This window comes from Podarcis raffonei, chromosome 8, assembly GCF_027172205.1.
Source record: "Podarcis raffonei isolate rPodRaf1 chromosome 8, rPodRaf1.pri, whole genome shotgun sequence".
NCBI classification, from domain to species: Eukaryota; Metazoa; Chordata; class Lepidosauria; order Squamata; family Lacertidae; genus Podarcis; species Podarcis raffonei.
In genome coordinates, this window is record NC_070609.1 from 4,974,842 (window position 1) to 5,094,492 (window position 119,651).

At 51.6% G+C, this 119,651-nt stretch overlaps 4 protein-coding genes across 4 annotated transcripts; 2 read left to right on the forward strand and 2 right to left on the reverse strand.

The window, feature by feature from the left end:
* Positions 1-41,732: 41,732 nt before the first annotated feature.
* Positions 41,733-53,901, forward strand: WDR87 (WD repeat domain 87). Its single transcript, XM_053397706.1, has 6 exons — positions 41,733-42,184; positions 43,375-43,542; positions 45,286-47,189; positions 49,293-50,115; positions 52,297-52,508; positions 53,338-53,901. Exons 1-6 carry the CDS (start codon positions 42,110-42,112, stop codon positions 53,792-53,794), a joined length of 3,639 nt encoding a protein of 1,212 aa, XP_053253681.1. The 5' UTR covers positions 41,733-42,109; the 3' UTR covers positions 53,795-53,901.
* Positions 53,902-69,009: 15,108 nt separating this feature from the next.
* Positions 69,010-86,755, forward strand: MAP3K10 (mitogen-activated protein kinase kinase kinase 10). Its single transcript, XM_053397695.1, has 11 exons — positions 69,010-69,498; positions 70,096-71,041; positions 72,621-72,801; positions 73,346-73,494; positions 75,809-75,984; positions 78,781-79,021; positions 79,748-79,870; positions 82,685-82,823; positions 84,160-84,272; positions 84,477-85,022; positions 86,018-86,755. The coding sequence occupies exons 2-11, from the start codon at positions 70,285-70,287 to the stop codon at positions 86,377-86,379; spliced, it is 2,787 nt and encodes a 928-aa protein (XP_053253670.1). The 5' UTR covers positions 69,010-69,498; positions 70,096-70,284; the 3' UTR covers positions 86,380-86,755.
* A 6,670-nt stretch (positions 86,756-93,425) lies between these two features.
* On the reverse strand, positions 93,426-100,795 carry TTC9B (tetratricopeptide repeat domain 9B). Its single transcript, XM_053399146.1, has 3 exons — positions 100,336-100,795; positions 96,569-96,751; positions 93,426-93,737 (listed from the first exon to the last, which is right to left on the reverse strand). The coding sequence occupies exons 1-3, from the start codon at positions 100,793-100,795 to the stop codon at positions 93,655-93,657; spliced, it is 726 nt and encodes a 241-aa protein (XP_053255121.1). The 3' UTR covers positions 93,426-93,654.
* A 1,507-nt stretch (positions 100,796-102,302) lies between these two features.
* CCNP (cyclin P) lies at positions 102,303-110,186 on the reverse strand. Its single transcript, XM_053399147.1, has 7 exons — positions 110,156-110,186; positions 109,809-109,915; positions 108,129-108,227; positions 107,531-107,686; positions 105,813-105,971; positions 104,123-104,301; positions 102,303-102,483 (listed from the first exon to the last, which is right to left on the reverse strand). The coding sequence occupies exons 1-7, from the start codon at positions 110,184-110,186 to the stop codon at positions 102,303-102,305; spliced, it is 912 nt and encodes a 303-aa protein (XP_053255122.1).
* Between the last annotated feature and the right edge of the window lie 9,465 nt (positions 110,187-119,651).

Consider the following 119,651-nt stretch of genomic DNA (forward strand, 5'->3'; position numbering starts at 1 on the left):
TCTGAAGCTGCACAGGGGAGCAACCATGGAGCCATTTTGACTCCCAGCCTGACCAGGTGTTTTTTCTGCAATGTCAAATGGAAGAGCCTCCCCATTGTCTTTTCCTTCACAAATCCTGTCTGAAGGGTATGTCTGTGTATGAATAGGGTGAGCCTGTGACCTGGCTCAGGAACTAAGTATTTATCATTACAAAAGACTGGCCAGGCTCCCCAGGCAATCCAATCAAGTAAGCATTAACAGGTAACCTGCCAGACAGGAGGTAAACAACCCACTCAGATTTCTGCTGTAGACCACCCTTTCTGTGATGTAGGTATGATGTATCTGGGGTGGTGGTTCTTGAGCTACACCCCCTCTGTGAAGTAGGTATGTTGTTTCTGGGGGTGGTCTTTGACTCCAAGGTGGGCAATTTAAAATATAAGGGCGGACACACCTTGGTTCTGGGTCCTCCTCCTTTCCTGCATGTGAGGAAGCACCCTGTTGCAACAGTTCAATAAAGATCAGGCTTACAAGCTGCTTTGCTTCTCAATATTCTCTGGTTGGCCTCTGTTTTTTTCCTCCGACCGATGGAGAACCTACAAAGGACTCTATATGGACTCTTGGGTACCCCATAAGGGAATAAGGGCAGATTTTCGTTTATTACAGTGCCTTGCAGGGTGAAGGAATCACACCAAGGGAGACACTCGGACCCTCAAAAGCGGCACAGAAATGGGATGGAATATAATTTGAGGATCCTGAGGAGGCAGCTGTTCCCTTGACTGTGCCTGGAAAGCAGGCAGGGCCCAGGGTGTATATGTGTGTCTGCCTCAGCACATTCCACCTTCGGCTGCCAAGACAAAGTCCCTGGCACATGCGACGCTGTGTCCCCGCACCTAGGTGGCTCAGGTGCCTCTTTGCCCTTGAAGTCCCTGGACGCAGCCCCTTCCTGCTGCCAGCAAGGGGCAAGCACCCCCTGCCAACGGCAGCATCGTTGCATGCCAACTTTTTAGGTCCATTAGTGTTTCTACGTGTTTGGTTTCACTTGCTTTCGTTTCTGTTCCGAGGCAAAATGACTCACTCAAACGGGTATTGACAGGCTGGAAGGTGGGCAGAGGAGGGAAGGCCAGGATGATGGAGGACCTGGAAGCCGAGCCTGATGAGGAACAGACGGAGAGAGGAAACGATGGCCACCTTCAAATATCTCAAGGGCTGTCCCCTGGAAGATGGAGAAAGCTTGCTTTCTGCTGCTCCAAAGGGGAGGACCCGATCCAAGGGATTCACATGGCAAGAAAAGATGTTCTGACTCAACATTAGGAAGAACTGGGAGCCACGCAAGGTAGCACCTTCCTTCCAGTGTTAGAAACTAAGATATGAAAGCTAGGAGCTAAACACAACCCCAAACCTAGGTTATAGGCGCTGCCGCAAGGGAGTGTCTAGGCACGCTTTTTTAAATAGCAAGAATACAAAGCTGAAAATGAATGAACTGCAGCTAAAAATCTTACGTTCGTTTTTCACATGGTCTAGTTCTCATCTGAGGACTGCAAAAAACAAAGCCATATTTCCTTTCTCTCACACACACCCCTAATATTCTTATGAGTGTCCCTTCTCCAGTCTTCAGAGAGTGGCTGGAAGTCAGGAGGCAGAAAAAGGCCACTTTTACAGTGGTACCTCTGGATGTGAACGGGATCCGTTCCGGAGCCCCGTTCGCATCCTGAGTAGAACGTAACACATGACTGCGCGTGCATGGGTTGTGTTTCGCCGCTTCCGCGCATGATGTCATTTTGAGCGTCTGCGCATGCGCGAGCAGCGAAACCCGGAAGTAACGTGTTCCGTTAATTCCGGGTCGCCGCGGAGCATAACCTGAAAACGCTCAACCTGAAGCACATTTAACCCGAGGTATGACTGCAATCTGAAATCTTAGGCTCAGTATTGCACGCAGAGCTCAGAAACTGCTCGCGCGAACGAAATCCCGTCGCAAAATGCGCCTAGAACAATGGGAGTTTCGAACGGCTGCGTCCTTCACCAGTGCTTCCCAGCTCCTCCCAGGAGTTCTGCCAGTATTTTTGTCTGCCTGAGATTTTCTGCATTCAAAGGCTTATCCCCTTTGGCTGGACTTTCGCCCCCTCCTTCCATGGCCCCCACCCTGGGCCCGCAAGCCAGGCCCCAGCCTCCTCGGAGATGCTGTCCTCTGCTCCCAGACCACCTCATACCAGTAGCTGCCTGGCTGTCAGCTGGAAGCGGCAGCAAAGGGAGGCAATTTAACAAATCTATGACTGGAGGGGAAGAGGCGGCGAGGGGAGCAGTTAATGAAGAGCGGTGGGAAACTGAAGGCAAGGCGGCCTGCCAGAAACATCCCCGCCGCAAACTGGAGCAGGCATCAAAGATTTATGGGGGCATTAATTTTTTATTACTAGGGAACGAGCGGCTCTTCGTGTACATGCGGCACACAAACCGGGAGTGGGGGGTGTTCCAGGATTTGAAAAGGCAAAGAATTACGCTGCTGCATCAAAGGGGGGGGGGGAGAGATTTGCTGGAGATATAAAAATCCCGCAGCCACCTCACAGGCAAAGATTAATGTCTGCAAAAGGCAGCAAGGGAGGAAGGATGGGAGGAAGGAAGGAGAGGAGGAAGAAGAAGAAACAGGGAGGGGGAGGAAGAAGAAGAAGAAGGAAGAGGGCCGGGTTCCCAAAGACAATTCCATCACTGGCTGCAAGCTTCCATTCATTGCATTGCCCCCTTACGATACGATACGATAATCTTTATTGTCATTGTCCCATACAGAACAACGAAATTGGAAACATAAAATCTACATAAGTCATTCAAAACCAACAAGCCTGCTATCCCAGCTATCCCAACCTAGTTAGCCCCCTAAAAACTCTGATACCCCATTTAAAAAATACAATATACTCCCATACAGACTCCTTACACTGTGTTTAAAACCAAAATCACATTTTGACAGAAACTGTTTCTCAGGCGGCCAGTCCTAGTCTTTATAACCCTGGACCTTCTTCCAGAAGACAGAAGCTGAAAGAGATCATTTCCGGGGTGCGCACTATCCTGCGCTATCTCTGCAGCTTTCTTATGGCACCTGGAAGCATAGATTTGATCCAGGGTTGGAAGAGTGCACCCAATTATTCTCTCCGCAGTCTTCACAACCCTGGACCGCATTGTTTCCCCCCCCCCCCCGACCGTGCAGCTCCCAAACCACACACACACAGACCCTAAGTTAATACACTCTCAACAGTACAGTGGTAAAATGCCATCAACAGGTCCTTTGAGAGATTGTTTTTCCGGAGGATTCTCAGAAAATATAACCTCTGCTGTGCTCTCTTCATCAGGTCTTTGCTGTTTTCTCCCCATGTTAAGCTCCTTGCAGGAGAGGGCACCTTCTCAAAAAGCGATCTGCTTCTTTTCCGCTGGCCCAGCATGCAGGACGGGAGGGAGATGATCCTGCAAACAGGCTGCAGGGCATTTTACCTCGGCTCTTGTGAACTCCACACTCCCTCCCTACAGGGCATGGCTGAATTTTCCAGCGCTGGGGAGTCTTGCCATCTATGGACAACCTTGTAAGCCTCTCAGCCGGCCTCCATCTCTGAGTCCCAGGTGGGGCTTTCAAGCGCAGCGCAGCCACTGTTGCGTTGAGAGCCTCCCAGCACCCCAGGCCATCCTGGCATGGCAGTTTGAGGATAATAAATAATAATATTTTTTTATTTATATCCCGCCCTCCCCAGCCGAAGCCGGGCTCGGAGCAGCTAACAACAATAAAAGTAACAGCATTCTAAAATCAATTCAGAATCAAATTAATGGCAACCATTGGGCTAGAGTTCTATGAGGGTTACCAGAGGAGGGGGTCAGACTGTGCCTTGGCCAAAGGCCTGGTAGAACAGCTCTGTTTTGCAGGATACCAAGGAACCAACCAAGTGCCCTCCAGCTGTTGCTGGACTACAACTCCCATCAGCTGCAGTCAGCACAGGGCCAGGGATTATGTGAGCTGGAGTCCTGCAGCAACTGGAAGATAGCAGTGTTCGAAATTGGCCCCATTTTGCACCTGGTTATCGGCCACTCGCAACCAAGTGAAGCTGCTTGGGCGCCAGGGTAGAGCCTGACATCTCCAAAATGCGGGGATCCTTGAATTGGGACTGTTTTCACACACACAGACCCCTTCCTGTAGAATGCTATCAGTTATATTTCATCTGCACAATCGGAAGGATTTGCTTCTTCTGCGGAGCCTAAGCAAGAGAAGTCACCATTAAGAAAAAGAGGTCGGGGTAGGCAAAATATGTATGTGGACTGTCCCCGGATCAAGTGATTTTCCTCTTTCAGTTCTTAAAGCTCTTAACTTAGCTCAAGGTTATAATCTGAACTAGCCAGATGTTTAATGGAGAATCAATCACAGTCAGCCCATCAGGCAACTAGACATTTCATTTTGGCAACTGCAACCTTGGTTTAAGCAGCCGTTTGGCACCTAGCTTATATATCTGAGTTTCTAACACTGCTCCCCTCCCTGGCAAATCTTCAATAATGGCCAAACAAGCAAGTGTTTGGCAGACAAGTGATACAGCGGATGGAGAGGAGAAGTGGAGCTTCTCTGCCCTCAAAAGCTGGCCTTGAAGACTCCATCTCACAGATTCCTACTAAGCCCCAAGTAAACGATAAACTTTAAAGCTGAGTAGCGAGGTGGCAATTCAGCCCAAACCCAATGCAATTATCAGTTCTGTTCAGTGGAACTGTTGCCCTGCTCTGAGACACTGCCAAAGACAAAGGACTTCCAAGCTCAGAAGAAGCTCTTGTGGGCACACAAACGTCCTTTGCAAAGAAGGCTATTTATTAAACCTGAGTTCTTTATCCAATTGCTCACTCACTCAAGGAATTATCGGTCGAGTTATTCCCTCCCTTGAGCACGCACCACAGAGAATCAAGTCTGGCTCTGATTCAGGGGGATTAGAGCAAAAAAAAAAGGATCGTGGAGAGCTCCGGAAGGGCCTCTCCAAATTGGGAGAGCAAGCAGCAAAAAGGCAAATGCAATTCAATGTAAACAAGGGCGAAAAGATCTGAATTTCGCATAAACGCTCACAGGATCTGAGCTGGCCTGACTGACGAGGAATGAGGCCTTGGGGTGGGAGTGGAGAGATTGAGGAAGACATCAACCCCACGTGCAGAAGCCATGAAAAAGGCCAATTCCATGATGGGGATCATTAGGAAACAGAACAAAGGTGAAGCTGTCCATTATACATCGCTATGGCACAAACACCACTGCATAGAGTTCTGGCTGCCTCATCTGAAAAAGGGCATTGCAGAGCTCGGAAGAAGCTCAGAAAAGAGGCTACCAGAATGACCAAGGAACTGGAGCAACTTCGCTCTGAGAAGAGGGCATGATGTTTGGAACTTTCTTGTTGAGAAAAAAGGTGAAAAAGAGGGGACATGACAAGAACCTGGAAGTCTGGGAAAGTGGAAAGAGAAAAAAAGATGATAAGAAGAGGGTGTTAATATGTTTATCTGCTTCTTCACCTGAAGTTGCAGGGATTTCAAGCAGTAGAAAAAAAGAGAGCCCAGAAACCCATTGATCAAAGCGAGCCAGGATGGCGAAGAACAGCTTTCAGCAAATGTGCACTTGGGGGAAAGGCAGTGGGGTCCCCGACAAAGCCTCAGTCCTGCAGAAAACTTCCTCTTGCCACAGCAGGCCAGCCCCTGCCCACAGTAAGCTCAGGCCCTTCTTCCAGACAGACAGGAGAGCCATTGAGAAGCAGAAGCGTCCCATGGGGGCAGATTCCTCCAACTGTCACAACCCTCAGGGGGTGCCTTCCGACAAGGCAGGCATTGTATGAAGATAAGGGCTCATTGTGCCCACCCTGGCATCCCTGGGCAAAGGCTTCCTGCAGGCTCATTTTCATATCCGGCATAAAAATAAACTGCGCTCTTCGAGAAACAGAAAAGTTTCCTATTAAAATATTTCAGGAGAGTGGCATGAAAGATTTAAAGGGAGAGCTTCCAGGCCAAGAAGTTTAAAATTAGGCCCCAGTAACCTTGGACGCTGCATCGTGCGCTCCCAATTCCACAGAGAGCAGCTTGCCGGCCACTGGATCACCGTTGCAGGATGCTAGATCTGTGGCATGGTGAAGGCACTGCCACGGCCACAGTCTCGAGAGACATCCTTGTTTTGGGCTGGCAGGTTCAACCTCAGTCATCTAGACCCCCCAGAGTGGCTGGGACAAACTAGTCAGGTGGGCAGCATATTATTATTATTATTATTATTATTATTATTATTATTATTACTACTACTACTACTACTACTACTACAGTGGACGCTCGGGTTGCGAACGTGATCCATGCGGGATGCACGTTCGCAACCCGCGGCAGCATGTCTGCGCACGCGTGGGTTGCGATTCGGCGCCTCTATGCATGCGTAAAGCACAATTTAGCACTTCTGCGCATGCGCGACCTCCAAAACCCAGAAGTAACCCGTTCCTGTACTTCCTGAAAAAATGCAACCTGAAGCGTCTGTAACCCGAGGTATGGCTGTACTACTACTACTACTACTACTACTACTACTACTACTACTACTATTATTAGCACAAATGCGCAGAACCAGGCCTCTGGAGCTCCTGCAGATTCAAGGGACACAGATTCAAAGCAACACAGAAGGGGCACATGGTGAGATGGCAAAAAAAGGATTTCCACTTGTCAGGGATGCTTCAGCTGCAATTCCTGTACTGCAGGAGGTTGGGCTAGATGACCCTATGGGATCCCTTCCAACTCCAAAGTTCAAGGAAAGATCCTCAAAAAAAGCGGTTTCGCTCACTGGAAGTACAATCCAACAACCTCTATCTGTAGAATGCAAAATATTTAACAAGTTAAATGTGCATTTTCTGCAAAGAAGCGCTAAAAGGATGGTGAGCAGCAGGAATCCAGCGACAAGCCGTGTGGAGGCTGCAGGGACCCAATTCTGCTTTGTTGGGGTGGGGGGACCCAACGCAGCACAACCTGCACAGATCACCCAGACATTTGTAACCATCTTTTGTCCTCAATGCAAAGCCCCGAACAGCTGGACTGAGCCCAGAAAATGTCCTGGCAACCCAACAGGGAGTTCCACGTGCCAAGTTAGAGCTTGAGGGGGAACCTCTGAAAGTGCACCCCCCCCCCGATCTGAATGCAATCCCAGCAGAGCAGCCCTGCAGAAGAGAAAAGCTTCTCTCACCCCCCCCCACTCAGCTTCAAGCATCTGCATGCAGCCCCCACCACACGGCCGGCTGGGCTGCGTGAGAGAATGAGCAAGGCGGGCACACAGGCCCTCTCCTCCTGCCGCGGGAGTCCAAAGTCTCTGCAAAACAAACAGTCACACACCAAGCCTGAGAAGCGCAACCCACACACCTTCTGCCCTCCCAGCTAAGGACACCTTCAGATCACAAGCATAATCCTTGGGGGGGACCCACTAGTTCCCCCCACACAACCACCAAACTGGCTATTCAGACACAGGCCTGAAAAGGCACCTGCTGCCTGGGGGTTGCCCACTGCGGGAGCCAAGCCGCAGGCAACTGTCACCTGGCGCCATTTCCCTGTGTTACCTGAGTCAGGTGAGTCTGGGCAGGTGCTGGGCCTCTCTGCCTGGCTGCTGCAATGAGCTGGATGAGGGCCAAGGCACCGGAACTGAGCCCCAACCAAGTGGCGGCTTTAGAGGCAGGCAGGCAGGCAGGGCTCCGGTTCGGGAATTCAGAGACCAACCTCCTCTAGGTGGGACTGCGCTGCCCCCTCCTCAAGGAGCAGAAACATCGCCTGGGAGCGCTCCTCAGCTCAAGAGCCTCTGGCCAGCTATGGCCACTCCTGGGCAGAGATAGCCTGGCCATGGTAGTCAACTCCTAGGGGCAGAGGGAGCTTCCCTCATCCAATAAAAGATGTGAGGGGGCTGCCCCCCCGGTTAATGGGTAAAAAAAAAGGTAAAGGGACCCCTGACCATTAGGTCCAGTCGTGGCCGACTCTGGGGTTGCGGCGCTCATCTCGCTTTCTTGGTACAGCTTCTGGGTCATGTGCCCAGCATGACTAAGCCGAGGGAGCCGGCATACAGCTTCCGGGTCATGTGCCCAGCATGACTAAGCTGCTTCTGGCAAACCAGAGCAGCGCATGGAAACGTCGTTTACCTTCCCACCGGAGCGGTACCTATTTATCTACTTGCACTTTGACGTGCTTCCGAACTGCTAGGTTGGCAGGAGCAGGGACTGAGCAACGGAAGCTCACCCCGTTGCGGGGATTCGAACCACCAACCTTCTGATCAGCAAGTCCTAGGCTCTGTGGTTTAACCCACAGCGCCACCCGGTTAATTGGTATTGCCATTCATATGGTGCGCATGCATCGTGTCATGTGACCAGTTAGGTGAGGCATGGCCCACCTGAGTGTACCCCCCAAAATTTATTTAAGTTGGCACCCCATGTTCTGGTAACCTCCCAACCAGATAACAACAACAACAACAACAACAACAACAACAACAACAACAACAACAACAACAACTTTATATCCTGCCCTCCCCTGCCGAAGCCAGGCTCAGAGAGGCTAACAACAATAAAAGTAACACAGCATTCTAAAATCAATTCATTTTAAAATCAAATTAAATTAATGGCAACCATTGGGCTAGAGTTCTATGAGGATTACAGAAGGAGGGGGGTCAGACTGTGCCTTGGCCAAAGGCCTGGTGGAACAGCTCTGTCTTGCAGGCCCTGCGGAAAGATGTCAAGTCCCGCAAGGCCCTAGTCCCTTGTGACAGAGCGTTCCACCAGATCGGGGCCACGGCTGAAAAAGCCCTGGCTCTGGTTGAGGCCAGCCTAAACTCCCTGTGGCCCGGGACTCCAAGATATTTTTGTTTGAAGACCATAAGATCCTCCATGGAGCATACCAGGAGAGGCAGTCCTGTAGGTACGAGGGTCCTAGGGCGTATAGGGCTTTAAAGGTTAAAACCAGCACCTTGAACCTGATCCTGTACTCCACCGGGAGCCAGTGCAGCTGGTATAGCACTGGGTGAATGTGATCCTGCGGTGAGGACCCCGTAAGGAGTCTCGCCGCGGCATTCTGCACCCGCTGGAGTTTCTGGGTCAAACTCAAGGGCAGTCCCACGTAGAATGAGTTACAATAATCTAGTCTGGAGGTGACCGTCATGTGGATCACACTGCAATGTGCCCTTGGTGGGGCCCTGATTGGTGCAGAAAGGGTATGACAAAGGAGAGAGGCATGTGTAGGGTTGGAAGGGACCCCATGGGTCATCTAGTCCAACCCCCAGAAAGGCAGGAATCGCAGCTACGTGTCATTGTCGCTCATCGAGTCTTTCACACTTAGGCAACACGCCAAGCCTCATGAAGTCACCGTTCGTTGCTGTTAATGCTACAAAGGCAAAATAAGAGAGACAGCTTCCTATGGGATCCACGCAATCCCAAAGTAACAGTGCTAGCCACCCTGCCAGGCTGCAGTTCCACATCCCATTTGCCCCTCCCCTGCAATGCGCAGCACAGGAACCCCACCAGTCACAGTAAGTCAGCCGGCCTGTAAATCCCTGGAAGTGCCACATCTGCGCAGATGAGCTGCAGGGGAGCAAGCAGCCATCGGATAAAACAAGAGGTCGCAGCAACTGCAGCGGGAGCCTTGCAGCCTGCTCTGAGAAGCTGCCTCAAAACCTGAGCCAAACCCCTGGATCAACCCCCACCCCACAGCAGGGCTACTCAGGAGCCAGCTGCAGGAAGGAGAGACTGGGCCTTCCAAAGGAAAAGTCCTTGCAGCTTTCCTTTGTTGCGTTACACGGTTTTAAGCTTATTTTAACACAACCTGCTCAGCAAGGTAGAAAAGCAGTAGACAAAAATAGCTTAAATAAATAATCACAGCACCGTGCGGGTCTCTGATGAAGGGAGTCCTCAGGCTGCTAATCCTGATGTTTCAGCTCCTGATAGGAAGAGGGTGATTCATTCCAGCCGCAATCTTTTCCCCACTGCCCTGGCAAAAACCATGAATGGGCCCTTTGGGCCACCTGCCAAGGCCAGGCCAAGGGCATTCCTATGTTTACAGTCACCACCTTCTCCTTGCAGAAGCCGAGAGCAGGGGTGGGCTTTGGCCCAAGCAGCAGCTCCCAAGGAAAGCACAGATCCTGACTCACCTCCCTGAAGGAGGAGGACTTCCTTGCATACAGCGCCTCTTGTTCGGGGAAAGAGGGCAAAAGATTGCGAGACCAAGCCCAGACCTCTTGAGCGCAAAGGTCGGCAACTACATCGCTGCATCCCGGAAAGGAGCCGGCTGGGTTTTGGCCCCGGCAGGAAGGGGTCGGCCTCCGCAAGTGGCTCGCAGGGAAACAGCAAGCAAGCGGGTCTCTCACAGCTGGCTAAACGCCAAGATGTCTGGGTGATCCAAGTTTTATGAATGGCCAACAGCCAACAACTTAATTCTATCACAGCCTGTGCTATCTGCCTTTCAGTCCCTCCTTCCGCCTGCCTCTCCTAACACCCACAGCTATAAAAACTCAGGATAAGATAAGACCCCTTGCAGCTGGCCGCCCGACAAAGTGGGATATCATGGCAAAGGCGTTAGTTATGTCTTTAAGGTGCCCAACGAAATTGGTTGCTTTGGAGACACGCCGTGAGTTGCCATCTACTGAACAACTCTTCCCCCCTTCCGACCTGGAAGACACCTTTACAAGCTGGCAAACTTGCTTCCGCTCAATCACTGTTTTGGTTTTCTGAATGCAGGCAGCTGGAGGCGGGTGGGGACATAATGAAGACCTTCATTTATTTCAGCCAAGACAAGGAAATCCCAAGGTGCCGAGACGCAGCAGCAACTGGGCTCCTTCATGCGGCCGCTTGGTTTGCTGCCAAAAGGTTCCACAAGGCAACTTGAGCTTCTGCTGATACTGGATGTATTTTTTTGGGAAACACAGTAATATAATAATAATAATTTTTACACACCACCAACCCAGCACTGACACCCCTTTAAATCAGAACAGGAAGTAGACATTTCTGAAAGTTTGACATCCATTTACTGAACACGGAGGTGAAGGAACTCCCAGGGAAAAACATTCTTGGATAACGTACTTAGGAAAGACACCTGTCTGGAACTAGGGTGCTGTTTTTGCAACGCTACCACTTTTTCCTCATAGCCTTCCTTGAGTTTTCCTTTCTTCTCTTTATTGCTGTTGTCATTGCTTGTTGCGTATTAGAAACGCAAATAAAAGCAATTACAAAAAAAAGGAAAGCAAATGCTCCTCCTCTGTTGCACAGACCGAAGCGCTGCTAAAAAGAAATTGCTGCTTGACTCTGGAAGGACGCAGAACCACTGATGTGCAGGGGAAGGAGCCGGCTGGATCAGGCCAGGGGCCCACCTAATCCAGCATCCGGTTATCACAGTGGCCAACCAGATAGAAACATAGAATTGGAAGGGACCCCAAGGGCCATCTAGCCCAACCCCTTGCAATGCAGGAATCACCAACTAAAGCCGAGGGCCATTTTCACAGATGGCCGTGGGAAACCTGCAAACAGAACCAGAGTGCCAAGAACGCTCTCCTCTCCCGATGGGGCAATCTGGCAGTTGCTCTAAAGGAACCAGACGTTCAGAGCCTTGGGGACTTTGGACCAAATCCTCTTGCACGCTGCCTCTGCTGAGGAAGGATCTGGCCTGCCCGCCCCAATGCAAACAAGCCAGATGCAAAAGGGCAGCTTCTCTGCGTCTTGAAGCGTACGAGGCAGCAGCGTTCCCTTTGCAGAGAAGGCGGCCTGGCAGACAAGCCCCCAAATGTTGCGCCCTTACCAAAAGATACCCCAGAGGAGCAAGAGAACCCCAGAGGGCAGAGAAGGTCACTTGTGAAATGGTCCCCAGCAAGCGTCCTAAGGGCGATGGCAGGATTCAAGCCAGGAACTGACAGCAAGCTTTGCCCTCTCCTGAGCAGTCCACAAGGAATTGGTTGGTAGGCCTCTCAGAGGAAGCCAGGTAGTCTCAGTACCCAGGGCAGGCCCATTGGACACAAAGGAATGACCCCCAGCACACGACCCGCTTCTTAGAGGAGGCTGAGGGGCCCACCAGCAGCCAGCCAGGAAGATGTCCTTGCTAGTGCACTTTCCTACAAAAAAACCAAACCATCACTGTTGCTCTCTGTGCCGTCACTCACGGCCACTTCAAACGCAACCAGTTTCCCACATAGAAGCATGGGGGGGTTGCATCCATCTGAGTTCTTTCCATTAAAATTAATGGACCTAAACTAGCCACATCCATTCATTTCCATGGGTCTAGTCCGAGAACGTTATTAGTGCTGGACGCAAGCCACCGTCTCTGGAGGGCTTGGAAAAAGAACAATTGCTTTGAAGGACTGGACGTGTGTGTAATTGGAGAGTCCTCAGGACAACCTTTTTACAAGCAGAAAATTATTTTCATTTCTGCCAATTGAGAGGCCATTCTGACATGGTCCAGTGCGTGGGACTCTGTCCTGCCTCCCTTTGTATTTCCTCCAGAAACACGGGTCGCTTCACGAGATCTCTCTCGGACAGTATTTTCCGCAACGGAAGAGCCTTTCTGATGGAGCTGCAGGTCATCTGGTCCTCAGCATTATAATAATAATAATTTATTATTTATACCCAGCCCCTCTGGGCTGCTTCCAACAAAATATTAAAATTCTTTCAGCACCGGGGGGAAAACATTTTCTGTCACTACAAGGAAGCTCAAAACTATTTTGCCACCTGGCTCCCTCAGCCCATCTATCTCCCAATGCCTCAGACACACTTCCACCCACATTCAAAAAAAACAAAAAACAGATATAGTTCTTATTGAGAAAAACAAAAAAACCACAAGCATAGCAGTTCGCCAGTTACAAGCTGCATGTCTAGTGACACAGCAGCATACAAAACAATCTTTATTTCACCCTCTCAAAAGGCAAAGTGACGCAAGCTCTGCCGTCAAGTGCAACACCTGTCAGGTATATCAGCTGGGCCCCAGATAGCACCTTAAACTTAGGCTGCGGTCGCCACAACAGAATGTTGATTTGCCAGGGGGTTGGACTAGATGACTTCCAACACTACAATTCTGTGATTCTGTGATCTCAGCTACATTGCTTGACTGTAGCTTGCTCTTACAACAAGGGAGTCCCAGAGTGCAAGAAGGAGAATACACACAGTTGAAATAGAAATGGTATTAACTATGGACTACTGGATTCAATGGGGCTTAATCCCAGGAAAGTAGAAGTGAGTTTAGCTGAACTGAGTGGGGCTTACTCATGCAGAGAATTAGTTGACTCTTTGAGTGGGGAAGGAGATGCAACTTGACTAGTAAATTACACGAATTACTCTTAAACTTGTAGAAAACAGATTATATTGTTAATCGTATGCAAGTTTAATTAGTACTTTTACTAAATCTTCTCTTGTAAATTTTAAATTTGCCCCTAAAACTGCATAGAACATTATTATATTCTCCAGAAATCTTTAATGGTTTAGTTGAAGCATGCTATCGAGCTAATTTTCATATAATGACATGCATCAAAAAATTTTGTTGCTGTTCAGCATGTTCCCAGATTGTTTGCATTCACTATGACTCATCACTGTATTTTGGATTGTCCTGGACCTGAATACCACCATTTGGTATTCAAGCCCCAAACCAAAGTCCTGATTGGATGCATTTTGGCTTGCCTGCTGAAGAAAGTGATTATTTCATCAGTACGTGGTGATTTAGACAGCTAACTTAGTAGCAGCTGCCAGGACATTACCACATTCACCTCTACGTAGCTCCGTCTTATTTCAGATATCAGTATATTGTGATGTTTAGCTGGTGATATATCACGAAATTGAAAACCAGGTATCACCCAGCACTAGCCATAAGGCCAAGAAGCTGACAAAATGAGGCCTCCTTAGTGGTGGCAAAAGTCAAGTAATCCTCATTGGCATGGAATGATTCTGCCATTTGATTTCTTGTTTTGCTGGGCAAAAGTGAAGCAGGTGCAAATGCCCAGATGACGACATGGAGCCAGAGAACAGCCCCCAGCCAACAGAGTCACCCGGGAGAGGCAGCAGGAGGGCCTCCCAGGCTGTAGATTTACAGTCTGTTCCCATGCAACACCTGATGGGACGCAAGACAGAGAAGGGGGGTTTCACCTGCCGGCCTCACAAAGAAGCTGGCTTCCCTCACCTCTCCCTCTCCAACCTCTGCTTAAAAACCTCCAAGGAAGAAGAGTCCACCAAAGGCGTCCCTTCCACTGTTGAACAGCTCTCACTGTCAGAAGATAATTCCTGATGTTTAGTCAGAATTTCCGAGAATTTCCGTTCTGGTAACTTGAAGCCATTGTTTTGGTCCTCGCCTCCCGAGGAGGAGTAAACAAGCTTACTTCATCTTCTGTGGGACAGTCCTTGAGATATTTGAAGGTGGCTCATATCTCCTCTCAGTCTCCTCTTCTCCAGACAAAACATACCCAACTCCTTCAACCAAACCTCATAAGGCTTCGTCTCCAGACCCTTGATCATCTTGGTTGCCCTTCTCTGCACACATTCCAGCTTGTCAACATCCTTCTTAAACTGTGGAGCCCAGAACTGGATACAGTATTCCAGGCGTGGTCTGACCAAGGCAGAAGAGAGTTGGACTATGACTTCCCTTGATCTGAACACTAGACTTCTTTTGATGTTTCTTAGAATAGAAATAGTGGTCCCCTCCCCCCCGCTGCATCACATGGTTGACTCATGTTATGTTTGTGGTCTCCTAAGAACCCTCAATCCTTTTCACACGTACAGTACTACTGGCAAACCAGGTGTCCCCCATCTTATATCGGTGCAGCAATTATTCCTTACATTTGTCCCTATTGAAATTCATTTTGTTAGTTTGGGCCCTTTGTTCAAGTTGTTTTAAGGACGTTGAACAACAACGGGCCCAGGACAGACCCCTGCGGCACCCCACTTGCCACTTTTTAATGACGAGGAACCATTAATGAGTATGGTACTCTTTGGGTTCAATCAGTCCTCCAGCTACAAATCCACCTAACAGTTACCTTGTCTGGCCAACATTTTACTAGCTTCTTTGCAAGAATATCATAGGGGATTTACTGAAATCAAGATACACTACGTTCACAGCATACCCCTGATCCACCAAGCTTGCAACTCTACTGGGAAAAGAAATTAGGTTCACCTGGCATGGCTTGTTTTTGAGAAAACTATGCTGGATCTTAATCACAGCATCATTTTCTAAATGCTCAAACCGATCTTTCTAGGACCTTTCCTGGTATCAGTGTTGAGCTGACTGCTTGGTTGTTATCTGGGACCTCCCCCCCCCCCTTTTCACCATTTGCCCACCTCCAATCTGTAGGGACCTCACTTGATTTCCAAGAATTCTCGAAGATTGATAGACAGAGGCTCTGAGATTAGATCTGCAAGCTCCTTTAGCATCCTTGGGTGCAGCTCATCAAACTCTGGAGATCTGAATTCATTTATAATAGCTAAGTGTTTCCTTACTACCTCTTTTCCTATCTTGGGCTGCAGCTCCCTCCTTACATCACTGATTCTGTTATCACCAGGTTGGGCATCACGTTCCTTTTGGGTGAAGACAGAGACAAAGTAGGTGCTGAGCAGTTCCGCTTTCTCTCTGTCACCCGGTAGCATTTCTTTGTCTTCTCCGTGCAGAGGAACTGCTACTTGCTTGTTCTCCCTCTTGCTTCAAACATAGCTGAACAAATCTTTGGTTATTATTTTTAACCTCTCTTGCAAGCCTGAGCTCATTCTGAGCTTTGACCTGCTTCTTGTTCTCCCGGCAACAATTGCCTACTTCTTTACACTCTTTATTTGTGATTTCCCTTTTCTTCCCTTTCTTTTAGATGCCCTTCTTAAATCTCAGCTCACCTGTAAGCTCCTTATGCAGCCATACTGGTTTCTTTAGATCCTCTTTTCTTTGTGGTTGAAATTGTCTGTTTGTGTCTTGAATATTTCACCTTCAAGAAACTCCCATCCAACTTGGACCCCCTTCTCTCTAAGTATTTCTGACCATGGGATCTCACCCAGTAGTTCCTTAAGCTTTTTGAAATTGGCTTTCTTGAAGTCCGCAGTGTGTGTCCAACTACACGCAGCTTTCCCTTGCCTCTGTATCATGAAACCAAAGAGGACATGATCACTTCCTCCCAAGGTTTCTAGTTCCAACCTGTTTCAATAATTTGGGGACAGCAGCTCTAGCACTAGGTGAGTTTTGGGGGCCCGGGAAGCTGGAAGCTTAACTCAGAAGCCCAATCCTGCACCGGGCTAATTTTCAGGGATTGAAAGAGACCCACTTTGCTAAAGGTCACATGGGAAAGCTCCCAGGAGAGATTTACCTTCTTCACAGGAATGGAGGTCCTGGGAGAAGGAACTGGCAGAAGTTCTCTCTCTCTGCTATTAAACAACCTTGTTCCTGCAGCCTGCCATTTAATTAAGATCTACTTATCTTCAGCACGAGAGAGATTGCTTGCTACATTCCTGGAACTCACCATCGCATGCTGCCTGCTAATGTGGACGTTGGCGGACGCCTTCCCACTGGCAGAATACCAATCAAAGACAAGCAAGCTGAACCTCAGTCCCTCCTGCATCCAACAACAATTGATTGTCGGATGCAGGAAGGCCTTGGAATGGAGGGGAATTGCCAAGGCCCTTGGAATGAAACCCAACTGCTGAAGCCAAAATCCAGTCTGTAGAACGGGAAACCTTTTGCCACTCACTGCCACCAAGCAAATCTGGATACTGTCAGGCAAACTGGAAAGGAGAACCTGCGCCAAAGGCCTCACAGCCTAGAAAGGTCAGGAAGGAGGAAATGGGACTGGGTATAAACTCCAGTAGTGATGTATGGAAGTGAAAGCTGGACCATAAAGAAGGCTGATCGCAGAAGAATTGATACTTTTGAATTATGGTGCTGGAGGAGACTCTTGAGAGTCCCATGGACTGCAAGAAGATCAAACCTCTCCATTCTGAAGGAAATCAGCCCTGAGTGCTCACTGGAAGGACAGACCCTGAAGCTGAGGCTCCAATACTTTGGCCACCTCATGAGAAGAGAAGACTCCCTGGAAAAGACCCTGATGTTGGGAAAGATGGAGGGCACAAGGAGAAGGGGGCGACAGAGGACGAGATGATGGGACAGTGTTCTTGAAGCTACCAGCATGAGTTTGACCAAACTGCGGGAGGCAGTGAAAGACAGAAGTGCCTGGTGTGTTCTGGTCCAGGGGGTCACAAAGAGTCGGTCACGACTAGAAGACTAAACAACAACAACAACAAAATAAACTCCGGTTTCCAGGCCCCAAACCAGGGCATCGCCCACCAAGGAAGACTCCCCAAGATACACTGAGCTCTGTGGCTTTAAGAGCTGCCCTTGGAGACCTTAGAATCATAGAATCATAGAGTTGGAAGAGACCACAAGGGCCATCGAGTCCAACCCCCTGCCAATCAGGAAACCTTGGAGGCCAACATTTCCTTGTGCAACAGAAACACAGGAATCAAAGTAAAACTAATGGTCCATTTGCCTCAGTACTGTCTACACTGACTGGCAGTAGTGGCTTGCCAGGGTTTCGGGCGCAGAAGTCTCTCCCAGCCCCACCTGGAGATGCCATTAGGGATGGAGCCCAGGGCATTCTGAGCACAAGGCAAGTAGCCCCACCACTGAGCTACGGTGGTCCTTCCCCAACAGAGAGGCACAGCACCAACAGTTATGATCGACGGGAGTCAATCAAAGGGCTGTGATTCGAAGCTCAAGCGCCTGCTTTTGGGAAAGCTAGCACCGAACCCCCATGAGCTGACAGGGAAAAGAGAAAGCTTTGCTAAGGGGGGGTTGACGCCAGATCTTTTGTGGGTGGCTTACAGATTGATGGGCTACAGCTGAGTGACAGAGCTCTCAAACGCAGAGGAAAGTGGGGGGTGGAACACTTTGTAAGGCATCAATCGCAGGGGGCAGGGATGAAACAAATCTGAAGGGGGTGGAGAGAGAATTCAACAGGACATGAGTTTTAAAGTCTCTCTTCTCCTGCTCAAAACCCCCAGATCCCCACACAGAAAAACTAACCACGCATCCTGTGAGCTCAACTGCAGCATGCCTCCAGAGAAGATTTCCGCCGCGAACAGAAGGTGGAATTTGCAAGAACCAAGAGTCCAAGTTGAAAACAGCTTGTGAAGCTCTTGGAAACAGAGGTAGCCGTGCCAGAGCGCCGGCACCCTGAAGCTCACGTCTCCGCTGGAAGCCCCCTGCAATTTTATTTATACCCTGCCCTCCCTAGCTGAGAGCGGGCTCAGGGCGACTAACACCAGTATAAAAGATTTGAAATACAACTTAAAAACAAGATTAAAATACAACATTAAAATGCAGCCTCATTTCAGTAGGAACTCAAATCAAAAACGTTTTTAAGGGGGATGAAAACGTAAAGTCTTCACCAAGGCCAACTGTCCAGACTGGTCCTACGTGGGCCAGAAAAGCCAGGGAAGTCCCCAAATAGGAGTTCCATCACAGAAGGAGAAAGGGAAAAGGAAAGAGGGGAAGGGGGTCAATTTGATTCCAAGCCAAAGGCCAGGCGGAACAACTCTGTCTTACAGGCCCTGCAGAAAGAAATCAGATCCTGCAGGGCCCTGGTCTCATGAGACAGAGCGTTCCACCAGGCCAGAGCCAGTGTTGAAAAGGCCCTGGCTCTGGTTGAGGCTAATCTGACTTCCTTAGGGCCCGGGAACCTCTAGGGTGTTGCTATTTATGGACCTTAAGGTCCTTCGTGGGTCATACCAGGAGAGGCAGTCCCGTAGGTACGAAGGTCCTAGGTCGTGAAGACTTGCAGATTTATGGGGTGGTCAATTACTTAGAATGTAGCGGTGGCACGGAGGCAAGAAGGACTTGACTGGCGAGCCCTGCTCACGTCTGCTCAAGAAGCAGACTGCAAAACTGACGGCAGACTCTATCTCCACCATTCTACCTTAAACAGGTTAAAGTGGGGCGGGGGGGGGGGACAAAACACAGAGGCAAGAGGGTGTTATTTTTTTCAGTACATCCAGACTTTCATCCAGGTAAGGATGCTGTCTTGAAAGCTACCCTCAGAGGTGCCTTTTGACAGGTGAGTTCAGCAGCAGGGAGTCAATACGTTCAGCCTGCAGCGGCTCCCACCCAATCTGGGAACTGCTGAGATGTAACCTCTGCACTGGTTCCCCTTCTTCCCTACAGAAGTAAACACTGGTACTTACTGTAAGTTCCTTCTCTGTCGGGAGAAAGGCAGATTTCCAGCTTTTGGAATTAGCCGGGTGCCAGTCGCATTTTGAGTGTGTCAACTGGCCTTTTGCGACAGGATGGAGATGTCCAGACACCAGCTACCCTTGGCACCTGGCTTAGCACCTCCACCTGCCTGGTCTGCCAAGGCACAGGCATTTCTTTGCTGCCATGCGAATCAGGTCTTTGCAGGGTAGCGCGCTAGCAAAAGACAGATCTTTTGCTGCCATGCTACCCTCCAGACACCGATTCACCCACAGCAATTGTTGTTGTTGTTGGTGGTGTAGGGCTGTCTGGTCTGGTAGCGGGGCAGCAACCAAGAAAATTTGGCGCCTAGCCATTTTGTTTTGGCACGCACAACCTAGGTCCCAGCAGCCACATGGCTCCTAGCGTTCCATTCCCATTTTCTAACCCTGGGAGTCTCACCCACCCAGACAGGCCTTGCATAGCAGACCCTCAGTACAGGGAGTGTGAAGCCCACAAGAGACCCTCAAGGCAAGGCGTGTACAGGGATTCTCACTGAATCGCCCCCGTATTTCTCTACACATCAATATCCTTTCTTCTCTTTCTGGCCTCTCTTTGCTGCCTTTTCTTCTATACCTCTTTTAACTCTAAGTTCAAGCCTCTCCCGTGCTTTACTTGCACATGAAGCGAACTGGGAGGCGGCTGTCCAGCCCACTCTCGCATTTCATCTTCCTGGCAGTAGAGTGAAGTGGGTGGAGGCAACCCACATGCCCAGGCTGTTCCTGAAGGCGGTGTCTGCACAAGAGAATGGCCCAATGGATGGTTGCCCCAAGGGTTGTGTGTGTCTGTCTCACTCAGTGGGGCAAGGGCAGCCCAAGCAATCTATGCACGACAAAGGTTTGGTTTGATTAAGGCTCCTGTCGCAAGCGCAGTCCCCTGCCTTGCTCCCGAACCCTGAGAGCCCCAGAACTCTGAGGGTCCAATCCCATGTCACTAGGTCCCCATTCTACAACCCCTCCTCTGGATAATGAAGGCACCTCGCCAGGGGCAGCAGCCCATATGGGTGGGTCTCAAACCCCGCAACTTCTAGGAGAGTTTATTGCAGTTGCTGGAGGGGGGGTGGAGTCACAGCAGGAGCACACGACAACCATGCAAACATATGGCAAAAAGATTAAGAAATGCATCCCCCAATGCAAGCTTCCTGGGTCTGAGAAAGTTGAAGGTACCTGGACCACTGTATGCACTGAGACAGTAATGTTTTTGGGAATTGCAAGTGGGCTTCCCAGGAAAGGCATCTGTGAGAACAGAATGCTGCACTAGATGGGCCCCTTGGGCCTGATCTGGCAAAGGCTCTTCTTATGTTCTTAATAGGACGGAAGCTAGAGATCTTCTCCCAATGAATCCCCAGAGAAAAAGGAAATTATGGAGGTGGTGTCTCTCACACCGGAGAAGGGGAAGTGTGACCACCCCACACAAAAGAAATATTTTGAGGAGAATTCACTGATTTCCAACCCTGTCTCCCGTGAACCATTTTGGCTATAAAATTGGGAGTTTGATCCCAGGCAGCCAAGGGGCAGCCGTGTGCAGATCAGAGGCAGGGTTCAGGCAACGCATTAAGACTTCCAAGCTACATGAATAAGACAAAAACTAAGGTTTTAGAGAAAAACTTAACACCAATGGAAAAAGAAAGGTTTCAGAATGAGACAGGTTTGACTGTGGTTAAGAAAGTTAAAGATTTGGGGATTAATATGACAGCAAAAAAATTGAATTTATTCAAAGATAACTATGAGAAATGTTGGCTAGAAGTTAAAAAAGATCTAGAGATACGGTCTAAATTGAAGCTTTCCTTGTTGGGTCGAATTGCAGTTATAAAGATGAATGTATTGCCAAAAATGTTATTTTTGTTTCAAACTTTGCAGACTGTGGACAAGATGGACTGTTTCAAGAAGTGGCAGAGAGACATTTCTAGATTTGTCTGGCAGGGCAAAAAGCCCAGAATAAAATTTAAAATATTAACTGATGCAAAGGAAAGAGGTGGATTTGCCCTGCCAGACCTAAAACTTTACTATGAATCAGCAGCATTTTGCTGGCTGAAAGACTGGCTGCTTCTTGAGAACACTGACATTTTGGATTTAGAAGGTTTTAATAATGTTTTTGGGTAGCATGCATATCTCTGGTACGACAAGGTTAAAGCGCATAAAGCATTTAAAAACCATATTGTCAGGAAAGCGTTGTTTAATGTCTGGACAAGATACAAAGATTTATTGGAAAATAAGACCCCAAGGTGGTTGTCACCTATGGAAGCAAAGGCTTTGAAAAGACTCAATATGGAGGCCAAATGGCCAAAATATTGGGAGATATTAGAACAAGAAGGAGACAAATTGAAATTGCAGAGTTTTGAGAAACTAAAAGATAAAGTGCGAGACTGGCTTCATTACTATCAAATAAGAGAGGTCTATAATTTGGACAAAAAAATGGGCTTCCAGGTGGAAAAATGAAAATTGGAAACAGAATTGTTAGAACCGAAAACTAAGATACTATCAAGAATGTACAACTTGCTGTTAAAATGGAATACACAGGATGAAACAGTTAAATCAGCTATGATTAAATGGGCACAAGACATTGGTCATAACATTATGTTTGCTGACTGGAAAAAGTTGTGGACTGGAAAAAGTATGAAATTTACGGCATGTAATGCCCTAAGAGAGAATATTATGAAAATGATTTACAGGTGGTACATGACCCCAGTCAAGCTTGCAAAAATGTATCATTTGCCTGATAATAAATGTTGGAAATGTAAAGAAACTGAGGGTACATTCTATCACCTTTGGTGGACGTGCCCAAAGATTAAGGTTTTCTGGGAAATGATCTATAATGAGCTGAAAAAGGTATTTAAATATACCTTCCTTAAGAAACCAGAGGCCTTTCTCCTGGGCATGGTCGGCCAATTGGTGTCAAAGAAAGACAGAACATTTTTTATGTATGCAACAACAGCAGCAAGAATACTCATCGCAAAGCATTGGAAGACACAAGATTTGCCCACTTTGGAAGAATGGCAGATGCAAGTAATAGACTATATGGAGATGGCAGAAATGACTGGCAGAATCCGAGACCTGGGGGAAGAGTCGGTGGAAGAGGATTGGAAGAAGTTTAAGGACTATTTGCAGAAACATTGCAAAATCTATGAATGTTAAAAGGATGTTGGACATAAAAATAATATGGCATTAGTGACAAAGTTAGAAAGAGTATGCAAAAATGAATTTAAAAAAAAGGGTAAAGTTATATTATGTCAAATTTAAACAATATGGTATAAGTGACTAAGTTATAAGGAAAAAGATCGGAGATATAATAGGTTGAATTATATAATTATCAATGAGATTTGAAAGAGGGTAAGGATTTGCTGAACTTGATTGGGCAAAGGGGAACACAAAAAAAGGAGGCGTGAGGAAGTCAAGAAAGAGAGTTAAATAAGTATGAAGTTAAAAATTGGATTTTTTCCTTTTTATGTTTCTTTATTATTATTATTTTGATGACTTTTTTGTGTATTTTCTGTTTTCTGTATTTTCTCTGCATTTTTGGCTATGTTGGTTTTTTCTTTTTTCTTTTTGCTGTATGTATTTGTCTTTCCGTAAAACTTTAATAAATATTTTATTAAAAAAAAAAAAGACTTCCGAGCTACAGGCAATCCCTCACAGCCCGTAACTGCCGCCCTGCACCTTCCGCCCATTTCACTTTCAGGTGCCTGCAGCAGGAATGTTTGGGAGGCAAACACTGCAGAGGAGTGGCTGTTTGCTTAAGGACAGCTACCCCTGCCTGAAGAGTCATTTGTGTACCTTTAGAACAAACAGAAACTCTCCCATTTGGACGCTCTGGCTTTGTTCCTCTTAAAGGCAGGCTGATGCTGACCCAAGCCTGGGAGCACACCTCACTCTCAACAAGTGCTAACTTTAGGCCTTGGGGACAGGAAGGCACCTGAATTCTCCCCACGCTTCTGAGGCGAGCTGGACAACCGTTTCCGACACTTGGGCACACCTGTGCGTTTGTCCCGCTGGACTTACACCTATTTCACACGCGGGAAACCGTACTTTAAGTCTATGAAACTGGACACTGCAGGCGACACAGCAAACGTTTCAGCAGCCAGTTTTGCACTGGTCCCCATTCATGCCAGCCCTCTGGCATTTTCCCCACTGCACCTGAAAGTTCAAATTATAGGGGTGATATGCAACTGACCTTGCCAGGTGAAAGGGGTGCAGATAAGGAGGGTTTTTTGGTTGCTTTCAGCCCAGTGATTCTGGAAGCTCCCCGAACAAAGGCAGCAGCAGAGGAAGCCGGCACTTGGCCTGCCCCTGCTAAGGTCCAGGTCAGGGGAACAGACATGGTCCCAGGCCTCACTGTAAGAGCAGGGTGCTGGCTAGATGGGCCCTCTTTGGCCTGACCCAAGGACCCTCTCTGGGTCTTCTTAAGGACTTTGGACACCTGCTTGCTCCAGCTGCATGCAACACACACCTGCAAGACTCGCATGCCAAACACAGAGTTGTTCACATGCCCATCACCACAGCATGTACAGGCCACCACCACAGACCGAGCACACAGCCAACCCCCAGTCTCCTCTCCCACATAAACACAGAAGCTGCCATCCCAGGATTTCAAAGACTAAACCTATCCCCCCACATGCTCTCTTCTGGTGCTATTGCGAGCACCATTTGCAGGCCCTTATCAGACCCCTGTTTATTTGCCTCCCTTCCCTGGTAAACAATCCCAATCTTCCCAGACACTCTCAGGATTTTCTGCAGCCCCTTCTAAGAGCCACTTTCCTCCCCGCATCCAGACAAACAATAGGGGGGTTATTAAGTCGGTGTCTGACAGTACCCTGCCCCTAATGCTGCAAATCCCCCTGCTCTCGGCTGCTGCCTCCGCCTCCTGGTGCAGCTGTTCCTTGCAGAGAGTATAATGGACCCAATACCTTCAGGCAAAGCGAGCAAGTTTAACCCCCCCCCCCTTAAATGTCATCTTTGTCTGTTTGGATTCCATTTTTCTGATTCAGCTTCTCTGGCGACACATTGACCCTTTGATTGGAGATCCACCCCACAGAGAAAACCCAGAGCTGTTTGTAAAGGGGGGGTGGCAGTGGGAATCACCTAGGCAGTCCAAACAGCCTCAGCCCCAAAGTTCACACGGCTAATGCCATCTGGAAATCAGTGTCATGTTTTGGCAGGTCAGCTCGAGCGAGATTAGGAAGAGGGCCCACTGCATTCCTCACTAAATCTCTCTCACAGCACATCAAACTCTGTCCCCTTTGTAGTCACCAGTCTACCGACATTATGATAAAGCCCGGCCAAAGTCACCATGGAGGGAGACTTCATGCCAAGTTCGGGGCTGGAGCAGAACAACTGCTGTTCCTCTGGCAGCCAGAGAGCCACCCAACTTCCTGGAAGGAAAGTGTGCACCTTGGCCAGGCGGATGCTAGACAGGAGACCTGGCAGGCTTCACCCATGCCTCCAGTGCAACGCAAACCAAACTGCACCCCTTTGCCAGGAGGGGAGAGAAAAAAATGTCAGCATGAGAAGAGAGAATTACACAACTTAGCCCTCCTCTTTAAAGATGGGTGCTGGGAGAGCAAAGGCAAGCATCTCCCCCTATGCCAACTCGTGCCCCACGGTACAGATTGGAGAGATGGCAAACAAAACCCAAACTGGAAATTGAGGCTCCCACCCCCCCTCCACCAATCATGTTTTCTCAGGCAGCACCAGACCCGGCCTGAATAGGCGATTGTCTGCAAAATTAGGTCAGGAAAGCCCTGCAGAGGCTCCCACTGGGGAGCTGCTGCACCAGATCCCACATTTCGCAGTTGCTGGGGGCGGAGGAGAGCTCGCGGAGCCAAGCACTCAGCCCACGAGTACAAAGCTGCCCGGAGTTGGGTGGGAGAAGCGGGGCAGATGCAAAGTCAGCAAGGCAGATGGACAAACAGCTTGCGGGGCTGAGCAATTGATGGGAAGGGCGCAGGCATGGGGGGGGGGAATCGGGGGGACGACGACTCCGAAGCTCTTCTGGGGGTGGCTTCGCTTTCGCTCCGGGACACGAGGAAAGCCATTCCCTTGAAAGAAATAGGGGGCCGTGCAGCCGCTCAGGGAAGCCCTGCTTCAGTTGCGATTCTTGCATTGCAGGGGGCTGGACTAGATGGCCCTTGGGGGTCCCTTCCCAACCCGAAGCCCCCGAAGCGGGTCCGGGCGTGTTTCCTGCCCGCCGCAGGAGCCGCCCGGCGCTCCGCCCCCTTCCGCCAGGGACCGCCCCTTCCGTTCCCCCGGAGCCACGCGCGCGCCCTCCTCGCTCCCCCCGCCAAAGCCCCGGTGGAAACGGGGAACGAGGAGTAAGCCCTCTCGCGCGGGGGCCGCCGGGAAGCGTAGTCCCGCCCGCGCCGCCGTCCCTGAGGGGCAGAAGCGAGCGGACTACGGCTCCCAGGAGGCCCCGCGCGGCCCCCACTGTGTTCGTGCGGCGAGGCGGGAGCGGGGACCGGAGCGGCGGGAATGGGGGGCGGCGAAGAGGAAGAAGAGGCGGCTCTGAGGGAGAGATGGCGCCGAGGCTGAGGGGAGACGAGTCCGGGAGGCGGCTGGGCAGTCGAGGGAGAGAGCGGAGGGCAGTCGCGGCGGGTTCCTTCGCCTTTCCCCGCGTGTCCCCCCCCCCCCGTCCCCAGGGGGCGAATGGCGGCGCCCAACGGTCGCTCTGGGACGAGGCGCGCGCGGAGGGAGGAGGGTCGAGCGGAGGCGCGGACTCACCTGGCTGACGGGGGGGGAGCGACGCCGAAGGAGCGAGGAGAGGATTCAGCTGCTCTGGCCGGGCTCGGCCGCGCTCACTCGCTCGCCCAGGAGAGGGCGGGGCCACGGGAGGAAGCTCCGCCCCCTCGCCTCGCCTCTTCGCGCCGCTCGAGGGGGCGGGGGGCGGAGCCAGAGCGAAAGCTCCGCCTTTTCCTCTCCTCTAGTGGGTGGCGAAGGAGGAAGCGGAAGAGGGGGTGGAGCCGTAAAATTGAAGCCCCGCCCTCCCGTCGCCAGGGCTCGGGCCGGGTTTGCTCGCTTAGGGAGAGGGCGTCGCCGCCGCTTGAAGCTCCGCCCCTCGGCTTGAGGGGCTCGCTTCTTAAAGGCGCAGGACTCCTCTGAAGGCGAGCCTCGTGGGGCGGCCGAGCACCCCGAGCGAATGGGGCGGCAGTGGCGGCCCTGGCCCGCCTTCTCCTCCGTGCTGCGGGGGATCCGAGGGAGAGGCTGACCCTGACCATGTGCAGAGTTCCTTCTGCGGCCGAAGCCGCTTCTAGAGACCAGGAAGAAAGTGGGTCTTAAACACGGGGAAACGGGCGGAGTGAATGTTCACGTGTGAATCCAGTGCATTGACCCACTTAAGGCCATGACTGGAGGGTTTCCTTTTTTAAAAAAAATCTAAACCTAACTCTACCCCCAAAAAATCCTACCCCCAAAAGGGGGCCCCAGCGCCCCCTTTTCTGCCATACTCTGCCTGCGGCTGTTTCTCCGGAGTCCAGCCTTTCCCTTGACTTGTGAGGACACGCTCCCATACTCCTGGCACTCATAAGGCGCCAAACTAGCATTCCCAGCCCAGCTGGAAAAGGAAGGAGCTTTGCACCCAGGGCAGAAATCCAGGCACTTGCAACAGCTGTTGCCTCTCTGGTCCAGGTGGGGGCAGCTGTGGCCACACCTGAGCACAGCCAGGTGATCCTCAGTCTTGCTTCAACCCTAAAGGGGCTTCAGAACCACCACCAAAGGAACACAACTGAATAGCAAAGAGAACCTGCACAAACGACGCTGACACAAAAACCACACATACATGAAGCAACGTAGAAATATCACCTCCCGACCCCACCCGCCATGGCCCCCTCCACCTCTTCCCCCCTTTTTCTTCCTAATGTAACCCTAAGCCTGTGGGGTCCCCAGATGTTGAACTACAACTCCCATCAGCCCTAGCTGGCAAGGCCAGAGCTCAGGGATGATGAGAGTTGTAGTCCAACAACATCTGGGGACCCACAGGTTGAAAACCGCTGCTCCAGACCAACCACAATTCGACACACACCCCGCAGGCATCGGTACTGGAGGCCTGCGCTTTGGCAAGAGGTGGCCGAGGGCCCAGTTAGGGCTCCCTGGAGAATGAGGTCATGGGGTCACGACTGGACAAACACCGCTTCCCTCGGCCTGAAGTGATATGGGCGCCGTACCCCATAGTCTCCTTTGACTGGACTCAAATGTCCAGGGGTCCTTTATCTTTACCTTTACCTGCTGCTGTCACCACACAATTCAAATGTCGGTGCAGCCACATGCATTTGCATAAGGCAGCAGTTCCCAAAGTGTGCAGTAGAATGACCCAGGTGGGCACTGAGAGGCAAGTGGGGCACACGCTGCAGGTGCAAATAACTTTCCAGACTTTGAAAAGCTGGTCTCAATGGATCAAATCCACCAATTTTGTTGAATAGATTAAACTAAATAGTTTTAACTGGATTCTCAATAAACATGCAATTGATTTGTTACTGTGTGGATAGTGGGTGATACAAACTGCTATTCCAAATAATCCTTTTTATAGGGTAAAGGAACTTAGGGAACCAGGTAAGGTAAAGGGACCCCTGACCATTAGGTCCAGTCGTGGCCGACTCTGGGGTTGTGGTGTTCATCTCACTTTATTGGCCGAGGGAGCCGGCGTACAGCTTCCGGGTCATGTGGCCAGCATGACTAAGCCGCTTCTGGCGAACCAGAGAAGTGCACGGAAATGCCGTTTATCTTCCCGCCAGAGTGGTACCTATTTATCTACTTGCACTTTGTACTTTTGAACTGCTAGGTTGGCAGGAGCAGGGACCGAGCAATGGGAGCTCACCCCATCGCGGGGATTCGAACCGCGACCTTCTGATCGGCAAGCCCTAGGCTCTGTGGTTTAACCCACAGCGCCACCCATGTCCTTTTTGGGAACCAAGCAGGCCCAAATTTTTTTGGAAATGGCTGGCACAAGGTGTCCTCATGGGGCATGTGAACGGTGTGTGTGTTTCTGATTGGCTGTGCATTTGTCAGGCAGCTAGGCATACCTCTTTTAAAGAGTTGTTTTCACTGATATTTATATTGTTTAATTCTCTGTAAACCAACTATAAACGTCATGAAATAAATTACACACCCTGTGTCCTGCATCACCTGTGGCTTCCGCTCTAAGCTCCCTAACAGCATCCTCTCCCAATGTAAAGGAATTTCCTACCTCAACAGGGAAGTTAAAATCTCTCCACTGCCTGCGCCACCATGCCTGTTGGACTGATCCTGGCTTGCAACCCTGGGAGGGGGGTGCAAATCCAGTTCTGCAGGTTCCGCGATGGGCTGGCTTCCTCTTATCGGGAGCCGATTCCACAGGCTGCATGGCCTGTTACAATATGTGTGTCTGAACCCATGTCTAGCGCACACTCCCAAGAGCTTTAAGACGTTTTCCTAGAGTTGTAATGTGTGTTTGTTAGGAATAATATGTGTTTATCCTTAACCAGCGCACATATATTCAGTCACCTTCATTTCATGTAATAAAACAACCTGCTTTTATTCCTCTTGTGCAATAACTTCCTGGGGCATCAGGTTACAGTAAACACATATTCATAACAAACACATGTTACAACTCTAGCAAAAGGTCCTAAACTTCTGTTTAGCCCGGAAAAGAGGAGACTGAGAGGTGAAATGAGAGCCATCTTCCAGTATCTGAAGGGCCGCCCCATAGAAGATGGAGCAAGCTTGAGACCCGAACAAGCAGATTCAAATTGCAAGGAAGAAGGACCAGGTGCGCAGCCTGGGAGTCATTTTGGACTCACAGCTGTCCATGGAGGCGCAGGTCAATTCTGTGTCCAGGGCGGCTACCAGCTCCACCTGGTGCACAGCTCCACCTGGTACACAGGATGAGACCCTACCTGCCCGTGGACTGTCTCGCCAGAGTGGTGCATGCTCTAGTTATCTCCCACTTGGACTACTGCAATGCGCTCTACGTGGGGCTACCTTTGAAGGTGACCCGGAAACTGCAACTAATCCAGAATGCGGCAGCTAGGCTGGTGACTGGGAGTGGCCGCCGAGACCACATAACACCAGTCCTGAGAGATCTGCATTGGCTCCCAGGACGTTTCCGAGCACAATTCAAAGTGTTGGTGCTGACCTTTAAAGCCCTAAACGGCCTCGGTCCTGTATACCTGAAGGAGCGTCTCCACCCCCATCGTTCAGCCCGGACACTGAGGTCCAGCGCCGAGGGCCTTCTGGTGGTTCCCTCGCTGTGAGAAGCCAAGTTACAGGGAACCAGGCAGAGGGCCTTCTCGGTAGTGGCGCCCGCCCTGTGGAACGCCCTCCCTTCAGATGTGAAGGAAATAAGCAGCTATCCTATCTTTAAAAGACATCTGAAGGCAGCCCTGTTTAGGGAAGTTTTTAATATTTAACGCTGTATTGTTTTTAAAACTCGATTGGGAGCCGCCCAGAGGGAAACTCAGCCAGATGGGTGGGGTATAAATAATAAATTATTATTATTTTTATAAACATTAGGGGGGGGGACTGACATTAAGAGCCATACAACAGTGGAACGGAGCCCCTTGGAAGGTGTTGAACTCCTTCATTTGAGTCTTGTAAGTCTTGTAACAGGTGGAGGAAAGAAAACAGTGGCTGAGCAGGGATGGCTTGGAATGGAGAAGAAAGGGAGAAACTGATGTCTCTTGCCTGGCAAATTTTACCCAATACAAAGCTGTACGAAGACCGAAAGCCAGCAAACTTTTACTTCCAAGCATTGCTGGTGAAATAGCTGATATCGCCTTACCTCATTTGTTTCTTATGGGCTTGTCTGCCTGCAGGGCGCTGGAATGCAGTACTGTTTACAAGCGAGGGAAGTCCCAGCAGGTTTGTTGTTTCACCCTGTCTCATGACTTGTCTGCCCAAACAGGCCAGCCTATGGGGTCTTGTGGATCTGCTGCGTTCATTCTCTGCCCGCCCCTGGTGAAGCAGCCAGGTTTTCTGCCCTGCCTTCAAGGCACTCGGGTTTCTACCTGCTACAAGGAAATTGTGGAAGCCATCTGGCAAAACGTGACCAATCCCTTTCCTCACTTTAGCTGCAGGGGAAGAAAAAGCAGACTTTCCACCCTGATTAAAGGAATCTTTTTTTGGATCCTCTTGCTTGCCAGACTCCGCCAAAAATCACCCAGAAGCCTCCATGACACTAGAGTTCATTGAGCAGCCCTAGACTGTACTGAAGTACATGGCGTGAATTTGTTAATTTAACCTTCAGTTGGTGCCACTATTTATTTCTTATAATTGGCTAATAATAATCATCCATGACCACCTTGGCTCTTAGTAGAGTAAAAGAAAATATAGATTGCTTTTGAAACCAAGTCTTATGAGGAATGGTTGATGGACCTGGGTGTGTTTAGTCTGGAAAAGAGGAGACTGAGAGGAGATATGAAAGCCATCTTCAGATATCTCAAAGGCTGTCCCGTGGAAGATGGAGCACGCTTGTTTTCTCCTGTTCTGGAGGGCAGGACCAAACCAATGGCTTCAAGTTATAAGAAAGTAAATTCCAAGTGCACATCAGGAAGAACTTTCTGAGTTCTGAGTAAGAGCAGTTCAACAGTGGAACAGTCTCCCTTGGGAGGTTATGAACTCTCTGTGGGATGTTTTGAACCAGATGTTGGATGGCCATCTGTCAAGGATGCTTTATCTGAGATTCCTGCATTGCAAGGGGTTGAACTATAATAATAATAATAATAATAATAATAATAATAATAATAATAATAATAATAAATTATTTATACCCCACCCATTTGGCTGAGTTTCCCCAGCCACTCTGGGCAGCTTCCAATCGAGTGTTAAAAACAATACAGCATTAAGCTAGATGACACTTGGGGTCCCTTTCAATTCTATGACTATGGAACGTCTGCTGAAAACTCTCTACTCACCCCAGGAGAGTAGCTCTATATGAGCCTGGTAACAAGGAAAGAACAATCCTGCATGCCCTGGGAATCAAACCATGAAGACATTCATTGCAGGTGTGGAACAGGACCCAAGGGATGGCTTGCAGAACCCGGGAGCGAAATCCCCATCTCTTCCTATGCCTGCCCTGTGGTCAAGAAAGCCTGAAGCCTTCTAACAAGTCCGCCAGCACTTTCACACGGACACAGGGCACCTGCTCAGAAACCATGCTCTGCTCTTGAATGCCTGCTTAGCAGCTGAAGCTGGTGCTGGGGCCACCAAGTCCTCACGCCAGCTTGGCTAACAAGCCCAATTTATACCCCGCCCATCTGGCTGGGTTTCCCCAGCCACTCTGGGCGGCTTCCAACAAAACACTAAAATACAATAACCTATTAAACATTAAAAGCTTCCCTAAACAGGGCTGCCTTCAGATGTCTTCTAAATGTTTGGTAGCTATTTTTCTCTTTGACATCTGGTGGGAGGGCGTTCCACAGGGCGGGTGCCACTACCAAGAAGGCCCTCTGCCTGGTTCCCTGTAACCTCACTTCTCACAGTGAGGGGACCGCCGAAAGGCCCTCGGTGCTGGACCTCAGTGACTGGGCAGAAAGACGGGGGTGGAGACGCTCCTTCAAGTATACTGGGCCGAGGCCATTTAGGGCTTTAAAGGTCAGCACCAACACTTTGAATTGTGCTCGGAAATGTACTGGGAGCCAGTGTAGGTCTTTCAAGACCGGCATTATATGGTCTTGCTGACCGCTCCCAGTCACCAGTCTACCTGCCGCATTCTGGATTAGTTGTAGTTTCCGGGTCACCTTCAAAGGTAGCCCAACATAGAGCGCATTGCAGTAGTCCAAGCGAGAGATAACTAGAGCATGCACCACTCTGGTGAGACAGTCTGCTGGCAGATAGGGTCTCAGCCTGCGTACCAGGTGGAGCTGGCAGACAGCTGCCCTGGACACAGAATTGACCTGCACCTCCATGGACAGCTGTGAGTCCAGAATGACTCCCAGGCTGCGCACCTGGTCCTTCAGGGGCACAGTTACCCCATTCAGGACCAGCCAATCCTCCACACCAGCCCGCCTCCAGTCCCCCCAAAACAGTACTTTTGTCTTGCAGGATTCAACCTCAATCTGTTAGCCGCCATCCATCCTCCAACCGCCTCCAGACACTCACACAGGACCTTCACCGCCTTCACTGGTTCTGATTTGAAAGAGAGGTAGAGCTGGGTATCATCCGCATACTGATGAATACGCAGGGATTGGAAAGCAGGGGTGAGGTAGGGATCCTGTTAATCTGAAGTGAGCTAGTGAACCTCCCAGCGGGCTACAGGCTGGTGGCAGGAGGGGAAGGATCCATTTCCTCAGCTGTGTCAACACCATCTCTCTATAGTGGGATTCTGGGAAAATACCTATAACTAACTGAAAAAGATGTTTAGATTTTCATTTGGGGAAAAAACCAGAATCCTTTCTCCTAGGTATCATGTCAGAGGAAATAAAAAGAACGGTCAGACAAATATTTATGTATGCAACTACGGCGGCAAGGTTATTGATTGCCAAAAATTGGAAAAGCAGCAGCGTCCCAACTAAAACAGACTGGTTATCTAAAATGATGGCATACTTCCATATTACCAAACTAACAGGGAGGATAAGAGGAGATATGGTACAAAAAAATGAATAAGGAGTGGGCTATCTTTAAGGAATACATCAAAATTTATGTGGAAAAAGTAGAATTTCTGACAGATATTGAGTGAATCCAGAAAATGATTAGAGTGAAAGGAGAGTAAAAAGACAGAAGAAGAGATTAAAGAAATAATGAAATGCGTTTAAGCTAGTTGGAAAAATAAAGTAGCGTAACAAGAATGGCTGGAAGTCAAGTCACTTGGTTGGTGTTCGTGTGGGGTAGGTGTGTAGGTATGTTGATATGTACAGTATAGGTAGGTATTATATAGAGTAATGTAGGTATGTTTTATGTTATGAAAATAAGGTAGTGTGTTGTGTACGTGTATTGTGTAAATGTGTTTTATGTGTTAATAAAATTAAAAAAGCAACCACACCATCTCTCTGCTCCCTCTCCTCAGCCCGACCATGTCCTCCTCCTCCTCCTCTCGGGAATTTAATCTAAGCTTTGACCATTAATTAGACTAACGAAGAAACCATCTGGACCTCAACCTGCGCCCACAAGTAATCCACCCATTAAAACCAAAGATCCCTAATTAAGGGCAAATTCTGGAAATGAGTCCAGGAGCAGCAACGGGCTTGCCAGGAACAAGAGCGAGCGAGCGACCTTCCTGCCTCCTCTGTCTCCCACAGGAAGGAGCTCAGGCAGAACCGGCCCTGCCATTAGACAAGAGGAGGCAGGGGCCTCAGGTAGCAGATTCTGATAGCCAGGGAGTGAACAGAACTGTGCGCTCCCTGAGCTAGTCTGCTGCCCTGTCTATTTGCCAGTGATGGAGTCAGATTCAGCTAGTCTTACATGGATTTGGGGTAGGCACCATTTCTGTAGTGCGTAGCTAGGGAGGTGTATTCAGAGCTGCCATTTCCCAAATGTGTCCCGGTGGTGCAGGGATTGTACCCAGCAGCCAAATCGATGAAATTTGCCAAATCTTAACCCAAATCTAAGATAAAAACTCAGTACAGTGGTACCTCAGGTTACATACGCTTCAGGTTACAGACTCCGCTAACCCAGAAACAGTGCTTCAGGTTAAGAACTTTGCTTCAGGATGAGAACAGAAATCGTGCTCTGGCGGCACAGCGGCAGCAGGAGGCCCCATTAGCTAAAGTGGTGCTTCAGGTTAAGAACAGTTTCAGGTTAAGAATGGACCTCCGGAACGAATTAAGTACTTAACCTGAGGTACCACTGTACACACCATTTAGTGAAAAGTTAAAACAGGAGGGTCTGGTGTTAATTAATTACATGCAGTACTGCTTACAAGCGACCCCCACAGACACTTCCCAGACCCAAAACACACCTCTGCCCCCATCCCACCTCCCAATTTGGGAATAGATGACAAAAGTCCTGCAACCACCCTTTCCGCTTTCTTAGGACAAGACCTGCTCCTTTACAGAATTCCTGCACTAAATATGCTACATGATTAATTACAACTTCCCACTAAACACACACACATTGCAAAGCCCCCTTGCAATGCAGCAACCATCTCCTGGTGCGTTTCCATGTGGATACCTACTTAGTAACGCTGAAGCTGTGAGAAGCAGCTGTGATTTTTGCCTCCTTTGCTTTTTTCATTGAGTAAAAATTCCCAAGGAAATCTGAGATCTCCCTCCCCTGCCAGAGTGTCAGCAGTGAGGAGAGACCCTACTGCCCCCTTGTGTTTGATCGCTGCCACGCATCCTGCTCCCTTTTCATCCATGGATGCAGGAGGAGTGGTCCCTTCCTTTGAGATTGCCATGGCAACCCCAGGGAGCAGCTCAGCCAGCTTGGCCTGTGGGTCAGAAGGGCCTCCTCTATGATTCCCCACAGGTGCAGGAGCATGGAAAGAGTTAAAGGAACAGCTTACTGGGATTTCATTTCCATTCTGGGATCTAATAATAATAATAATAATAATAATAATAATAATAATAATAATAATAATGTCCTACTATCATGGACTCATTGCACCTTGCCAAAAAAGATCCGTATAGTTAAAGTTCTGGTTTTCCCAGCAGTGATGTATGGAAGTGAGAGCTGGACCATAAAGAAGGCTGATCGCCGAAGAATGGATGCCTTTGAATTCTGGTGCTGGAGGAGACTCTTGAGAGGCCCATGGACTGCAAGAAGATCAAACCTCTCCATTCTGAAGGAAATCAGCCCTGAGTGCTCACTGGAAGGACAGATCCTGAAGCTGAGTCTCCAAGACTTTGGCCACCTCATGAGAAGACTCCCTGGAAAAGACCCTGATGTTGGGAAAGATTTGAGGGCACAAGACAGAGGACGAGTTGGTGGGACAGTGTTCTCGAAGCTAACAGCATGAGTTTGACCAAACTGTGGGAGGAAGTGGAAGACAGGAGTGCCTGGCGTGCTCTGGTCCAGGGGGTCACGAAGAATCAGACAGGACTAAATGACTAAACAACAACAATCATGGACCCATTAGGGTTGGCTCCAGGCAAATGGCTGCACCATCTCACAGCTCTACAGGGTAGCTCCTCATGTAGACTCTGGGCTCCCAGGCTTGTTTCCCTCTTAAAATTGCATTGCTCTAATCATGGAATCCCATCTAGAAGAAGGAAAACCCGGATCCTAAACATCTGCTGCCTCATGGGATATCTTCAGGAGAAGAAAAGTCTCAGGAGTAAACCCTGCACAAATCCAGAATGGAGTCCCTAAGGCGGTTGGATGGCGGCTGGTACGCCTCCTTCCAGCAATTCCTGCAGCCAAGCTGGTGCCAAATGTATTGCTCTGCTTTTCTTTGGACCATACCAGTGAGGCTGAGGGGGGCGAGTCTCATTGTCAGCGCAGCCCAGGACTCCCGGACACACGGCCCAGTCTTGCGCCCCAGGGAGGTCACTTTGGTGCTGCTAACACAGCAGTTTGGCTTCACCCCTGTAGGTGAACTCCATTGTTTCTCAAAACAGGCAGGTGCCAACAACAGCAATAATCATGAAACAGCCCCACCCCTTAAACCCCTGCCCTGGCTGCCTGTCCACCCCCTGAAATAGGGAATGACACCCCAGATTCTACAGCTGTAAGTTTTGAAATAAGAAATGGTCTTAATTATATGTATTTTATTCAATTATTCTTGGTGCGTGTTTTATTGTTCCAAGGATGCACATATGTTAATAAATAAACACAAACTCGTCATCCTTACCTTCAGAACCCTTCATGACGTTGCTTCCCCTCTCTTTTCTCACTTTAGATTCCCATACAACTTCCCCGCTGGGGACCTTCACATCTCCAGCTCTGCCACCCTTGCCTGTTGATAGATGCCTTGTACTTCCTGCCTAACTGCCCCTTAGGCCTGCAACCCCCTCGCAGCACATCTGCTGCAGCTGTAGAGACCAGCACAGAAGAGACATGTTTTGGTGCACCTGGAGCACCAAATGGATGGGCTCCCCAGCCATGAACAGAACACAATTGAAATTTTAACATGTAGAACACTATTCTTAAACTGGTAGGTAAGGTAGTAGCCTGATCCAAGGTGGTTTGCAACCGGAGCAGTATCACCATGCAAATATATGGTAAAGGAGTAAGAAATGGGTTGCCAACTTCATGTTTGGGTTAAAAGCGGGTCCTGGGCCTGAAAAGGTTGAAGATGCCTGTAATCCAAAGTCTATATTTGCTCCTCACAAACTTACCAAGGCTACAAAATCAGCAGGTACTCTTAATCCAGCGCGGTTTGGGGGCTCATCCACTTAGCATGCAGAGTTGATCTGGTGCATAGTTTTCCCCCCTTCAAGCAGTAAGGTCTCGTAACAACTTTTCCAAATAAACTGGATGGCTACAAAGGAAAAAAACAATGCAATGTTTCTGTGTGGCTCATTTTTACTTACAAATCTCTTCCCTTGAAACTCTTTAGTCACTTTAATCAGCACTCTGCCTCCCCCAATTTTCAGAAAGTTCACTGGAATTCAGGTGTAGGTCTGTCACTAACCTGGTGACTGACTTTGCTACAGAACAACAAAGTCAGTGAATAAAGATTAGAAAAAGAAAAAAAAGCTGGAGCACCAAATAATCCCCACTTCCATAATACATTTTAAAAGGGCATTGGATGCCAATTAACCAAAGGCCTGGCTAAAGAGGAATATTTTTGCCTAGCCTCTGAAGGTGTATAATGAAGGCACCAGCCATGGGCGTAGCCAGGATTTTTGTTGGGGGGGCAGGCCTTTTGTTGGGGGGGAGCAGAACCTCAGTTTGCTTTGTATTTTTATTTTTATTGGTTTAGGGGGAGGCAGCTGCTTCTCCCTCCCCCCCCCCAGCTACACTCATGGCGCCAGCCGAACCTCCCTAGAGAGAGCATTCCCCCAAATGGGGAGCCACTGCAGAAAAGGCCTAGTCTCATGTTGCTAACCTGCGGCCCTCTCGTGGAGGAGGTACATGAAGAAGTGCCTCGGAGGATGAGCTCAGGGTCCAGGTACCTTATTTTTTGCTCTATAAGACTCACTTTTTCCCTCCTAAAAAGTAAGGGGAAATGTGTGTGCGTCTTATGGAGCGAATGCAGGCTGCGCAGCTATCCCAGAAGCCAGAACAGCAAGAGGGATTGCTGCTTTCATTGCGTAGTGATCCCTCTTGCTGTTCTGGCTTCTGAGATTCATATTATTATTTTTCTTGTTTTCGTCCTCCAAAAACTAAGTGCGTCTTGTGGTCTGGTGTGTCTTATAGAGCAAAAAATACGGTGAGTTCATATGGAGAAAGTCAGTGCTTTTCTTTTAGGAAAAAAAGAGTGCTGGTACTGCATACCCTTGCGTACCCCCTGATAAAAAGCACCGGAGAGAGGTATGGTGGTCCTGAGCCATCAATATGAGAGAGGATGAAGAGAGTTTCTCTATCTACTTACTCCACACTGTGCTTAAGAGCCAGTGTGGTGTAGTGGTTAAGAGCACTGGACTCGTAATCTGGTGAACCGGGTTCGATTCCCCTCTCCTCCACATGCAGCTGCTGGGTGACCTTGGGCCAGTCACACTTCTCTGAAGTCTCTCAGCCTCACTCACCTCACAGAGTGTTTGTTGTGGGGGAGGAAGGGAAAGGAGAATGTTAGCCGCTTTGAGACTTCTTCGGGTAGTGATAAAGCAGGATATCAAATGCAAACTCCTCCTAATCTTACACACCTCTGTCCTGTCCCTTTGTCCTCACCTGTGCTCTAAGGGTTCGTCCATCCTTCCACTTCTACTGCTGCTTTCTCCCGGGAAAACCTTCTCCTTACCGCTAAATCAGAGCAAACATCAGTCGGGTTTTCTGTGGACTAAACAAAATTTAAAAAAAAAATCCTTCCAGGAGCACCTTAAAGGTAAAGGTAAAGGGACCCCTGACCATTAGGTCCAGCCGTGGCCGACTCTGGGGTTGTGGCACTCATCTTGCTTTACTGGCCGAGGGAGCTGGTGTACAGCTTCTGGGTCATGTGGCCAGCATGACTAAGCCGCTTCTGGCAAACCAGAGCAGCGCACGGAAAGGCTGTTTACCTTCCCGCCAGAGCAGTACCTATTTATCTACTTGCACTTGACGTGCTTTCAAATTGCTAGGTGGGCAAGAGTAGGGACCGAGCAACGGGAGCTCACCCTGTCATGGGGATTCAAACCGCTGACCTTCTGATCGGCAAGTCCTAGGCTCTGTGGTTTAACCCACAGCGCCACCCGCGTCCCACAGCGTCCCAGAGACCAACTAAGTTAGTTTAACTAAGCACTTTAGAGACCAACTAAGTTAGTTATTGGTATGAGCTTTCGTGTGCATGCACACTTCTTCTTCAGATACTTCTTCAGTTTTCTGTGGATTGATGTTTGCTCTGATTCAGCGGTAAAGAACAGAGGGAAAGCGGCAGGAAATCCCCTCCTACTCCTGCTTTCTAGGCATGAGATAAGCAAAGTGTGTATGAGCTCAAAAGCTCCAAGTGCCGCAACTTTTCTTCCTAGGACAGCTGCTCCATCCCATTGGCTGTTTTGGTTGCCCTGCTCCAACTCTGCAATATCCTTTCTGAGGCAAGGTGGCCAGAGCTGTACACAGCCTTCCAGGCACAGTTGCTGTATGAAACCCTCAGAGGACAAGGCGATATTGGGCTCCCTGCCCTCCAAGACTGAAGTTTGCACAACGCAGACTTGAAACTTCAGGTCAGCTTCCGGGGATGGCGAGGATTATGCTGGGTTTTAATACTGAAGAGCCACAGAGGGCAACAGCTTAATGAGACAAATAGGGATTAATAATCAACTCCCGACGTTGGTTACATAACGATGCATTAATAATGTAAACCTCTTACATCATTAATACCTGATTATATGCTACAGCCCTATAGAAACTCGGCCCTGTTTGTAGAGAAAGGCGTCCACTGGAGTCAAGAGAAATGGGGAATATAAATAAATATAAGGGGTAGGTGGGGATTGTCCACCTGGGAAGGGAGCCCATCTAGGAGAAGGAAAACTCTGATCCTAAACCTCCGCTGCCTTGTAGGATATCATTAAAAAAACAAAATAAAACAAAATCTTCCAGACCCAGGGCTGCCTTCAGATGTCTTCTAAAGGATGCAAAGTTCCTTATCTCCTTGGCTCAGGCCTTGCATAACTCCAGACCCTCCAATGAAAATAGGGACATCCAAACCACAGAGCCTAGGACTTGCCGATCAGAAGGTTGGCGGGTCGAATCCCCACGAAGGGGTGAGCTCCTGTTGCTCGGTCCCTGCTCCTGCCCACCTAGCAGTTCAAAAGCACGTCAAAGTGCAAGTAGATAAATAGGTACCGCTCCGGCGGGAAGGTAAACGGCGTTTCCGTGCGCTGCTCTGGTTCGCCAGAAGCGGCTTAGTCATGCAGGCCACATGACCCGGAAGCTGTATGCCGGCTCCCTCGGCCAATAAAGCGAGATGAGCGCCGCAACCCCAGAGTTGGCCAGAGTTGTTGTTTAGTCGTGTCCGACTCTTTGTGACCCCATGGACCAGAGCACGCCAGGCACTCCTGTCTTCCACTGCCTCCTGCAGTTTGGTCAAACTCATGCTGGTAGCTTCGAGAACACTGTCCAACCATCTCGTCCTCTGTCGTCCCCTTCTCCTTGTGCCCTCCATCTTTCCCAACAGGGTCTTTTCCAGGGAGTCTTTTCTTCTCATGAGGTGGCCAAAGTATTGGAGCCTCAGCTTCAGGATCTGTCCTTACCTTTACCTAAGGAAAAGTGGGACATTCCAGGATCAAATCAGAAACCAGGGCAGCTTCTGTAAATCCAGGGCTGTCCCTGGAAAATAGGGACACTTGGATGATCTGCCATAGGCCTGATCCACAAGGCTCTTCTTAGATTCTTATGTCTCTTGCCCACTGGTCAGAATGCTATGATGTCACACTCCTGTCTTCCCTTTGGGATTCCAAGGATCTAAACAGGTAATCCCTTTTCCTGCTTTGTGGGTTGGTCGCCATCCTCGTCTTAAGCTGCTCTGGTCAAGAATGGTGGCTTATCTGGGTCGCGCACCTTCTGAGCTTCCTTGTGACACTGTGCCCCACCCTACCCCTAGGGCCTGTCTAGGGCTACTAGTCATTGCCTGTGGCCACCTGTGGCAAAAGTGGCTGGCCCCAGCTGCACCCACAATGCTGTGGGGCTTGGAAAATGAAGCCATGCGAGTTTGGTTGGCTAGGCTGGTTCAAAGCCCGGAACCACGGAAGAAAGGCAGAGGTGGAAAGGAAACATGGCTCTGTCCCATGGAAGTCCAAGGAGGAAGCATTGATACTAATATGGCTTGCAGCCCCACAAACATATGGGAATTAGAATAGTCCAGAATGGTCCAGCCTCCCTTGGGACCCTCAGCCTTCTCTGGATGCACTTTACGTGGTCAGCTGCTCACTGGCAGGGAATGCAGGTCCTGAGTTGAACCCCTGGTGTGTGTGCTTCATTTTTTAAGTTCTACGGGTAGCAGGGCTGCCAAATAACTCTCCATCCCTTAAGTTTTCGGAGAGCTGCCTGCCAGTCAGAGAATACCTTTCTGGGCTAGATGACAGACTGGCCTGACCTGAGCAAGGGCTTACATATCCTATAACAGGGGTAGGCAAACTAAGGCCCGGGGGCCAGATCCGGCCCAATCTCCTTCTCAGTCCGGCCCACGGACGGTCCGGGAATCAGCGTGTTTTTACATGAGTAGAATGTGTCTTTTTATTTAAAAAGCATCTCTGGGTTATTTGTGGGGCATAGGAATTCGTTCATTTTTTTCTCTCTCTTCAAAATATAGTCCTGCCCACCACATGGTCTGAGGGACGGTGGACTGGCCCACGGCTGAAAAAGGTTGCTGACCCCTGTCCTATAACTTCTTTGGCAGCAGTTATTTGTGTCTAGTCAGGGTTAAGCTTCTACGATGCCATTTTGATTTTATTTATTTAATTAAGCTATTTCTATCTATACCGCTTAACTGCCAAAGTTTCTAAGCAGTAAAATATATAGATTAATTTTTAAGAAGAACATACAGTACAATGGATAAGAGCCATTGAAATTAATCATAAAAACAGAAAGTTGATTCAGCACTATATATTCGGTGCATTTAAAATGCATCTCAATCATCATCATCATCATTATTCATTAAATCTATATACTGACTTTTATTGGAGGATCATAGGGTGGTTTACAGTATAGAAACCACAAAAATTTAACATGAGGCAAACTAAGCAATACCCCTCCAGTTTAAAAGGCCATTGATTGTTTAACAGTCTGGTGCCTACAGGTGATGGGACACGGGTGGCGCTGTGGGTTAAACAACAGAGCCTAGGACTTGCTGATTAGAAGGTCGCGGTTCGAATCCCCGCGACGGGGTGAGCTCCCGTTGCTCGGTCCCTGCTCCTGCCAACCTAGCAGTTCGAAAGCACGTCAAAGCGCAAGTAGATAAATAGGTACCGCTCCGGCGGGAAGGTAAACGGCGTTTCCGTGCGCTTCTCTGGTTTGCCAGAGTCAAGCTGGCCACATGACCTGGAAGCTGTACACCGGCTCCCTTGGCCAATAACCGAGATGAGCGCTGCAACCCCAGAGTCTGTCACGACTGGACCTAATGGTCAGGGGTCCCTTTACCCTTTACCTTGCCTACAGGTGAGTCTCCCTGGGGAGAGCATCCCACAAACGAGAAGCTACTACAGAAAAGCCCCATTCTCATGTTGCCATCCTCAGAACCTCCCCTTTATGTTGCTTTCGTCACTTGTAAAATGTGGTGATCTCTCCATCATTCCTGACGCCTTAGGATGGAGCATACTCGGAGTCTGAATGTCTGAGCAGCAGGAGCTGGTCCCCTCTCCAAGGCTAATGGGGGCTGAACCTTGTGGGGCTGCCCCCGCCAAGAAACCCTAAACCATTCCCTTCCTCTCCAGATCAACGGTTGCCCAGGACTGTGGGGATTGATTCCTCCCTATTTCCAGGGATATTTTCTGCAGCAGCTGAGCTCCCACAGCACCACCATGGTGAAAGAACCGGTCCGCATCGTACCCTTGTGGAGGGAACTCCAAGGCCAGCTTTACCACAAGCTTCAGATGGTAATGCAGAACCACTGTCCTCTGATGAGAACAGGATTTTCTCCCAGTGATTTGGGGGCTGGAAGGGAGGGTGTGTGCATGCATGAAAGACAGACACAGAGATGGTCCCAGAAAGTAACTGGCTCAATCCTTGCTGTCCTTCTGTGTCAACTGGCTCAAGCCTTGCTGTGTCAATTCTGTGTCCAGGGCAGCTGTTTATCAGCTCCATCTGGTACGCAGGATGAGACCCTACCTGCCCGCAGACTGTCTCGCCAGAGTGGTGCATGCTCTGGTTATCTCCCGCTTGGACTTCTGCAATGTGCTCTATGTGGGGCTACCTTTGAAGGTGACCCGGAAACTACAACTAATCCAGAATGCGGCAGCTAGACTGGTGACTGGGAGCGGCCGCCGAGACCATATCACACCGGTCTTGAAAGACCTACATTGGCTCCCAGTACGTTTCCGAGCACAATTCAAAGTGTTGGTGCCAACCTTTAAAGCCCTAAACGGCCTCGGTCCAGTATACCTGAAGGAGCGTCTCCACCTCCATCGTTCTGCCCGGACATTGAGGTCCAGCGCCGAGGGCCTTCCGGCGGTTCCCTCGCTGCGAGAAGCCAAGCTACAGTGAACCAGGCAGAGGGCCTTCTCGGTAGTGGTGCCCGCCTTGTGGAACGCCCCCCCACCAGATGTCAAAGAGAAAAATAACTACCAAACTTTTAGAAGACATCTAAAGGCAGCCCTTTTTAGAGAGGCTTTTAATGTTTAATAGGTTATTGTATTTTAGTGTTTTGTTGGAAGCAGCCCAGAGTGGCTGGGGGGACCCAGCCAGATGGGCGGGGTATAAAAAAATAATAATTATTATTATTATTATTATTATTATTATTATTATTATTATTATTATTATTATTATTATTCTGCCAGCCAGATGAAGGCTGTTTTATTCCAGCTGTCCTTTGGGAACCGACTACTTTTTAATAAAAAGACTTTTATCTTAATAATACTGTGGGGGATATAGATAAGAAAACAGCAGCAGCAGCCAGTTCCTTCCTTCTGGCCTTCAGTCAACTGTCACTGAGCAGCAGCCTTGGCTGTGCCTGCAACACCAACGCTGAGATGGCATGAATGTGGACCATGTGCTGTGAGTGGTGCAGGCACATTCTGGTTCTGCTCTTCTCCTGCCAACACCCCTGTCTCTTCCCTCCTCTGGGCAGGGCGCGCAGGAGGTGACAGAAGGATCCAACATCATGCTGAGCGACAGGCCCACCATCATCTTCCGGAAGAGCAGCGCCCCCAACTTCATGCCGGTCATCTGCCACTATTCGGGGGAGGCAGGACACTACTTTGCATCCTTCAGCCGGAAGTCCTCCAAGAAGGGCAAGGTGAGCTGGGCCATGATTGGCCAGGGAGATGGGGAGAGAAATGGCCTCCAACCCCCAAACATGGTCAGGATTCTATCCATTATCTTCAAGGAACCTCCACCCTCAAATCCAGCAGCTCAAAAGAATGGAGAAGCTTCGTGTTGTTGTTGTTTAGTCGCGTTCGCCTCTTCGTGACCCCCTGGACCAGATCACGCCAGGCACTCCTGTCTTCCACTGCCTCCCGCAGTTTAGTCAAGCTCATGCTGGTAGCTTCGAGAAGACTGTCCCACCATGAGATCATCCTCTGTCGTCCCCTTCTCCTTGTGCCCTCCATCTTTCCCAAAATCAGGGTCTTTTCCAGGGAGTCTTCTCTTCTCATGAGGTGGCCAAAGTCTTGGAGCCTCAGCTTCAGGATCTGTCCTTCCAGTGAGCACTCAGGGCTGATTTCCTTCAGAATGGATCGGTTTGATCTTCTTGCAGTCCATGGGACTCTCAAGAGTCTCCTCCAGCACCATAATTCAAAAGCATCAATTCTTCGGCGATCAGCCTTCTTTATGGTCCAGCTCTCATTTCCATACATCAGTACTGGGAAAACCAGAGCTTTAACTATACGGACCTTTGTTGGCAAGGTGATGTCTCTGCTTTTTAAGATGCTGTCTAGGTTTGTCCGTGCTCTCCCTTAAATCATAGAATCGCAGAGTTGGAAGGGACCTCGAGGGAAATCTAGTTCAACCCCCTGCGGTGTGCAGGAATCTCAACTAAAGAACCCTGACAGGTGGCCAGCCAACCTCTGCTTAAATACCTCCGATGAAGGAGAGTCCACCACCTTCTGAGGAAGTCCATTCCATAAGGGGAGTCCTACAGGATCAGACCAAAGCTCTCCGTAGTCCTGTTTCCCATTTGTGTACAGTGGCCCCCTTCCCTGCTGTTGTTTCCCAACAACTGGTGTTCAGAGGCAGGCCACCCCTAATCCCGGAGGGAACCTAGTAGGCCGCCATGCCTTCTCCATGACTTTCCTCCCCTGCCGTGCAGGAGACAAGAAGCAGCCTTAAGAAATGATATTTTCTTACTGCCATGCTTGATCTAGATCCTAGTCTCCTCTTCCACAGCTGGGGCAATTTCCCAGGTCCCTTGAGCTCCCACTGCCCTTGCTTCAAGTCAGAGAGCCCCTCCTCTAAAGAGGAGGAGTCCCAATTCCCAGGCCTCCCCCCTGACGGGCGTCTCAACTCCTGAAAGGGGGTTATTGCCCTATGGGCCAGAGAGGGCAGCAGCAGAAACACCAGGCAGCTGGAGAGAACCTTGAACACCATGTCCCTCGTCTAGCACCACAGCTTTGTATTGGATTGTATGATCTTCTTCTTGTTGTTGTTGTTTAGTTGTTTAGTCGTGTCCAACTCTTCGTGACCCCCTGGACCAGAGAACGCCAGGCACTTCTGTCTTCCACTGCCTCCCGCAGTTTGGTCAAACTCATGCTGGTAGCTTCGGAAACACTATCCAACCATCTTTCCCAACATCAGGGTCTTTTCCAGGGAGTCTTCTCTTCTCATGAGGTGGCCAAAGTACTGTGAAGCTTCACAACCTGTCCTTCCAGTGAGCACTCAGGGCTGGAGAGGTTTGGTCTTCTTGCAGATTGTATGATCTATAAGCTAATTTGGAGATTGTTTGGGGTGTCTATGTCTTTAAATAGGTGGACCAAGATACTAACCCTACCCGCAGGGCACGGGACAGAGTCCATTGCCTCTGACTCTCAGACTTCTCCTGCAGGTTCGAGTCTGGGTGTACAACCCAGAGGACGAGACCCCCATGTCAGAGAAAGAGTACGCCATAGAGGAAGACCCAAAGGTCCTGTACATCTCCTATGTTTCCCACCTGCACCTCTTTGTGACCTACTGTGATGACATCCACCTGCGGCTTTTTGGTGACCACACTCAGGAATGCAAGATGCTCTCCGAGGTAAAATCGCCCTATTCGGTCACCAGCATGTGCTACAACCCTGAGACAGGTGAAGTGGTGACAGGTGCCATTGGCATTGTGGCCTTTTGGGGCTTTACCCCAGGGAAGGTTCCCTACCTTGCTGTGGCGCGGGAGGTGCAGATCTCAAGTGGCGAATTTGTGCACTACCTCAGCTTGGAGCAGGAGCGGAAAGTGCTGGTGGCCTTGTGCGAGAACATCATCCGCGTGTACGACTACCATACCAAGACCCAGACCCGGGCCTTCCAGGTGAGCCAAGGTGTGTCGCTCACTTGCTGCTCCTCCTACTGGCCTCAGAGCTTCCTCTTCACTGGGGACCTCGCTGGGGACATCAAGGTGTGGAACTTTGACAAAGGGACTCAATCCACCCAGTTCAAGGCCCACCAGAGCGCCATCACCACCATCACCACCCGGCACTCATTCCACACCATCATGACCACATCGCTGGACGGGTTGCTAAAGGAATGGAACCTGACCACCTGTGAGCTCCTCCGGCGGCTGGACATTGGGGAGCAGCTCTTCCAGATGCAGTTCCTCAACGAGCAGACCTTTTTCCTCTGCACCCTGTACACCTTCTCCATCCGCACCGTCCACAACTTCTGCCAGCTCTTCAGCAGAACCAAGTCCATCCTCACGAAGCTACTGCGGGTTCAGTGTGGACCAAACAAGGCTCGCATCCTGGCAGCCACAGAAGACGGGGTCATCCGATTCCTATCCCCCGTCACGGGGGAAATGCTGTTTGTCACCTGGCCCTTCCAAGTACTGGAAAAGGCCCTGGACTACGTTTATGACCCGGACAGAGAGGAGCTTCTGGTGACCATGGGCACAAACGACATCTACGTGCTGGACACCACCAAGAACCCTTGTCCAGTCAAGCACATCTTGCGTGTCACGGAGGGCCTGGATGACAGGGTGCTGTGCCTGGCCTACAGCCGGCTGGACCTGGAAGGCCGCACCTGCAGCTTCATCTTCAGCGGGTACAAGAGCGGAAAGGTGCGCACCATCACCCAGAACTTGTATCGGATGGGGAACCGCAAATTGCACGACGGCAAGGTAGTGGCCCTCAGCAGCATCTCAGCCTCAGGGAACCTGTCCTACCACTCGCGGGAGTCTTCCTACCTGTGCTCCTACGGCCAGGACCAGTACATCATCCTCTCCGATGTTCTCTTGAAGAAGGACAACTTCCTAGAGGTGTTACCTTTGGTGGTCATCCCAAGCTTCAACTGCCGCATCAACAACCTCCTGCTCATCCCCGGCTACATCTGCGCCCTGACAGAGCACAACCGGGTCCGGCTGTGGCGCCAGGCGTCCCTGGTCCCTGGCCAGAAGAACCGCTTCTGGAAGGAGACTGGCGCCCTGCACGCCACCACCATCACTTCCTTTGACTACTGCCACACCCTCAGCATGCTGGTGACCAGCGGCTCTGATGGCACCGTGCGCGTCTGGGACATCCTGGGGCAGATGCTGGTGGAGTTTGATACGAGCCTCAAATTCAGCCGAGTCTGCTTTGCCAACCAGCGGGGAGACCTGGTTGTGGGCTGCAACATGAATATCTACTTCATCCCATGCGTCTTGTACTTGCCCAGAGATCACCTCTACATGCTGATGTCCCGGTGTGTGAAGGACGACATGATTGAGCGCCCCTTGCCCTTTCTGCCTCACTTCCTCCTCACCTTCGACATAGTCTTTGTGCCTAAGTAAGTATGGGGAGAGGGACGCAGGTGGCGCTGTGGGTTAAACCACAAAGCCTAGGACTTGCCGATCAGAAGGTCGGTGGTTCGAATCCCCGCGACGGGGTGAGCTCCCATTGCTCGGTCCCAGCTCCTGCCAACCTAGCAGTTTTAAAGCACGTCAAAGTGCAAGTAGATAAATAGGTACCACTCCGGCGGGAAGGTAACCGGCATTTCCGTGCGCTGCTCTGGTTCACCAGAAGCATCTTAGTCATGCTGGCCACATGACCTGGAAGCTGTATGTCAGCTCCCTTGGCCAATAAAGCGAGATGAGCGCCGGAACCCCAGAATCACGACTGGACCTAATGGTCAGGGGTCCCTTTACCTTTAAGTATGGGGAGGGGAAGGGAGGCAGGCAGGCAGGGCGGGATCTGAATGTTGGAGAGGTGGGCAGAGAAGACACAGCTCCAAAAGGGTGAACCCCACCCCCAGTTTCCAATTCTGGTGATACAGGAAACTTGTTTCCCACCAATGGCCACTGACCTTTGCAATTCTCATGGGGTAGAAACAAAAGGGGGAACATACCTTGTCCAAATGGTTCTAGCACTCAGGGCCAGTAGCCAGTCTCCAGGTCCATGGACTGTTTATGAAGCCAAGGCTGCGGAGCAACAATGGTTAAAATTTTGGGCCCAAGAACTGCCTTCAAGGTTAGCCAATCCTCTGCATGAGGTCTGCATGGCATATGCGTGCGCGCGCGCGCGCACACACACACACACACACACACACGGGCTGGCCGACATATCGATATATTGTCCAAAGTTAGTTTGAAGTCAGTATTGTAATATCAGTTTCATAGTTTTTGACCTGGCAATATATTGAAAATCATGATGTGTGTTAGGGACAGGTGATATATTGTCCCAAACCAATTTCAAGTCCATATCATGATATTGGTTTCATAATTTTTGACCTGGCAATATACAATGGACCCTCGGGTAACGTAACTTTCGGGTTGCGAACGCGGCAAACCCAGAAGTGTATATTTCCGGGTTTCCCTGTGTGCGCATGCGCAAAACTGCTCTGCGCGCCACATGTGTGCACAGAAGCGCTCTATCGCACCACACGTTTGCGCAGAAGCGGTGCCTCTAGATGTGGACTTTTTGGGGTACATATGGACCCCTGGAACGAGTTAAGTGTGTATCCGGAGGGTCCACTGTATTGTGAATCATGGGTGTGTGTGTCATGTTCAAAAATGTGGGGAAAACCATGAAGCCAGTCAATGTCTCCATCCTTTTTTCAGACATTGTGATATACAGTACTATTTTTCTCTAGAAAAAGGGGTGTTAGAACTCACCATGAACGCCTCCCTCATTCTCTCAGAATGGCAATGGCAGCCCACCTAAGAGGTGCCGGAACTGAGTTCCAATGAGCTCCAGTTGGGGGAAAAGCCCTGGTGATATATCAGTATATCACAATGTTTAGTTGGCTATATATCACAAAGTTGAAAACCAGATACCGCCCAGCTCTAATGCAGACCACCAGTTCATTACGTTCTGCTGCCTGAGGCAAAAGACAAGAAGGCGCCCTTCCCCAAGGCACATACAGAAGCCAGTAGGACCGGCAGTGGAATCTTACTCCAATACTGGGCAAAGGACAATGAAGGCAGCAGGCTAGGGTAGGGGGCACAGGGCAGGCCGCAGGGCACTCACATCTCTGGCCATTCCCCCCATCCCACCGCATCTGCTGCCTCATTGTGGGCTGACCCTGCAGACCACACTCTGCAGACCCACCCCAACAATGCACCCACCACCCACTGGCTCCCTTGAGAGCCTTCCTGCCTGCCATCTTTATTTTAGCCAAGTGTCCCCTCATGTTCTCTTTAACAGCAGTGAATATTCAAACTCCCAGCCTGTCACTCTACTACTGTGCCCACCCCAGCCTAAGGCAGAGCTGGCATGCGTAGAAAATAATGGGATTTCTGGGCTACATTACTAGCAAGGAATCGTCGCTTCCGGGTACGCCCCCTACATTTAAAGCGCATGGCTTCCCGCAGAGAATCCCTTCCCTCCCTGCACAGAACTACAGTTCCCAGCCCCCTTAACAAACTAGACTTTGGGTGCTTTCCCTCCCCAGGTATCGCCAGGTAGGGAGGCTGGCCAAGAAGTACGAGCGGCTGGAGCCCATCTCCAACCCCAAAGAGGTGGTGATGGAGAACAACGTGGCCACCGTCTTGCATTTCATCGGCAAGGAGGCGAGTGCCCTCCCTGGGCCAGATTTCTACGGGGCAGCACCGTACATCAAGGAGGTGCAGTCAGAGTTCTTCGTGAAGTACCAGCTCCTCCCGCAGCAGGGTGCCAAGGCAACCCTGGAGAAGAAGACGCTTCCAGCCGAGCTTCCGCCAGCGCCACCGCCGTCCCGTGTGCTTCCACCGCTGGTCGAGCCCATCCCCGTCCTCAGCAGAATACCCTTCCAAGCCGGGCGCACGTGGCCTATCGCCCCCGACGGCTACGTCCCCAATTCGGTTATCCGGGCCCAGCTGTTCCCGAAGGGGACGCCCAAGGCCCTGCAGTGCAGCTTGGACCTGAGCAGGCAGCCCTTACCCAGGCGCAAGATGGTCAAGATCCTGCTGCCGGAGACGGACGAGCCCGAAGCCGTAGACAAAATCCGGAGGAAAAAGCCGCAGAGGCGGCGGCCCTCCGTGGCCTTCTCAGGGTTCATGCGCTCCCGGGACCTGCTGTCCGAGATCGTGTCGAAGCCCTGGCTGCGGCACAAGCCCAGTGACAACAGCTTGCCCTCCGTCACGAAGGCCATCCTGGACCTCATGGACGACGTGCCCTACTCCACGTACCTGATGTGCACAGCTGCCCTCGTCCAGCTGGCCGAGTCCTACCCGCTGCCAGACAAGGTCCAAGAAGATGCCTTCGAGCGACTCATCCAGGACACCACTCACAAGGAGGTCAGTGCAGTCCTTTGAAGGTCTTGGAGGGGGGAGAGGGAAGCACAGGGACATTCGCAATCCATACTTTTACTAGCTTCATAGAAGCATAGATTTATAGTGTTGGAAGGGACCCCACGGGCCATCTAGTCTGACCCCCTGCAATGCAGGAGTAATAGCTGCAGAACCCCTGGAGGGGACGACCCAACCTCTGCTTACAAACCTCCAAGGAAGGAGTCTGCCATCTTCCGTTGTCACAGAATCAGAGTTGGGAGGGACCCCACGGGTCATCTAGTCTGGCCCCGTGCAATGCAGGAATCACAGCTAAAGCTTGGAAGGGGATTTCCCTGGGATTTCTCCCCTTTCTCTGGCCAGGTCCTCTCCGTGCAGAATGGCAGCTGTGAGGGGCGGGTGATGGGTTACAGCTGGAGGCTGGGTGGAGACCTGGTTGGGGGGCAAGAGGAAAGCAGGGGGCTGAGGGAGGAGGAAAGAGCCGCCCAGAAGTGTGAGGCGTTTTAATGGTGGAGGAGCTGAAACCAAAGAACCGAGGTCTGTCAAGTTTTCTGGCTGAATCCAAAAAGAGCTATAGCCAAAGGTTCCCTCTCTGAATTCTCCTCATGAGGAGGGCACAGGCTGAGGGATCCCACCCCCTCCAACATTTCTACGAGGAAAATGGGGGCAGGTTGTTCCACTTCAAGAAGCTTCTTCCACGTTTGATCTCCCACACACACAGGCGTCCATGTGCACATCTACCGGAGCCGCTCACAGCATCTCCCCCTGACCTGCTTCACAGGGTTGTGAAGAAAAAAATGTGTGAGGGGGAAGGGATCCTGTATAGCCCCTTCCACAGATTAAGGGAAGGAAGCAACATTTTAGCTGTAAACTGCCTTGAGTCCCTTTCAGGGGGAAAGGCGGGGATAATAATAATAATAATAATAATAATAATAATAATAATAGAAGAAGCAGCAGCAGCTCTGAGAATGACCAGGAACATATCAGAGCATAAATCCTATTGAACTCAGTGGGAACGGAGTAAAAATTCTTAGGACTTCAGTGTAAGGCTGACGTGTCTGGACCCTTTTACCTAAGAGTAAGCTTCATTGACTACAGTGCGACTTACTTCTGAGTAAGACGGTATAAGCCTCCACTTACAATAAAGGGAAAAAACAATCCACGCATTTCCTCAAAAATGGCTGGCTGAGGAAGCGTCGCAATGAAAGACGCAATGAAAGTAGACTGGCGACCTTTTCCTTCAAAAGCATAGGCAGCGCACCTTCACCATTTCCTTCATTGGGTGCAGTGATCTTATTTCCAGCAGAAACAGGACTCTGTTTTTTGCAGCTCCAACATATACAGAGAGACCACTTTTATTTGTTCTCCAAGACATGGAGAGGAGGGGAAAGGGCAAAGCAGGACGTCCTGGGGTCAAATGAACCGCCCTGAGGCCTCTGGGTAGAAGGCGGTATATAAATTCAGTTTTTAAAAAATCAAAAATCAAAAAAACGGGATGCCTTCTGCAATTCCGGGACTGTCCCTGGAAAATCGGGGCACTTGTAGGATATGGGAGCCAGTGCAGCAGGGAGCCACCGGCTTTTCCCGCCTTTTTTGTTTCCACCTTTGTTCTTGCCCGCTTCGCCTCAGCCCCATGGCGGCCTCTGCTGCTTCCCGCTTCACCTTTCCCCAAGCGAGGCAGAGATGGCCAGTCGGGCATCATCGCCAGCAGCCCCACGGCTCCTCTTGCCCCTCATCCTGGCGCCTCACAGGGGCCCCTCTCAGTCCCTCTCCGTGCCCCCTTGGCACTTCACGAGGCACGAGGAACAGCCATTTTGTTTTATTTATGACATTTGCAGGCTGCCCTTCCTCCCAAGGGCCCCTGCCTCTGAGGTAAAAACAAAATGGAGTGCCTTGTCTTCTGAGGGAAAGGCTTCCCCCTCAGAGACTGAAGGCGGTGACTGTGTTGATTCATCTCTCGCCTTTTTTCCTAACAGAATTAAGGTTCTTTTTCCTCAGCCTCTGCTCCCTTTCAGGTCACAGCTTTGCTGGCCAGGCTGGAAAATCATGGCTTCCTAGCACTCAGGGTTTTGGTTTTATTCTTTGGTATTGTAACACGCTGCTCCAATCTCCATGAGATTGGTCCAGACCCAGGCGCTGGCCCCTGAGCTCATGTGTACGGGGATATGGACCCCTGTTCTTGCTCCGCAGGTGAGGATGAGGCTGGCAGCCTGGGAGGCCTTAGGGAAGATGGACCTGCTGAGTGAACAGGAAGTGGTTCCCCTGGCCCGAGCCCTGCTGGACGAGAACAAGAAAGTGCGTGACCTGGCCCGGTCGCTGCTGGACTCTGTGGCTGGCATCACGGACAAATTTGTCTTGAAGAAGGAGATGCAGCGGATGGCGGATTCCAGCCTGATAGACTTGTAAGTGTCTCCTTTGAGGCGTGAGTGGGGTATCCCTGACCCCCAAAGCAACACCCCCTGTGGCTCGGAGAAGCTTCCTGGGAGGGTCTCTTTTGCAGCTTCTGGCAAAGTTAGACTCAGCTGTTCCCTGCCCAATTGGGCTATGATGCTGCTCTGTGCTGTACCCAGGTGTAGGCTATGACTGAGGATGAGGAGCTTAAAGGTGGGCCTCACATATGACACACACTCAGCACAGTTGCACAGAGCTGTGTGTGTCCAATTGGCCAATAGCAGAAGCCCTGAAGTAGTTAAAACATCCCCTCAATGAGATGAACAGCAGGACTGAGATGTTTTGAAAGGGAACAAGATATTTTGCTTGGTAGTGTGGAGATTTACTAGAGGCTAGGGAAAGATCTGCCATAAGCCAAAGGCCTGGATCCCCCTCCCCCATTCCTCTGGGGCTCTCCTCTCAATTTTACCCCTCCTTCAGTTGTTTACTCTTTGCTCCAAGGGACGTGGGTGTCGCTGTGGTCTAAACCACTGAGCCTCTTGTCCATCAGAAGGCCTGCGGTTCGAATCTGCTCTACGGTGGTGAGCTCCCATTGCTCTGTCCCAGCTCCTGCCAACCTAGCAGTTCGAAAGCACACCAGTGCAAGTAGATAAATAGGTACCTCTGCGGTGGGAAGGTAAATGGCGTTTCTGTGCACTCTGGCACTCGTCACAAGCTGTCTGTTGTCAAATGCTGGCTCCCCCCGCCTGAAAAGTGAGATGAGCGCCGCACCCCGTAGTCACCTTTGACTGGACTTAACCATCCAGGGGTCTTTTACTTTTACTTCTTTGCTCCTTCCAGGTCTTCATTTGGTCGCGATCAAAGCGCCTTCCCTCGCAGAGTGCGGGCCGCTGGCATCATGGCAGAGACAGCGGATGAAGCTAAGGTCGCTCTGACAGAAGGAGCACAGAAGCTGATGACTCGGGTTGAGAACCAGCTAACAGCCAATCTGTTCTTGATGAACGAGATCCCACCCAAAGTAGTCCGCGACCGCCGCTCAACCATTTCCCGTCTTAGGTCACCATCCCGGGGAACATCTGTAGACTTTACCACCCCCGAAACCCTTCCCGTTGGACAGGCGCGGTGGCTGGGAATCTTTGGCAAGCCTGAGAGGAGAGCTGCTCCTGCTGCTGCCCCTTTTGCCCCTGAAAGAGGCAAGTACAAATCCCTGCCTAGAGAGGGCATCTTGAAGCGTTGTTGCTGGGAGGAGAGCCATTCCCAGGCTGGCCACCATCCTCTGGGGCTATCACCTGCTTAGGCTCCCTGGTAGGTCAGGCTGTCCTGACTTGGACTGGCAACCTGTGGTCAGTGTCCAATGAAGTGGGTTTGTCTCCCTTTTCACTTGCACAAGCAGCCTTGAATCCCATGGTAGAAAGTTGTGGAATGACTGACACTTCCACTTGCGCTGCACTTAAGAAGCACGAGTCCCCCTTGCCTCATTCCTTTCCAAGGAAACCTGCTCTTTAGTGAGAGATCAGAACCAATGTCACTCCAGGAAAACATCAAAACCGTTCGCATTAAATAGCAGTTTTCCTGCAGGGAAAGCAGAGGCACAAGAGGAAGTGTGTGTTGGAGGAACTGGACATGGAAGATGGGGTTCATTTCCCCCCATGAGCAAAAATCTCCCCATGTACGTGATAAGTCAACAGGTGCAAGGTCAGCCAAGCCAGTTGCTATGGCAATGGCCCAGTGTCATCTATGTAAGTGATTCAGGCATGTCAGCTCATTAGTCAGACAGTGAGTCTGTCTGTGAATCAAATTCTGCGCTACATCTTGAAGCTGGGGCAATGGGAGATACTTTATGCTTGTACAGTATATACGTATGGCGTTTCCGTGCGCTCTGGCTTCTGTCACGGTGTTCCGTTGCGCCAGAAGCGGTTTAGTCGTGCTGGCCACATGACCCAGAAAGCTGTCTGTGGACAAACCAGCTCCTTCAGCCTGAAAGCAAGATGAGCGCTGCAACCCTTTGACAGGGCCTTTGACCGTTGCCTTTGACTGGGCTTAACGGTCCAGGGGTCCTTTACTTTTTTTTACATCTGTGTCTTCAAAGCCTGCAAGCTGTATGTACCGTATTTTTCGCTCTATAGGATGCACTTTTCCCCCTCCAAAAATGAAGGGGAAATGTGTGTGCATCCTATGGAGCGAATGCAGGCTTTTGCTGAAGCCTGGAGAGCGAGAGGGGTCGGTGCGCACCGATCCCTCTCGCTCCCCGGGCTTCAGGCAGCTATCCGCAAGCCTTCGGAGCGCGGCGGGAGTTCCCACCGGGTTCTGAAGGCTTGCGGATAGCAGCCTGAAGCCTGGGGAGCACAGCGCCAACTCCCGCTGCGCTCCCCGGGCTTCAGGCAGCTATACGCGAACCTTCGGAGCGCGCCCCCAGCCCCGCAAGCTCCGGGAGCGGCGGCAAGGCTGCGCGCAACCTTGCCGCTGCTCCCAGACCTGTTCTGGGGGCTGGGGTCAGGGGAAGCTCGGGCTTCCCCCGCCCCAGCCACGCAGCTAAAAACGAAGCCAAGACAGCGAGTGGGATCCATCCCGACTGGAGAGGTTGTGTGTGGCTAAAGAGGAAGCCAAGACAGCCAGCGGGATGGATCCGGCTCGCTGTCTTGGCTTCTTTGCTCTTTCGGGCTGGGGGGGGAGAATAACCCCCCCTTTATTCCCCCCCCTAAAAACTAGGTGCGCCCTATGGTCCGGTGCGCCCTATGGAGCGAAAAATACGGTACATATCAATGTCCAGAACTGTATTACTGAAGCCTTATCTTCTGCAACAGTAAACCGTTTTGGACCTGAAGCCACCTCTGTGTGGTGAGTGGGATGGGGGACAACTTCTGCTACATAGGTACCTTCCCTCAGATTCCTGACATTATTCTGCCAATGTCTCTGGTTAATCTCACTCCTTTCCTTGTCCCTTCACAGCTGGTGGCGATAAGCTCCCCAGGATCCCTCAAGCACGAGGCAAGGGGCTCACTGTGCCAGTAGCGAGTGGAATAGGTCTGGAGGAGCGCAGCCCCAGCCTCAGCCCCACCCCCAGCATGGCCACCGCCAGCTCCAGCACCAGAAGCAGCAGCTTCAGCAGCACCAGCAGTGGCTCCACGTGGCGGGAGGTGCGGCTTGAAAGGCGGGAGCTCAGGGCAAAGGAGAAGGAGAAGGAGAAGGAGAAGGAGAAACGGCTCAGGCCCAAGGTCCTTCCCACCGTTCCCCACGAGGCCCCGAAGGTGCTCAAGGTGCGCAAGAAGGCCCAGCCCATCCTCTTGCAGCGGCGTGACACTCGCACCCAGCTCTACACTGAGATGCTGAAGCACCAGAGGGACAGGAAGGACTTGCAGGCAGCCGCCCTCCCAACATCGGAACTCAAGCCAGATACTGCTGTTCTGCCGCCTAAACCCAGCCAGGTGGGCGTCCCCACCCTGCCGCCAGTGCCCACCAAAGGCAGCCTCATTGACCCTAACCAGGAGTACAGCTCTGACAAGACCAAGTGGCGTGCCGACCTCCACAAGCTGTTGATGCTCCGCATCGGCCCCCACATAGAGGGCCGCACTGCGGCTGAGGACCTCCTGGCCTCGGCCCGGTATGCCCTGGCTGGCCGCACCATGTCCTGGGAAGACATTGTCAACATCAGCCAGTCCCTCCTCACTTCCCAGGAGAAGGCAGCCGTTGATGAAAAGGCGTGGACGGCATATGTGGAGCGTCTGCAAAAGCCCAGAGGAAGAGTGTCGTTGTCCCAGCCTTCCACGGAGAGCCTGGAGAAAGTGGTGGAAGTCACGAAGAAGCAAGAGGAGTTCAGCAGTTCGGAGACAGAGTTTGAGAGTGAGAGTGAGGAGGAATTCATTAGGGGGAAGGGAGTGAGAGAGCATGGAGAGGCCGGACGAAAGAAGCGAAAGAAGAGAGGCCGGACGGCTGGAGAACAGGAGGGGAAGTCAGCCTCCGACAAAGAAGTGGCAGGGAAAGTGGTGGCGAAGGCGGTTAAAGGGAAATCGTATGAGTCACTCCGGGGAAAGGAGCGGGAGGCGGCCAGGACGAGAGTGCGAGAGGCGATCAAGGAAAGAGACCGAGAGGCGGCCAGGGAAAGGGAGCTGGAGGCGGCCAAGGCAAGGGAGCACGAGGAGGCCAAGGCAAGGGAGCTGGAGGCAGAAGCCATGGCAAGGGAGCGAGAGGTGGCCAGGGCGAGAGAGAGGGAGCTGGCCCGCCGGAGGGAGCGGGAGCGGGAGGCAGCTGCAAGGAAACGGAAGAGATTGGGGAAGCTGGTTGACAAAGACAGAGAGGGCCTGGAGGGGCCAGAGCTGGCCAGGAGAGAAGCCCTGAAGCCCATCCTCAAGGAGTCGGAAAGGAAGCTGGTCGAGATGACCGAGAGCGCCCTGGCTGAGGTGAGGGGAAAGGCCAAAGAGAGGATGATGAAGGAGCTCAAGGAGAGAGCATTGACCGAAGCCAAGCACCTGGCCAAGGAAGATGTGAAGGCGAAGGCGCTGGGCGAAGCCAGGGACCTGGCCCTGGTCGAAGCCAAGGAGCAGGCGATGCTCAAGGCACGGAAGATGGCCATGGCGGAAGAATGGGAAAAGGTGATGGCCGAGGCACGCAGGAAGGCACAGGCAGAGCTGGAGGAGAGGGTGATGGCCGAAGCGATTAAGATAGCCCAGGCCGAGAATAAAGAGGGGGAGGAGGCCAAGGAAAGGATCCGGGAACTGCTCAGCTCAGTAGTGCTGGAAGTGGACGAGGCCAGGGTCCTGGAGCTGGCCAAGGAAATGGGCTTGGTAGTGGATGAGGAGAGGATACAGGAGCTGCTCAAGGAAATTGCCTTGGAGGTGGACGAGGCGAGAGTCCAGGAGCTGGCAGAGTTAAGGCGCGAAGAACTGGTGGAGGCCGTCGCTCAGAGGCTGGCTAAGGAAAAAATGTTGGGCCTATCTGAGTCGAAACTCAAGGAGCTCATTGAGGCCAAAGCCATGGAGATGGCCCAGGCAAGAGCGAGGGCCCTGGAGGGAGAGGGGGAAGAGGAGGAAGGAGTTGGAGAAATGGCTGAAGGAAGAGAGAAAATGGTGGCTAAAAGAAGAGTTATCCATTGGGGGGAGGAAGGGGAAGAGTGGGACTGGGAGTGGGAGGAGCTGGAGAAGAAGGAGGAAGGAGATGAAATGTGGGAAGACCTAGTAGAGAAGACCTTTGAGTTCCTCAATGATGAGGAGAGAGAGGCTCTGATAGCCCTATGGGAGGAAGAAGCGACTCCAAAGCTAGAAGACGACCAACTTGAGCTTTCAGAACATGCTCAACTGTTCTTGGACATCCTGACTCAGCCAGAGAAGCTGGAGTCCAGTGACGCCGCCACCTACAAGCGCCTCTTCCAAGTGGTGTCAATGCTTGAGGTTTCTTCGGGGGTGGAGGCTGAGGCCCTGGCAGGGGCTTTGCTGCAGAAAGCACAGCAGATCTTACAGAAAGGGGAGGAGATGAAGGGGCTCTTGAGCAAAGGGCACTCTGCTCTGCTGCAACAGCTCAAAGAAGCAGTGGAGGCCTACCAGATCTGGAGCACTGATTCTCAGGAGCTTACAGCCAAGATGGAGACCCTCCAGAAGACCGCCCTGACAGTGTTGCAGGCGAGGAACCTGAAGGTAAAGCTGCAGAAAGAGGCCAGGAAGAGATCCTTGTGGGAGAGCGTGAAGAAGGAGTGGACGGAGGAGAAAGGCAAATTTATTAAGAAGAGCTTCCTGAACAAGAGGCTGAAGGAAGCCATAAAGAAACTGAAGGCTGAGGAAGAAAAGGCTGAGCAAGGAAGAATAGAGCAGCTGCGAATGGAAAGGCGCCTCAAATTCAGATCCCGGCCCATTGTGCTAGGTGAGGTGGAGAAGGAGAAAGACATGGAGAGGCCAGAGGGGGAGAGGAAGGAGGCAGACGAGGAGGAGAAGCAGAAGAGAGGAGAGCTTGGTAGGAGCTCCAGCAAGATAACGTGGTCCCTGGCGGGGAAGGAGAAGGCCTGGAAGGCCATCATGCAGACGGAGGGGCTGCCCATGGCCACCGCCATTATCAGGCCAAAGAAGTACCGGCTTCCAAAGGACTCTCTGTACAGACGTGGCCAGCCAAAAGCGCGATTCCGTCGGCGGAGCCTCACCAGGGGTCCCCTTAAGCACGCCTTCCGCCTGTATGAAGACAAAGGGGTTGACTGGGAGAGGTTCATGAAACTCTACCAGTCCCTCATGGTCCTGAAGGAGCAGAAGGGGGGCATCGAGTCGTTGGCGTGGCAGGAGCAGACCACCAAGCTGCTAGACCTCTACGGCTTGACCAACCCGCTCATCCACGCCATGACGCAGCAGCTGCTGCTGGGAGACCGCAGAGAGCGCACATACGTCAAGGGCAGCGCCCTGAGGATGCGGAAGGCGCAAGCTGGTTTGGGGGTGAGGATACTCTACGAGATGATCCATCACTCGGTTCGGCTCCCCCCCAGGCTTCCCGCCTGGCATGGCATCATCCCGCTCAGCTATCAGAACAACGTGCACACCTTCAAGGTCCGGGGCATTACCCGCTATGGCACCCTGTCCCTCAAGTGGAAGACCACCGTTGCCAGGGGAAAGGCCTCCAAGCTACGCTTATACATCCACTCAGGCTCCCAGAGCAAATAGCTCCCCTTGTTTGTTTTGTTTTTTAACCCAGAGAGAAATATATAGATTTGTGTGTGTGTGATATTCTTTTCTACTGAATCTTTTCGAGAGTCGCATCAGACATCCCTCAGCGAGCTGCATTGAAAGGGAGTCGCAAGGTGTTTCCAGGGCAGAGAATGATCCTTGAAGTGCCCAGTGGAATAAACATGACGTAGATGCTGTCCGCAGTTGCCGTTTTGAGTTTTTACCATTAGAGAAGGCGCCTAATTAAACTGTGGAGCAGGAAGCAATGATGGTCACCAACCTAAGTAAAGGTAAAGGGACTCCTGACCATTAGGTCCAGTCGTGGCCGACTCTGGGGTTGCGGCGCTCATCTCGCTTTACTGGCCGAGGGAGCCGGCGTACAGCTTCCAGGTCATGTGGCCAGCAGGACTAAGCCGCTTCTGGCGAACCAGAGCAGCGCACGGAAACGCCGTTTACCTTCCCGCCAGAGCGGTACCTATTTATCTACTTGCACTTTGAGGTGCTTTCGAACTGCTAGGTTGGCAGGAGCAGGGACTGAGCAATGGGAGCTCACCCCGTCGCGGGGATTCAAACCGCGACCTTCTGATCGGCAAGTCCAAGAGGCTCTGTGGTTTAACCCACAGCGCCACCCGCGTCCCAATATCACCTAGACAGCTTCAGTTGGGCAACATGAAGGGGAATAAAGCTATTGCTGGCTACTAGCCACAATCATAGAATCGTAGAGTTGGAAGGGACCCCGAAGGTCCTCTAGTCCAACCCCCTGCAATGCAGGAATCTCAACTAAAGCATCCTTGACAGATGGCCTTGACAGCTGGCATGCAACTGTTCATCCACTGTGAGAACAGGATGCTGGACTAGGTGGGCCCCCTTTGGCCTGATCCAGCGGCAGGGCTCTCATTGTGTACTCATGAGGAGGAGACCTCATGGAAGCTCTTACGTTCAGAAGCATTTGGGCATTTCCGTGCGCTGCTCTGGTTCACCAGAAGTGGCTTAGTCCTGCTGGCCACATGACGCGGAAGCTGTACGCCGGCTCCCTTGGCCAATAAAGCGAGATGGGCACCGCAACCCCAGAGTCGGTCACGACTGGACCTAATGGTTAGGGGTCCCTTTACCTGGATGGCTTTAGTCAAGGTTCCTGCATTGGGGGGGTTGGACTAGATGACCCTTCTTTCCATCTCTGTGATTCTATTATTCTTGGGCCCCCTCAGTTAGCTGTTGCCCTTGCAACCTGGTTCCTTCTTTTGGGATGCAGACAAGGACACTCAAGTCGCCAGCTAAAGTCACTGCCTTACATAGAGCCTTCCCTGATCTGTGCAACAATAGAATCTTCTGTTAGAGTCCAACCCTCACAGAGTACAGGGTCCCAAGAACTGGAAGGGGCTCCGGGCATCATCCAGGCTGACCCCACAAACCCACAGCAAGAATAAAAATCTCTAGGCAGCCCCTACCCTGCCAGGCAGGACAGAAGCAAGAGACGCCCACAGAAGACAAGGAAAAATCAAGCCCTCTAGGTTAGCTCAGAGAGGGCAACAGGCAGCAGCAAAGCCCTGAATTCCTGCTCTTGCTAACTCATGTCTTATGACGTATCTTTGTGTGTGCGTGTGGAGGAACGCAATTTTTTTTTAGTCCTTGGCATTTAAAAGTGCCAGCTGTCTGCAGGAAGTCACTGGAACAGAAGCTTCTGCATCCCACTGAGTCTTGGGCTCGGAGGGTGTCTGAGGGAGCAATTGAAGGAGACTTGGGCTTTTGATGCAACCTAAGAGGAGATGATAGATAGATAGATGATAGATAGATAGATAGATAGATAGATAGATAGATAGATAGATAGATGATAGATGATAGATAGATAGATAGATAGATAGATAGATAGATAGATAGATAGACAGATAGATAGATAGATAGATAGATACAGACGTGCAGGATGCCCCTCCCCCTGGAAATCCACTCTTTTTGAGCAACACCCCCCCCAAAAAAAAATATTTGGGACAATGGACTGTATTTGCATTGGAAATGACATGTTCGGGGATATTTAAAAAGTTGAACTATCTAAAAAATAGAATCATCACTTGCCACATCATCATCATCCCCATCATCATTATACCGCCCTTCATCCGATGATCACAGCGCAGTTTCTAACAACACAAAAATGCATACCACAGTAACACTCCCCCCTCCCGCCCACAGTTTAAAAGATGCTTTAATTAAAAGACTCCTGCTTCTTGGGAGAAAAGCAATGACAAACCTAGACAGCATCTTAAAAAGCAGAGACATCACCTTGCCAACAAAGGTCTGTATAGTTAAAGCTATGGTTTTCCCAGTAGTGATGTATGGAAGTGAGAGCTGGACCATAAAGAAGGCTGATCACCAAAAAATGGATGCTTTTGAATTCTGTTTTTTTTAATAAAATTTTTATTGGTTTTTCAACATATAATATAAAACAATACAAAAGACAAACACAAACAAACAAACATATGAACATGTATAATTTCATAAATTTTTTCATGTACCCAATTTCAGCGACTTCCCCATGCCTCCCTTTTCTGCATCCCTGTTTTGAACTTTTTTTCAGCAACCCCTGGTCCCAATTACTTATTAGTTCCTTTCTGTTACCTCTTTCTTTCCTATCCAATCATTTATCGCTGCAAATCTGTTATGCTTTACCCATGACATTTTAACACTCAATAATTTTACAAGAATTTTTAAGATAGAGTTTAAATTTCTTCCAATCTTCTTCCGCCGTCTCTTTCCCTTGGTCACGGATTCTGCTCGTCATCTCTGCTAGTCCCATATACTCAATCACCTTCGTCTGCCACTCTTCCAGTGTGGGTAGTTCTTGTGTCTTCCAATACTTTGCTAGTAGAACTCTTGCTGCTGTTGTAGCATACATAAAAAACATCCTATCTTTCTTTGACACCAATTGGCCTACCATGCCCAGGAGAAAAGCCTCTGGTTTTTTGTGAAAGGTACACTTAAGCACCTTCTTAATTTCATTATATATCATTTCCCAGAAGGCCTTAATCCTTGGGCACGTCCACCAAAGGTGATAGAAAGTACCTTCAGTTTCATTACATTTCCAACATTTATTATTGGGCAGATGATAAATTTTTGCAAGCTTGACTGGGGTCATGTACCACCTATAGATCATTTTCATAATATTCTCTCTTAAGGCATTACATGCCGTAAATTTTATACCGGTGGTCCATAACTGTTCCCAGTCAGCAAACATAATGTCATGACCAATGTCCTGTGCCCATTTAATCATAGCTGATTTAACCATTTCATCCTGTGTATTCCATTTCAGCAGCAAGTTATACATTCTAGACAGGTTCTTCGTATTGGGTTCTAACAATTCTGTTTCTAACTTTGACTTCTCCACCTGGAAGCCGATTTTCCTGTCCTGTTTGAAGACTTCATTTATCTGGTAATAATGTAGCCAATCTCTTACTTTAAACTTCACTTTCTCATAACTCTGTAGTTTCACATTTCCACCTTCTTGTTCTACAATTTCCCAATATTTTGGCCACTTAGATTCCATATTAAGTTTTTTAACTTCCTTAGCCTCCATTGGTGACAGCCACCTGGGGGTTTTATTTTCCAACAAATCTTTATAACGAATCCAAACATTATATAATGCTTTCCTAACAATATGGTTTTTAAAGCTTTTATGAATTTTTACCTTGTCATACCATATATATGCATGCCAACCAAATCTATTATTGAACCCTTCTAGGTCCAAAATGTCTGTGTTCTCAAGAAGTAGCCAGTCTTTCAGCCAGCAAAAAGCTGCTGCTTCATAGTAAAGTTTTAAGTCCGGCAGGGCAAACCCCCCTCTTTCTTTTGCATCAGTTAATATCTTAAATTTTATTCTGGGCTTTTTGCCCTGCCAGACAAATCTCGATATATCTTTCTGCCACTTCTTGAAACAGTCCATTCTGTCCACAATCTGCAATGTTTGAAACAAAAACAACATTCTTGGCAAAACATTCATCTTGATGACAGCAATTCTGCCTAACAAGGAAAGTCTCAAATTTGACCATATTTCCAAATCTTTCGGATGCTTTTGAATTCTGGTGCTGGAGGAGACTCTTGAGAGTCCCATGGACTGCGAGAAGGTAAAACCTATCCATTCTGAAGGAAATCAGCCCTGAGTGCTCACTGGAAGGACAGATTCTGAAGCTGAGACTCCAATACTTTGGCTACCTCATGAGAAGAGAAGACTCCCTGGAAAAGACCCTGATGTTGGGAAAGATGGAGGGCAAAAGGAGAAGGGGACAACAGAGGACGAGATGGTTGGACAGTGTTCTCGAAGCTACCAGCATGGGTTTCACTAAACTGCGGGAGGCAGTGGAAGACAGAAGTGCCTGGCGTGCTCTGGTCCATGGGGTCACGAAGAGTCGGACACAACTAAACGACTAAACAACAACATGTGGTTCAAGAAGGGACGCAGGTGGCGGTGTGAATCCCTGTGACTGGGTGAGCTCCTGTTGCTCGATCCCTGCTCCTGCCCACCTAGTAGTTCGAAAGCACGTCCAAGTGCAAGTAGATAAATAGGTACCAGTCTGGCGGGAAGGTAAACGACGTTTCTGTGTGCTGCTCTGGTTCGCCAGAAATGGCTTAGTCATGCTGGCCACATGACCCGGACACTGTACGCTGGCTCCCTCGGCCAGTAAAGCGAGATGAGCGCCGCAGCCCCAGAGTCGGTCACGACTGGACCTAATGGTCAGGGGTCCTTTATGTAGTTCAAGGGGTCTCTATTGTTCTATGTGAGGGTGGCCCAACTTTTCAGACCAAGTGGGTCACCAGAGCAGAGGCAGCGACCATTTCGCTCGTGTCCAATTGACGCACGACTGCTGATGTGCAGCTCCTTTTGGACCTGTTAGAGGGCAGGAAGGGGGGCTTGCAGCTGGCTGATGCATGCTCTGCAGTTGCATACAGGGGCCAGGAACAGAAGTACCGTACTAAATGGTCACTGCCTGGACTTCAACACAGAACCTGCAGGGCACACACTGCCTTAGTGCGCTTGGGCTGGAGGGGGTGGAGGAACAAGGCCAAAATTGGACACACATACCCAGGGACACAGGTGGCGCTGTGGGTTAAACCACAGAGCCTAGGACTTGCCGATCAGAAGGTTGGCGGTTCGAATCCCCGCGACGGGGTGAGCTCCCGTTGCTCGGTCCCTGCTCCTGCCAACCTAGCAGTTCGAAAGCACCTCAAAGTGCAAGTAGATAAATAGGTACTGCTCCATCGGGAAGGTAAACGGCGTTTCCATGCACTGCTCTGGTTCACCAGAAGCGGCTTAGTCATGCTGGCCACATGACCAGGAAGCTGTACGCCGGCTCCCTTGGCCAATAAAGTGAGACGAGTGCCGCAACTCCAGAGTCGTCCACGACTGGACCTAATGGTCAGGGGTCCCTTTACCTTTACGCAGCTTTGAGAAGGCAGCGCAAGGGCTGGGGAGGGGCATCAACTTGCTGAAGGCCACCCAAAAGGCTTTGAGGGCCACATGTGTAAGAGCACCCTGCTCCATGTACCATTTCAGACCTGTGGTTTATGTACTTGTGTAGTACATTTTATTTCTGATGCCTTTATCATAAAAGTAGCCACTAACAGCAGCACAACTGTAGCAGAATACAACCATCTCCTTGCCCTTGGGCTTGCTGTCACGACAGTGATGACTGCCATTGGGTGTGGCAGCCTTGAGCCACCAGGGCCTCCCAGACGCCAGCACCCCCGTCCCCATGGCTGCAAAGCCCCCTGCCGCCACCACGTGCTTCCTAATCCCTGCTGTCTGCAGAGAGAGAGAAGCCTGTAATCCGGGGCCATTTCTGTGTCAAGGCCTTGCCTAACTCCATTCCCTTTGCACCTGACCGGGGCTTTGCCAGATGATCCCGGCTTGCAGGCCCTGGGGGTGCCCTGCTCTCAGCGCAGACCCTCCCTGCCCCCCACGCCCCCTCCCAGGCCAGATGCTCTAGCATCTGTGTGGACCCCGGGTGAGGCTGAGGAGTGTGTCAGAAGGAAAACGGATACAGTGGTACCTCGGGTTAAGTACTTAATTCGTTCTGGAGGTCCGTTCTTAACTTGGAACAGTTCTTAACCTGAAGCACCACTTTAGCTAATGGGGCCTCCCACTGCCGCTGCGCCACCGGAGCATGATTTCTGTTCTCATCCTGAAGCAAAGTTCTTAACCAGAGGTACTATTTCTGGGTTAGCAGAGTCTGTAACCTGAAGTGTATGTAACCTAAAGCGTATGTAACCTGAGGTACCACTGTATTGATTTATACCTATTAGTAACTTTGCATTAATGTAACATGCGATGTAACATCCCATGGACTGCAAGAAGATCAAACATATCCATTCTGAAGGAAACCAGCCCTGAGTGCTCCCTGGAAGGACAGATCCTGAAGCTGAGGCTCCAAGACTTTGGCCACCTCATGAGAAGAGAAGACTCCCTGGAAAAGACCCTGATGTTGGGAAAGATTGAGGGCACAAGGAGAAGGGGACGACAGAGGATGAGATGGTGGGACAGTGTTCTCGAAGCTACCAGCATGAGTTTGACCAAACTGTGAGAGGCAGTGGAAGACAGGAGTGCCTGGCATGCTCTGGTCCATGGGGTCACGAAGAGTCGGACACGACTAAACGACTAAACAACAACAACAACAACATCCTATGACAGCACGAGTGGTGCTGTGCGTTAAACCACAGAGCCTAGGACTTGCCGATCAGAAGGTCGGCGGTTCGAATCCCCATGACGGGGTGAACTCCCGTTGCTCGGTCCCAGCTCCTGCCAACCTAGCAGTTCGAAAGCATGTCAGAATGCAAGTAGATAAATAGGTACCACTCCGGCGGGAAGGTAAACGGCGTTTCCGTGTGCTGCTCTGGTTCGCCAGAAGCGGCTTAGTCATGCTGGCCACATGACCTGGAAGCTGTATACTGGCTCCCTCGGCCAGTAAACTGAGATAAGCGCCACAACCCCAGAGATGGCCACGACTGGACCTAATGGTCACGGATCCCTTTACCCTTTACCTATCCTATGGCAGTGTCACAACTATTGCAGCTGCTAAACCCTAATGGCAAAGTGTGCCTGCACCCAGATGTGCTAAGCCTCTGGATACCAGAGTACAACTCATGGAGAATGCTGCTGTGCTCCTGGGCTTCGCACCGAAACATCTGGCAGGCTACTGTGAGAACAGGACGCCGGACTAAACGGACTTTGGTATGATCTTAGGTTCTTCTGTTCACAGATGGCACATGCCAGGGAGAGGCGGCATATGCCACTGAAGAGGTTTCTCCTGCTCACCTGACCCGAAGACGCCACGTGACACAACTTTCAGATGCAACAGAAGGTATCTTCCACATGCAGTCGTACCTTGGTTCTCAAACACTTTGGTACTTGTCCATTTCAGTTCCCGAAAGTTGCAAACGTGAGTGTTCTGGTTTGCAAACGTTCTCTGGAAGCTGAATGTCCGACGGGGCTTCCGCAGCTTCCAACTGGAAGTCGTGCCTTGGTTCCTGAATGTTTTGGAAGTCGAACGGACTTCCGGAATGGATTCTGTTTGACATCTGAGGTACCACTGTATTCCAGAAGAAGAAGAGTTTGGATTTGATATCCCGCTTTATCACTACCCGAAGGAGTCTCAAAGCGGCTCACAATCTCCTTTCCCTTCCTCCCCCAAAACAAACACCCTGTGAGGTGAGTGGGGCTGAGAGACTTCAGAGAAGTGTGCCTGGCCCAAGGTCACCCAGCAGGTGCAAGTGGAGGAGTGGGGAAGCGAACCCGGTTCACCAGATTACGAGTCCACCACTCTTAACCACTACACCACACTGGCTCCTGTAGGATGCAGATATGGCTGCCAACCAGGTGGTTTTGGAAGAGGATTTGACCCATTCATGGAAGAGAAGTCTATCAAGGGCCCCTATCCAAGATGGCTCTGCTCTGCCTCCACAGCTGGAGGTGGAAATGCTTCTGAACATCAATTGCTGGAAGCCACAGGAGGGGAGAGTTGCTCTTGTGCTCAGATCCTGCTTGTGGGTTTCCCTTTGCGGTATCTGCTTGGCCATTGTGAGAACAGGAGTCTGGGCTCATTGGGCCATTGGCCTGATCCAGCAGGCTTTTTACAGGATCTGAACCAGAAAAGAGGCGTCCACTCTGCAGGATCCATGGGCAGCATGCAGTTGAGCAGTGTTCCCGGAGAACTACCAGTTCTTGACTCCTCTGCTTTGTGCTGTAACCTAGTCCTAGTTTTTTCTTGACTGCAAACCGTGGCTGGAAGTCATTTGTTTGAAAGGGGAGATGTTAGGAAAACGAGCCTTGCCATTACAGACAGGGATAGGTTACCAAGTAAAACCAGATCCAGCTAGCCTTTGCCACCAGAGCTACTGTAGACTTTGAATAAAAAGCCATTTAATCTACAAGGCTGCCTCTGGATAAACCGCTCCGATGGAAGCAGAACAGAAGCTCCCCTGGACAAACTCTCCACGCCCAGCACATGGCCAGATCCGACGTGAAGACCTGTATCCCAACAGGGCTTAATCCCAAACTGAATGTACTCACACTCATCCACCAGCAGAGAAAACTCTGTGAGAGTTTGTTGTTTACCTGAGCAGAGCCATGCGCTGTGTTGCTCCAGGATTCAAAAAAATCTGATGCAGTTTTGCAAGTTTTCAGTCCACCATCTTGATTCAGGGTGGTCCGACTATATGCCAATACAGATGAAAGTCTACTCTTGGATCTCAGGAACCACCATGCAAAAACTGGTTACGGTATCTCAAGAGGTGCCCAGACGCAGGGAGAACGGACAAATGGATTAACGGTTTTCCAAAATATATGGCAGATTTATATCCTGCCTTTCATTCAGTCAACTGTGGCTAACCAAGGCATTTTAGTTGATCCTCACTGCAGCTTTGATGGTGGTGATGGGCTCCCAGTGTACCTGTGGAGGTTTAAGGAGCTCAGGCCAGGGGTCGCTGGCAACTATTACACCGGGGTGAAGGAAGACCCTGCAAGCAAGTGTTGTCCACCCCGAAAGCTTTCTGCCGATGTCCCCATTAGGAGCCAGTGGGGCAAAATGTCTGGCAGGTGGACAGGCAGGGAGGCTGCTCCTTCCAGCCAGGCCCTTTCACTTTCTTGCTGCTGCTGCTTAAATCTTTTATGGACATTTTTTTAACATAAAAAACTATTTTATGATACATTTTGCATTGTAAACTGCTTTGGATATTTGAAGGGAAGACCAATGTCCACATATCTGAGAGCCAGTGTGGTGTGGGGTGGTTAGAGTGCAGGACTAGGACCTGGGAGAGATGTGGGTTCGAATCCCCACTCCTCCCTGAAGCTCACTGGGGTGACCTGGAGACAGTCCCTGCCTCTCAGCCTAGCCCACCTTACAGGGTTGAGATGTTTAAATGAGGAGTGGGGCGGAGGGAACAGCACTGGCCCCCTTGATCTCCTGGGAGAATAAGGTGGGATGCAAATCACGCAATAGGTAGACAAACATTCGAAGCAAATAGCGTAAATCGATTCGTTTGGTGGAACAAATTGGTTCAGTGGGAGCTGAAAGCGCGAGGGAGGCGTCGTCTAAAATTGCAGCCTTACCTTGCACCCCCCAGCAAAGGCTCCAAGCCCAGTTCCCAAGGCGGGCGGGGCTTCTCCTCGCCACCGCCAGCCTCCGCCATTCCCTGACCCATCAGGACCCTCCCAAGCGGCCCCCGCGAACCAATGCCTTGGCCGGGGCGGGGAACGGAGCGCCGCGCTTTGCACGTGGTCGGAGGCACTCTCTCCCGCAGCCGGCCGAATCGGCTGCAGCGGCGTTTCCAGGACGACGACGAGGAGGAGGACTACGACTCCCATGATGCACCGGGCCCGGGGGGGGGAAACCAGCCTGGCACCAGCTGACAGCTCCGGCGGCTGCACAAGGGATGGAGGGACACTATTAGAATAAGCCAGAGAGCCCAGTCCACGGGAAAGGGGGAGGGGGGTCCAAAGGAGGAGGGGGAGGGGCAGCAGCGTTGACAAGGGGGGGGCTGCTGCTGGAAAGAGATCGGCAGGGAACCCCGCACCCTCCGCTCCGTGGTGCAGGATGCGCCTGCAGGGGGCGAGGTGATCGCAAGGTTGTGCCGGGGGCGGGGCGCGCAGCCAAGCAGGGACCCCCCCCCCCATTTCTCCGCCAGGCCATCTGCAGCGGCGCGCAGGCGATGGGGGCGCCGCCGAGGCGGGGAGGGGGCCGCTGGCCCCTGCGCTGAGCGTCGCCCGGAGGGATCCGCAGGGCTGCCGGCTGCGCCCCCGCCGGCCGGCCGGGCAGGTGCATGGAGCAGGGGCGCCCAGGAAGCTGCCCGGCCGCCGGGGGGCGCCAGGCGCAGGAGAGCCATCCAGGTGAGTCCGTCCCCCACGCACCCACCCGCGGTCAAGGGCAGAGCGCAAGCCCGATCCTGACCCCCCCTGCCGGCCGACCCTGCAGGGGGGCCGGAGCAAGGCAAGGCAGCCCCCCAGCCCCAAACCGCCACACCCGCCCCGCAGGCAGCTTACATAAGGTTTCGCAAAGCTCATCTCTGGCGTGCCAGCTGGTGGCCCTGGTCTTTGTGGGTTGGGAAGGAGTGGGCGGGCCGAGCTGGCACACCTGCGGCAGCAAAGGGGGCTGGGGGGGGCGCGTCTGCCACCTCCTCCAGGTGAGGATTCCAGCGCAGGATGCGCGCCAGCCCTCTGAGCATGGCATGGGGACCTTGCGGGCAAATGGCCCCGATTTCTCCCTCCATCTCTCTGTCATCACAGGGTGGTGTTTCGGAGGGTGGGGGGAGGATAATAGCCTCTTTCTTCTCTGCCAGGGGACGGCGGCTGTCACTCCAGAAGGAGGAGGCTCTTCAGCTGAGCCACTGGGAAGGGGGGCACCCAGCCTGGCATGATTGTTTTGCCTTAAAGACACAGCCTTCCCTCTCCACCATGCTAAAGAAGAGCCCTTTCTTCCTCCTGCAGCGCGTCTCCCCTCCCTCGGCCAACATTTGGCTCCTTGAGAGTTGAGGAGGCTTCCCGGGAAGACCGCTGGTGGAGGACCAGCAGCCAGGACGGCTGGTGATGGTGGTGAGGATGGAACCCCCAGAGCCAAGAGCTCTGGACAGTGGAGGAATTGGCAAGCGGACCTCAGCTGCAGCCGGCCCCTGAGCCATGCAAGGCCGAGACCAGGGGAGCAGGGCCCCCACAGTGGATGCCAGCCACATGGAGCAGGCCTGCAAGGAGGAGGCGGGCGGCGGGGGTCTCTGGGCCGCCTGCCCGCCTGCCCCCAGCCCCTTCTGGACTGCCATCTTTGACTACGAGGCCTCGGCGGAGGAGGAGCTGACCCTGCGCAGGGGGGACCTGGTGGAGGTCCTCTCCAAAGACTCCACCGTCTCCGGGGACGAGGGCTGGTGGGCCGGGAAAGTCCAGGAGAAGGTGGGGGTCTTCCCCAGCAACTACGTGGCCAGTGACGCCAAGTACAGCCGCCTGCAGGACTCGCTGGTCTGCCCGCCTCCGCTGGAGATCTCCTTTGAGGAGCTGGAGCTGGAGGAGATTGTGGGCGTGGGGGGCTTCGGGAAAGTCTACAAGGGGCTGTGGCGGGGGGAGGAGGTGGCCGTGAAGGCCATCCGCCAGGACCCCGAGGAGGACATGGCGGTGACAGCGGAGAACGTGCGCCAGGAGGCCCGCCTCTTTGCCATGCTGAGGCACCCCAACATCATCGCCCTGAGGGCTGTCTGCCTCAGCCCCCCCAACCTGTGCCTGGTGATGGAGTATGCCCGGGGAGGGGCGCTCAACCGCGCCCTGGTGGGCAGGAAGGTGCCCCCCCACGTGCTGGTCAACTGGGCCGTCCAGATCGCCAGGGGCATGAACTACCTGCACAACGAGGCCGTTGTCCCCATTATCCACCGGGACCTCAAGTCCATCAACGGTAAGCCTGGGAGATGTTGCTTCAGCAGTGAAGGGGCTCAGAGGGGGAGGCTCTGCCTAGTCCTGCGTGCTCAGCCAGGCCCTGATCCTGGCAGGGGGCTTCCCTCCTCCTCTTGTGTAACCTCACTTGCTTACCAGTAACCCTGAAGGATAGAGTCATGGACTGGTAGAGTTGAGAGGGTCTCCTTGGGATCACCTGGGACGCGGGTGGCACCGTGGGTTAAACCACAGAGCCTAGGGCTTGCCAATCAGAAGGTCGGCGGTTCGAATCCCCGCGACGGGGTGAGCTCCCGTTGCTCGGTCCTTGCTCCTGCCAACCTAGCAGTTCGAAAGCACGTCAAAGTGCAAGTAGATAAATAGGTACCACTCCGGCGGGAAGGTAACCGGCGTTTCCGTGCGCTGCTCTCGTTCGCCAGAAGCAGCTTAGTCCTGCTGGCCACATGACCTGGAAGCTGTACGCCGTCTCCCTCAGCCAATAAAGCTAGATGAGCGCGGCAACCCCAGAGTCGGACACAAGTGGACCTAATGGTCAGGGGTCCCTTTACCTTTTTACTTCGGGATCAGTTAATTTAGCCCCCTGCAATGCAGGAATCACAGCTATGGAATCCCATCCAAGCTCTGCTCAAAAACCTACAAGGAAGGAGGGCCCACCACTTTCGAGGTAGTTCATAGCTCTCCCTAATGTTTAATTGGAATCTCCTTTTCTATATTTTGAATCCATTGGTTCGGGTCCTCCTCTCTGGAGCAGGAGAAGCTGCTTCCTGACTCAGTGTAGATTTGGGGAAGGGTCCTGAGGGTCATCTAATCCAACCCCCTGCAATGCAGGAACTGCATCTAAAGTCACTATCTCCTCTACTCCCTGGGGGTAACGAGAAGGGGCCCGAGACTGGTCGGCCAGGGTAACCTGGATAGCTGGTTTGGTGACTGGGCTTGGGGGTGTCTGGGCTGGACGGTTCCTCTGGGTCACTGGTGGTGAGGAGGCCTGTCCTGCTCTTCCAAGGAGACCCCTAACTTCCAGGCCTGAGCAGAGCTGAACCCTAACACCAGTGCTCAGTGATCTGGCAGGGGAAGAGCTGGGGGCGAACCTTGCAGTGCCAACCCCGAATATTGTCATGTCCCTTGCAAGATGTGGGTCCCAGTCTTGAGCTGTGAGTCCCCAGTCCCAGCAGAACTGGAGATGCATAGGGAGGGTGTGATGGCAGACCTTTCTCCTGTGGAGACCTTGGAGCGGGACCTCCCACCTCCCCCCACAACTGCTCCACTGGCTCCCTGGCCAGATATTGGCCAAGGAGAGCAGCGGAAGGGGCTTGTTCACAGGTGGGCAGCTGCAGTGAGGACATCTCCATCCTTGGCCACCGTCCTCCTGGGCGGTGTTGGTGGCAGGGAAAGTGAGGCCTGCTCAGGAAGCGGGGGGGGAGAACTTCCTCCCTCTCCCCAAATGCCAACAGCCCTCCAAATGGAGCCACGAAACCCACCGCATGCTCAGAACAATACCTGCCAAACCAACTGATAGAGCCAGCAAGCAGTGCCCTCTGCTCAATGATACCTGCCCATTTCCTTCTTCCTGGTTCCTTCCTCAGTCCTCATCCTGGAGCACATCGAGAACGATGACTTGGGCGGCCGGACCCTCAAGATCACGGACTTTGGCCTGGCACGCGAGTGGCACAAAACCACCAAGATGAGCGCTGCAGGGACTTACGCCTGGATGGCCCCCGAAGTCATCAAGCTGTCCCTCTTCTCCAAGAGCAGCGACGTGTGGAGGTAATTGAGGGTCGCAGTGGAGGGGACGGGGAGGGAGGGAGGGAGGGAGGGAGGGAGGGAGGGAGGGAGGGAGGAAGGAAGGAAGGAAGGAAGGAAGGAAGGAAGGACCCAGCTCCCTTGCCCAGAGGGCAGCCATCTTTCTTCTCTCCAGTCACCAAGAGCCAAACAGAAATGCAAACAGATCGGCTCTCCTTGTCACTCAGGAAGTTTCACCTACTGAACTACAGCCTGCTGCACAGCTAATAAAGGACACAGGAGCACCCCCTGGGAAAAACAGAACCCCCAACCACCACCGCTTAGAGGGTGCAGACAGAGAGATCAGCCGCTTGGGAGGGTGGGCCCTTTTTGACCCAGAATTGTGGAGTTGGAAGGGACACCCAAAGGCCATGTTGTCCAACCCCCGGAATCGCAGACGGCGTGCTTGTTTTTGTAACGGTTCCGGGGCAGGGAGATGGAGCGCCTTCCCTCTGCAGCTGCTTGTGGGTCTGGGGCCTCCCCCCACGGACTCACTCCTTACCTCTCTCTTCCCGTCTCCCCTTCCCAGCTTTGGGGTGCTGCTGTGGGAGCTGCTGACTGGCGAGGTCCCGTACCGGGAGATCGACGCCCTGGCGGTGGCCTACGGGGTGGCCATGAACAAGCTGACCCTGCCCATCCCTTCCACCTGCCCTGAGCCCTTTGCCCGGCTGCTGCAGGGTGAGTGGGGGCTGCTGCTGCTGGGGGTCCGAGGGCATGGCCCTCTCCATGCTTGCTCAGTGCTTCGAGGGTGCGGGGGGCAAGCCAGGGTGGCAGGGGTCTTCTGGCACAGGTGTGTGGTCTCTCCCGCAGCTATAGGGCTGGGGAAGAGCAGAGGGGCACAAGTGGGGATTGAGGAGGGGCGCCTTCAGCCTTATGCCCCCCACCAGTTGCAACCCAAGGCTCAGAAAGAGGTCAAGACCCCTTGTTTTATTATCAAATAAAAGCGCCTCTCCCCCAACCCCTTGTAGGACACTCTTCCCCCTTGCTTCCTCTGCCAGCCCCTCACCCCAAAGATTCCCCAAATATCTGAACATTTTGCTGCTGGGGAAAGGACGAGATGGCACCCCCAGCCCCATTCCACTTGTGTCCCCTGGGGGGCTCTCCCTTGCCTGGGGGCCCAGCCGAGAGCTTCCTCAGTCTCCCCCCAGGCTCGGGGGAGAGGTGCTTTGGGGAGGCCGCCTGGGAGAACCCGGTCCAAAGGGAGAAGCAAGCTGCACATGCTCAGAAGCACTCTCTTACTGATTTCAGGGCATGCAGCCCAGGTCTCAGTGCTGAGCCTGCACTGTGGCAAGAGACTGAGGGGCTTAGTTGGCATAAAATTTGGGGTGGAGGGCATCCAATGAAAATGAATGATGGAAGACCCCAGGAGGCCGTGAGGGCCACCAGCTCAGATGGCTTTAATAGACTATGATGTTTATTATTATCTATTACAGTATATGCCACGCATCGAGGGACGCAGGTGGCGCTGTGGGTTAAAGCCTCAGCACCTAGGACTTGCTGATCGAAAGGTCGGCGGTTCGAATCCCCGCGGCGGGGTGCGCTCCCGTCGTTCGGTCCCAGCGCCTGCCAACCTAGCAGTTCGAAAGCACCCCTGGGTGCAAGTAGATAAATAGGGACCGCTTACTGGCGGGAAGGTAAACGGCGTTCTGTGTGCTGCACTGGCTCGCCAGATGCAGCTTGTCACGCTGGCCACGTGACCTGGAAGTGTCTCCGGACAGCGCTGGCTCCCGGCCTATAGAGTGAGATGAGCGCACAACCCTAGAGTCTGGCAAGACTGGCCCTTACGGGCAGGGGGTACCTTATGCCACCCATCTTGGACTCACAGCTGTCCAGGGAGGTGCAGGTTAATTCTGTGTCCAGGGTAGCTGTCTGCCAGCTCCATCTGGTATGCAGGCTGAGACCCTACCTGCCTGCGGACTGTCTTGCCAGAGTGGTGCATGCTCTGGTTATCTCCTGCTTGGACTACTGCAATGCGATCTACATGGGACTACCTTTGAAGGTGACCCGGAAACTGCAATTAATCCAGAATGCGGCAGCTAGACTGGTGACTGGGAGCAGCCGCCGAGACCATATAACACCGGTCTTGAAAGACCTACACTGGCTCCCAGTACGTTTCCGAGCACAATTCAAAGTGTGGGGCTGACCTTTAAAGCCCTAAATGGCCTCGGTCCAGTATACCTGAAGGAGCGTCTCCACCCCCATCGTTCAGCCCAGACACAGATCCAGCGCCAGTTCCCTCATTGCAAGAAGTGAGGTTACAGAGGGCCTTCTCGGTAGTGGCGCCTGCCCTGTGGAACGCCCTCCCTTCAGATGTGAAGGAAATAAGCAGCTATCTTCTCTTTAAAAGACATCTGAAGGCAGCCCTGTTTAGGGAAGTTTTTAATATTTGATGCTGTATTGTTTTTAACACTTGATTGGAAGCCGCCCAGAGTGGCTGGGGAAACTCAGCCAGATGGGTGGGTGGGGTATAAATAATAATAATAATAATAATAATAATAATAATAATAATAATAATTATTATTATTATTATTATTATTATTATTATTAATCTGACTGGGTTGTCCCAGTCACTCTGGGCAGCTCCCAACAAAATATTAAAACCCCAATAGAACAGATTCATGGAGGAGAAGGCTATGCCCTGTCTCCACCATCAGAGGCTGGAAGTGCTTCCAAATCCCAGTTCCTGAAACCACAGGAAGGGAGATTGTTGCTCTTGCCCTCAGACCTTGCTTGCTGGGTTCCCACAAGAGTTACCTCCCCGGTCACTGCAAGAACAGGATGCTGAGCAGCCATCGTCCGGATGCTGCAGGCTCCTCTTCTGTTCTTGTGGAACCTCCAGCCTAGGAGGCAGTCTATCTATATTCCTTGGGAAATTTGGCCTCTGCGGGAACAGGAAGCTGGGCTGGTTGGGCCCCTGGCTGGTTCCACCAAGCTCTTCTTAATGCTGGGTTTGTTTGGCCTTCTCCTCTGGCCTTCTCTCCCCACCCCACAGAGTGCTGGAGCCCGGACCCCCATGCCCGGCCGGACTTCGGCTCCATCCTGCAGCAGCTGGTGGCCATCGAGCAGTCGGCCATGTTCCAGATGCCCCTGGAGTCCTTCCACTCCCTGCAACAGGACTGGAAGGTGGAGATTGCGGACATGTTCTACGACCTGCGCGCCAAGGAGAAGGTGAGTCGGCTTCTTCTGGCTCTGCATCTCTTGGGGCTCAGTCCCACTTGCCTTTCCTCTCTGCTTTAGAGCTCCGGGTCCAAGTTCCTTTTGTTGTCGTTTAGTCGTGTCCGACTCTTCGTGACCCCCTGGACCAGAGCACGCCAGGCACTCCTGTCTTCCACTGCCTCCTGCCGTTTGGTCAAACTCATGCTAGTAGCTTCGAGAACACTGTCCCACCATCTCGTCCTCTGTTGTCCCTTCTCCTTGTGCCCTCCATCTTCCCCAACATCAGGGTCTTTTCCAGGGAGTCTTCTCTTCTCATGAGGTGGCCAAAGTATTGGAGTCTCAGCTTCAGGATCTGTCCTTCCAGTGAGCACTCAGGGCTGATTTCCTTCAGAATGGAGAGGTTTGCTCTTCTTGCAGTCCATGGGACTCTCAAGAGTCTCCTCCAGCACCATAATTCAAAAGCATCAATTCTTCGACGATCAGCCTTCTTTATGGTCCAGCTCTCACTTCCATACATCACTTCTGGGAAAACCATAGCTTTAACTATACGGACCTTTGTTGCTTTGTTCCTTTTATTTATTCCTTTTCTGCCCCAGAGCTTTCTCTGTGGAAATCCAGGGCAGATCTACACTTGTGGTTTTTAATGCTAAGGAAGGGTTTTGATAACGTAAATGGACACCTGTTGTCTTACTTTAAGGCGCTATTAAAATGTGGTGCTGCAGAGCAACCGGCAGTAGGAAGACAGAGTTTTGATAAAAGGAACCAAGGTAAAAAAAATGCTTTCCTTTCCAAGTATGCCCTGTGACGCCTTGGAACGGCAGATCTAATACCGTTCTTATAGCGTTAAACAGGTCGGTGTAGATCCAGCCCCGCTCTTTACTGCTGAATCGGCAGTAGGCAGGAAACCCCAGTTGCCGTTTGATGTGTTTCTGTTTTAAAGAGCGAAGGAAAGGCTGCTCAGACATGGAGCTTTAAATGCCTGGGAAGAGCAAGGCAGCAGTTAAGTCGGGAGACACATCCTCAGAGTTTGCACCGAGAGAAAGAGCTGCGGTGTGTTGGATGAAATTTGCATCTGTGCATATGAATTAACAAATTAACAAATGCAAAGGGTGTGAGACAGCAGCATTGCCCCCTGGCCAAGAAAAGCACAGTCCTGCTGGCAGTGATGGGCACCTACCTAGATGGGTTTAGAAGAGGACAGATTCATGCTTCTGAAAACCGCAAGAAGGGAGAGGTCTCTTGTGCTTAGATCCTGCTTGTGGGTTTTGCTTTGGGGCAGCTGGTTGGCCACTGTAAGAACAGGATGCTGGCCTGATCCAACAGCCTCTTCTTGTTTTCCATGGAACCTCCAGATCCACAGGCAGTCTATCCTAATTCCTTGCTTCTCAGAGGCATTTGGCCACTGGGAAAACAGGATGCTGGACTAGATTTTGGGGGGACATGGGATGGGTGGGTATGGAGGACTCCCTGGTCCTGAATGGGGTAACTGTGGCTCTGAAGGACCAGGGGTGCAGCCTGGGAGTCATTTTGGACTCACAGCTGTCCATGGAGGCACAGGTCAATTCTGTATCCAGGGCAGCTGTTTACCAGCTCCATCTGGTACGCAGGATGAGACCCTCCCTGCCCACAGACTGTCTCGCCAGAGTGGTGCATGGTCTGGTTATCTCCTGCTTGGACTACTGCAATGCGCTCTACATGGGGCTACCTTTGAAGGTGACCCAGAAACTACAACTAATCCAGAATGTAGCCACCGAAACCACATAACACCGGTCCTGAAAGACCTACATTGGTTCTCAGTATGTTTCTGGGCACAATTCAAAGTGTTGGTGCTGACCTTGAAATCCCTAAATGGCCTCAAAGACACAGTATACCTGAAGGAGCATCTCCACCTCCATCGTTCAGCCCGGACACTGAGGTCCAGCTCCAAGGGCCTTCTGGTCGTTCCCTCCCTGCAAAAAGCGAAGCTACAGGGAACCAGGCAGAGGGCCTTCTCGGTAGTGGCACCTGCCCTGAAGGCAGCCCTGTTTAGGGAAGTTTTTAATGTCTGATGCTGTATTGTTTTTAATATTCAGTTGGAAGCCGCTCGGAGTGGCTGGGGAAACCCAGCCAGATGGGCGGGGTATAAATAAATTATTATTATTATTATTATTATTATTATTATTATTATTATTATTATTAGGCCATTGGGCTGATCCAGCAGTCAGGCTGTTCGTATGGAGCCTCCAGGTCCTGAGACAGTCTATCTAGATTCTTGGGTTCTTTGGGGCATTTGACCATTGTGAGAACAGCAGGCTGGACCAGATGGCTAGACCCTTTGGCAGTTGACCCAGCCTGCTTTGCTTATGTTCTTAATAATAAGAATAATAATAATAATAAATTTTATTTATACCCCGCCCTCCCCAGCCCGACCAGGCTCAGGGGGGCTAACACCCGATATAAAAACAAATTGATTGAAACACCACTTAAAAACAATATTGCAATACAACATTAAAACATTAAAATTAAAATACAGCCTCATTTCAATGGAAACTCAAATCAAAAACTTTTGGGGGGATAAAAACGTCAAGTCTTCACCAAGGCTAACTTTCCAGACTGGTCCTACATGGGCCAGAAAAAAGCCAGGGAAGTCTTAGGCTGCCACTCAATGCTGGCAGACGTGTGCTTACTTTGCACATGCTCAGAGGGACTCCTTTTGGTTCAGCCTGCCTTGCCCTCGTAAGCAGGTCCTGGGGCTGAGCCGCGGCAGGTGGGCGGCTGGTCCGTCGGGTGGCGCTGGGATCCCATCGCTCGCCGTCTCCTTTGCCCCAGGAGCTGCGTAGCCGGGAGGAGGAGCTGCTTCGGGCGGCTGAGGAGCAGAAGACTCAGGAAGCCGAGCTGCGCCGGCGGGAGCAGGAGCTGGCTGAGCGGGAGATCGACATCGTGGAGCGGGAGCTGAACCTCATCATGATGCAGATGGGCCAGGAGAAGCCCCGCGTCAAGAAGAGAAAGGGCCACTTCCGGTGCTCCCGCCTCAAGCTGAGAGACGGGAACCGCATCAGCCTCCCTTCAGGTACGGGCCGGCAGCAGCCAGGAGCAGAGCGCTGGCTTGGCAGGCCAAAAAGCCTGGAGGGTGGAGGGCAGGCCGCCAGTCCAAAAGGGTCGCTTGCAGCACCACAACTGTGGAACTCCCTGCCGATTGACACCAGGCAGGCTCCTTCACTGGACTCATTTCGGCTGCCGAAATCATTTTTGTTTAGACAAGCCCGGCCAGGTGTTTTAAGAAGCTGAATCGAGTTCTAATTTGCATTGTGTCTATTGCTATTTTCACTTTCCGAGTGAAAGTGGGTGGTGGTTTGTTTTGTTTTGGTAGAGTGTTTATTTATTTCATCTTACTACCTGCACTTCCTGGAAACCATTAAAGTCGTTTTTCTTTTGACAAGCTTTTCCAACTGGGTGAAGAGCCTCTCCCTTAGATGTTCCTTTCGTATTATTTTTTAACCTGTCTTTTCCGTCCAGTTGCCTTAGCTGTTTTTAACAGCATGTTTGTAAAATCGCCTTGGGACTACCGTAAACGGCGATTCATGAATTCAGCCCCCAAAAGAGCTCTGGCTGGCAAAAGGCAGTCTGGGGAGTCTCCAAAGCTCTCTTCATCCTTGCCTATCCCATCCCTTGTTCTCCTAGAATCGTGGGTTTGTAGAATTAAGAACACCTGGCTGAGAAGCAGGAGGGCCATGCGGGTGGGCGGAGGGGCAGGCCAGGGACTTACGCCTCCTCTGTCTCCTTCCTCCCCATCTAGGCTTCGAGCACAAGATCACGGTGCAGGCCTCTCCCACCCTCGACCGGCGGAAAGGCCTGGGGGCCAATGGCGCCAGTCCCCCCGCAAGCCCCATCAGCATTCCACGGCTGCGGGCCATTCGCCGTGAGTGTTTGCGCACAGAACTGCAAAACTGCAGTTGGAAGGGGCTCCCCAGGGGCCATCTAGTCCAACCCCTGCAATGCAGGAATCCCAATTGGATCATCCATGACAGCTGCCCCCCCCCAGCCTCTGCTTAGAAACTGCTAAGAAAGAGAGTCCACCACCTTCCATCCCACGGCCGAACAGCTCTTACTGTCAGAAAGTTCTTCCTGGTGTTTAGTCGGAATCTCCTTTTTTGTAACCTGAAGCCATGGGTTCGAGTGCTACCCTCCAGAGCAAACTTGCCCCACCTTCCATGGGACTGCCCTTGAGATATTTGAAGATGGCCATCGTATCTCCTCCTGGTCCCCTCTTTTCCTGGCTAAGCGTCTTGGGTGGCCATCGCCCCCCAAGGTTGGTTGGTTGGCGGCTGGTGTTTTTTGTTGTTGTTTTTTTATAAAGATATTCATTAGGATTTTTAAAAAACAAGACAAAAATGTCGTAACAAAAGAAACATACAAAAAAGAATCAGAAAAAAAGAAAGTACAAAAAATACAGAAATACATAACAAAAATGCACAACAAACACAAAAAATAGTTAAAAACAAATCAATTTTTCAGATTTTTAGAATTAACTTGTTTCTCTGACCTCCTCACACCTCCCTTTTTTGTATTCCCAATCACATCATTAATTCAGCAAATCCTTACCTTATCCTTACCCTTTTTCTTTAAATTTAACTCAGTATTTCAACAAATTACATCTTTATATTTTCATCCGTTATCAAACCATTTTTACATATTCTTACTGGTCTTATTACTAAGTCCACTTAGGTCCAGTCCAACATCATTTTAACATTCGTTAATTTTGCAATATTTCTGCAAATAGTCTTTAAATTTCTTCCAATCTTCTTCCACCGACTCTTCTCCCTGGTCACGGATTCTGTCAGTCATTTCCGCCAACTCCATATAGTCCATCACTTTCATCTGCCATTCTTCCAGAGTGGGTAAATCTTGTGTCTTCCAATACTTTGCCACGAGTATTCTTGCTGCTGTTGTAGCATACATAAAGAAAATTCTATCCTTCTTTAGCACCTGTTGGCCGACTATGCCCAGAAGAAAGGCCTCTGGTTTCTTCAAGAAGGTATATTTAAATACCTTTTTCAATTCATTATATATCATTTCCCAGAAAGCCTTAATCTTTGGGCACGTCCACCAAAGGTGGAAGAATGTACCTTCATTTTCCTTGCATTTCCAACATTTATTATGTTGTTTATTAGATTTTTGCTAGCTTGACTGGTGTCATGTACCACCTGTATATCATTTTCATAATATTCTCTCTTAGGGCATTACATGCCATAAATTTCATACCAGTGGTCCACAACTGTCCCCAGTCAGCGAACATAATGTTATGTCCAACATCCTGTGCCCATTTAATCATAGCAGATTTAACCGTTTCATCTTGGGTATTCCATTTCAACAGCAAGTTATACATTCTTGAAAGTATCTTTGTTTTTGGATCTAACAATTCTGTTTCCAATTTCGATTTCTCCACCTGGAAGCCGATTTTTTTATCCAAATTATAAGCCTCCCTTATTGGATAATAGTGAAGCCAGTCTCGCACTTTATCTTTTAATTTCTCAAAACTCTGCAATTTCAATTTATCGGGGCTGGTGTTTTTTGGAGGCCCAGCGACACATGTGCGTCCTGCCCGCCCCCCGCCAATCTTGCAAGGGTTGCATCTCTTGGCTCGCAGGCTGAGGCTTCTTCTGTTCCCCCTTCCTGGATATTCTGAGCACCCCAGATCCCACCGGGCAAAAGGGGAATTTGGTGGCTTAGTTTCGTTTTTTTCTATTTTTAAAAGATGTTTTGTGGCCTTGTGGCTGCAGATATCTATTTTTATGAATTGCACTCCACCCTGCCAAGGGCAACTCACACCATAAAATCGTGGAAAACGTCACCCTAACGTTTAATAAAAATAATAATTTATTATTTATACCCCGCCCATCTGGCTGGGTTTCCCCAGCCACTCTGGGCAGCTTCCAACAGAACACCAAAATACAATAAGCTATTAAATATTAAAAGCTTCCCTAAACAGGGCTGCCTTCAGATGTCTTCTAAAAGTCTCGTAGTTGTTTTTCTCTTTGACATCTGGAGGGAGGGCGTCCCACAGGGCGGGTGCCACCACCCAGTAGGCCCTCTGCCTGGTTCACTGCAACTTGGCTTCTCGCAGTGAGGGAACCGCCAGAAGGCCCTCGGCGCTGGACCTCAGTGTCCGGGCAGAACAATGGAGGTGGAGACGCTCCTTCAGGTATACTGGGCCGAGGCCGTTTAGGGCTTTCAAGGTCAGCACCAACACTCTGAATTGTGCTTGGAAACGTACTGGGAGCCAGTGTAGGTCTTTCAAGACTGGTGTTATGTGGTCTCGGTGGCCGCTCCCAATCACCAGTCTAGCTGCTGCATTCTGGATTAGTTGTAGTTTCCAGGTCACCTTCAAAGGTAGCCCCACATAGAGCGCATTGCAGTAGTCCAAGCAGGAGATAACTAGCGCCATCATAACAACCACAGGACTCGCTGTGCTCTTGGCCCCAGCAAAAAGCCTAAATTCAAGTGTTCGAGATCCACCGGGTAGTTTTACCCCCATTTCCTCCAGCCTGCCCAGACAGGCCAGATCTGATGGGGTTTCCCTCGTAAGAGCAATGGTGAGGTACGAAGGGCCACACTGTAAAATTGGCCGCATCAAACCTGGGGCAAGGACAGTGGGAGGGGGGCGCTGTTGAAACCAGAGGAAGGAGCGCCTGATCTCCCCTCCTTCCTGCTCTCCGCCCCCCCTCTGTTGCAGTGACCCCCCTGGACGGGACCCGGACGTGGGGGCGCAGCAGCTTGGTGAAGAAGGAGGAGCTGGTGGGGAGCAAGAAGAAAGGCAGGACCTGGGGGCCCAGCTCCACCCTCCATAAGGAGAGGCTGGGAGGGGAGGAGAGGTAAGCAAAGCAGAGTGGGGGGGCACAGCTGTGGGAGGGGAAGGGTTAAGGGGGGAGGGGGTTCCAGCCCCCTCAAAGGATGAGTGAAAGAAGGAGGAGGAAAGCGCAGGGTGGTAGTGTTGGAAGGGACCCCCTGCGGTCATCTAGCCCAACCCCCCGCAAGGCAGGAATCGCAGCGAAAGAACCGCAGAATTGTTGAGTCCCGCAGGTTCGTGAAGGAGGTAGTGGAAAAAAGACAGTCACGGAACCCAGAAATTACACAAAACAAACGAAATGCAGTGAAAATCCCTGAAACGAGAAGTAATCGGATATAGAGTTAAACTAAATAACAAAAATCAAAAAGTCAAGGAAAAGAATTAACCTAGAATTAAACAAAGACTTAACGGGATACCGGCTACAAAACTCGTTTCACTGAACTAATCCGTTTCCTCAGAAGGAAATAAAGAAATTATAAACCTTAAAAACTTGTCATTGAGGTTTTCATACCTTTTTTATAAACGCAGTGAAGCGTTTCAGCCCTGCTCTTGAGTTTGTTTAAAATCATTTAAGATTTAAAATCATTTAAGATTTATAATTTCTAGCACCTAGTTTTTAGAGGAGGAAAACAAGAAAAAAAAAATATTCTGAACGAAACAGTGGATGTATGATTTTTGTGGTTCATGCTGTGGCCACAGACATGTGATCTGATTTGACGGTGAGTTTGGGGTAGCCCAATGCAAAAATCCTGAGGATCCTTGTGGATCTGTGCTTTGTAACCACGTTTTTGCGCCATTGCGGCCCCATGAAACAATGGATGCGTGATTTTTTTGGGTGCAGGCTATAGCCACGGACATGCTATGTGATCTGATGCTGAATTTGGAGTGACCCAGTGCAAAAATCCTGAGGATCCATGTGCTTTTACCTCCCCCCTCCCAGGCAGCCTCCTTTATCTCTAGAGTCCCTTATCTCCCTCCTGATCCCTTGCTGATCAGCTGATCAGTGGATTTGTTTCAACACCCCCTTCCCTCTTTCTAAAAAATAAAGCACGATCTGCTTTTTGCCCTTGGGCAATTCGGCTCCAGGGACCACACATTCGTTCCATAAGACACACAGACATTTCCCCTTACTTTTTAGGAGGAAAAAAGTGCGTCTTATGGAGTGAAAAATACGGTACTTCTCATTTCAGGGATTTTCACGGTATTTCATTTGTTTCCTGCGAAGGAGGAGGCTTATAGTGTTGGAAGTGGGGTGGGGGCGGCAGCAAGGCAGCTGCCCACCTGAAGCGGCTGGAGGGTGGGTCAGAGGGCAGGGAGTTGACCCTTCCTCTCCATCATCATCGTCACCTGCTGATTCTCAGGTTGAAGTCCCTGGCGGAGGGGAGCAAGCAGTGGTCATCCAGTGCCCCCAACCTGGGCAAGTCCCCCAAGCACGCCCCTCTGGTGGTGGGCTTCGCCAGTCTCACGGAGATGGGTAAGTAGGTCCTCCACTTCAGGGAAGAAGCAGAGGTGTTGGGGGCAGCCCTGGGGCCGGTCCCCTTTCCCTGGAGGGGATAAGCCCTTGAGCATCTTCCTTTGTGGGGCCAGTCAGGTGGGAAGCAGCAGGAGGGCAAAATTGGGGAAGGGGCCTTGATGTCCTCCCCCTCCTCTAACCTGACCTGCCTTTCTCCCTATACAGAGGAATACGCAGAGCAGGAAGGGGGCAGCAGCAGCCCCTGCTCCCCCTACCTGCCACTCTCGCCGCCCCCCGGGGCCGAAGGCGCCACCAGCCTACCGCCAGAAGGTCCCAAGCGGCGGGCGCCCCCCTGCCACCGCCGTAGTGAACTGGTCCTGCTGGGCTGTGCCTCCATCTTGGCCTCCATCGCTCTGGGGGGAGACTTGGCCGAGCTGGCGGGGGATGGGGCATCCGGGGGTGGCCTGTCGGGCCCCCCCAGCTCCACCACGCTCCTGTCCCTCTCCTCACTCTCCGACTGCAACTCCACCAAGTCCCTGCTTCCCTCGGACAGCGACGAGGCCCCTGCCTGCGGGCCCCCCGAGAGCCCACCGCCCAGGGCCCCCCGCCACAACCCCCTGGTGGACGTCACAGTGGAGAGTTTCAAGAAGGACCCCCGCCAGTCGCTCACCCCCACCCACGTCAGCGCCACCAGGGCCGTCAGCCGCGGGCACCGCCGGACGCCCTCGGACGGGGCCATCCGTCAGGGGCCACCGGGGCCCGACTGCCGAGGTGAGTGCTGGGGTGGACGACTTGATCAGAATGGGGAGGGGGGCTTCTCTCCTGGGCTCTGGAGCAGGGGAAACGCCAAAGGATGTGCTGAGCACCAGTCAGTCTTCCTCGGGGAGTGAATGGGCACAGGCCAGGAGAAGACCTGAGGTGGAAGGGGCTCTGGAAATGGTCCTGAGCCCCAGACATGGCTAGGCTGCAGGTGGGGAGAGCCTGTTTCGCCTCCTGCAAAATTAGTATTTTGGTTTTTGGGGGAGACCTGTAAGGCCTAGGACCCTCGTACCTACGGGACCGCCTCTCCTGGTATGTCCCACAGAGGACCTTACAGTCTTCAAACGAAAACATCTTGGAGGTCCCAGGCCACAGGGAGGTTAGGCTGGCGTCAACCAGAGCCAGGGCTTTTTCGACCGTGGCCCCGATCTGGTGGAACGTTCTGTCACAAGAGACTAGGGCCCTGCGGGACTTGACATCTTTCCGCAGGCCTGCAAGACGGAGCTGTTCCACCAGGCCTTTGTCCAAGGCACAGTCTGACCCCCTGCTTTGGTAATCCTCACAGAACTCTAGCCCAATGGTTGCCATTAATTTGAATTTGAATTGATTTTAAAATGAATTGGTTTCAGAATGCTGTGTTACTTTTATTGTTCTTAGCCGCTCTAAGCCCGGCTTCAGCTGGGGAGGGCAGGATATAAATAAATTATTATTATTATTATTATTATTATTATTATTATTATTATTATTAAGATATCATAGAATCATAGAAAAACAGACTTGGGAGGGAATTCAAAAACACCTGACCTCGTGTTTAAAAATATCAGGGAAGGTGCAGTATGGTCAAAGGTTAGCCACTTAGGGTGGGAAAGGATAAATATCTGCAGCAAAAGTTTCCCAAACATTTTGTATATTTCTTGGGGGGGGCGGGTGGCAGGATCCCCCAGAAAGCAGGACACACGCAGCTCCCTCTCCCGCCCACCAGGCTGATTCTCCTTTCCCCTCCCCAGGCTTGCAAGAAGCGCCGCCCTTCCCTCGCCTGCCGGACCCCCCCTCGCTCGTCCCAGCCCACCGCAAGGCCACAGAGCACCCCAACGCCACCCTGTCGCCGGTGGAGCGCCCCCGGACCCTGGCCTTTGCCCCCCGGCCTCGGCCGGCGCCAGGGCGCCATCGCATCGACCCCTGGAAGCTGGTCTCCTTTGTCCGGACGCAGGGGGGACCCTCCTCTTCCTCGCCGGGTGAGCCCGCCAAGGGGGCCCAGCAGACCCTTCTCGACATGGACATGGAGGGGCAGACCCGGGACAGCACCGTTCCCCTATGTGGGGGTCAGGCCCCCTGCTGCGGCGGGCTGGAGGGAGACATCTCCCACTGATGCAGCATCCCTCTATGGACTGGGCCCACCCCACACCGGCCGGGACCTCAAGGGGGGAAAGCTGCGCCTCTCTGGGTCCCAGAGACGGGTGGACCATGTGGGGCACTATATTTATTGATTCTGGGGATTCCCAGGCACTTAAGTGATGAGCCAAAAGGACAGCTCTTTTCCAAACAATGCAACAGCCCAGCCAGTTGGGGGCGCTGGGCTGACGTTCTGCCCCACAGGTGTGTGTCTGTGTGCGTGAGAGAGAGAGAGCGTGAGAGAGCCAGGTGGATCTTCAGCCTGTCCGGAGTCGCATCCGATCCACGCACCTCTTGTGATTCCACTCGTTACATTGCTTTTTTATATATAAAAAAGGGTGTGTGTCAGAGAAGATGTCTGGCTGCCTTTTCTTTGCCGCTCGGCAGAATTCTGCCAGGATCCTGCATCCTTTAGAAGGGCCTTAAAGGTGCAGGCCCTTTCCCAGTGTCCCGGTCATAGCTGTCAACGTTTCCCCTTTTTAAAGGGAAATTCCCTTATTCCGAATAGGATTCCTCGCAAGAAAAGTTGACAGCTATGGTCCTGGTTGGTTGGTTGGTTGGTTGGTTGGACGGTGTTCCTTACATCTCCATCCTGCCTTTCCTCAGAGTATCATAGAATTCTGGAGTTTGAAGGGGGACCCCCAAAGGCCATCTAGTCCAACCCCCTGCCATGAAGGAATCACAATGAAAGAATCCTTGGAGGGCAGCCGTCCAACGTCTGCTTAGAAACCTCCAACGAAGGAGAGTCTGCCACCTTCTTCCAAGGGAGTCCTTTCCGCTGTTCCTGATGTTCAGTCGGAATCTCCTCTCTTGTAAGCCGTGGGTTCGAGTCCTACCCTCCAGAGCAGGAGAAGAGAAGCTTGCTCCATCTTCCACGGGACAGCCCTTGAGATATTTGAAGATGGCGATAATATCTCCTCTCCTCCAGGCTAAATGGACCCAACTCCTTCAGCTGCTCCTGATAAGGCTGGGTCTCCAGAGCCTTGGTCATCTTGGTCATTGAAACAGGAGCTCAGGGCGGCAAACATACATGGCTTTCTCCTCCACACACACACATTTTAACCTCCTGTTAAAAAGTAGAGACATCAGCTTGACAACAAAGGTCCGTATAGTTCAAGCTATGGTTTTCCCAGTAGTGATGTATGGAAGTGAGAGCTGGACCGTAAAGAAGGCTGATCGCCGAAGAATGGATGCTTTTGAATTCTGGTGCTGGAGGAGACTCTTGAGAGTCCCATGGACTGCAAGAAGATCAAACCTCTCCATTCTTAAGGAAATCAGCCCTGAGTGCTCACTGGAAGGACAGATCCTGAAGCTGAGGCTCCAAGACTTTGGCCACCTCATGAGAAGAGAAGACTCCCTGGAAAAGACCCTGATGTTGGGAAAGATGGAGGGCCCAAGGAGAAGGGGATGACAGAGGATGAGATGGTTGGACAGTGTTCTCGAAGCTACCAGCATGAGTTTGACCAAACTGCGGGAGGCAGTGGAAGACAGGAGTGCCTGGTGTGCTCTGGTCCAGGGGGTCACGAAGAGTCGGACACGACTAAATGACTAAACAACAACAACAAACCCTGGATGCCTAACCCTGTTAAATAGGTTAGGCATCCAGCGAGCTGCACAGAGATGGGAATTTGAGTTTTCCTAGGCCTCCAACCACTCAACCACACTGCTCCGTACTTTGTTAGAGCTGGTAGGGGTTATACAAACACACACCAGGGACTCTAGTGATGCTGAACATCTCCTCCTCTGCTCCCTTCCCTTGACACAGCATAGGACGCTGTTTTAAAGCCACGAGGGAAGTCCCCCCCCCCAAAGTCACTTCCGCCTTAGATACCTCCATGGCTACCCCACCCCCACCCCATTTCTAATTGCCCTTGGGCCTGGGTTCGAGGGCAAGAAAGGGCTTCGTCTGCCCCAGGGCCTGTTTTCGAGATGCAGCACAAAAAATGCCATAAGATGAAACTTTGGTTTTTTTGTTAAGAGAAAAAGGTGAATGAGAAGAGAAAGGGTAGAAGGCTGTAAAATGGCAGGGAGACAGCGGATGGAGAAAGGTTTTCCTCTCACGTAGAACTCGTGGGCATCCAATGAATTTTGGAAGATTTGGGACGGATAAAAGGAAACACTTCTTTATGCATAGTTAAACTGTGGAACTCCCTGTGGAGCAGTTCTCGCACTCGGCTCCTGCTTCCGGACTTCCTACTGTGAGAAGAGGATGCTGGACTCAAAGGGCCATTGGGCCTGATTCAGCAACAGGGCTCTTTTCCTAAAGGCTTTATTTGCTGTTACAGTGGTACCTCAGGTTAAGTACTTAATTCGTTCCGGAGGTCCGTTCTTAACCTGAAACTGTACTTAACCTGAAGCACCACTTTAGCTAATGAGGCCTTCCGCTGCTGCCACGCCGCCGGAGCACGATTTCTGTTCTCATCCTGAAGCAAAGTATTTAACCTGAAGCACTATTTCTGGATTAGTGGAGTCTGTAACCTGAAGCATCTGTAACCTGAGGTACCACTGTATTTACGGCCATTCTTTCAACCAGAGGAGCTGTCGGACTTGAGACATCTCCTTTTGGAAATTAAGCTTGGCGCTGCGGGGCGAGACCGGTGTCTCTGCTACCCACCCACCTTCGATTGGCTAACAGGAGAGCCAGGACTCCTGGGTTCTCTTCCCAGGGCTCCAGCCACCCACCCCCACCCCATTCCTTCATCCCAAACAGCAGTCTCGGCAGCGCATGGACTGAGCATCTCTCTTGCCCTTCTTCCTTAGCGATCCCAGTCACTATAGCAACAGTGGGTACCAAAGGCAGGCAGCTGCAGCAGCAATTCTGGGGATGGAGGCAGAGGTGAGCAGGCACCGTGGCTGCAGGAATATCCTCACAGAGATGGATGGCGGCGTTAAACTCTCCCGTAGTGCAAGGTCTCCTCCAGTTCTTTCTCATGCATCACACACACACACACACACACACATATCACCTCTGTACTGGGTTTAATCTGGGGCTGACAGCTCCTGCCTGGCCCCATAAGCACCACAGACAAGGCCCCGGACAGTGGACTTAAAAGGGATCCCTAAAAGCACCGCAGCTACACCCGGTTAGGGCAGCAGGTGAGGGATAAATGGATCTCAGGGTAAAATATCTGGGTTACGCAGTCTTGAGAATCCATCCATACTGAGGCAGCATTGAAAATGGGTGTTTCTGTCTCTCTTTAGCAATCTCTCTGCCAGTGTCGGAGGTCAGGCTGGAACTCCCTGGGTGGCTGGGAGCTGTTTAATCTGTTCTGACCTACTTAAGGGTCTCTCCTGCCCACCCACCCTAACTCCCCATCTCCTGAAAATCCCACAAGGAGATGGGCAAAACTCTACAATGCTGAAACACACACACACACACACAGCCCAGTTCTTGCAAAGCTGCCCCTCAGTCTCTGCCAGTCCTAGAATCCTAGAATTGTAGCATTGGCAGGGACCTCAAGGGTCATCTAGTCCAACCCCCTGCAGTGCAGGATCTTTCCTGGGCTAGAAGTGGCTCCCCCCCTCTGCCCTCCCTGCTTTTTGGGAGTGGGTAGTAGGATGGGCTGCAGGCCCTCCCATTGGGGTGGATGTGGTGATTTCTGACTCGAGCGCTGATTTAATTTCACAAGTATCCGTTCCTGAGGAACTGCGGTGGCTGAGACCCTCCGCGGTGGGCAAGGAAACTTCTGGTTCGCTCCTCACTCAGCAGCCAGGCAGCCACCAGGAAGCCACCAGGAAAAGAACAGCGCAGCCTCCCTCGCAGGGCTCCACAGGAAGTGCTTCGCTTGGAAGGAAACCCCAAAACTGCTGTCACTTCTGTTCATACCTGGGCAGCACCACAGTTGGGTGTGTGTGTGTGTGTGTGTGTGTGTGTGTGTGTGCTGAAACAGCAGCAGTTGTCCGGATGCTGAGTTGCTGAGGTCTTTCATGCGCATAATGCACAAACTCTGCAGATCCCTAAGTGTGCCGGTGTCGGTTGGCATCGGTCGCTGTGATGTTTGGGCTGAAGAAAGCTTATGAAGCTCCCGATCGACCAGGTGGGATGGAACATGCCAGTCGGGCCTGTGTCTCTGCCAGGGTCCTACTCGAGTGTAGGCTGAACTCCTGACAGGTGGTACAAGAGGTTGGTGCATCTCATCTGGCCCAGGGGAGCTTTTGGGCGGCCCCACCCTGTGTTCCAGCCATTCTGCAATCTGTCCTATAGGGACATCGGAAAGCTGAGTACCAGAGTCAGGCCCTGGGGTCCACCTGGACCAGTGTTGCTTACACTGGCTGGCAGTGGCTCCTCTCCAGGGCTTGAGGCAGGGAGTCTCTCTACCTGGCCCCACCTGAAGACGCCAGCAGGGACTGAAGACTTCGGCTGTTGCTCCACCGCTGAACAGTGATCCTACCTCTCATCTTTCTCTCCCCCCTGCCCCGCCCATAGCTGTCAACTTTTCCCTTTTCTTGCGAGGAATCCTATTCGGAATAAGGGAATTTCTTTTTAAAAAGGGGAAACATTGACAGATATGCCCCCCACAACCTCCCAAGGCTGGTGTGAGTAGCACTCCAGATACCAGCGCAGTGCTGGGGGTCCTGCTCTGCCCTCCCTGCAAAAACCCCTCACTCAGGAAAAGAGGACTTCAAGGGTGTGAAAAGTTCTGCTCTGCCAAGTTTGCTCCATCCAAGTGCTCAGGGGCTGCCATGGGCCGGGGTCGTGGGCTCAGGAATAGCCCCACAAGCCACACTTTGCAGGGTGTTAGGGAGACCTCTGCCCCCAAACCCAGCTTGTCAAATATGTCACTCAGATGAAGGGAGGTGGGTCACTGGGAGGACGGCAGTGCTCTGTTCCTACGGCTCAGGCCTCTGAACATCTTCATTGGGTGTCTGGATGTGACCCTGCCAAATTGGAGCCCCCCCCCGCCCCCCAATGCCACCAATATTAAGCAGGGGGGTGATTTCTGTTGGAAGTCTTGGAATGCAACTCAGATTGTATTGGAGGTGGTCTGCAGAGGAGAAAGAGGGAGGGAGGACCAGCCAAACTTCCTAGACTGTCCTTCAGCCTGTGCTGACTTTCCCAGAGGTGCAAGGGAGACTCACTTACTGCATTCAATCCTCCCTCCTCCCTGTGGAAGGGAAGCGGGTGGCGCTGTGGTCTAAACCACTGAGCCTCTTGGGCTTGTCGATCAGAAGGTTGGCGGTTCAAATCCCCATGACGGGGTGAGCTCCCGTTGTTCGGTCCCAGCTCCTGCCCACCTAGCAGTTCGAAAGCACGTCAAAGTGCAAGTAGATAAATAGGTACCACTCCATTGGGAAGGTAAACGGTGTTTCCATGCGCTGCTCTGGTTCACCAGAAGCGGTTTAGTCATGCTGGCCACATGACCCGGAAGCTGTCTGCGGACAAACGCCGGCTCCCTCGGCCTATAGAGCGAGATGAGCGCCGCAACCCCAGAGTCGTCTGCAACTGGACCTAACGGTCAGCGGTACCTTTACCTTTACCTCCCTGTGGAAGAGGAGACATCTCTGTGCGTCTCTTCTGATGAGGACAAAGGGCAGGCAGGTGGGTCTTTGTATCCCCCCCCCTTAGTGAGACAGAATTCAGATCTTCCCAGTCAAGCATTTTCTTTCCTTTAATAAACTTAGTTTTCTTATTTTCTTAAACTCAGTGTGGTTCTAACCAGGGGTAAAGTGGGGTCCTCCGACCAGCAGGGAAGGCAAGGCTCAGGTCAGCCTCCAAGCTGTGCGTTAACTCGACACACATCTTCCGGGAGAAGACAGACAGACCAGGAGACCATCATGAATCTGGACTCTCTCTCTCCTTTGATCTGAGCCGACCCTCTGAAGTGCAATCGTACCCCTGGGTTGCAGCCCTCTGATGCGCAATCGTACCCCTGGGTTGCAGCCCTTTGAAGTGCAATCGTACCCCTGGGCTGCAGCCCTCTGAAGTGCAATCGTACCCCTGGGTTACAGCTCCCTTCTTGGAAACATTCTGAGCCCTGGTCCAACTGACTCAGTATTTTCAACATGGCCTGGATGAGGCTCCCCAGGGTTTGGGTCAGGGAATCTCTCCCACCCCTTTCTGGAGATGCTACCAGCAGGGATTGACCCTGGGGCCTTCAGCATGCAAGGCAGGTGACCTCTCACTGAGCTATGGCCCTTCCCTCCCTCCTTTCGACATCCTGGATCGCATCCTCTGAGAACAAGGGAGCAATCACGGCTCCTTGGGACTCTCCTACCCAAAATTATCTTTCCTAGAATAAAGGCCTATGCTGTTTTACAAAGGCAATCCCCCTCTCCTAACCAGATTCGCAAGCCGGGTGCTTGCTCTGCACACCAGGTCCAAGAACCTCCTGGATTTCTTGTTTGAGGAAAGCAGGGTGGGGGAGGCTGCTGTCCTCTCCCCCTGTCCTTGCTCCCTGCTGGGGAGGGACAATGGCCAGATCCAGCAGGGCTCCCTTCGGCCCTTAGCCCCACAACATTTCGTAGAATCATAGAATTGCAGAGTCGGAAGGGGCCCTAAGCACCATCCAGCCAAACCCCCTCCAGTGCAGGAAAACACAGCTGACCTGTATGGGTATCGAACCTGCAACCTTAGCTTTATCAGCACCATGCTCTAACAAACTGAGCTACTGAAGCAAAGTGCTAGGGGCTGCCTCTTCACACCTGGGGGGTGTCTGGGAGCTCAGAGGGGAAGCCATCCTTTCTGGAGGCGAACAGGGTGCCATGAGGGTGCTCAGGGAGAGAGGAGAGATGTTCATAGAGAGGAAAGGACACCCTGACCCCAGACTGATAACAGGGCACTTGTTCTCAGCCCCCACCATCTTCTGCTTAGTTTTTTTTGGGAGGGGGATCCGCTCTAAAGGCTGACTTCAACTCTCCCCAATGGCACCCTGATCTGCTCCTTCTGGGGTGCCCCTCTCTGCTCCCAGTGCCCCATAGCCAATCTGACAGAGGCACCTCTTGCAAATTCTCTCGGGGTTTTTTGTTTTGCTTTTTTGGTTTGGTTTAGGTTTTGTTTTTATATAGAAAAAGGCAAAGCACAAAGAAGCAGCCCCCAACAGTGTTTTGGCAAAATGCTACATGGTCAGGTCCCGATCTGTCCTTCGTGGGCGGCATAGCTCTGAGCTGGGGGTTCTCTGGCCGCCGTGGCACCTGCCAGGGGCTCGCTGGGCTCCCGGCAGCATCTTCCTGGGTCCTGGAGTGCAGCGGGTGGTGGGTTCAGGGCACGGCTGGCACCACGTGCAGAAGCCTCTGTCTGTCTCCGATGGGGCAGCTATGCAATCATCTCCTTCTCCCGCTGGCTGCAGCGGCTGATCTTAATCTCTGTCAGCTGGATGTAGCGTAAGACATTGGTGTCTGCAAGGAAAGAGGGAGGCAGAGCCTGTGAGGAGGAGGAAGAGGAGCCACGGCAGCTCTCCCTTCCCTGGCCGTATCCTGCAAACCCAAGACAAGTCCTCCTGCCCAGGGTCAACCCTCCCCAGCCATAGCTGTCAACTTACAGATTTGAAAATAAGGGACCAGCCGCCTTGAAAATAAGGGACCAGCAGCCAAAATAAGGGATTTTAGTCAACCAGCAGCCAAACGAAGCCTCAAGCTCAAGCGATGGTTCCCACAGCGCAGCAACCCGGCAAAGGGGATGCAGCAAGGAAAACCACCGTCACCTCTCTGCTGGGAAGCGCTGAGCAAAGGCAAGTCTCCAGGCAACGCGGCCAATTTCATCGGCACAAGGCATGCAAGCTCCACCCCCCAGTCGTTCTGAGACTCCTTATTGGGTGAGCAATGCAGCCAAGCAACACAGTTGGAGCCTCCCTCCTCCCTGGCCGGCAGGGAGGGAGAGGAGCTGCTTCCTTTGAAACCCGGGAAATTTAAGGGACATCATCAATCCGGGACAGCAGCGGGACACGGCTCTGGGATAAGGGACTGTCCCACCAAATAAGGGACGCTTGCCAGCTATGTCCCCAGCTGGTTCAGCCAGGCCCCATTCAGGGAGGGGTCCTTCCCAGCCAGCCCTCCTAGTCACAGTCCTTTTAAGCTATAGGTGCTGCCAGGGGTTGAACCCAAATCCTTTGCACCCCAAAGGTGCGCTATGCCACTGAGCTGTGATTTCAGGCCTTGCCACCTTCCTTTTCCACAGCCAAGCAGGTCCCCTGCCTCTCCCTCCCAGCAAGGCACAAGCAAGTGAAATAAAAAAGGCCTTATATATATAAAATAAATATTCATAACTGCATATATAAACCACATGTCTGAAACCCCACAGAAAAAGTCCTGAAACCATTTTGTCCCTCCCAAATTGACCTCAAATATTTCTCTGCAAGGTCAAAGGAAAATGGAAAAGCCTCCCCATTGTCTTTTCCTTCACAAATCCTGCCTTAAGGGTATGTCTGTGTATGAATAGGGTGAGCCTGTGACCTGGCTCAGGAACTATTTATCATTACAAAAGACTGGCTAGGCTCCCCAGGGTATCCATTCAAGTAAGCATTAACAGGTAACCTGCCAGACAGGAGATAAACAACACACTCAGATTTCTGTTGTAGACCGCCTCTTCTGTGATGTAGGTATGATGTTTCTGAGGCTGGCCTTGGACTCCAGGGCGGGCAATTTAAAATGTCTATATAAGGGCGGGCACACCTTGGTTCTGGGTTCCTCCTCCTTTCCTGCATGAGAGGGGAGCACACTGTTGCAACAGTTCAATAAAGATCAGGCTTATGAGCTGCTTTGCTTCTCAATATTCTCTGGTTGGCCTCTGTTATTTTCTCCGACTGATGGAGAACCTGCAAAGGACTCTATTAGGGCTCTTGTGTCCCCCATAAGGGAATAAGGGCAGATTTTTGTTTATTGCACAAGGCACCCACCTTCCTATGAAGAAAGCTTGCAGTGTTTGGGGCTTTTTAGCTCAGAGGAAAGGCAGGTGAGAGAAGACATGATAAGGAGTTTATAAAATTAGGCATGGCCTTGAGAAAGCAAACAGAGAAATACTCAAAGTCGTGGGGAAGCTGAATATTGGAAGAGTCTGGGTAGGTAAAAGAAAGCCCTCCTTTTACCTATGGAACTCCTTTCCACAGGAGGCAGAGGTGGCTATAAAATAAGATTAGAGTAATTCATGGAGGAGGAGACGGCTTTGGATGGCTATTAGCCAGGATTATTGTTCTCTGCCTCCACTGTCAGAGGCAACTGTTGTAAACAAAAAATTGCCCTTTTCCCTTATGGGGTATCCAAGAGCCCATATAGAGTCCTTACATAGGTTCCCTATTGGTAGGAGAGAATAACAGAGGCCAACCAGAGAATATTGAGAAGCAAAGCAGCTAGTAAGCCTGATCTTTATTGAACTGTTGCAGCAGGGTGCTCCCCTCATCCGCAGGAGAGAGGAGGAACCCAGAAAAATGGCATGCAAGGCCTTATAAAGACTTTTGAAATTGCCACCCTGTAGATCAAGACCACCCCCAGAAACATCATACATACATCACAGAAGGGGTGTAACCTAAGACCACCCCTCAGATACATCACACCTACATCACAGAAAAGGCAGTCTTAAAACAGAAATTTGAATGTTGTTTTTCTCCTGTCGTTGTTTATCTCCTGTCTGGCAAGTTACTTGATTGGATTTCCTGGGTAGCCTGGCCAGTCTTTTGTAATGACAAATACTTAGTTCCTGGGCCAGGTCACAGGCTCACACCCCATTCATATCTTAAATGTGCCCTTAAGACAGGATTTGTGAGGAAAGAGACAATGGGGAGGTTTCCCACTTTGACCTTGCAGAGAAAACATTTGCTCAGTTTAGGAATCAAAATGGCTTCAGGTCGGTCTTCCTGTGCTGATCTATGTACGTGCAGTTATGAACATTACCATATATATATCTAAGACCTCAAAATTCCTATCACACAGTAATGCTGGAAAGCACAGGAGGGGAGAGTTGCTCTTGTGTTCAAATCCTGTTTGCGGGTTTCCCTTTTGGGCATCTGATCGGCTACTGTGAGAGCAGGATGCTGGCCTCAAATGGCCTGATCCAGCAGCCTTTTCTTATGTTCTTAAAGTGGAGGAGCGGCCAGGGGTTGAGCCCCAGACTCCTGCCCCCAGAAGAGGTGCCCTGCCTCTGAGCTGCGCTCCGTTTCAGGCCTTGCCAACTGCCCCTTCCACTCCCACCCCTTGCCCACCTCTCCCTCCTGCCACGGGCCAAGCAAAGCACCCACCTGCGGGCTCCAGGCTCTTGGCCTCTTTCAAATAGAGCAGGGCGTTGTCGTAGTCGCCCAGGTGGTAGAAGGCAATGCCCGCCCGGTACATGGCTTTGAAGTTCCTCTTCTCCTTGGCAAGAACCTTGAGGCAATAGTCCCGCACCCTCTCATAGTTCACCAGCTCTGATTGCAACAGGCAGGCTGGAGAGAGAGAGAGAGAGAGAGAGAGAGAGAGAGAGAGAGAGAGAGAGGTTGGGGTGTGAATAGATCAGGGGTAGGCAAACTAGAAGGTCGGTGGTTCGAATCCCCGCAACGGGGTGAGCTCCCGTTGGTCGGTCCCTGCTCCTGTCAACCTAGCAGTTCGAAAGCACACCTGTGCAAGTAGATAAATAGGTACCGCTCTGGCGGGAAGGTAAACGGCGTTTCCATGCGCTGCTCTGGTTCGCCAGAAGCGGCTTAGTCCTGTTGGCCACTTGACCCGGAAGCTGTATGCCAGCTCCCTCGGCCAGTAAAGCGAGATGAGCGCCGCAACCCCGAGTCGGCCACGACTGGACCTTACGGTCAGGGGTCTCTTTAAAAAAAAAAAAAAGCTGTATCGTTGTCACCAGGGAGAGGCGCACGCAGGGGTGACATCCTCCCACCCACCTCGGTGGGGTCTCTTGAGTTGAAAGGCACCTGTTCCACAAGGCAGGTGTAGAAGGAGATTGGGCCAGGACCCCCGCAAAGGGATACTCGTCCCCCCCACCCCTCAACGGTGCTAAAAAAAAAGTCCTGGAAATCAGAAGAAGTACCAACATTGAAAGATCGGCAATATAATTTTTTTGAAATGATTGAATTAGCAAAAATGACAGCAACAGTTAGAATGCAATCTAATCAAAATCTCAAACAGGAATGGAAATGTGTAGAAGAATACATGACCCAAACATGCTCCAACAAGAATTTATTGATTATGCATAGACTGATTCCACAAAGTTAAGTTAACCTAAGCTGATGTATAAGACTGAATGTTTAATAATTAAGATACTAAAAAAAATACAATCTCAATAATAAAGTTATAAAATAAGAACAAGGAAGTTACGCAAGGGTAGAGGGAAGACACGGGGCAAGAAATAAGAAATGGATAAATGTTGGTACATAATGAAACGTGAAAATGTGAATTTACGAATACAGCGGTACCTCGGGTTACATACGCTTCAGGTTACAGACTCCGCTAACCCAGAAATATTACCTCGGGTTAAGAACTTTGCCTCAGGATGAGAACAGAAATCATTCTCTGGCAGTGTGGCGGCAGTAGGCCCCATTAGCTAAAGTGGTGCTTCAGGTTAAGAACAGACCTCCAGAACGAATTAAGTTCTTAACTCGAGGTACCACTGTATAATGTATATGTATCATTATGTAAAGATTTCATATATGTATTGCAACATTAATAAATAAAATAAAATAAAATAATAAAAAGTCCTGTTTTAGGGTTGCCATTGCAATGGCAGAGCTTTGATGCTTACAATGTTCCTGGCAGATCTGTCCGGTTGGGCCTGATGTGCCCCTCCTCCCTCCTCCCTCCTCCCTCCCTCATCTGCCATCCAAATCATTCTCTTCCTGGCTGTTTTTCACGAGGCAAAACACAGGCAGGTTCATTTAAGGTTGCCCCCCTCCCTTCTGCTTGACTCCGGCCGTGGCTATTCAGCCTCCCTCCTGAGAATCTCAATATTCTTCCTCAAAAGCAGGGGTCAGCAACCTTTTTCAGCAGTGGGCCGCTCCAGCGTCCCTCAGACCATGTGGGGGGCCAGGCTATATTTTGAAAAAAAAGTATGATTGAATTCCTATGCCCCACAAATAACCCAGAGATGCATTTTAAATAAAAGGACACATTCTACTCATGTAAAAACACGCTGATTCCTGGGCTGTCCGCAGGCCGGACTGAGAAGGCGATTGGGCCGGATCCAGCTCCCAGGCCTTAGTTTGCCTAGTAAAGGTAAAGGGACCCCTGTCCATTAGGTCCAGTTGCAGATGACTCTGGGGTTGCGGCGCTCATCTTGCTTTACTGGCTGAGGGAGCTGGTGTACAGCTTCCGGGTCATGTGGCCAGCATGACTAAGCTGCTTCTGGTGAACCAAAGCAGCGCACGGAAACGCCATTTACCTTCCCACTAGAGTGGTACCTATTTATCTACTTGCACTTTCACGTGCTTTTGAACTGCTAGGTTGGCAGGAGCAGGGACTGAGCAACGGGAGCTCACCCAATCGCGGGGATTCGAACAGCCAACCTTCAGATCGGCAAGTCCTAGGCTCTGTGGTTTAACCCACAGCGCCACCTGCGTCCCTTTTTTAGTTTGCCTACCCCTGCTCAAAAGCAAACACAATTGTGGGAGGGGAGCAGGCAGTGAGACCTCAGCAGCTGGAAAAGAGGCAGGACAGGATTTCCAGATGCTGCGGGGGGGGGGCGAGCGCTTTGAGTTGTGGTGGTAGCAAACCAGGATCGTTCATAGCTCTTCACGCCCCCTCAGGAGGAGCAGGATCAATTTTACCAAGTAGTAAGCAAATGGGTTAAACCACAGAGCCTAGGTCGGTGGTTCGAATCCCTGTGACAGGGTGAGCTCCTGTTGCTCAGTCCCTGCTCCTGCCCACCTAGCAGTTCGAAAGCGCATCAAAGTGCAAGTAGATAAATAGGCACCGCTCCGGCGGGAAGGTAAACGGCGTTTCCGTGCCCTGCTCTGGTTCGCCAGAAGCGGCTTAGTCATGCTGGCCACATGACCTGGAAGCTGTACGCCGGCTCCCTCAGCCAATAAAGCGAGATGAGCGCCACAACCCAAGAATCGGCCAAGATGGGACCTAATATTCAGGGGTTGACATTTTGTGTGATTCATAAAAGTCGCCAAACCAAAAGAAGCAGTCAGGTGTCACCAACAAGAGCAAGCGTCGCTGTGGTGCAATGGCTAGAGTGCTGGCTCATGGCCAGAGAGCTCTGGGTTCAAATCTCTTCACTCAGCCATTAAGCTCTCCAGACCAGTCACTGAAATTATGCAAAATTCATCTCGCAGTGTTGCTGTAAGGGCAGAATTGGGGTGGGTCTTCCCTGTTTTTATTTTATTTTTTGAAGAAATGTTGTCCCCACCCCCATATGTGGTGAAGCTGTTGGGAAATGGTCATAGCAACTATTGAGGAAATGGTTCACTTTTATGTAAATATTAAAGCGTATCAAACACAAAAGCCGTGTCTTGTGCTACATGCAAGAAATTCCCTTTGCTAAGACATAGAAGCCAAGCTGGATACCAAGAAGAAGAACTAATTAGGAATTAGCTAATTAGAGAACTAATGAGTATGTAACACCTGGTCTCTAAAACAGGAAGAGAAGGAAAGGGCTTCGGGGTTCGGTGCAGTGCGCAACCCGAAATCGCACAACCTGAAGCATCTGTAACCCAAGGTATGACTGTATTGTGGGGGCCCAGGTAAGCCCTACCCTGCATAATCACACGCTATTCGAATGGCAATGCCCGTCAACTTAGAAGGGGCAGCCCCCTCAAATATTCTGGCCCCTAGGAGTAGGAAAGCAGGATTGGAAAGGGCTCCCCCTGCCGGCTGGACACTGGAGGCGCATGAGAGGGAGCCAGAGACACGTCTGAAGGCGGGACAGCTTCGTCACGACACGGGGGTTCTCCTGCACGCTTGGAGAACCTTCCAAACTGGGGGGGGGGTCCCGTTGCCAGACGAGGGCCCCCCACCTTCTTCCTCTGGGCCTGGCACACAGCTCCCCTCACCCCCCAAAAAAGATAATCCGCCCCAGCCTTACCCGTCAGGCTGTTGTAGCACTCGATCTCGGTGCCCTCGACCAGCGCCCGCTGCTCCTCGGAGAGGCGCTGCTGCCAGCCGGCCCTCCGCAGCGGGCTGCTGCCGTCCTCGGCCTCGGCCTCCAGCCCCTTGAGCTGCAGCAGCGCCCGGTGGTACTTCCCGATGGCCTCGCGGAACTTCTTCTGCTTGTAGCAGCGCCCGCCCTCGGCCTTGAACTCCACCGCCTGCCGGATCTTGGCCTCCAGGTCCGGCTGGGGCTCGGCGGTGCCCGCGGCGGCGGCGGCCCCGCGCAGGTGGGCCCGGCCGCCCCCGACGACCGCCCCTCCGCCGCTGCTGCCCCCTCCGCCGCCGGCCTGCGGGCAGCTCCTCTTGTAGGGGCTGCGCTCGTCCATGGCCCCCCTCACAGGCCCATGCTCGGGCGCTTGTCTCCGCTGCACCAGCTGGAAGAGCGCGCTGTGCATCGACGGCGCCCCGGAGCGGAGCTTCAGCACCAGGGACAGCGCGCTAGCGGTGCATTGTGGGAAACTCCCTCCGCATCAGCACCGCCGGCCCGGCTGACCTCGGATGTCTCGGCGCCCAGCGAAGAGGCGGCGGCGGCGGCGGCAGGCAGGCGCCCTTCCGCTTGCAGGGACTGGGGGCGGGCGGGGGGGAGACGCAAAGGAAGGGAGGGGCCACAGGCAAGCCCCGCCTCCTCCGGAGTATGGGTGCGGGTGGGGTTGTGCCGGGAGCGCCGTTTCCTGGCGGAGGGTTTCTGATGGAGAAGCGCTGGAAGCTGCCTTCTGCGAAGAGCCAGAATTGCAGTCTCGTAACGGGACCCCCAGGGGTCATCTAGTCCAACCCCTGCTGTAACTATGCCAGACCATGGCTGCCTAGAGGTCCAGGGCAGGGGGCGAGTGCCAGCCGTTCCTGGAGAGGCTGCCAGGAACTGGAGCCACCTGCAGGTAGACAGGTGGGGTAGCTCAGTTGGGAGACTCTTAATCTCAGGGCCATGGGTTCAAGTCTCACGCTGGGCAAAATATTCCTTCTTTGCAGGGGGTTGGGCTAGATGACCCTCGTGGTTCCTCCCAGCTCTATCATTCTATGATTCGATAATGCCAGGGCACATCTGGAAGGGAATTGGCTCCTTCTGAGTGGGAAGAATATTTATCCAGCTCTCCTGCTAGTGATGTCTGAAGAGTAATGCAGGAATTTTGACCAGAAAGATGGCAGAACATCACTTGTGACAGGCAGCTTGCAGGTCACCCTTAGTGGACCATCGGTGTTACGGTCTCTGTATTGACAGCGGAGGAAGCAGTGAGGGGGGGGGGTTGGGGGCAGAAGAGAAGGCTCATCAAGCCTTCTGACTATTTAATGCCTACATTTAAATTTGCAATGTTCTGTTTATTTTGCAACGTTTTGCCATGAAAACAATTTTAAATCATAGAGGTAAGATTCGAACTGGGGCCTTCCTGGGACGTAGCTTATACGCTTCACCACTGGGCTACAATAGAGGGGTGGGGACATATTCCTCCCACACCCATCACCCCTGTCAAGAGGGGCCTGAGATTACGGCTCCACTTCCAAGGGAACTGACAGACCTTGCCATGAAGAGATAATAGGAGGAGCAAGAGAGAACAAAACACACTTTATTAAACACTTCCAGAGTCCTGTTTTCTTACAGTTATCTACTCTTTTTTAAAACCAATCTGTTATGATTAGGGGGAGGCAGAAAGTGCCAGGGAGGGTGGCATCACTGTGAAGAGATGAAGAGAGAGAGAGAGAGAGAGAGAGAGAGAGAGAGAGAGAGAATACCACTCCCACCTGAATTGTCTCCCAAGGACTCTGCTTGGGCTCCTGGCCCCATCCCCTCCCCTCCCCAGCTGAAGGCTCTGGTCCACCCCACCCCATGCTTCTTCCATGGAGCAGGCCTGGGAAAGGTCCTCTCGCCCTGCAATGGGCCCTACAGGCAGACCCACAGCAGACCCCTCTTCATGGAGTGGGGCTTCCCAGGAAGCAGCTCAGGTACTCGGAGGCCGTGATGGCGGGGCTGGTGCTGGTGCAGAGCTTTTGAGGCCGCGAGTATTTCAGGAAAGTGGCGCGGAGGGTGGAGCTGGGCCCCCGCAGGGCAGCCTTGGCCATGGGAGGGTGCACTGCCGACAGCTCAGACTCACTGCAATGAGAGAGAGGCAGAAAGGGAGGCAGCAATTCTTCTGAATGAAGGAGGGAAGAGTGTTGTTCGTGCATTCAAATCCTGCTTGCCCGTTTCCCACAGGCAACTCTCCTGCTGCTGTGAGAACAGGATGGTGGACTAGATAGGCCCTTGGCCTCATCCACCAGGGGGTTGGACTAGATGACCCACAGGGTCCCTTCCGACTCTACAATTATATGAATCGATGACCTCTGAACAGCTGGCTAGCCAGCCAGAGAGCATCACTGCAGCAAAAAGGACCCAAGAATCACAGGCCAGGTGCAGAACTCCCTGTAAAAGCCAAGCATCATCGCCCCATAAGTCCCTGCAGCAACCCTGGCACAAGAGAGTATCACCCCCATAAGGGGCAAAGGCAGAGGGGGCAGCTTGCCAGAGCTGTGGGATGTGAAACACAAGAGCAGTCAAGTACAACATTCCTAGAGTGAACATGTTTACACATGGGGAGGAATGTTTGTCCAGCCAGCAGGTCAACTTCCTGTTTCCTTCTGGGCTGGGACAGACTTCCTCTGCATGTGACTAGAGGTGGGCGGGCCTCACCTGTGCAGCTAACAACAAAAGCACAGGGCAGGGCAGCCATCGCCCTCTTTTTGACGACATGCATCGAAGAAGCAACATCCGCTTAGCCAAAGATGTTCTCTTGGCTTCCAGCCAAGAGAGGACAAAGGGACTGTCTCCTTATGAGATAGTTTCCAGGTGTATGTTCCTCTTCTAAGCTAAGTCTGCCTTCTGGCATCCGATTGTAAACAGAATGTGAGCAAACTGTTTTTATACTTTTATAGAAGACTGTGTCGTGTCTTATCTTTTATGAGGGAATAAGGGGAAAATACCAGAACAGTTATTATAGAGGCTTTAGCGAGCCTGAGCAAACGCATCCGCTGCAAGTTTAAAAAGGGGACTGTTACTCTGCTAAATTGTGAACTTGTTAACACAAGTTGGAAAGGCTATAATCAAACAATATATCCTCTCCTGCATCCCTGAACATTCTCACAAGAGCACACTCTCCCACTCAGCAGTGAGGCAAGATTTGAGCAGGGGGCTTCCTGGCCCACCCTGAGAGAGAAAAGAACGTCTTCCTTCATGCAGCACCTACGGAACCCCCTCCCACAGGAGGCAGTGATGCTTCTGAGTAGCAGGTGCTGGGGTGCTTGTGGAGTTCCCCAAATGGCCGCTGGCTGGCTGACCGCTGAGAGTCTAGGCTATGGGATTAGATAGGGCAGACAGGCTCTTCATAGGTTCTTAGAATCTTAGCACTGTAGAGTTGGGTCATCTGGTCCAAACCCCTGAAACACAGGAATTTCAGCTAAATCAAGGACAATAAATTAAAAAGGGCATAGCAGGCCACTTTCCAAGACTGAAATATATTGGTGACTTGGCATAAGTCTCCAGAGTGGCAGCTTAGGGGCCTGAGAAGCAGCTTCTGAATTTAACTCCAGTTCTTCAGAATCCTAGAATTACAAAACCTGAAATGCCTATTCATAACCAAAAAGTCTTTGTCCTGTTGGCATGAAATCTGGCACAGAGAATCACAAGCCTCCCAGAGGTGGGTTCCTCCTGTGCTGCCTCCCCCCCCCCTCCCAGAGGTCCAGGGGTCTGCTCCTACCTGTACGAGTGAAGGTTCGGGGCACCTTCCTGGAGAGCGTCCCAGTGCCTGGCGCCCTCTTCTGGCAGCACCCTCTGTGCCAGGCCCAGGGCAGCCAGAGAGAGCTGTGCGGGCTCAAAGCGCAGGCAGTCGCAGTCCGCCAGAGAAAGCTCCAGGAAGTACATGGCCAAGAGGAGCACCTGGGGGGAGGGGCAGGAGGAAGAGCAAGTAGGGGGAAGGGGGACCCAGGAGTCCTGCCCTCACCAGCCCCTGCCCTCAGGTCAGGCCAGGAGCAGGAGGCAATCGGAGGGGCAGCAACGTCCTTGACTCTGAGCATGTGCAGAAGCTGCACTCGGGGAGGAAAGGGTCTGACTTCTGATGTAGTGATCAGATGGTATTACTGTGAGGAATTATGAAATATGCATCAAGCCATTGTGTCCGCAATGAAAGCATCACATTGACTGGGTTTGATTCATTGACAATAATTTCTGATCAAATCCCACAAGCCTCTGCACCTCTGGCATTTTTCCTCTACTGCCCATTTCTCTACACCTGACAGGCACGTATAAACATTCTGAAACACAGGCCAATTGCTTCATCAGGCATCCTCAGTACTTAAAGATAGTAGGTTACTTTGATGTAGTTTAGATAGATCTTAAGGGCCAGGAAGAGAGTTCACAAGACGGTAAACACTGCCATCCTGCCTCTCCTGTTTATTCCTATTTATGACCTCCGGGGTTTCCTAAAAGCATTCCTCCTTGCTTCCTCTTTTATTTACTCTGGACTACTATGCATGCTAAGGGACGCAGGTGGCGCTGTGGGTTAAACCACAGAGCCTAGGACTTGCCGATCAGAAGGTCGGCGGTTCAAATCCCCACGACAGGGTGAGCTCCCATTGCTCGGTCCCTGCTCCTGCCAACCTAGCAGTTCGAAAGCGCGTCAAAGTGCAAGTAGATAAATAGGAAGGCAATTAGTGTTGTGTGTTATTTAGTAAATGTAACCTAATTTGTTGGTATCTTATGTTAGGAGATGTTTTTTCTTTTGTTTTCTTTATTATTATTTCTCTCTTTTTATGTATTTCTTTTTTGTGTGTATGTGTTATGTATGTTTCTTTCGTTTGTTTTAATGTTTGATGTAGCAAAACGAATTAAAATCAATTAAAAAAAAATAGGTACTGCTCCAGCAGGAAGGTAAACAGCGTTTCCAAGCGCTGCTCTGGTTCGCCAGAAGCGGCTCAGTCATGCTGGCCACATGACCCGGAAGCTGTACGCCAGCTCCCTCAGCCAATAAAGTGAGATGAGCGCCGCAACCCAAGAGTCAAGTCACGACTGGACCTAACGGTCAGGGGTCCCTTTACCTTTACTACGCATGCTCAAGTAGGAAATAGTTTCTTTGTAGTTTTAACTTTAACTTTGTCCCCACATGGGGTCTTTTGAAATGCTCAGAGGAGATCTGATTGGTTCTTACGAACAATGTGTAAAAAGTTCTTTTGTGAATAAAACGACCTGGGCCGAGGGGCGGACAGGAATTATTATTATACGCGCTCCTCCCAGAGTCTTGCTGGTCAAGCCTCGTGTGTATTTTATTAATCGGAGTCCAATCCTTCCTTGCTTTGGGAACGCTACATTCTGAGCCCCAGAATCTCTTTAAGAGGGAAAGTGAGGGGTCAGCTGTGGCCTGGAAGACCCCTGCCCGCCCAACTGACACTCACCTCCCTGGCACAGTGTCCCACTTCTGCCAGCAGGTGCAGCAGGTGGACAGGGTTGGCATAGTGCAGCTCGAACTTCAGGCGGGCCAAGATCTTGCGCTCCATGCGCAGAAGCTCCTTCTGGTTGAATGAGTCCTCCATCATGAAGCAGAGCTGGGACGGCTGGAGGGAGGGAGGGGAGAAGGAGAGACAGCAGCAGAAAGGGGTGGGCAGTCTCCCTCGCAAGGCTGTTTTTAAGCAGAGGTTGGGTGGCCACCTGCCATGGGTGCTTCAGCTGCGGTTCCTGCATTGCAAGGGGTTGGACTGAATGACCTCTGGGGGTCCCTTCCAACTCTATGATTCTTTCCCTCTGTGATTGCATTTCCCTGACCGCTTCCCATTCAAGTGAATCCCAAAGGGGCTCACAAACAATAAATAACAGCAACGTGACAGGACATCACAAGTACAGCATAGATCCCATGATCATCAGCGAAACAAGTAAAACCCAAGAAACAATATTTAACAAACTAAAACTAACCAACTAAAAAGGAATAAGCCAAACTGTGAAATAATAAGCAGCGGATTCGTGAAAGATTTAATGGTAGTGGGGTTTGGGTAGTAAAAATATGTGTGCGATAAGACAGCTAAAAAATAAACATTAGGAAAGGAGGGGTGGGAAATCAAAAAGTAACTTTGTATGTCAAAAGAAAATGTTTATGATGATAAATGCTTTGAAATACGGTGGGAGACTTATTAAAAATGATATAAAAATAAGCTAAACATCGCCTGATTACAGCATGTCATATTATATTGTTATGGGTTTGGGGGGCCAGATTCCCCTAAATTCCTGGGTGCCACAGCCTCCACATCATTCCTGGATGTAGTAAAATTTAGAGTTAAGTTTGGGCTAAACTTTGGCCATCAGCAGGGGCCAAAAGTCAGTGATGGTCCATCAAGGAATCAGGCAGAGGTTTAGGGTTTCAACTTTGAATGGCATAGGCTGGCGGGAGCTCCTTGGAGTAACAGCGAGGAGGAGAAGGTGGGGGGCAGAACTCCAAGAGAGCTGGGGAGTGACAGTCTAGAACCAAGAGACGCAGAGTGTGGCTTTTTGCTGTCCTTTTGAGTCCAACGCTCCTTGAGGACGGGGTAGCAAACCCCATAGGATGCAAATGTTCTGGAATCCTCCCATCAAGGTGCCGGTCACATATATGGGCAAATAAAACCATATTTCACGAAGACACTGCAGTCTCTGCTGTGCCTCATTGTCCCAGAGAGGAACATGGACCCTGGAAAGTGCCCCCCCCCAACCCCTGGGATCTCGCAGCCCTCGTGGAGATGACAGCAGTGTGTTGACAATATGATTAACAAATCAACAAGGCATTTATAATCGACAAAACAATATTAACAACATAGCAAGTAAAAAAAATAAGCTGGGAGGTGATGGGAGAGGCGCCTGTCTGAGTCTCCGCCTCCTGCCCTTGGCCTACCCCCCACAAGGTGCTCATTTGCAGGAGAGGGGCAGGAGAGGGGCCGGCCTGGACCCCCTGAGCTGTGCAGGATCAGCCCAACAGAGGAAGCCCCACAACTAAGGCCACAGCCCGGCCACAGCTATTCAGTGTGAACTGTCCCCTTGACAGGCACAGCGTCTCAACTGCCTCTCCTAGAGGTGGGAGTCTAGGGCAGCCCCCCTCCCTGGACTGGGCACCAGAGCCTCCCCCTCCCACCTGCGGCCTCCTGCTCACCTGAGGGCAACTGCTCTCCTCTACCTTGCAGGCCAGGAAGAGGCAGGTGGCAGCCAGGAGCTGCAGGGTGGAGATTCGCACTCGGCCCGCTTTCAAGTAGGCGTTCAAGAGGTAGACGGCCAGGAAGAGAGTCTCGTCCGCCAGGGCCAGGTATTCCTGGGGGGTGGGCAGAAGCAGGATTAGACACAACTTTCTGCCACAAAGCATCCCAGTCCAGCTCCTCCTTCTCCTCGTCCCTTCCAACTCTTCAGCTCTGTGATTCTATGACTTTGGGGCCGCCATTCCCCGATATCCTGCCCCACAACAAAGGCTCCACCAAGCCCCCAACTCTTGCTTGCTCCAAGGACTCCTGGTGACCCCCCTTCAGGGCAGAAGTTTGCCTCTCCAGCTAGGGGAGGGAGCCAAACCTGCCCCCCCTCCCATTCTGCCACCTGAGGTGCCTGCCTCACCTTGTCTCATTGCAGAGAGTCTGCCCACCTGAGTCTGCTGCAATGGGATGGAAACTCAGGGCCTCCTGCAGCCCCACCCCAAACAAACTTCCCCACCCGCTCTTCCAGGGGGGGAAGACATTGGAGGGGGGTTTCCTGCTGGTACCTACATGTACTTGCACCAGCCAGTCGATGATGAGACCGCGCATCTCCCCCGTCACAGACCTGGGCATGTCAAGCCCCCGGAAGGCGTAATGCGGCTGCTTCTGCTGTGGGGAGGAAAGGGGGGAGAAAGGAGCCCTGAGGTTGATGCACCCCCCCTTCCCTTCTTCTCATAAACCCCCGTCCTTTGGGAGAGGACAAAGCAAGGGAGCTGTGACAGCTGTCACTCAGTAGAACAGGAGGCTCTTAGGGCTCTTAGGGCCCTTGTATTTACAGGACCGCCTCTCCTGGTCTGCCCCGCAGAGGACCTTAAGGTCCATGAATAACCATAGTTTAGAGGTCCTGGGCCCTAAGGAAGTCAGATTATCCTCTGCCAGGGCCAGGGCCTTTTCAGTGATGGCTCCGACCTGGTGGAATGCTCTGTCCCATGAGACTAGGGCCCTGCAGGATTTAACCTCCTTCTGCCGGGCCTGTTAAGACAGAGCTATTCCGCCTGGCCTTTAATTTGAATTCAACCTGATCTTTTATTTCCCTTCTCTTCCATTCCCTTTTTATGAAGATTACCTGCTCTGAGACCCCACAGCTAGTTCTCTCGTGGTCTCCTCGCTGGCCCAAGTAGGACTAATTCAGTCAGCTAGCCCTGGTGACTATCCAATGTTTATTGGATGGATTTTCCCCAAATTGATTTCTGAATTTTGAATTTCATTGTTATTCATGTTTTTATACTGTATTTTACGCTGCTTTTACAATTAAGTGTTTTAAATTGGGTGTTAGCCACCCTGAGCCCGGTTTTCTGAACCGGGAAGGGTGGGGTATAAATAAAAATTTATTATTATTTATTATTAATCTGAGGGTCGTAGGTTTGAGCAAAAGATTCCTGCACTGCAGAGGGTCAGTCTAGAGGACCCTTAGAGGTCCCATCCAACTTGACAATTAATGTGGATCTGTTAATCCCACCTTCCTGGTGGTAAGACCTGTTTGACAGCTGAGCGGTGGTGGAGGACTCCCCTTCATTTGTAAACAGAGGCTGGATGGCCATCTGTCATGGGTGCTTTGGGTGACATTCCTGCACTGCAGGGGGTCAGACTATAGGACCCTTGGAGGTCTCGTCCAACTCTAAAATTCTGAGTCCCCTACCGGCCAAGCAAGGGGCCTTTGGGAAGCCCCCATGGCAGGGAGAGAGGACAACAGCCCCACCCAAAATCCTCTGAGAGAGGTCAGCCCACAGGGGCCTCTCTTGGGAGGCGGGGATTCCAACACTGGTCCTCAGGATGGAAGTCACTGTTAGGATATAGTTCCGTTCCACCTTAAAAGGGTACAGGCATGACGTTTGTGTATCACATGCCTGTTTACTTCCAGCTCTTGCTGGGAACTTCCATTGCATGTAGCTTTTGATATGCAGCTGTTTTGCTGGATATGAAGGCAAGCAGTCATGTTTTCCTTTGTTCCTGAACTAAGCTGAATAAAGCTGTAAATATGCTCTCTCTGTCTGCTTCTTCCATTGTGGAAGATTTATACACCCTGCTGAAAGGGTGCGCACGGGTCTTGGAACATATCTGAAGCTCCTGTCGCTAATTTACTGATGCTGTTCCACAGGAGACCGGTGATTGTTCGGAGCCAGCTGGGGGCCCGCCTGATGCCCCCGTCTCCCTGGTAGTATCCCAACAGTCACCCCCCCTCCAACTTACCATCAGGTTGCTGAAGATGTCATAGGCATACTCCTTCTCCAGACCCATGCCCAGGCGCAACATGGCTTGCGAGAGCTCCTCCACAAGGACCTCAGAGGCGGGAGCAACTGGGGTGGGGGAGGAAAGAGACAGCCGCTGTGGTGCGGTTTGGCCTGCTCACCTGAGCTCTCTGCAAAGCACCCGGCTGCTTCTGCATGTTGCTGTGCCAGATGCAATGGGTTGAGATGGGACTGGGTGCAAGGCCCGCCCCCCATGCCTGAAGGACCCTGTCGTGGGACAAGGGGAGCAGGGAGATGGGCAGTGTCCTTTGGGCATCAAGTCCGTACTTCTACTGAAGGGAGACTTGCCTCCAGTCTCAATGATGCGTTTGGGGCGCATGGCGGTACAGAAAAAATCTGCCTTAGAAACTTTGATTGAACAACTTCCAAAGTGCTAAGGTGGTTACCAGTCCAAATCTGAGCCCCGTATAGTTGTTGTGCTGGGGGTTTAGCTTGGAAGACTTCTAGGGCTGATGGTATATGTTTGCCACCCTTTGTATGGAAAAAGCAAGTCAAAGTCTTGGCACTTTGGCAGGGGCAATCAGAATAAGGGCCACTAACTGATGGCTGATTCAGGACTTTAAATTGTGCTCTTGTATCAAATTCCCTTTTTTGCATATACTGTAATGTTTTACTGTTGCTATGGCCATTGGCTAAAGCGAATAAAGTTTTCTCTTCTCTTATCTTCAGGGCTTCACCATTTCCAGACACTTTGGTAAGAATTAATGGGCTTTGGATTAGGACTACTTAAAATTCACAGCCTGTGGAGAGGGGGAAGCAGTAGGCAGTAGGCAATATGGGAAGCGTCCCCAGTGCAACTCTTGTTCCCTCCCCATCAGGCCTCCCAACCTTTACCCCATCCTGCAAACTATTTTGCCTGTTGCTCCCTTACCTCTTTGCAAAGCCGGCTCTGCTGAGGTCCTGGGGCAGACAGCACCCGGCTTCTCAGAAGCAACGTCCCTCTCATGACTCCCGGGGACCTTCCGCTGTAAGAGAGATTTGGGGTGCGGTGGGGTGGGGGCCAATTGATGGATTGATTGCATTTTTATCCCGCTTTTTCCCCTCCAAGGAGCTCAAGGCGGTGTAATGTTTCAGGTTAGGTTGAGAGGCACTGGCTGTCACCCAGGCCAAGTGGGGATTCGAATCCTGGTCTCTCCCAGGTCCCGGGCCAAGACTCTCAACCACAGCACCACAGTTTGGCCGCAAGAGCACTAGATTGGACCTGTGACCCCCGCAGAGGCAGAGCAGGGCTCCGTGAACCAGCTCCTGCATCTTAAAACGCCTCCTCAGAGCCTTGCAGCCTGGGATTGTAAGCAGAGGCACAACTGGGGCCACCACCAATGTGGCAGCGTGGTGTAGTGGTTAGAGCACTGGACCAGGACCTGGGAGAGACCAGGGTTCAAATCTCCAGCTCAGCCACGACGTTCACCTTGGGTGCCGGTCGCTGCCTCTCTCAGCCTGACCTACCTCACAGGGTTGTTGTGGGGGTTAGATTATGGTTACCAGATTTTTTTCAATGAATCCGGGGACACTTTTTTTTTTTTTTGCTGAGTAGCAACAGGGAGTCAGTAGTGGGGATGGTGAGGCAAAAGACCCTGGGCCCAAGCACACATGCATATTGCATAAAGGTGCAAAGCCCTTCTTTTGCACCCTGTGAAACATAAATGCACAGAGTTTTTAAAAAACTGGGCAATGGCTGTCCGCCCGCTGCTCCCCCGATCTGTCAAAACAAAGGGGACAGGAGATTGGGGGAGGCTTGGGAGTCACGGGTGGGCAGTGCCCCGTTGCCCAGTTTTTAAAAAGCTCTGCACATTTATGTTTCGTAGGATAAGGGAGCTGGGCATGTTTAGCCTGGAGAAGAGGAGGTTAAGGGGTGATATGATAGCCATGTTCAAATATATAAAAGGATGTCATATAGAGGAGGGAGAAAGGTTGTTTTCTGCTGCTCCAGAGAAGCGGACACAGAGCAATGGATCCAAACTACAAGAAAGAAGATTCCACCTAAACATTAGGAAGAACTTCCTGACAGTAAGAGCTGTTTGACAGTGGAATTTGCTGCCAAGGAGTGTGGTGGAGTCTCCTTCTTTGGAGGTCTTTAAGCAGAGGCTTGACAACCATATGTCAGGAGTGCTCTGATGGTGTTTCCTGCTTGGCAGGGGGTTGGACTCGATGGCCCTTGTGGTCTCTTCCAACTCTATGATTCTAGGATGCGAAAGAAGGGCTTTGCACCCTGCCCTGCAGAGAAACCGCGTGCCTTGTGTCCTTCCTGGGCAACAGCCGCCTGCCCAGAACTCCTGAGCCTCCCCTATCAGGGGAAGGGGGCAGGAGATCTGTACCGCCAGATGTCCCCCGTTCCCTTTTGGCAGTGGCAGTCAGCAGCCTGGAGCCAGCCAGAGCCAACTGCGCTACCAGGCTGGCTCTGGGCTGCTGAGGCTGCCATGTTTCCTGGGGACAGATTTGCAAATCCGGGGACTGTCCCCAGGAACATCTGGTAACCCTAGGTTAGATGAGGAGGGAACCACCTGGAACCCCTTGGAGAAAAGGATGGGATATAAATGCAGTAGACAAATAGGTGTTCTAGCTGGCTCACGTGGTCACTTGATGCCCCAATACACGTGGCAAATGTTCAGCCCCTGATCTCCTATCTTCCAAGGGTGTTGCAGGGGAAAGAGACAAGAGGTCTGCGTTGCTCACCTCCCGTCTTTGGGACTTTGCATTTCTCAGAACTTACCTCTGCAGTGCCAACACCCAGCTGAAAGTAGAGGCTGTTTGTTTTTGAGCATATGCAAAGCATATGCAAAGCGCCTTTACCTCCCTCCCTCCCACGGCAATGACTTCCAAGTGAAGGTCAGTGCAGAATCTGCAACAAAATGTTGCAGCGTAGTCTAAGAGGGCTGATCCTATTCGAGGCTTCAGCCGGTCAGAAATACTCTCCCCTCTGGGATATCCTTCCCCCCCCTTCCAACCTGTCCCACCTGAGTTTTCTTTCCCCACTGACACCCCACACCCCAAGGTACTGAGCGCCCTCAGTCCTCCTCCAGTTCTTTGCTTGCAAGGCGCGTGTTGTTGCCCCATAGGCTGTTTTGCCTGAAGGTCTGCTGTGCTTCTCTGTGCCCCCTACTAACACCTTGAACCTTGGCGGCTCCAATCCTGCTGGCACTCAGCACCCAAGTTCACTATTAAAGGGAGCTGGAATGGGTGCTCAAAGCTAAGGAATGACGACATCATTGCTTCCGGGTGAGCAAGTTGGGGGGCGGCTTCAAGGCTGCACCTCTCTGCCCCCCACTCCGCAAATGTTTCCTGTCTTCTAACAATGCACCCCAGCACCCTCTAAAGGACCTACCTTCCTTGATCCTTTTTCACTGCTCAGTCCTTTGTTGTTCTTGCTTTTCAAAGGCTCCCTTTTCTCATCTACCTAAAATGGAACATATTTAAGGGAGGAGTTAAAGGGGCAGAACTCCCCCACTTTGGTTTCTGGGCCCCCCCATCAGCCCCCACATGGGCTTTTGCCAAGGAGCATCTCGGACAAAGTGAAGGTCACAGGTGTGACCACGAGCAAAATGTGGGAAGTTAAAACTCAGCCACTTCAGAGCTGGGATTTTTGGGGGGCAAATGTACCCCCACCTTCGGCCTCTCAAACCCCAGCTTGAAGCCGACAGGTCACTGCAGCAACTTCTCCACCGAGGGGAGCAAAGAGAGAGGCCAGGATGGTGGAGAAAGCCTCCTTTGCAATGCTAGGACGATGCTCTGCTGATAGAGAGTGCTCCTGGACATGTGCAGAGTGCAGGCCTTTCTCCCGCCACATCTGGGAATGGGTGGCAGGGCCTCTCAGCTCAGGGAAGGCAGCTTCCAATGAGGCTCTCTGTTAGGTACCCCCCAAGGGGCTAGCCTGCTGTGGGAGGCAGGTTCTGCAGACACCGGTCCAAACAGAACAGCGCTCCCCCCGAAAAACAAACCAACCCCCACATCCACTCTGGGGCCTCTTCCAAAAGCTACATCTCTTTGGCAGGGGAGGGTAGAAAGGGGGAAAATGCAGGGAGACCAAGGACCCCACCCCAAACCCTCCTGCCCCCCCAGGAGTCCCCACCACAAGAGCAAACCAACAAACTTGCAGTCTGCCAGGATCTCCTCTCTTGAAAGGCGGTGGGCTTGGCCTGCACCCCCCACATGGTCCCCTGAGGAGGAAGGGCTAGGAAGGAAGGTCAGCTCTGCCGGGAGTGTCAGGCCCAAGTGAGCTGCAACTCCAGCTGTGCTTAATTAGCAAAAATTAGCAAAGACAGACCCAGTGGGCAGGCCTTAGGCAGCACTGGCTCCCATCCTGAAAGGGGCCGGCCCTCCCCAGTCACGGGAGGTCAGTAGGGCCAGAGGTGCCTTTGCTGCCATAAACAGACACATTTTAATGTTTTGATGTTGTATTTTATTCTTGTTTTAAAGTTGTATTTCAATAAATTGTTTTTATACCTGGTGTCAGCTGCCCTGAGCCCAGTCTTAGCTGGGGAGGGCGAGGTATAAATAAAAATTATTATTATTATCATCATCATCATTATCCATGGAAGAGGCTGTTCATGGAAGCCTAGAACCGTGGAGCTGGATCAAGTAATAATGTTGTTTACAAAAAGGAAAGGGGTGCAACCATAGAATCATAGAGTTGGAATAGACCACAAGGGCCATCGAGTCCAACCCCCTGCCAAGCAGGAAACCCCATCAGAGCACTCCTGACATATGGTTGTCAAGCCTCTGCTTAAAGACCTCCAAAGAAGGAGACTCCACCACACTCCTTGGCAGCAAATTCCACTGTCAAACAGCTCTTACTGTCAGGAAGTTCTTCCTAATGTTTAGGTGGAATCTTCTTTCTTGTAGTTTGGATCCATTGCTCCGTGTCCGCTTCTCTGGAGCAGCAGAAAACAACCTTTCTCCCTCCTCTATGTGACATCCTTTTATATATTTGAACATGGCTATCATATCACCCCTTAACCTCCTCTTCTCCAGGCTAAACATGCCCAGCTCCCTTAGCCGTTCCTCATAAGGCATCGTTTCCAGGCCTTTGACCATTTTGGTTGCCCTCCTCTGGACACGTTCCAGTTTGTCAGTGTCCTTCTTGAACTGTGGTGCCCAGAACTGGACACAGTATACTCCAGGTGAGGTCTGACCAGAGCAGAATACAGTGGCACTATTACTTCCCTTGATCTAGATGCTATACTCCTATTGATATGTTTACAAGGAGATATGTTTACATAGATATGTTTACAAGGAGAGAAGTCCCACTGGGCTGAAGAGAGCTTACCTGCTAGTCAGAATGTTTATAATACCCATTTTATTATTTGTACCCCAGCCACTCTGGGATTGGGCAGCAGATTCAAGCAGACTTTTAAACCGAGTGGTCAATTCAGTCTGCATGTATTGTGCATTTTGGAAACCAGGGTTCTAAAGGCAACAAGCACATTTGTTTGTTTTTAAAGCTGCTTAATGTCTACATCACAATTATCTTAGAAGAGGCATCGTCTTCTGCAGGAGCAAAGGTTGAAGGAATGGCTCTCTTAAAGTGTTGCCCAGCACCTGCTGATTACTGGTACGATAAGCATGCATACTGAAATTAATCAACTTTTTTGTAAAAAATGCTTAGCCTCAGATAAACAGGAATGCTGTTTTAGTCCATTAATTTTCAACTAAAATTTGTGTAACACTGCACACGGGGCCATTCTGGGTTTTCTCACTGCTCTGGCCTAAAACGATGAAAAGCTCAGCTTAACAAAAATGACACTCAGGCAGGCAGGATCAGGACTTGCAAGAGAGGTAACGTCTCTCCTCAAACACCTCACCCCGCAGCCAACTTTGGCTACCTGCATGGCCGGGGGCAAGAGGATATCTTTAGACTTCCCCCAAAGGACCAGATGTAAGGTTGGCCCTGTTGTTTAGTCATGTCTGACTCTTCGTGACCCCATGGACCAGAGCACGCCAGGCACTCCTGTCTTCCACTGCCTCCCGCAGTTTGGTCAAACTCATGCTGGTAGCTTCGAGAACACTTTCCAACCATCTCCTCCTCTGCCGTCCCCTTCTCCTTGTGCCCTCCATCTTTCCCAACATCAGGGTCTTTTCCAGGGAGTCTTCTCATGAGGTGGCCAAAGTATTGGAGCCTCAGCTTCAGGATCTGTCCTTCTAGTGAGCACTCAGGGCTGATTTCCTTCAGAATGGAGAGGTTTGATCTTCTTGCAGTCCATGGGACTCTCAAGAGTCTCCTCCAGCGCCATAATTCAAAAGCATCCATTCTTTGGCGATCAGCCTTCTTTATGGTCCAACTCTCACTTCTATACAGCACTACTGGTTTGGCCCAGGAGCATCTAAACCAGGGGTCAGCAAACCTTTTCAGCAGGGGGCCAGTCCACTGTCGCTCAGACCTTGTGGGGGGCTGGACTATATTTTTTTTTTGGGGGGGGGGGAATGAACAAATTCCTATTCCCCACAAATAACCCAGAGATGCATTTTAAATAAAAGGACACATTCTACTCATGTAAAAACACACTGATTCCCAGACCGTCCACGGGCCGGATTGAGGTGATTGGGCTGGATCCGGCCCCTGGGCCTTAGTTTACCTACCTATGATCTGGCATCTGGAGAACCAAGCAATGGGGAAAGTGAGGGCTGGGTGTATAAGCAGAGCAGAAAGACCCTTTTGGTTAGGCAAAAATCATTTCGCAAAATGTTGAATCCTGTCTTCTCCTGTGGAAACAGGAGTTGTTGTGGGACGCAACTCATTTCATATATGCAAAAATTAATAAGTGTTTTTAACGGGGCTGTTTTTTGGAAAGTGTGGCTTGGCACTTGCATTTCTAAGGAAAAGCAGCGCGTGTGACACAAAACGAAGAGCAGGACACAGCCTGGAAAGAAAAACAAAACCTTTTATTGCTCGTACCGTACAAATCCAAGGGCGGCAGAGGGAAGAAGAGGGAGGCACCGCGGAGACGCCCAAGGAAGGCCCCTCTCGCCTGGCACGCCTCCCCACAAAAGACGCTCCGGAGGACTTGCCTCTCAAGTGGAACTTATTTTACAAACTGAGTGGGTGAGCTTGGGGTGGGTGGGGAGCCAGAGCCTGCCCCCCCCCCGTCCCCTCCGGGCGAAGAGAAGTGCCATCGCAGTCGCCTTCCAGCACTGGAGAGAGAAATCGCAGATAAAAACACAGCACAGCAGCGGAAGGCAGGCGGTCCCAACTAAAGCCGCTGAAGAGGGTCAGTATTAAGTTAATAAACCTCAACTATCACAACTACGGAAACTAAGTGGGAAAAACCCCTTTATTAACCCCCCTCGTCAAAGATTGTGTGTGTGTGTGTGTGTGTAACATCCCTCCCTCTATATCCAGGACCACCCCCCCTGAATTCTGTAGAACATACATCGCACGGGATCGGAAAAGTCCTGTAAGGTTATAGTCGCGATCCAAATATGGTTTCCTCGAGGGGAAAAAAGCTTCTGAAGTCATATTATAAAACCTTTTAAGCACCTAAATGGAGGTTTCTAAGGCTGCCGGCGCTTTGGAGTCAGACGAGTGTCAAAGGCCTGCATTGAAATGAAAGGCCGAGTGGAGGGGGGGTCAGAGGAGGCCAAAGGGGGCAGAAGGGCTCAGCAGCCCCCCACCAAACCCCCCTCCATGCTTGTGGGGAGGCATCACCATTGCCATTCCCCCCCTCCGCCGCCCAACGATTCAGAGCGGCCGAGCCTCTTCCAAGCTTGTGTCCACGTGGCATCAGCAAGCTGGGCTTGCCAAGGCAGGGATGGCACAGCAGCGAGGCAGGGGCACCCTGGGGAGTCACTGCGGGGGCCCACAGCCGTCCTACCCCCAGCCCCAGTTGTGAGCTCAGGCAGCCTGCTGCCTGTCAACCCAGCAGGGGGACCCAGTTCCCTTCCCAGTGCTGGGTGGTGAAGATTCGCACCCGCTGCAGGTGAGGAATGGAAAGGGGGGGCCACGGTGGGAAGGGGCCAGGCCCCCAAGGCTCTTCGGAGAGGCTGATGGCCGCTGAGCCCATTGTGGGCTGAGGTTCTGCCTTCCCCTCTGCTCCAGGCCCACAGAAACTAAAGGCAGCAAAAGTCACATTTTGGGGGAGGGCGTGGCTGGCCTGAGCCCAGGGAGAAAGGATGAGAAGTGCCGTGGGGGGTGTCCCTCCCCCAGAGCCACCCACCTTTTGCGCCAGGTGAGTTTACATTCAACCGTATGCAATAGGAGGGGGAGAGCAGGCTGGGACCCCCCCCCCAGCGATGGAAAGGCAGCCATCTCCCCTCTGCGCATTGCCCCCACGGCAGGCATGAGGTAATGACGGGGGTCCCGGCCAAGATCGCCAGGACCTTGGGCCAAAAGCCCCCCAGGAATGTTTCCCGTTGAAGCAGGGGCAGGAGGGGAGAGGAGGTTAAGGCTTGGAGAACTGGGGCTTGACCCCAGAAAGGCACCTCTGCTGTGGCGGAGGAAGGCGGAGGGCCGGCCCCACACCCCACCACCGTGGGCAATGAACCGGCAGGCCGCACGCTCCTTGCGGACCCCCGTCCTGGCACAGCAAAAGCAGCTCAGCCCACCTGGGTCGGGAGACCTCCCCCTGCCTGGGCTGGGACTTCGCAGCTGCCCACCTGGGCAGGAGGGTGCTGAGCTGGCGTGGGGCAGCCAGGGGAAGCCTAAGTGCAGCCACCGGAGAGCTTGACCTGCATGGAGCCTAGGTCGCCACAAGGTCATGAGGGGGCTTTGCAATGGCGGTCTGGGCGGGCTCCCTCAGCCAAGCCCCCCAACCCCAGTCCTGCTGTACTGGCCTTGCCCCAAAAGCACAACGGGAGCCCTCATTCTCCCCCCAAACCCAGCCCTTTCGAGAGATGCTGCACCAAAGGAGGTCAAGTCAGGCCATGGGGGGGGGCAAGGGGCCATTCTGGAGGGAGGTCTCAGCTCCTGCCCCCCAATGCCGCCCCCCTCACAAGCCGCCCCTGCCCCAGCCAGGCTCCTGGAAACACTGCCCTCTTTTTGAGCCCCCTTCTCTGCAGATTCTCCCCCCACAATGCCATATGGTTCAAAGGAGCTGGTGGAGAACGAGGGCTGCTTTCTCGACCCCCCCCCCGGGCACTGCGATGCCCCCGCTCTGTTCCTTGCATTTCCAGAAGGGGTAAGCAAAGGGTTCCCAACATTCCCGCATTACGGTAGCTAAGCAAACCAAAAGCACCTAAGGGGCAACCGCCTCACCCATCTCCTGCACAAACGAAAACACATCTGGTGGTGGTGGGGTTTGAATCCCCGCTAAAAAGCTCATTATAGAAAGGGGTGCAGTGGGCTTAGCGTCAGTGAGGGAGGTGGGAACACCCAGTCTTTCACCCTGACCACCTTCCCCTCCCTGGATATCCTGCGGTACTTTTGGGGTGGGGGGCATGCGGAAAAGCCTTTCCCCAGCCGAGGGAGAAGCTGACTTGAAGAAGCAGAACCCGATGCACACAGACTCAGGCACCAGCCAGTCCACGGGCCCTTTGCCCAGGGGCCACCAAGACCTCCCCTTGTCTGGAAGCAAAAGGAGTTTTTACTGCAACATCCCCGTCACTCCCACGGGGGGGGGCAGTCCTCTCCTTGGCCAAGGCAGTGGTGGTCTTGGCAAAGGAGCCTGGGCCTTGCTGCTGCTCTCCAGGTGGGCACTGCCACCGCAGCAGGCAAATGTCTCTGCCACCGGACCTCTGCCCCACCGAGAACAAGGCAGCAGACTTAAGAAAGGGAGATGGAGAGATCTTGCCCAGGTAAGCCCAAATGAAGCCGCTGGGAAGGGGGATGAGAGATCCGTCTGCGCAAGCAGACACC

Excerpts from the sequence above, each read along its gene's own strand:
- WDR87 (XM_053397706.1), top strand. The coding sequence starts at position 42,110 with ATGGTGAAAGAACCGGTCCGCATCGTACCCTTGTGGAGGGAACTCCAA. Across the intron at positions 50,116-52,296 it reads AGGACACCACTCACAAGGAG|GTGAGGATGAGGCTGGCAGC; the intron begins GTCAGTGCAGTC and ends CTTGCTCCGCAG. Across the intron at positions 52,509-53,337 it reads GATTCCAGCCTGATAGACTT|GTCTTCATTTGGTCGCGATC; the intron begins GTAAGTGTCTCC and ends TGCTCCTTCCAG.
- MAP3K10 (XM_053397695.1), top strand. The coding sequence starts at position 70,285 with ATGCAAGGCCGAGACCAGGGGAGCAGGGCCCCCACAGTGGATGCCAGC. Across the intron at positions 72,802-73,345 it reads AAGAGCAGCGACGTGTGGAG|CTTTGGGGTGCTGCTGTGGG; the intron begins GTAATTGAGGGT and ends TCCCCTTCCCAG. Across the intron at positions 85,023-86,017 it reads ACCGGGGCCCGACTGCCGAG|GCTTGCAAGAAGCGCCGCCC; the intron begins GTGAGTGCTGGG and ends TCCCCTCCCCAG.
- TTC9B (XM_053399146.1), bottom strand. The coding sequence starts at position 100,795 with ATGCACAGCGCGCTCTTCCAGCTGGTGCAGCGGAGACAAGCGCCCGAG. Across the intron at positions 96,752-100,335 it reads GTGCTACAACAGCCTGACGG|CCTGCCTGTTGCAATCAGAG; the intron begins GTAAGGCTGGGG and ends CTCTCTCTCCAG. Across the intron at positions 93,738-96,568 it reads CAAGAGCCTGGAGCCCGCAG|ACACCAATGTCTTACGCTAC; the intron begins GTGGGTGCTTTG and ends CTTTCCTTGCAG.
- CCNP (XM_053399147.1), bottom strand. The coding sequence starts at position 110,186 with ATGCGCCCCAAACGCATCATTGAGACTGGAG. Across the intron at positions 107,687-108,128 it reads ACTGGCTGGTGCAAGTACAT|GAATACCTGGCCCTGGCGGA; the intron begins GTAGGTACCAGC and ends CCCACCCCCCAG. Across the intron at positions 102,484-104,122 it reads CCGAACCTTCACTCGTACAG|TGAGTCTGAGCTGTCGGCAG; the intron begins GTAGGAGCAGAC and ends CTCTCATTGCAG.